Source organism: Labrus mixtus, chromosome 16 (genome assembly GCF_963584025.1).
Source record: "Labrus mixtus chromosome 16, fLabMix1.1, whole genome shotgun sequence".
Lineage (NCBI taxonomy): Eukaryota > Metazoa > Chordata > Actinopteri > Labriformes > Labridae > Labrus > Labrus mixtus.
Genome location: NC_083627.1, coordinates 20936791 through 21054912, shown reverse-complemented (window position 1 = coordinate 21054912; position 118122 = coordinate 20936791). Strand labels below are relative to the sequence as shown.

Sequence of the window (118122 nt, the reverse complement as noted above, 5' to 3'; positions counted from 1 at the left end):
GTATTTGTTGATCTAATACCTACATTTTGACTTGTGACACTGAGAAATACCAAGCAAAAGCAGAGGTGCTGCATGCAGGTTAGGCAGTCAACTGCTTGGGCGCCAGGCAACTTTCCCCAAAGGGCTGAAAAACTTTCAACCAAAGCAGTGGCTCAGAATGTGCAAAGTTTAATGACAGTGGGAAACCTCCTTTGGGCACACCATCTAACAGTACTGCTGCCGATCATTGCATTTTTAGTCCTGTGAAAACCTACTTTGTCAATGAAGGAAGACAAGGGAAAATTAAGAGGAATTATCCACCTGAGGGTGAAAAAAGAAAGCAAGACATTGGTAAGTGGAGCAGATAGTGATGATTAGATATAACAGTTAATTACTATACTGTTTTTTGAAGTTACTCAAAGATTGAAGTTTTTATTCTACTTTTTTCTTCAAATTTATATTTGAAAATAATAGCCTACTAATGGGAACATCAGAATTAAAATGTTTGTTGGTAGGCCCCCTGTATTATTACTTTGGGCCTCAACAGACTATAATTGCCACTGAGCATACATTTTTCTGCCCCTGCCCCCTAGTCCTATGAGGGACAAAAAATGACTAAAGTATAAATACATAAATAAATAAATGTTGGGAGAAATGCATACAATAATGTATAAATAAATAAATAATTAAATAAATGCATCAATAAATATATAAATGCTGAAAATAATATATCAATGAATAAATAATAAATACACTTTGTTAATGAAAAAGGCTATTTATATATTTTTACATGTATTTATTCATTTATTAGTGTATTTCTACAGTTATATATGTATCAATACATACATTTCCACATTAATTGAGTTATTAATTTATTTCCGTATTTTTACATTTACACATCTATTTATTTCTGTGTCCAGGTCGTAAGAGGAAAAGTATATATGTAAATTTGCTTCTGTCTGGTTTTCAAAATTGACCAATCCTACTTCAGTAATGTTAGGACGGCCCACTTAATTTACATATTTACTTTTCCTTGTACAACATGGACACAGAAATACATAAATAAATATATGAATGATTTATATATTAATTTTTACATGAATTGTTGCATTTATTTATATATTTATTTATTTATATATTTATTGATGCATTTATTTAATTATACATTATTGTATGCATTTCTCCCAACATTTATTTATTTATTTATACTTCAGTCATTTTTTTGTCCCTCATATGGTCCAACACTGAAAACCCAAATATTTACCTCTGAAATGTATTGGAGAGGATGTATAAAGTTTATTTGAATGGAAATAAGGTATTTCCCTCCTGTGGCACTAAGCACTCCTCATACAGGGAAGAGGCGCATGTCACTTTAAATAGCCTGCTCCCCCGCCAGCTCCACTTTTAACATACTGCCATATTATCCACTACATCCGTCCAATTGAATTACCCGGCTGCAGACCAACAAGCCGAGGTCTGCTTTGATAACTAAACTCAGTCGGAAAGGGAAAAAACGTAACATATTTTTTTAACCTCGTAAAGTAGGAGTTTTTGCGAGAAAGTGCGACACAGGTTTTTCCTCCCGAGAATGTGTCGAAACCGTGGTTAACTAGAGAAAACGATCAACAAGTTGGAGTCCCTTCGATGGAGAGAACTACATGAAATCCCCTGAACTTCAACACGCAGAGGACAAGCAGCCGTACAGAGAGCGTTTAGAGACGAGGCTACTTCCCCGCACACACACAGTGAAACAGAAGGTAAGTTACCGTTAAGTTATGATGCGTTCACGTCTGTTAGCTACGTTTGTAAAAACCGCTGTTCCGACTCCGTTAGAGCCGTAAATGAAGGACTTCTCTCCGGGAAGACACACCGGGCTGTTGTTTTTAGACACAAACGTGAACCTTATCCTCTCATGGGGATTTATGTGAGGTTTTATCCGCGGGATAGGCTTTAAACTCTGTACTTTAAACTCTCACTGGAGCTAACAGGCCTCGTCCTGGTGTCGCTGATGTTTGTTTAGCAGCTCCGCGATGTGAGAGCAGGTCATTAAAAACAACAAGAATAGACAACAAGGCACAACAATCGCTTGTAAAAAAAAAAAAAAAAAAAACAGAAGTGAAAACAAACCGAAAAACGACCATGTTTACCTGTTACGGAAAAAAAAATGCGTAAAGAAAGTTTTCAAACGTAAATTGGAGTTCGCAAGGGAAAGTTGGCCTTACCACGTCTGATTCATCAAACGTGGAGTTTTGTATCTCTCTGTTATCACACTTTGAAAATAGGTTTAGTAAGTATGGTGTTAGCAAACTTGTTCAAAGCTCCATCTCGCTGTCTGTTCCGCTATGTCCGGGAGACTCCCCGCTTGCGCCATCATGCACTGAACCACTCCCTGCTGCACTACGCAAACAGCGTACAGAGCTGTGACAGACACTAACTACATAGATAGATAAATACTTTATTGATCCAGAGGGAAATTCAAAGCATCCAGTAGCAGGTTACAAAGACGTACATGACATGAAACATTTGTTACAACTTAACCAAAAAACAGACCCCCCCCTCCCTCCCATACATATATATTAACCTGAAAAAAAGATTTAAAGAATCCCCCTAGATGAATCAAACTTAAACTGTGCAATTAAAAATAGACTTATACAAGAAATGTACATAACCCGTGCAGGGATAAAAAATATATGTGACATTTAAACAAGAATCTATAAACAGTTGAGGGAAAAAAAATCTGTAATTAGACCTGAATATAAAAAATAAAAAAGTGTTGACCTTCTGAAGCTGTGTAGTTTATATATGTACAGCAATGTTTAAAAAAGCAGATAGTGCAAAATTATCAATAACAGGCAGTGCAAACATTAAATTAAAGGTGCTGTTTAAGTTATTGAGGTGATCATTAAAGTGTCCAACTAGGGGCTGACTCTTGGGACAGCTGTGCAGATGGGAAGTGGAAAAAGGAAGATTTAGTCCAAGTGTGTGCTTTCCCCCTGCCATAACCCCGAGGTGTTGTACAGACGTATGGCCAGGGGGACAAAAGAGTTCTTAAGTCTGTCTGTGGATACTACAAAACCTTTGACCTTTGACCTCTATCCTAATGTTGAAATGAGACAGTGGCCTCGTCAGTTATCATGGAGGAACCAGGAGTGCCTGACTTGTGTAAGGCATTGTTTTGTCTTCGTATGTTCTTTACACACATCAACATCACTAACTTATATTAGATTGTCTTTGCAGTGTGAAGTGAACAACATTCATCAGCCTCTTTCCTTCAAGGTGTACGTTCACATAAAGTCCTGAGCAGTACTACTTGGCTCTAATGGTGTCATCAAAGTTATCGTGGCCTGGGCTTGAGCCTTTGACAGTTACATAGTGCCTCAGGGAGTTTTCTTGGAAACAAACATAAGCTATATTTACCTTAAGTCTTACTCACTAAACCCACTGCTTGCCAGGCCTCGGCCCTTTGAATCATGCTTTGTTTGCAGTGTCTACTAGTTTGTAGTGTTTTATTTCTTCTCAGCCCTTTTTGCCCATTTGTGTACACTGATGGAATGACATTAAGTTATTATCAGGATATAGTCGGCCCTGTGCTTGTGCATGTAGTCAAACACTAAACATGTTGACCTTTTAGAAAAAGTCTAAACTGGAGGTGTGGTAGTAACAATGCAGGAGGTGTATTACAGGAAGTAATCGTGTGTTTTGGAGTCTAATCCATATTATGGGCACAGAGTTTGATCGTCTTATTTGTTTTATTGAAGTGCAATACAGAATCACTGGTTTATCACTTTATCCCTTCAAAAGAATAGACTGTTAACCTTATAAAGAGCAGAGGAAGCATCCTATTTTCAAGATCAGATGGTAACCTAGATATCATACAGGAAGAGCTTAGAAAATGAGTAATTATATGAATATAATGGATATATTATAATATACTAAACAATGCATAGATCTAAAGCGTACAGATCCATTGAAGATAACATTGACAGTAGAAGAGGCCCAAGATGGTAAGGGAGGATAAAACAATTAATTGCATATAACAAACAATTATAAAGCAATCGGGCTGTTTGTGGAGATGTTAACAGTCGTTCTACAGTACTTGATGTTGCTGAACTTTGAAGAGGAAAATGTGAATCACTATGAAGAAGTGGACGTGAACTAACTCGTCTTGGTATCTCTCCAAGAACAACACTAAACCATTGATGCTCCTGCTGTGCACTTTGGTCTTTCTAAAGAAAAACTGTCCTGGATTTGCTTATATGTCAGCTTTGAGTGAGTGGCACTGGGTTCAATGATAAAGTCCTGCTAAAGTCAATGTTAGTCAACCTAAGAACAGATGCAGGATAATACTACAGTCATTTGAATACAGACAATATGTCCCAGATTCATAAATAATGTCGGCATAGTCTGTTGTTCTATGTCCAAGTGGAACAGAATATGTTGACTCCTTTTAGGATCCAAAATATGATTTTTAAATTGTAGAAGGTTTACGCTAAACTCCTCGCACTAGTCTACTTTTGTTATTTGTTACAGTTTATGCTAATTATTACAACAGTTGCTTGGCTATCAAAACAAAAAGGAAGTTTACTTTAGCTTGCAGCAGTTGCACCTATTGAACGAACATTATAATCCCTAATGGCACAAATCAACACCTGAGGGCACAGGGAGGTTTACTGTGTAGGACCTGCACACACGCTACATCTGGTTTGGGACGTTTCTTGGTTTGCTCTCGTGTTGAAACAGATCATTTTCAGGCACAGAAAAAAAAAAGTGCTTTAAGAATTGGGATATACCTGAGAACTTTTATAGCCCCAAGGTGTGTGTGTGTGTGTGTGTGTGTGTGTGTGTGTGTGTGTGTGTGTGTGTGTGTGTGTGTGTGTGTGTGTGTGTGTGTGTGTGTGTGTGTGTGTGTGTGTGTGTGTGTGTGTGTGTGTGTGTGTGTGTGTGTGTGTGTGTGTGTGTGTGTGTGTGTGTGTGTGTGTGTGTGTGTGTGTGTGTGTGTGTGTGTGTGTGTGTGTGTGTGTGTGTGTGTGTGTGTGTGTGTGTGTGTGTGTGTGTGTGTGTGTGTGTGTGTGTGTGTGTGTGTGTGTGTGTGTGTGTGTGTACACCACAATCACATAATTCAAGCAAAGACTGAATGTAAACATGAGCTTGTGGTAGATTTCTGACATGAAAGTTAGAGGGAGCAGGTTGACCTGAACCCACACACTGATAAACTTCATAGACTGGATAGTTGATGTTTCACCACTGTGGTTTCAGGGTGAGACGGTCTGCCTTTTAAAGTGCAACACAGAGCCTGTTAAAGTTAGAGTGAACCTCCTCTGCCAACAAAGGCAGCCTGCAGGAGTTACTGCGCCCTCAAAATACGCTCATAGTGGGTTAAAGTCCACACACAACAGGCCTTGTTGTAAGATCTCTGTCGGGAAACGGCATACATTTCCCTTTTCAATGATTTGCTTCAGAGGGAGGTCAGGAAACTTTGACTGCAGAGATTAAGGTGCAGCAGTAACACGAGGCAATATGATGATCTCAATGTGCTGATCTGACATTGTAAAAGTCCACAGGTGACCCAGTGTTCTTTACAGAGGTGATTACAGCAGCAGTGATGTCATGCTAAGTTGTTTAACTGCAGATCTAGTTGCTGTTTCTGCACTCTGATAACAAAGCAGTAAGAATGTGCTTTGGGACCAGGTGTCCGATGTTGCTCCTCTTTAGTCAGTGCTCAACTTCAGTCCCTAATGGCCTCATGTCTACCCCTAATGGCCCTCAAAGACCTCGAGACTAGCCACAAATCTGGGAGCCGGCACATAAACACTGTGGTGCTTTGAATGAAGCAGTAAAACAGTTCTCCCTCTGTCATTAATTTTGCAAGAATGTTCTGTTGAAATAAAGTACTGATAAGAGTTCATAGTCAAGGGCAGCAACTCGGAAAAAAAGTAAACATCTTGATCATTTATGGACTGTGCGAAATAATTCTCAAGATGAGAAGGTGAAAACGAAAATGTAAACCTCATGGTGGCACTACACAAAAACATGTGTCTAGGGAATTCATCTGCTGTAGGCCTGCTGCAGGATAAGATGGAAATGTTTGACCGGCAGTAACACCGTTTGATATTGACTTGCAATAAACACATTGTGATGTATGCATTTTAGTTCTCACTATCAGTTTATAAACTGGACTTTTGTCCTGTGGTTCCACATGCTCATCAGTATTGCACTTGCCATCAAAGTGGTGCAAACTAATCTGAAGGGAGTTAAGGATAAGGATAAACTTTACTGTCCCCTGAGGGAAATTTTCAAACAGTGCAATACAACGCCGCGAACACAAGTAACTGATGCCCCCGTCAAACAATGGCACAATAACCACAATGAGACAGAGAGGAAAACAAGGCAGACCACACTGACACAGGATGTCGCCTTCAAAATGACATGGAAGTTACATTTACTAGCTTGCATTGCACCATGCCCTGTATTGCTGCACCCTCCTATTCAACCACTTATCATATCTTGCATCAAGTAATAGTAAAAGAATGACCATGTGCCCAAGATAAAGTATCAACAAGTAGCAGATGTACAGTAGCAGCTTTTACCACATTAGTTAAAAAGCACTAACAAGAATAACTTGGTAAATAAATTCAGCATGGCTGTTGTTTGCTTTTTTTTTAAACATTTGTTCAGTTGTGGTTTTTATTGTCTATTTATTTATTCTCTCCTTATTGTTTTCTCTGTTTTATTGCTTTTCTCCCTATCTTAATTATTTTCCTTTCAAAAGCCTCCTGACGGGTGTTGAGAACTAGCATGCATGCTAAAACACTTAAACAATGCATCTGGTTCGTCCAATGTATCCGTGATGTCCATGCCAAACAAAGTCTATTATTATAGAGATTAGAGTGGAAATGACCAGCTCGGTGTAAAGTACAGAAATTCACTAGAAATCTTGCTCAAGAGATTATCAGCAACAGGCATGTAAATTGAGCAATTTCCTTTTGCCTGCACAGATGTTGCTTATTAAATGAGAACTTATTAAATTGCGTAAGAAACAGCAGGACAGCTTCTATGTAAAAGGTTGTACAAACACATCTTTTTTTTGTGTGGTAGGTGCTTTTTTTTTTTTTTTTTTTTTTTTTTTAAAAGATCTATTTTGGGCTTGTTTGCCTTTATTTAGTAGATAGGACAGAGTAGGAAACTGGGCAGAGAGAGTGGTGGGGAATGAGGGCAGGGGTCGAGGGTGGAGTCCAACCTGGGCTGCCCACTTTGAGGACCATAGCCTCTGCACATGGAGCGTGCAGCAATACAACTAGCCAACCAGTCTCATTAATGTTAAGAGTTCTCATGCTTTTTGGAGAGTTATATCATGGTAACTGTTGGAAATGCCCCTGAAATCAATCCCTGCATAGTGCACAATATTTCCTCTTCATGAGTTATATTAGAATCCAAATTCTGAGTATGAAGACGTATCCACTATAAAATGCCTTAAGCTACCCATTTTACAGTGAAGATAAAAAAATAGCTGATGAGCATCTGAAATCTTAATTAGCGGCTCACTATTGAGTAAACTAAGGAGCATCCATTCAAAGAGACTCTGAAAGACCTGGATACATGTGTGATGTCAGACATGTGATGAGGAGGAGTTAAAGTTGTCGTTCAAGACTGGTAAAAGAAATGACTAACTAAAGTCCAGATTAGAGCTCAACATGAATTCTAACAGGTTTTTTAAAAGATGTGTCCAGCACAAGAAAAGCCTCTCTTCATCATCCCTCTTTTCAGCTGTAACAGGAAGTGGCCAGATACAGTTGCCTGTTGCAGATGCCCAGAGAGATTAATCGCCTCCAATCAATACTAATTTTCTCTCGGCTCTTTCGGTTTCCACGTCTTCCTCTCAGGATATTGTCACAGCTGAGTGGGTTTCTAAATTGATCTAATAGAAAATCTGAAACGAAGATCACAGAGCAGACAGTTTTTTTTTTTTTTTTTTGGGATACTTCTTAGTTTCCTTCCACATGATACAAAACAAGCCCATCAAATCTCTTTTCCTTCTCTGTTTGTGTTCAGGATGTTGTCTCGTGTGTATGAGCTGATATGGGCAGACTGGATCTGGTTTCCTGAAGGCCACGGCTGGGCTGATCTGACTGACCACGACGATGTAGTCTTCCCTAAACCAAGGGACCTCTGGGCCACCATACCCATTGCCCTTTGCTTCTTGGTCATCAGACAGATATTTGAGAGGTGACTCATCACTAAAAGTCCTTTTCTATGCACCTCACTACCTTTCAGATTTTTCTTGTTTCTTCCTTTGAAGTATAAAAATGATTCATAAGCAATATTTTCCCTTACTTGTGATTTTCTCTTTCCAGGACGGTAGCGACTCCTCTCGCCTCCCTGCTGGGAGTGAGTGACAAGAAGCGTGTTTGTGCTTCTCCAAATCCTGTCCTGGAGTCTTTTTTCTGCAGCACATCAAAGCATCCCACACAGGTAACTATCCTGCATGCGTTAGCAAAGCAGAACTGCCTCTCATACATATTGTGTGTCCTCTGGGAGCAAGAGCAGCTTGGGACTGATCACAGAATGCACAGATGTTTTGAGAATGAAAGAAACGTCATGTGACCAGTCAACTGCCAATCGTTTTAAGACTTCAAACATCAAACTTAGTACTGACTCTTTCCACTTTCCTTGTCCTGCCTTTGTTGTCAGAGCTCCATAGAGAGTTTATGTAAACAGACGGACTTTTCAGTGCGACAGGTCCAGAGGTGGTTCAGGCGGCGGAGGAACCAGGAGCGGCCGAACAAGCTCAAAAAGTTTCGGGAAGCGAGGTAGCTGCACAACCCAAACGCAAACCTTTATCTCTGTTATCTTTCATACCAATCTGTGTGTTTTAAGAGCTGCCTCCAAACCAGAAAGGAGATGTTTGGAAAAAAAATCCTCTTTTTACATTTTTTTATATATATGTTTAATTGTCAGTTTAGAGTTTTGCAGAGAGCATGATGTGCTGCAACAAATTTAAGATACTTCCAAAGCAAAAGTACAGTACAGCCAGGGGTCCAGGTGCCAAAAAGAAAAAGTTTCACAAAATTAGAACAACAATAAAAAAGCTGCACGGCTGATTTTTCACATCTGGTAAACATACACAACTTTGGATGACTGCATAAATGGACGTGGTTCAAATCTAAGATTTCTGCAGCTATAGTGTTCACTGTTGCTGAAAACTTTCAGCATTATGCACTTCTGTACACGTTTCTACTGCTGAACATCAAAAAAGATTGAAATATTCTGTATCTGGTACACTGATTTCATCAAATGAATACCGGAGTTCAACTGTGACGCCCACGTACTGGGAGCAAGCATGACTCGCATACGTCCGTTGCAAAAGAATGTGCAGAGATAGGAGGATACATGCTGTACATTCACACCATAAACCGTTGAAAACTGAAAAACACATTGACAGTAATCCAGATGTTTCCTATCAACCGTCAGAGTGTTTTCCTCCCACTGGGAGTTTATCTAAGGTGAATTCCAGTGACAGAATTTCAATGGGGTTGTTTTTAAGTGTTAGTGTGTTTATCATTCCCTTGTTATTTGAAGTAATAAGTTAAACACAAAAAGTGACAAAACTGTCCCACAGTGCTCAGGTTGATGCTTTAAGACACTCACATGAGCACAGTTGTTGTTTTTCTCCTCTTTACTTTTCCACATGTGTCTACCTTAAGAACATTGTTTCTGTGTTTTTGGAAATGTTTAGACTAAAATAGAATTTACTGAGTTGCTATGTTGTCTCTTACAGTTGGAGATTTACCTTTTACCTTGTTGCTTTCTTTGCTGGCCTGGCTGCCCTTATCGATGTGAGTACTATGACACAATCTGGTTGGCACTCATAACTAGAATTGTATTTATTGACTCTGTTTGTAAATGTTGTCACCCTGGGAGGATGATTTTTTTTTTTGCTGCATGCTAAACGCACAAGTCACAAAGTCAAGAAATGTAGGACAGTTGGATGCCAGACAAACAGTGCTTCCCACTCTGTTGTTCTTTGTGCAGTAGAGTGCTTGTGGTGTTTTGTTGAACACTCAATCTTCATTAATATTGAGCATCTCTCTCCTCAGAAACCATGGTTCCACGATATGAAGCTGATGTGGGACGACTTCCCAAAAATGGTGCGTCTGTTATTACATATTAAAATACCTTCCCCTAACAGTTCTTTCAATCCTTTCTTCACAAGATTACAAACTAAAGGGGGAAAATGTTTCTTCTCTTACAGCCGCTGTTGCCTTCACAGTACTGGTACTACATGATCGAGTTGGGCTTCTATATCTCGCTGCTTTTAAGCGTAGCCTCGGATATCAAACGTAAGGTAAGTGATACAGGCCTTTCTCCTTAACTGTATTATCTCTGGGCTTTGAACCCCCTCAGAAACCATCCCATCAAAAGAGATCACTCACTGAAAATAATGAGAATGATCTGTTATGTTGGAAGTGTATTTTGAGGTTTTGGATATTGATTAGCTCCCTTTAAGATGCCCTGGCTTTATGCATCGTATTGAGTGAAGCTGTCGGCATTTAAAATGCCATTAAAGATAATGTTAAACTGCACTCATCCACATCCACTCAAGTGGAGTAAAGTCTAAACTAAGCCGTGTGTGTGCGTGTGCGTGTGTGTGTGTGTGTGTGCAGACGGGGATGCTGCATGTGTTGCTGCAGTTAATATGTGACCGGAGCTCTGTCAGGAGACAGACATTTATTGAACAGGTCTACACATTGTAAAAGGTGGCCTTCAAGCCTGTGACAAATCTGTGAGGCGTTCTCTGTGCCAGATTTAGTTTTATAACTGCAGCTTACATGAATGCAGGGAGTTAAATCTTTAAAACCAAAACAATGGTTTTCTAGACTCCTTGTGTTGAAATCAGCCCTCCTAATGTGGGGATTGATTTAGTAAGTTTCTGCTCAGTTCCATTTTCTTTACCCACTTGATGTGGGTTTGGTTTGTTTTTAGAACCACTGTTTAGTCTGTTTTGTGTGGTGAGTTAATAATTTGTAGTATCATCAGACACCCCTCTTTGATCAGTGACCAATCTTTACAGCTGGATCAATAAGTGACACAACATTGTTGGATTTTGTTTCCACTCCCCCCCCCCCCCCCCTCCTTTCTTGCAGGATTTCAAAGAGCAGATAATTCACCATATAGCCACCATCTCCCTCATCAGTTTCTCCTGGCTGGTCAACTACATCCGGGGAGGAACTCTGGTCATGTTAGTGCATGATTCCTCTGACTATCTGATGGAGGTAAGACATGCTGATAGCGTCCTCGCGTGGCAGGAAAAAAATGGCTTAAATGAATCACATTTGGTTTATGTTTTTGTTTAACACACACTTTGTTGTTATAAGCTCATTGTAGGATTAATACTTGATTAAAAATAAAAAAGTGGAGTAGATTATGATCACATAAATGTGCTGCCCTCCCCCCTGTCTTAATAACGGTTAGCATTGCTTAGTAGCTGAATTGTTATGATGATGTTCTAACATGTGTACAACTCACCGTCTGCCCCCTAGAGGCAAATAAGGGGAACTTTTCAAATTCAGATTTGAACTCTAATCACTGTGTCCCTCATTCCAGTCAGCCAAAATGTTCAACTATGCAGGTTGGAGGAAAACCTGCAACTTCATCTTCACCCTGTTCGCTGCAGTTTTCATCTTCACCCGCCTTGTCATCCTCCCCTTCTGGTAAAAACTCTGACTGTTTGATCAGAATTACTGCAACTGTTCTGACTCACGAATAACAATGTGGGAAATCTGTGCAAAATTGGTGCCATGTTTTGGCTTTCTTTGCACATATTTAGTACAAGTACAACAACACAAACACAGTTATGCAGAATGTAAAAAAACCTTATTTTACAGTTTCTTAAAAACACTTTTCATGTTTTGCTCAGGCTCAAAAGCTGCCGTATAGAAAGAGATGATAATGTAATAAAGGCTGATGGATGATTTTCACATAAGCCTCATACCAATAGTTCTATTTTTTATTGTCAACAAATCCAATGAAAAGGCCAACACTTACATGCATTTATTCTCAACAATAAGTGTTTATCTCTGGATACAAAGTTTGTAACGTCTTATTCCTCTGTGTCAAATGTTGTCTAAAAACATAGAATAGAGTAGTCCGTATCATCATAATGATCAGCATGAATATTTTGAATATCCTACATACATGGACCTGACTTCTGTGTCAAATGAGTATTAATGCGTTTCTGAAAAGAGTCCCAAACAAATCCACTTAATATCCAGCTGGAGTAATGTTTTTTTAAAGATTTATTTTTGGGCTTTCTGTGCCTTTATTGCAGAGATAGGACAATGGATAGAGTCAGAAATCAGGGAGAGAGAGAGTGGGGAATGACATGCGGGAAAGGAGTCACAGGTTGGAATCGAACCCCCCAGCTTGAGTAATGTTTAACATAGATGGGATTGGACAGTCAGAAAGGAAATATGAACTTGTTTGATTTATTCTTTTTATGGGTTTGTTGACAAAGAGGAAAAGCTCGTCAAAACACTCATCGTCGTTTTTACACAATATTTCTTCTACTACTGGATACACCACATTCATGCTATGCTGCCGCCCACTATGACATGCCTTCACTCAACAAATCCTGAGAAAAAATGGTTGTACATCGGAGGGTGTTTAGAACATGCTCTCCCTGCTTGCAGCTGGTTACAAAGACAGAATTTTATCAGTAAACCAAAAAAAATCCATGAGGTTAAAGCCGTGTCAGAATAACTTGTTTGCTTGTTTTAATTTTAAGCAAAATGCTTTCCTGCACATATCAACATACAGGTAGTAAGTTTAGACATTCACTGATTCATTTTGCACAGATTTCATGCAATTAGTTTAAATTGTTTGTACTTTTCTGTAAATGCAACAACAGACACATTGTGTGACGGTCCTGGCGCCTCTCAAAAGGGCTTTTGATGGTGAGTGTAGGTGGCTCTGACTGGACTCTCTGTTCTGCCTTTGTCCTCTCGTCTCAGGATCATATACACGACGTGTGTGTACCCCCTGACCCTCTACCCTCCCTTCCCCGGTTTCTACTTCTTCAACGGACTGATGCTCGTGCTGCAGGTTCTGCACATCTTCTGGGCCGCACTTATCCTGCGCATGGTCGTCAAGTTCCTGCCTGGCAAAGTATGCACCATCACTTTAAGCACCATCACTTTAAGCACCATCACTTTAAGCAGCATCACTTTATGCACCATCACTTTAAGCAGCATCACTTTCACTTTATGCACCATCACTTTATGCACCATCACCTTATGCACCATCACTTTCACTTTATGCACCATCACCTTATGCACCATCACTTTAAGCAGCATCACTTTATGCACCATCACTTTAAGCAGCATCACTTTATGCACCATCACTTTAAGCAGCATCACTTTCACTTTATGCACCATCACTTTATGCACCATCACCTTATGCACCATCACTTTCACTTTATGCACCATCACTTTATGCACCATGACTTTATGCACCATCACTTTCACTTTATGCACCATCACTTTATGCACCATCACTTTAAGCAGCATCACTTTGTGCACCATCACTTTATGCACCATCACTTTATGCACCATCACTTTATGCACCATCACTTTAAGCAGCATCACTTTCACTTTATGCACCATCACTTTATGCACCATCACCTTATGCACCATCACTTTCACTTTATGCACCATCACTTTATGCACCATCACTTTATGCACCATCACTTTATGCACCATCACTTTCACTTTATTCACCATCACTTTATGCACCATCACTTTATGCACCATCACTTTATGCACCATCACTTTAAGCAGCATCACTTTGTGCACCATCACTTTATGCACCATCACTTTAAGCAGCATCACTTTAAGCAGCATCACTTTATGCACCATCACTTTATGCAGCATCACTTTCACTTTATGCACCATCACTTTCACTTTATGCACCATCACTTTAAGCAGCATTACTTTCACTTTATGCACCATCACTTTAAGCAGCATCACTTTCACTTTATGCACCATCACTTTAAGCAGCATCACTTTCACTTTATGCACCATCACTTTATGCACATCACTTTAAGCAGCATCACTTTATGCAGCATCACTTTCACTTTATGCACCATCACTTTCACTTTATGCACCATCACTTTAAGCAGCATTACTTTCACTTTATGCACCATCACTTTAAGCAGCATCACTTTCACTTTATGCACCATCACTTTAAGCAGCATCACTTTCACTTTATGCACCATCACTTTATGCACATCACTTTAAGCAGCATCACTTTATGCAGCATCACTTTCACTTTATGCACCATCACTTTCACTTTATGCACCATCACTTTAAGCAGCATTACTTTCACTTTATGCACCATCACTTTAAGCAGCATCACTTTCACTTTATGCACCATCACTTTAAGCACTTTAAGTTTGTTTTTTTAACATCACATTTCACTTTAAACAAGCTTAATGAATGCCTTTTGTTTTTACCTGACAGGACATCGTAGAGGACGAGCGGAGCGACAAAGACGAGACCGACTCTGAAGACGAAGGAGAAGACGGCGAGCTTAGGGAAAAATCTAAAAATGGCCATGTGCAGAATGGCCACACTCCCCTCAACAACAACCACCGTAAGATTGACTAATGGGACCGTGAGGAGCTGGAGGGGAGGCTGTGTGAGGGAGAGTCACACGTGGCCTTCACTTGAAAGCCAAAGAACGGGGGCGTGGCATGTTGAAAGAGGCATCGGGCAGCACACACGCGCACACACACACACCTACCTGCCTTTATCCCATATCCTTTCTGAACCCCTGGATAATGATGAGACTAAAACTACGATGAAGAACCACTATGATCTGCTAAGCACCTTAGCAGCAGAGAGGTTGTCTGGTTACTCTGTATCCTCTTTTCTCCCCCTCCTCTAGCCTGGTTTTGCATTTTTGTTTGTGCTGTTGACCAAGTCACCACCTGCCTAACCTGCCTGCCTGTAGCTTTAAGTTTGTTGCTAGAAATGTTTGCAAGACATGCTGTGGTCAGGACGGGCCTTCCCTTCCTGCACAGTGAGTTAAAACCCTTCTTAGTATTACCGCTCTTAAATCAGACTGATGTTTCACTCTTAATAACCAAACAGCCGCATTGTGAGGAGGAGTCTTTTCTATGGACCTTTAATCTAATTTATTGACTGATCTTCAAGAGTTAATAATTACATTTTGCAACTTAGTTGTTGCAGCTACCATATGGTCACTTTGGGTCTTGCCAATGGAGTTGCTAAAATGTAACTGTTCCAGTAATGTTTAAAAATAATAATTAGTAAATAATATGGTTTTTAATAGTGTGAAAGAGAGCAACACGGCGATACATCGGTGCCACGTGTTGTTCAAATGTGCCTTTTGTCGGAGTATGTCTTAAGTGCTTCGCCTTTTCGGGAAGCAGAGCACACAGAAGATTGATGTTGTTCAGGTGTAAACAGATTTTTGTTTATGCATTGTATCTTATTTTTTAGTTTTTATGATTTTATTTGCTTTGTGTTGTTTTGTTTTCAGCCATGTTGACCATTTAAGTTTGGGAGCAATTTGTTTGAGAGGAGCCCAAAAACAATCAGTGACTGTTAATGGATTCTTCTTCATGGGCTGAGTCCGGAGCATTTCCATTCAGTGTTGTTCTTCCCATCCATCCAAAGATGCACTTTATGGTTAACTCCATCGATGGTCATTGATTTCATATCTTAGAAACAAGCTTAGTAATAGTGTTTGATTCACATTCAAACCTGATTTAGTTCAGAACGGTTTGGAGTATGATTTAAAGTTTGTTTTATATTTATTCTCAGAATTATTATCCACCCAAGATCTTCCTCTTTGTGTTTTTGTAAAAAAAAAAGAAAAGAAGAGTTTAATAAGAATTTAAGGAAAGAGGTAAAAATGAAACACCAAAGTTTACATTTTCTAATTGCCTTATTCAGTTTCAAGTGCCTTCATTATTTGATGTGTTAATCGTCCCTCTGTCTTGATATCTGACATCTTTGTGTCCCAACACATCCAACACTTTTTGCACTGTAACGCTCTGGGCCTAAAAAAAAAAATGCTTTATGATTGGCTCACAGCCACAGATCTCCTGCAGCTCCCTCTACAGAGCTCTGCTGAAACAGGAAGTGTTTTTATTCTGTGTTCTGTGTTCCTGAGATGTAAAATCATAATGACCATGATGATAAAAAGATAATTGTGAATGACTCTCCCGTGTTTTTCAACAGTTATTTCTTTGGTTAGAAACTGCACTGGAAAGTGTTTCGATTAGGATGTTTAAATGTTTTTTTAATCAAAATATGATGGAAATTAAGCTCTTGAAATCCTTTTTACTCTGATTTATAGCTGAACATGATTTAGAGGTTAGTTCATCAAATAGTTGTTCCACAGAATATTACATGGCAATGATCAGTTTTACAGACGTGATGGCTCCAGTTTCAGAAACAGGTACGCATGTGATAGCAATAATAATTTTATAACAGGTAAGCTTATTGTGCTATATAATGGGGTTAAAAACACAGGAATACAATCTGTTTCCCCAGTCATGATAAAGATACAGAAATCAAATCATACACACTGCAAAGAAAACAATTACCACACAAGTGGTGTAAAAAAATGTTTGCAAAAGGAAAAAAAGCTGCCACTGAAGTCTTGATCTTAAAGACATATTAACCCCCTTCTCCATCTTTTCAAACAGTCCCCTGTAGTCTAAATGAAACATCTGTGCTGTGCTTTGTTCAAAATATAACATGAATCAAGCACCAGAGGAGGTTTGTGACCCTGTATAAACCAGCTCTCTCAGAACGCTCCCTTTTGGTGTGTGTGTCTCTTTAAATGCAATGACCACCCCCCCTGAGTTTTCCCAGTAGACATCACTCCTCTGTAACGAGAATAAAAATGGCCGACCTGTGCAAAAGTTTTGTTCTAGTCTGGGTGTGGAGTCCATGGGTGGAGATATCAGGGGAGGGGAGGGGATTTTTTTTTTACCAGAATCCGACTGTGACATCACAAGGAGAGCACATTTGAAACGGCGCATTTTTCTGTGTTGTAAGACTTATACAGACCACAAACAAAGGACTGGATGGGTTTATTTCACATTTTGTGGGTCAGTAGACTCAGGTTACCCGAAAATATGTTCAGAAACACTGTAGAAGAGGATTTTATATAATATGTCCCCTGAAGAAAATGTGCTTACAACTGCTTTAAAAAAAAACATCTAAAAAAACGATTTGCAAGATTTTCCAGTAATGCGGAAAGATGCATCCCCCTCCATATTTGAATTACTCTTAAAAATGAAGGATATGTTATAATTATCCTTACAGACTTGAACCCAAATACTTTGTCACATTTGCCTGAGAAGATAAATCAAGCTGTGTTACCTGTACTATAAAGCTTGAGCTAAATAACTCCTGTGCTACATGAATCAATATTCTACTCCATGCAGAATAATTGTCTTCACTCCCTTTGATATTTTAAGGAACTATTTTATGATATATGGTGTAACTGTAGTCCAAAGCTAATGTTACTTGGTGACATATTTCAGGAGCTGATAAATGTACCTCTACTTAAAAAACACCATCCTGGGGATTTTGTATCAGAGAGGAAGTGGAGCAGACCAAGCCTGGCACGATGAGCCCCATCCATCAGTGAGTTGTTCTGAGTAGACCTGAAGGCACCATGGAGCCATTACAATATCAGGTGGCATGGTGAGTTGGCTGGCACACTTTTGGGAGGCACGGTGTTGCCAGAAAATGTTATTATAATTATCTCAAAGTTTTTAAAAAAAAAGTTGGACCTTATTCAGAGTGCTGAACTTTTTCATCCTTCTTTTTCAGAGACTAGTTCTTGTTCTTCCTTTTTCCTCTTCCACTTTCCCTCACAGGGTTTTGGCTGTGGTGTAAAAAGGCCTCCTTGGCTAATTACATATGGAGCTGGATCACTTTACCTCTACACTGTTCTTGTCACTGCCAACCTCACTGTTACAATCTCCATTTTAAAGCGGCTGGGTCAATTTCCATCCTCTACAGTTTGATTGCTAATGCATCTCCTGTTTCTCCTTCTCCTACGTCTGGACTTGCCTATCCATGCCACCCCCCACAACCCAACCCCCACCCCCTTCTTCCTCCTCCTCCTGTGTCCACTCCTCTTCCTCAAATCTTTGCCTCTCCTTTCTCATTACATCTCCCCTCCTTCTTCTGTTGCCTTCTGTTGTGTAATGAATAACCTCATTGTCGCCCAAGGTGCTTCAGTTAATTGTGGTGTGAAGACGAACTGTTGACAGCGCCGAAAGACAGGACAACAAAAGCTGTGGGGTGTTTGATTCACATGTGAACTGTGTAGACTGATATTCAATTCCTGCTTAAGTATTAATAAAGGCTTTACACGCCAGGGGGAGGTTGCAAGGTGCAAGTGTGCGCTTGTGTTTCTAGCATGTGCATACATGTGTGTGTGTGTGTGCAAGAGTTAATTTGTGGGCTGCTCATTTTTCCTGTGATGATCATGTGAAGAGAGGGGACAGTTTCAGACTTTGGTAACTGATGACTGTCTTATGTAACTCAGAGGAAGCTCAGAGGGAACAGAGACCACGATGCCATGACAGCCCCTCTAAGGTTTGGATGGGAGTCGGACAGAGTCTGCAGAAACAAACAGCTGGATCACTGTTTACAGCGCACAATGGTGAGTTGAAATTATATCTTTGAAGCTCATTTGAAGTAGTTCCTTCGTTCTTTTGAAAATTTTGTTTTGCTTGAAATTCTGTCTAATCGTTAGAATTCACTCTGACAGTATGACAATATGAACAAATAAATACAGTAGAGCTGAGCAGGATTAGTTGATGAATCCAAAATAACATATATTTAAAATTGAAGAGTGATGTTTATAATATTTTATAAACAATAAAGACAAATCATTCAGTCCTTGAACTGGTGACTTGGGTTGGGAACGGGAGGTTGCCAGTTCAAGTCACGTTGTGGACCAAATATGGAAGTTGGTCTGGTAGCTGGAGGGGTGCCAGATCACTTCCTGAGCACTGTCCGTGTGCCCTTGAGCAAGGCACTGAACCCCCAACTGCTTAGGGGCGCTGTCGGGGACATCGCCTCACTCTGACATCTCTTCATTAGTGCATGTCCACAGGATCCTGCATGTGCATGTGTTTTAACCTGTATGCAGCATGTCTCAACAACAGAGTGAAAAAAAAGTCAAACCTTAAGGATTAATAAAGTACACCCTCTTCTTTTTTTCTTCTTCATTCAAGTCAATTTTCAAGCAACTCTATCAGAAGAGCTTCTAAAATAAATTTGACCATTAGCCTTGTTTTCTGTGTTGTGTTCAGAATGACTCAGTTTTTAAAGTGAAGTCATTTCATACAGTACCTTGGCTTCCCAGGATGTTGAAATTCTTATATAACAGATGAAATTAGCTTAAATTGAGTTATTAATAAAGTCTGAAGATTAATCAGTGATGCAATCAGTCATCTGTGTGCTGAAAAGTTGAACAACATTTTCACTGTAACAGGGTGGCTCTTTAGTCGACGTGTCAAATTGATTTAGACCTTAAAATAGGAACCAATAAAGGAGAACTCAAATGTTTTAAAAGTCAAAGTCATGTGTTTAGAAAATGCAGAACCATTTGTGGTTTCAGAAGGAGGTGCTTTAAGTTCATAAATTGCCTTAAGTGATGTCACCTGAGTCAGGGCTGACTACAAAATTGAAGAGGGAAATATCTTGAGTTATGGAGGTAGACTCTTTACAGCATTTCTTCATCTGGATTCAGACTAGTGGCTAAAGGCTTCATTAGCTTTAGCTTATAAGATTATAAGAAGAATTTGAGGTTTAAGAAGAGATTGAATGCGTTGCTACACTGGTAGAGACATCTTTCATGATGACTACTACTTGTTTTGGAGGGTTTTTGAGTTTACTTTTTTTTGGGTTAAAAGTTAATGACCTGAACCATTTCATACATTCGATTCAATAATTTGCTTCTTTTTTTTTTTGCTGGCAAACAGGATGCTCACATTTAAGTAATAAGAGTTATGTGCACTTAGAAGCATGCTTTAACTTATTTTATCTTTGTCTGTACTTTCATTTTGTCTTCTGGCATCAAGTCACCACCATCCTAAAAGAGCGAGAGCACCTGCCTGTCCTAACTCTGAGGACGTGGTGCTGAAAAGCCAAAGAGAAGATACAGTTCAAGAGGGATCAACAGTCTTCCTCGCCCACATGGACCAGGCTCCTCACCCTGCGTTGCCGTTTGAGGTGGATGTGGATCTGGGTTTCGCTCTCTTCTTCCTCGTCATCCTGTGCTTCTTCCTGCTGGTGACTGTGGTGCGCTGCGCTCAGACTGTGATGGATCCTTACGGCTCCATCTCCACCTCCACCTACCAGGAGGAGCAGATCACATGACAAAGAGGACGTACTCTCATCACTTTAGAAAGACATATTTGACACCATGCAGTCCCAAATGGAAACAACATGTCGTCATTACACTTTTATTGTAATGTGCGTTAGGTTGTGATGGGACATGATACTGCAAAGCTGAAGTGATGAGAGATCTTAAAGATCCTCTTTGTGAGAGGAAATATTGGGACTTAAGTGCTCAGACAGAGCACAGAACAGAACTGAGACTCAACTCGACGAAAGTTGATACAGTTTGAATTTTTAATTTTACAATCAGGATCGGAACAAACTTTATAAATGACATTGCTTTTTTAAACGTTTTTTATTGGAGATGTTGTAGCCCATATGTTTTTTTTTAAATGTAGGGGTCAATAAACAGCTAACAGCTAATAATATAACACATTAATAGGGAATATATTGTTTAACAACTTGTTGAGTCAGCCTTTATATACTTCAATTGTTCTTTTCAATTAGAATAGAATAGAATAGAATAGATGTTTATTGCCATCTGCACAGGTACAGGACAGTACAGGTACATTGGAATTTTTGTGCGTTTCTCCCTGAGTCAGCTTCTACAAAAAAAAAGTTACAATTATATATAAAATAGAAATAAAGAGTACAAAAGTACAAAAAATAAATAAGAGTTGTAGTAAGAGCTAAGTAAATTAAAATAAACTGTACAGAAGCTATACACTGTATCAAAGCAAATATATAATACAAAAAAATAACAAAGGGGACAATTACATGAAGAAGGGTAAAAATAACTTGTTGAAAAGGTAGGAAAGAAGATGTTTTGTCTTGGTAGAGATTAGTAGGCTAGGAACCAGGTATAACCCTCACAAAATGTTATGAAAAATTATTATTTTTAAGCAATTCATGTCCATTGTCACTGTCTCATGTCTATTAATAAAACTTCATACATTTCTAATCTGCAACTTGAGCTGAAGATGACCTTTGAAACTTGATTATCACACTTTCTGCGGCCTTACTTCATACACTTCAAATCAGAGAGAAGTGAATTCTCAGTCCCCAGCCTACCAGGTGGGGTAGCATGTCCGTACATATGTGTTCTGCTTTTACTGCAATCTAAAGAAGAACATGACGAGGGAGATTTATTACAGAGGAGATTTTTTGTGTGAGTTTTTTGAGAACTATAGCTTGAAATACAAGTTCCTGAACCTGATTGTGCTATTTTCCCTTATGTTTCAGGATGCTCTGGGCCACGTTTTATACTTGAATGACTATAGATGCAGCAATTGATTTTTACAACTTGATTTGTGAATTTACATTATCTTTACCCAAGCATTCTTTAAAGGGGTTTTTGGGCCCCTAAGACCAAATGCCCCTGAATTGAAAGTCTTCATTCTCAACTTGTGATTGCTCAAGGTATGGGCTTACTAAAAATCTAATGGAAAAAGGGTAGCAAAAACATCACCAAGGACTTAACTGACTCTTTGCAAAGAACTTGACTGACTCATCACCCTGTAGGAAGTGCAATGTAGAAAAGAGAGACTGAGGGACATGGTGGTAAACATTGGAAATGAGGGGATATTTGAAGTTCTACTAGAAACAAGGGAGGCGTATTGAAATGTTATTGATGTAATAAACGAAATAAGGTTAATATACAGTATAAAGAGAAACAGACACCACTTTGAAAAGTCGTGATGTTTCAACTCCGGTACGGTAGGTGGCGACAACCGTCTGTTCTGCTGGTTAAGTAAAACATAATACACCAACGAAGAAGAACCCAATATCAAAATGGTGGACGTGGTTGATGCTATTTTTGCCTAATAACAATATACTTGGCGGGGTTAAACATTGCAAAGTATTTTTGCATAATATTTTCTAGTCGTAACGCGAAACCAAGACGACCCTAAACTTGTTCTGTTTCTATTAGCACGCTAACTAGCAGGAGGTTTCGGCTAGTGGAGCTAGTGAACAGCTGACAAACAAAAGAGACCGTCAAACTACTTCAACATCTGTGCGACTGTAACATCATCATTTTGAAGTGGATAACCAGGCCACAACAGGTTAGTTTTAAATTACTTACGTTAACGGTAGGCTTACTTTACTTTCCCAACCTACAAAATGGCAAAATGATGGATTCATTGTACTTTTACAAACCTATTTTAGAAAACCCGAGGACCACTAAGATATCCGACCAGCACTTGTTTTCATTGTTTTTGATTGAAAATGAATGTCTGAATATATTGTCAGACACTTGTGTAATTATAACCAATATTTTTCCAACTATTTGATAAATTGCCTAAAGCTATGTGTTGTTTGTTTGTATTGTAGCCTGTTAGTATACAGGTGGATCTCATACATGCCACATGAACACTCTTATAGTCATGAAAAACAAAAGCAGGTCATTTGATATTTTACAGATATTTAAAGATACAGGACCAGAACAGTTATTTAACTGGCTATGTCATAATTATTATACACAGGCTAAAGTTTGCTATCTCTGTTATGAGGCTTCTGCTGGAGCTCAAACCTGAACTTTGGGTGGCATGTGTGTGTTGCAGAGGTCATGGAGGTGGGTGAGATGGAGATAAGACTTTCCGAGGTCAAAGGTAAATTAAAGGATGACGGTAAGAATATGTCAGATATTTATTCAAACTATGAAAAAGGATCATTTTTAAGATTCAAAAAACTGTATTGTCTATCACATAGTGACAGAAAAGCACCTGTGGTTATTATTATTGATAATAATGATAATAATAACTTGGATTTACAGTATCTCACAAAAGTGAGTACACCCCTCACATTTCTGTAAATATTTTATTATATCTTTTCATGGGACAACACTGAAGAAATTACACTTTGACACGCTTAAATAACAGTGTACATTTACTGTCCCCTCAAAATAACTCAACACACAGCCATTAATGTTTGAACCGCTGGCAACAAAAGTGAGTACACCCCTAAGAGGATGTGAAGGGTCCTCAGTGATGCAGACTGCTTTCCTATCTGCTGCATGGCTGTTTTCTTTTTGGCAAACAGGCCTATCAAAATATAATTTTAAAGCTGTGTGGTTAAAAGGTAAATGTTTAGTTGCAGTTGTTATAATCCAGCACGTATTTCATGGAATTAATTTTGAAGCTCTTTCTCAGCTGTATATATATTTTTGTATTCATTTCACTCCACAGCTAATCAGATTTCAATCAGGAGAGACTTAATTGAGAATAATCAATTATTTATTTAACAATTTAGAAATAAATTTGCAAAATCTTTGGGGATTAGACTCCATCATGACAACTTCATGTACTCGGAGGGTTAATGAGGCAGACAGCAGGATAGGATACCCCCCTATGGAGTCTAGACACTGGTGGTGGTGGTGGTGGTGGTGGTGGTGGTGGTGAAGAGGAATGGAGGCTGTGAAGAGGAGGGGGTTTCAGAGCCTGAATCTGGACTCTGCTGAGCTGGAATGGAGGTCACTGGGGCGGGGGTGGGTTGTAGCGGTTGCACTGAAAAGACAGAATGACTGTGGAAGAGAGAAAACTGTTTTAGCATTTAGTAGTAGCAGAATCTGGTAGGTTAATTACTGGAAGAAAAAATGTCCATAATCAGCTGATCACCAGAGCAGGGAGGAAGTAGTAGGGTTAGTGGTTAGGTTGAATGAAGAGATGAATGAATGTTTAACCAGTCTTCCTGCCAAACTGTCTGCTTTTAACCCCTCTCCCCCCGTTGGCACTCAAATGGTTTGAGTCATATTTAACTGGTAGAAGTCAACCAACGTTCATCAGCTCTCAATTTATGTACTGGGGTACCACAAGGATCGATACTTGGCCCACTTTTGTTTAGTTTATATATTAATGATCTGCCGTCGGTTTGCCCTGACATCAAAACACAAATGTATGCAGATGACACTGTAGTATATGTGCACGCCAAGACAAAACATGTGGCTGCTGCCCAACTCACCAAAGCCATGAATCAGATAACCAATTGGCTAAACCGTTCATGCCTTCAACTTAATGTAAATAAAACTGTAGGAATGTTTTTCACAAAAAGACAATGTAACATTGTTTCGAATATAATAATTTCTGGTCAAAACATTAGTATTGTGCCACAATTTAAGTATCAGGGCATTATTATTGATTCTAATCTCTCTTTTAAAGCGCACATTAAGAAAGTGTTCAATAGGGTCAAATTTAGCCTAATCAATTTTAAATATATTAGAAATGCACTAACTTTTAATGCTGCCAAACTGTTTATGGATGCCATGATTATGTCACATCTAACATACTGTATGACAAGCTGGGGTCAAACTAGCAGCTTGTCATTAAAGCCATTAGCTACTCTCTACAAGAAAACCCTCAAAGTATTAGACCAGAAGCCTAACAGTTCACATCATTGTATTATATTAAGTAACCGTAAACTGCTGAGCTGGGAAGATGTTATCAAATACAAAAACATCTGCCTGGTCTACAAAATTCAGCATAACACCGCTCCTCCTCCTTTGAACTCATTCACAATCCAACATAACAGTCAGATCACTAGAAGCACCACACGAGGTGACCTTCTAATTCCATTTAGGAAGAGCACATTTAGTCAGCTATCATTTCCTGTTAGAGCAATACAAAACTGGAATTCACTGCCCACCACTATCAAAGATATACATAGATACTCCACCTTCACAACACACCTTAAAACATGGCTGTCTGACAACTATAACTGCACACGTTAATCCCTGTCAGATGGGATATGTGTGTTTGATGTGACATAGTCATTGTTGTCTGCCTCCATGTTATGTCTTGTATGTGCTTTCAATGTGGCTTCTATGATTATTCTTTTCCCTTGTCGCCCCAATATTGTCTTAATAGCATGAACTGCTTTGATTGTGCTTTGTTTGTGCGTGCTCCAATTGTGTGTGATATGTTGTATGTCTATTTTCCATTTGCTTAGGCCTGTTGTAATTACAAATGTAATGTATTTTATTGTATTTTAAATCTTAACAACTGCATTTTAGGTTGCTTACTGACAACTGGCTGGGGACTACAGCTGGAAATTAGCCGTAAAGGCTAAAGCTGCTTCTTTTACTGTACAGTAAATTAAAGGGGAATGTCCACGAAACAATAAACAAATAAACTAAACTAAACTGCTTGAACTTACGCTGAGCTCCATATTTATTTATTTACAGGACATATGTTATATTCCACAGGCAAGTCTTCTTCCTCCTCAAATGAAACTCTGAGCAGGAAGAGACAACGGGAGGACTGTTCTGACTCTCTTGGTGATGTGAAAAAAGCAGTGGTGGTCTTGACTAGACTCCCGGACTATAAGATCAGCGCTCTGCGACCACCGACGCCTCCACAGTTCTACAGTGAAGACGAATCCCTCAGCAGCTCTGAGTCCGATTTGCAGTGGGAACCAGGAAACGATTCAAGTGGCTCTGATAAGTCAAAGTCGAAGAAAACACAAACAAATGGACAACGCCCAAAGAGTTCAACAAGTGGAGCATCTGCACCTGGTAACATCACACACAACAACACACAACAAGAAGAAATGAGGAAAGACATACTACATTCATTAACTTTAAAAAAATAAAAATGTAAGTTATCATGCTTATTGCAGTGGTTGCGTTTGAAAATGTAATAGTGAGAAGATTTCGTTCCCTACTCAACATATTTACAGCACTTCCCTGTAAATTGTGTGACCAGGCATTCATATTTAACACTCCCTCTTGCTCCTTTGTTCTAACTCAACCATGTTGTGTTTTTCCACAGTACCAGAACCATCCCCTATAATCATATCAACAGCTTTTGGCGTTTCCCCCGATGAAACCAGAAACGTCCGACCCGACCTGCCAGACGATGAGATCACTGTGGACATGATGGTCCTGGCCAGGAAGAGGCACATGCGATGGCAGCGGGGAAAAATAGTGGAGATAATAACAAAGGGTAAGAAATGTCATATTGTTGGGAGGAAATCAGTAACAGGCATCTTTCTTAGATCTATGTGGTTCTGTAGATATAAGATATACACATTTATTGCTTTGATCCCTCGAATGCAGTTATCAAACACTTGGGAAAAGATATTTAATAAAGACAAGATGGTCACTCACCTGGAAAGTAATTGCACATGTACGGGCATCACTGATTGACCTTCTGGAGAGTGATGATGGTTGTTGTAATCCAAATAGCGCCCTCTGCTGGTGAAAGAGAACTGCTAGTGTAATACAATTAAACTTAAATTACATGCTATTTGACTGGTGAATAAATCTACTAATATCAGCACATATCTGCGATAAAGTTAGCCCATAACGATAGTCACTGGATATCCTAATATAGGGCGATATTATTGGCTGACTGATTAATCGGTCGGGCGCTAACCTCCAAAGTTTTTGCAGAAACAATAAGAAGGGAACACTGTTTGTTACTTTATGACTGATTTCCATCAACAATCAAGCAAATCAAATAATTGATGGGTGATTTTTTTTTTTCCAATATCATTTATGAAAGATGTTTTATTTTCAGAGGATGGACACGTGAAGTACAAAGTACAATTTGAAGAAAAGGGGAAGAGCCTCGTGTCTGGCCATCACATCGCCTTTGACGCCATACCGAAGCGGGAGCAGCTTTATGTCGGTGCTCGTGTGGTGGTCAATTGTCAAGACAACGCGTCCCACTTTCAGACTGGTATCATGGTGGAGCTGCCCAGCAGAAGGAACCGTTTAAGGTGTGTGTTTGTAGCAGCATTAATCTCTACACATCATTCAATCATATTTTTTAAGTAAGTTGTCAGCCCTGATTAAGATCGCTGTGGTCGACACATGTTAGCTTTTTAAATGATTTAGCCATTATAATAAAAACCCTTTAACCCTCAGGCATCAGTTTCATTTACTACCCTCTTAAGTCACTAAGGACAAAAATGCCCATGCCAAAAAAACTGCTATAAAAATAGAACAGATTGCTGTTGTTTTCAACTTTTTTCTGCATACATCTCTTAAACAACTCCAGCCCTGCTCAAAACTATCAAATATTGAATAATTATCAGCAATTTAAAAAAAAAAGTAGAAAAAAATATCAATCTGTTCTATTTTTATAGCAGTTTTTGTAAATTGGACATTTTCGCCCTCCACTGTCCAAACGGAACTACATTTTAAATCTGATGCTACACAAAAACTAACAATGCATCAAAGTCAATATTTTGGATAATCTTTGACATATCCAATACTGATTTTAAAAAAAATCCCCCAGCCACCAAATATTTGTTATATGGAAAATAACTTGTTTTTGTGTTTTTTTCATAAATAACAACAGTGACATCAAGTAATCAAACTGGCATTTAAAGGGTTAAATTCCTAAAAATGATTGAATGTTTGATAGTTTTGAGCAGGGCTGAAGTTGTTTAAGAGATGTATGCAGAAAAAAGTAGGAAAAAAAATCAATCTGTTATATTTTTATAGCAGTTTTTTGTAAGTGGACATTTTTGTCCTTAGTGACTTAAGAGGGTAGCAAAAATGTTTCACAGTGTTCTATTGATCTATTAAAAATATGCCATATGCACTAACGCAGAAAAAATGATGGCCAGATGAAGAGGTAAAATTTGACCAAATGGACAAAAATGTCCATAATGATACAAGAGGGTTAAGTATTTTTTTCCTCACTTTTACATTTCTCTTGCTCGGAGTTCACGGGTTCCTCCCCCTTTTGTGTAAAACGTCTTCCAAGAGGGCCCAACACACTTTTTTAATAACTTCTCATCTACTTTGACCACAGTGAGCAACCAGCCTCCTTTTTGTCTTTAACATCACACAAGGTTGTGTTTGAATGAAAACATATTTGAACTTTCCAGGTTCTTGGTCTTCACTGATGATCACGTGCCCATCTATGTTGGTTTACCTTTACTTCACCTCGTGTGCAGACCACGTGAGTTTGGCTGTCATGTGTCTTTCAGTTCATGTCAAGTTAAATTTCTTCACCTCTGCTGCACAGAGCATGAACACCAGGTTTTTAAAACATGCTTAAATTAGACGTCCAGTCTTATTTCAAACCCCAAATATTTGACTGTTCTGTTTTTTTGTGCGTACTTCAGATCATTCACATTTTCAGAATCAGAATCTGGGTTTATTGCTAAGTACATTTACACATAACGGAATTTGACTTGGTGTATTGGTGCTAAACATTTAACAAGGAAATAAAGCAGAACTAGCAACAACTTAAATAATACAGTATAAGAAGCTATTACAATATATAAAATAGAATTTAAAAATGTAAAGTATAAAATATAAAAACACAAAATGTGTAATGTAGGAGCTGTGCAGTGGACTATGAGAAAATGAAATCTTAATGTGTGTAACTACTCACAGAGCGCATGTAAGGAAGATTTTTAAAGTCCAGTGGGCGTTAATGTAACACATGAAGAACAGTTCAACATTTTCATCTGCTCTCTGGCTGTGAATGGGAGCTTAACATATCCTCCCTATTTGTTGTTGTCTCAATGACTTTAGTTTTGTGAATTACATAAAAAAGAACCTAAATATCATAAAAAATAGTCAGTTGAAACAACATAAAGCATAAACACCTTGTGAAAGTAGAAACTCCTGTTTAAGATATTACTGTGAAGGTCCCTGTAGCTGTTCCCACTAGCAGATATCAAACAGGCAAAACAGACTCATTCTGTATATTTTAAACTACATACTTGATGTTATACTGTTTTAACAGTTACATCATACCTCAGTACTTTTTACTAAGAAGACAGATGTTTGTCTCACTTATACTCTACAAATGGAAAATGTGCTTTTTAACATTTTATGTGTCATTTCAGTTTTCCAGGATCATTCTTGAGTTATTTTACAGCCACAAGCAAATGAGCTTTTCCCACATTTGGGCAACATTTGCTCAATGTGTAAAATGTATAGCGCAAACACACATTACTATTGAAGGCAAACATCTAACGTGATGGTACAACAAGTGTGTTTAATTCAAGCATGGCTGACCCCTGAAAGAAACAATGCGTTAATATTCTTCCCTTTGTTTTTGATTGTGCAGTGGAAGACCCTTTAGATGACCTTAGAGACGGCACACACAAGACCTTTATGACTCGGTACTTGAAGGATTGGCCACGTCCACATTTAACCGTGTACAAGGCTGGACAGAGCATTAGTGTTGACTTGAATGGAGTCGAGCAGAGGTGTGAGGTGCAGGAGATCGACTCGAGCTTAATGCAGGTTGTTTTTAAGGTCAGTATAAATTGGTGCTGTTTTTTGTTTTATAAAAGAAACTACGCACATAAATGTCCTCTAATATTTGTAAAGAGTTTGATGTACATGTATCTATTTTTGTCCCTTTGCAGGAAAACCAAGAAAAGGAGTGGGTCCATCGAGGCTCCACGCGACTTGAACACATGAGACGAATATTTAGTGTAAGAGAATCGGAGGAGGAGCAGCAAAGGGATAGTTCTGACTGAAAGCCCACTGACATTTTTTCAGAATATTCTTTAGGGATGTGATTCTTCTGGATTTATATGGAATTATCAGTTTTCTGACCAGACTTTATTTGTCCATGACGGTGTTTTACAACCATAAGCTGTATCTAAATGTGTCGCCCAGGTGTATTTCAGGCAGCCTTGTAGATACTTTTTCCACCATTTTTACTTTTTTAATCTGCATAGAATCAGCATCTAAGAAAGACAAACTGCACACACACTCCGCTCGAGCCCATGTTTTTTAGAGGCATCTATATACTATACTGCAGGTGATCAGACAGACAGAGAGATAGATCTGTTGGAAAATCTCTCCTTAAATTCAATTCATTGCTTTAATGCTGTTTATATTGTTTGTGCAGCTCAATGCTGCCATGTTACTCTGAACTCTTTTAGTTTAGCTACGTCATGATAACAGCTGTGATAACAAAATCACAGGTGAAACTGTTAACTTGAAAGGGAGATGTGTTGTTTGGGTAAAATCTTCATTATTTAACAGTATAACCAGGATGGTGTCATTTATTTCTGTGCATGCTACTCAAAGCAGCTCTCTCTGTCTCTCTCACACACAAACACACACACAGAGACGCACACACAGTTCAGGCAGGTGCACATTGGTTATTATGGCTGAAGGTACTCTCTGTCTGACATGAAGACGTTGTCCCAGACCCCTATTCTAAGAGAAATAAAGATTCCAGGACATGAAAGTAAAGGTCACTTCTCCACTTCATGACATTGTGTCATAAAAACACACTTAAATGTTTGTCATCTTTTAAGTGCATGACCAAACTAAAGTAACTCTTTTAATACCATACAAAACTTAATATGCTACTTGTATGAAACTATAGCTTTAGAAAATCTGCAAGGCTGAAATATTGCAGAAACAGGAAAAAGACTAAATTTATCAGAATGCCGGGAAAGAAATGTCTGGTTCTGAAAATGTTCCAGGGGAGACCACTAGACCCCCCCCCCCCCCCCCCCCCCCCCCACCCCCCTGATGTTACCAGCTGTTGAAAAGCAAATATTTACTATTTCATGGCATCAAAGACAAAAGAGTAATTGAATTCAAATGAACTTGACGGCACCGTATTTGTGTATTTATAACATTTATAAGATTATATTTTGTACGTTTGTTTCGTCCTTTCCCAATCACATCTCTGAAGACCAGTCAGACCATTGTGTAAATGCTTCTTTGTTTTCTTCAGTGTCCTTGAAGTGCAACATCTCATCTATTTTTCTCATGTTTGCCCCCACTCTTGATATTAATGCTAGGCACATTTAGTGGCAGGCCTAAGTCAGAATGTGGAGCATTTTTCAAACCACAAAATGCAGATTCTTCTATAAATGTGCTTTGAGATGAGAATAAACTCCACACAATAAAAAAGTTTCATAAAAATGCTCTCTAATGGTTTAGTTACTGATATATATTTGTTAGTGTGCTGTATCTATCTTGATTCTGTTTGTTGTTAAATTGTAGGAAAGGGGGGAAACGTTTTTCATTTTACAAAGGCCTCATTTTAAAGCTCCTGTGTGAACTTGAACTTGATATGAAACAGGCTTAAATGTATACTGATGCATGTGACAAAAGCTATCAAAACCATAATTGATAAGACTGATTATTTATCTGTAATGATTCATTTTGACTGCATTTGTGTAAGCAAGTACTCTCCAGTAACAGAAAGCAGTTGGGTTTAATATTTTTTATCAATCAATCAATTTTTATTTGTATAGCGTCAACTCATAAGTGTTATCTCGAGACACTTTACAAAAAGCAGGTAAAATACCTTACTCTTTGTCTGTTAACATTACAAAAGAGCAGGTAAAAAGACCTTACTCATTGCTATATTACAAAGATCCGACCTATCCATCATGAGCACTTTAGCAAAGCAGCAAAAGTTACAGTAGTAAGAAAAAACTGCCTTATTAAAAGGCAGAAATCTTCGGCCGGATCCCCGGCTCATGATGAAACAGTCTTCACAGGCCTAGACTGCGCCGGGCTTGGAAAGGGATAGGGTGAGAGATGGGATAAGATGCAGGAAGAGGGATAGGGAGCAAGGGGGTGGGGTGAGGCAAGCCGTCCATCAACAATCCGGTGGGGGGTTGTTCTGGCAGGCCGTCAACCAACGATCTTGAGGAGCCTAAGAGAGCTCAAGAGCTCCCAGGAAAGTAGGTGGTTAGTGACTGAGATTTACAGATAGATACATGCAGTAATATGATGTACTGTATATGCACAGAGAGACAGAGAGAGGGGAGCTTAAGGTGCCAGTTCCCCCGGTAGTCTAAGCCTATAGCAGCATAACTAGGAGCTGGTCTACACCAGCCATAACTATAAGATTTATCAAAAAGGAAAGTTTTAAGTCTATTCTTAAAAATACAGACTGTGTCTGCCTCCCGGACCCCGGCTGGAAGGCGGTTCCAGAGGAGAGGAGCCTGATAACTGAAGGCTTTACCTCCCATAGTACACTTAGAGACTGTAGGTACCACTAGTAGGCCTGCATTCTGGGACCGTAATGTTCTCGAGGGACAGTACGGCACTAGTAGCTCCTTAAGATAAGATGGTGCCTGGCCATTTAGAGCTTTGTAAGTGAGAAGAAGGATCTTGAATTCTATTCTAGACTGTATAGGGAGCCAGTGCAGAGAAGCCAAGACAGGAGTAATGTGGTCCCTTTTCCTAGTTCTAGTCAGTACACGAGCTGCAGCGTTCTGGACCAGTTGAAGAGTCTTTAGAGACTTATCAGGGCACCCTGACAAAAGAGAGTTACAATAATCCAATCTGGAGGTAACAAATGCACAAACTAGTTTTTCTGCATCATTTTGCGACAGGGTATTCCTGATCTTGGATATATTACGAAGGTGAAAATAGGCTGTTCTTGAAATTTGCCTGATGTGAGAGGTAAAGGACATATCTTGATCAAAAAGAACTCCTAGATTCCTAACAGTGGTGCTAGATGCCAGGCTGATGTCACTAAGGACAGTCAAATCACTAGAAAAAGTCTCTCTGAGGTTTTTAGGGCCTAGCACAATAACTTCAGTCTTGTCTGAGTTAAGTAGCAAAACATTTCTGGCCATCCAGGTCCTAAAGTCCTTAAGGCACGTTTCTAGCTTACATAACTGACTGGTGCCATCGGGCTTCATTGATACATAAAGCTGAGTATTATCTGCATAACAATGAAACTGTATGGAGTGTTTCCTCATAATATTTCCCAGAGGAAGCATATATAATGTAAAGAGAATTGGTCCAAGCACTGAACCTTGTGGCACTCCATGGCTAACTTTGGTGTGCATAGAGGACTCATCATTAACATGTACAAACTGAGATCGGTCTGACAAGTAGGATTAAAAACCAACTTAAAGCAGTCCCTGTAATTCCAAGTAATTGTTCTAGTCTGTACAATAGGATCTGATGGTCAATGGTGTCAAAAGCAGCACTAAGATCTAACAAGACGAGCATAGAGAGAAGTCCCCTGTCTGAAGCTAGAAGTAGATTGTTTGTAACTTTAACTAGTGCAGTCTCAGTGCTATGGTGGACTCTAAATCCTGACTGAAACTCTTCAAATAAACTGTTGTCATGGAGAAAGTCACACAGCTGATTAGCTACCACTTTCTCCAGGATCTTCGAGATAAAAGGAAGGTTGGATATAGGCCTATAGTTAGCTAGAGTTCCTGAATCTAGAGTAGGTTTTTTGAGTAGAGGTTTGATTACCGCTACTTTAAATGACTGTGGTACATAGCCTGCCAGTAAAGACATATTGATCATATCTAATATAGAGTTGCTAACTAAGGGAAAGACTTCCTTAAACAGCTTGGTTGGGATTGGGTCTAGAAGACAGGTTGACGGTTTCGACGCAGAAATAATTAAATTTAGCTCTGAAAGGTCGATTGGAGAAAAACAGTCTAGACTAATATCAGGTCCTGGAACTGTCTCTGCCGTATCAGATGTATCTGCACCAGGTAAGGGCAGGAGGTTACCAATTTTGTCTCTGATGTCTAGAATTTTGTTGTTGAAAAAGCTCAGGAAGTCATTACTGCTGAGGGCTAGAGGAATACAAGGCTCAATGGAGCTATGACTCTCTGTCAGCCTGGCTACAGTGCTGAAAAGGTATCTAGGATTGCTTTTGTTTTCCTCGATTAGAGAGGAGTAGTAGGCAGCTATTCTTTCAAAATTTCGCGACGATTGTTTTAGAGTACGGGTTTCTGAGTTGAACCATGGAGCTATTCTCTGCTGTTTGATAACCTTCTGTTTTAGGGGAGCAATCGAATCAAGAGTAACTCTCAGCGAATCCACTGCACTATCAACAAACTGATCTAGCTGAGAGGAACTAAAGCTATCATAAGAGTTTCCAACTGGGTTGAAACACGGTACTGAATCAAAAGCAACTGAAATAGCTTCCTTAAATCTAGCTACAGCACTATCAGATAAACTTCTAGAGAGCACATTTTTATTAAGCAGAGATAATTCTGGTAGGACAAAGTCGAAAGTAATAAGGAAATGGTCTGATAGAAGAGGATTTTCTAGGAAAACTGTAAGGTTTTGGATCTCAATGCCATAAGCTAAAACAAGATCCAGGGTGTGGTTAAAACGATGAGTAGGTTTGTTTACACCCTGAGTGAAACCAATAGAGTCTAATAATGACATGAAAGCTGTGCTAAGGCTATCATTATCAACATCCACATGGATATTGAAGTCACCTACAACAATTATTCTATCACTGCTAAGGACTAAATCTGATAAAAATTCAGATAAAAACTCAGAATATGGGCCAGGAGGGCGGTAAACTACAACAACTAGAACTGGCTGAAAGGTTCTTGAGACTGGATGTGGAAGACTAAGAGCAAGGCTTTCAAAAGAAGAAAAATTCAGCTTTGGTCGAGGGTTAACTACAAGACTAGAATTAAAAATAGCTGCTACTCCACCACCTCGTCCGGTGTCTCGAGGTATGAGTACTAAAATGACTGGGAGGAGTGGATTCATTCAAACTAACATATTCATCTCGACACAGCCAGGTTTCAGTCAAACAAAGTAAATCAATATGTTGATCTGATATCAGATCATTCACTAAAAGAGATTTGGATGCTAAGGACCGAATGTTCAAAAGTCCGCAGTGAATTTTCTGATTTTTTAGCAAAATCGTATTCGTAGTTTTGATTCTAATGAGATTTTGATGATTTACGCCTTTTTTTCTACGTTTGGATGACTTATAAAAACGGGTCTGGGCCGGGGGACATCATAAATATATATTTTTAGTATTTATATAATATTTTGAGTGGGAATTTAATTTGCTTTTAATTTAATTTATTTTTTTTAAAATGGTGATATGTTTGTGTGTACCTGGTCAGTACGGACACAGGGGGCAGCAGTGAGAGACGGTTGTCCGCAGCAGTAGGACGCGAAGAAGAAGAACTTCCTGAACTCAAGTCGACAAGCCAAATAAAATAAATATTGATGCCTTATTTAAGGTATGTTTCAACTAAATCAGTCACTTCTGCCAGATACAATACTTGCTATGTAAAGAATAACCTACAAAACTTTAATAATTACCGTATATCATCCCTTGTGCTGTTAAATCACAGTGAAAGCTACTTTTCTATCCGTGCCTGTCCCTGAAATAGGAGATGCATGGACGATTACCGTAGATAAATGTATTTATTGATTTAATTTAATTTAATTTAATTTATTGTTAGCAGTTTAGCCAAGGTAAAGATTCAGTGGTGTTTTAAATATGTATATCTTTAGATGTTATTGTTTTTAGCCCGTGTGGGTAAAGGGTGCCGTAGCTTTTAGCTACCTGAGGTTTTAATGAGTTTGGGAGCAAACAACTAAATAATGATATAGGATGTGAAATGAGAACACTGTTTTTAAGTTTGAGTCCACTTATTTGTCGTATGTCTGTTAAAGTTGGGGCTACAGGGATACGCTGTTTGTCTCCCAATAGTATCCAGCTGCCTAGAGACTTGGATAAATGAAAATCTACAAACAAGTACCTCTCAAGCTCAAAAACCAAAATGGTATTTTGAAATCTTGTAGTGACTATGGACTGGAGGGGGATGAGATGGAGATGTGCAAAGAGGAGCTCCAGCAGTGGATCAGAGGAAGGGTAAAGAAGCAGCTGCTCTCTACAGGTGTCCTAGAGAAATACAACTTACTGCTGTCTCTGCTGAATAAAAGAGAAGATCAGGCAACTCAACTCCTGAAGCTCTGCAAGTGAGTGTTACGTTTACGCCCCTGCTTTGCCTCTTTTAAAAGCCTTTTAGCCCGTAAACCCATTTGTTCTTTTTGGTTACACCTGTAGATAACCAGTTTCCCATGTAGGCGGTATGGACCAAACATCTTATCTTGATATTATCTGAATGGCAATACATGATATATACTTCAATGATTTTCTCTGGTCACTTCTGACTTCTAGTTTGAATGTGACATATGAAGCACTCTTCCTTGTGTGTGTCCCTGTTAAATAACCAAACAAAAAAAAATCTGTCTTTGTTGTTAAACTTATTCAGGTCTGTGGCAGTATGTGAAGCAATTGTGAAGAAACAATACTCTTTGCTGGGATGGGAATACAGAGACATAGATTCTGAAGATGACAACCATAGTGATAAAGATGATGAAACTGAAGGCCCAGGTGAGATGCATATTATTGAATCATTGACATTTGCTTGTTGTTTTCATCCATTTGTTTCATTGTGTACTACCATCGTTTTGAACTGTGCTTTTATTTCCTTTGTAGGAAATACCTCTCCAGTCCAAGGCCTGAGCTCTCTAGCTGCTAAACCTTTGTTACTCAACCTTGTGGACAAGGAGAACAGTAGCATCAGGGGCTTTGTAAAGCTGAAGAGAAAACCAGTGGTGGTCTTGAAAAAACTTCCTTATATCCAGATCAAGCCTTTACTTCGGCCTCCTCCTCAGGGTCCTTCCTCTGATGTTGAATCCTTCAGTGATGCTGATTCTGATACACATTGGGAACCAGAAAAGGACTCGAGTGATTCTGATTGTTCAATCTCAAGTTATAACAGTGGATCAAAGAAGAGGAGAAAGATTGAACAAAAAGAAACACGTCCTGCAAAACCCCAAGAAAGTACATCTACGAATGCTAAAAGCAAAGCAACATCGGCACCCAAAGCCAGTTCTATTAGCAATGCTAAGGACAACATAAAGAAATCATCAGCAGTCAAAGCTGAGGCAAAGAGCAACGCTGAGGAGGCCACAGCAGTAACATCGACACCGGCAGCAAACACAAAAAGTAAGGTGAAAAAGTAGAAACTCTTAAAATTTTGCACGTGGTTTATTTCTCTGCTGATTTTGAGAGACAGCTGGAAACTTTTTATCAAAACATTCCTCTTCTTTTTTTTAATTTAGACTGCATTTTTGCTGTCTTATCATTGTATTTTGGCTGCTGTCAAATAGCGATAGTAGCATCAGCTTTGGTTAATTTAATGTGCTCTCTTAGAGTTTTGGCTGCTGTGTACCAGACTTTTAAATAATACACCTCTTTTTTTTGGCACTTACCTCAGAAAGGTTTATGAAAACTTTGATGAGCAAACCGTTTTCTTTTTCATGTTTTGTGAACTGAGTTGGGAACAATACCATCTTCTTTGACAAATAACACTTGAACCTGGCACGCCATGACAGTTTATGGTGCCTGGGTTGATGTTTAAAACTCATTTGAGACAACTCATTTAGGGGAACTTTTGAAATACATTTTAAGAGAATCATAATATAGATATTGTAATGTACATGACAAGACCTGAGTTGACTCCAAGTTTTGGCATTGACATTCTGTTTCTTCTCTACACACAGTTGTGACCCCTTCAAGCAAAAAATCTTTATGCCAATCATCAGTTGTTGCCACAAATACTCCTGTAAGCGTTCTACAAGGAAAACTCTGTGTCAACATGAATGTCCTGGCTAGAAAGAAACCCACCAGATGGCTGGAGGGGAAAATCCTGGAATTAATACAAACAGGTACATTTCTGTAAAATGCAACATATTGGTTACAAATCTGTAAAGGGTGACTTATTATGCATATGTTTGTCAAATAGTAAGAAGTGGATATGTGACAAAACCAGCCTTCTATCATCTCAAGAACATTTCCAAACTCAGGTGCTTCATGACCCAATCTGACTCTGAACACCTGGTCCATGCATTCAGATCCAGCAGACTAGATTACTGTAATGCCCTCTATGCTGGACTTCACAAAAAATCAATAAAAAAAACTCCAACTCATCCAAAACACTGCAGCCAGAGTGCTAACCGGGACAAAGAAGATAGAACACATCACACCGATCCTAAAAAAAACCCCTTCATTAGCTTCCAGTTCACTACAGAATGGAATTCCAAACATTACTTCTGGTTTACAAAACATCAATATCTTTCACTGACTACAGCCCAATCAGATCCCTCAGATCATATGGGTCTGCTGAACTTACCAAAGGTCAAGACTAAATCTGCTGAAGGTGCATTTAGTCACCATGGTGCAGCTTTATGGAATAAAGCGCGTGGTCCCTGTGAGCACTCGTGCTGTATGGGAGCGTGCATGCTCCTTTTACAAACATGTTTTGGTTTAAAGTGAGCTCTTGAATGCACTTGTTCGTTTATTATTATTATTTTATTTTGTCTTTTTTGTTTTGTTTTTGTTTATTATTTTAAAAGAGTTTGTATTGTGTTTGTTTATTTATTTCTTCTGTACAGCACATTGAGTTTACATTTGTATGAAATGTGCTTTACAAATTGAATTGAATTGAATTGAAAAATCCATCTGTGTAGGTAATAACCATAATATAAACTCTTTACAGAGAATAAGCATTAGGTGTTTTTTCCACAAGAAAAATAACTAATAAGATGAAAAGTGGGACAAAAAAAGAATAGCTCTGGTAAGAATAAAAGTTAATCTAAAACATTTGATCACATTGTTACCTTATTATTTAATTTGATATGAGTTCAAATAACCTTATAGTACCTTTAAAGGACTTCAGCTTGTATTGCACTTTTTTTAACACAGCAAGTCACACCTACCTATTCACACAATAATGGCAGAGGATTGAGGACATGCCGCTGACTCAGCAGCTGGAACAGATTGGGTTTAAGTGTGTTGCCCAAGGACACTTCAGCATATGGCTGCGAAACTAGGGAGAAAGATTTAACTTGTGTAATGTAGCCACCACCATTTCTGGATGCAGAGATGACGTTTGTTGAAGTGTTTTTGTTTTAATCGTTGTTCTTCTTATTCTGCAGATGATAAACTCAGATACAAGGTCGGTTTTGAGAATGGGAGGAAAATCGTCTCCGGTCACCACATTGCCTTAACCAGCACTCCAAATGTAGATGAGCTGAAAGTTGGTGATCGTGTTGTGCTCAAGTGTGGAGATAATCCTTCCCGCTTCGTCCCTGGTATCCTGGCGGAGCTCCCCAACAGGAAAAACCGAATGAGGTTTGTGTGTGTTTCATGGATAACTTTTCAAGATAATGTCAGATAAAGTACTTTGGCCTAATGTGGCTGTGTGTGCTTTCATTTTCCAGGTTCCTTGTTTTTGCTGATGATCACACGCCCCATTATGTTGGCTTGCCTAAGTTTCGACAGGTGTTCGGACAAAGTAGGTTTGATTCTTGTATTTCACACCCAGACTTTTTGTGTACAAATTTACAGACACAAGGTTTTTCTGCTCTTGAAGTAAGATTTATGTGCTGCAAAAATGCTGACTTGGTATGTAATTAGCACGCAAGCAAAGGTCAAGACTGTAGATTTAAACTGTTTGTTTTTTTCTGTGTCAGTGAAAGACCCCTTGGATGATATTCCAGATGGTGTCCACAAGGATTTCATTAAGGAATATATGGCATCTTTGCCCTTCCCGGTTCAGACATCATACAGAGTTGGACAGACGCTTAATGCAGAATTTGAAGGATTCCTGCAGAAGTGTGAGGTGGTGCAGATTGACAACAGTTTAATAAGGGTTCTTTTTCAGGTCGGTACCCACACACGTTTTTTTTTTCCCCCAACTTTTTTATGTACAGGATTTGTGATGTTTTTTCCTTGTTATATTGATTAAGATTGTATGACTCAAATTACTTTGTGCATCATCATTCTTAGAAAGATCAACACAAGGAGTGGATCTATCGAGGCTCCATGCGCCTGGAACACATTATTACTATGAAAAACATGCGGTTACAAAAGGGTGAGCAAAAAAATACAACTGTGAAATGTGAAAATTTATTCTGGAAATTATAAAAGTTATTCTTATTATTCCTAATATACTACTTGTCTCCTTTTCTTCTGGTACTGTGAACTACAGAATCATCAAAACAAACAGATTGATGGATCTCGGACATCTTAAGAAAACTGAACGATGTGCTTCAAGATGGGGACAGATATTTATTCAGTGAAAGTTGTTCACCAGGGCTTTTTCAGGATCTGTTTTTGGGCCTGGAGCACAGTATGTTAGGTATTTGTTCATGACGCCAAAGGTCACCTGTTACTGAAGGGGGCTGAAATGGGACACGTGTGAAAGCTCCAGCTGGTTTTATCTTTGTTGAATGGCTCAATGGTATCTTTAAATTATAAAATGTATAGTCTTTTTTAATTGTATTTTACTTACAGTTTTTTTGGTTTCTTAAATAAAAATCAATGGTCATGTGTTCTTAAGTTTGTTCTGAATTGCTGAAAAGTAGCATCTCTTCTACATATAGTTATGAGTTGGGTTGAAACTTAAAATAATGTTATTTATTGATAACTTGTTGATCATTTTCTCAATTAATCAAATAAATGTTTGGCTGTGTTTCTAGGAATGTCGTCCTCAATTATTTTTTATTGTTCAAGGAAATTCAAGGGCAAAGACACCAGGTGGGAGATTCTTTTTTAAACATGCCTTTATAACATGCACCATAAAAACTCTAAACTGTGGAGGCCAATTTCCACAAGAAAATAACTAATAAGATGAAAAGTGGGACAAAAAAAGAATAGCTCTGGTAAGAATAAAAGTTAATCTGGAATGATCAAAATGTTAATTAAACACTTGATCACATTGTTACCTTATTATTTAATTTGATGAGTTCAAATAACCCATAACAAGGGACTTTTTAATTTTTGAATGAGGGGAATCATAGGTTTCTTTTAGTCCTGAGTCAAAAATTACTTTTAAGACTAATTTGTTAGAGTTTAAAATGTATTTAATTTATAGTACCTTTAAATACAAGGTAACAAGGTGCGTTGACATACAGCAATAATATAATGCATAAAAAGAACAGCAAGAGAAACCAAACAGACGAAAAATCAACAAAATACCTAACATCTTTAACCCAACCAGCACAAGACAATAAGAGCCATCATCAAGATCTTTTGGTCCTAAGTAAATATTTTTTAAAATTTTTATTTTTTAGTTAACCTTTATTTATCCAGGAAAGTCCCATTGAGATAAAAAAAATCTCTTTTTCAAGGGAGTCCTGGCCAAGAGGCAGCAAAAGTTACACAGTTACACTCACAACATACAGACAGCAATTAAAATGATAAAAAACAATTAGCAATTAAAATGATAAAAAAAAAACAATTAGCAATTAAAATGATAAAGAAAAACAATTAGCAATTAAAATTATAAAAACAGTTACAAGTAAATTAAAATGATAAAAAACAGTTACGAGTAAAGGAAGTCTCAAGTGCTCTCAGCCTGGATTTAAAAGCATTCAAAGTTTAGGAAAAAATAAAGGTTTTAGGTAAGTGAAATTTGTTGCGTTTGAAATTACCTCTTTGAAAAAAAATATAATATATATTATAATAATAATAATAATAATAAAAATAAAGCCACTTTAAAGATACAGCTAACATCTTAAAATAGTTTCACTCTCATGTTTATATTTTAAAGCAGCAGCTCGGTGTGTCCCTGCTCTCTGTGTCACACACAGTAAAAATACACTGTGGGCGCAGGGAGGCGTTAGCAGCTCCAGTCTGAACCAGAACTAGCTGAACAGCCTTTACCATTGGGCTAGCACGAACATAACACGAGAACACTGGAACGCCACGACGGATTTCTTGTGGGACAAGCGAACAGGCCTCGCTGCTAAAACGGTAAATACAGCACACGACTCGTTATGTGCTTTTAATTGAGACGTTTCCCGAAAAAAAAACATTCAACGAATGCTAGTAGCCGTTTAAGCTAGCTGATAAACGTAGCTAAGCTAAGATGGCGGCCAAATTATTTACATTAGCTAATGTTGCTAACAGGACATGCTATAATGCAGTACGTCGCTGGTTGATAAAACAGTTCGCTGGTTTGGGTTGAAAGTCATTTTTAATGTCAGTATAACTCTGTCAGAGCTTATAGACTGTTACAACATTGTGTGGTCCTATTTCAACAATGATTATTAATATTATCGGCAGTGTTATGATTACAGCTTCATGGTAATACAGAAACAACAGATCATATACTGAACTTTAGTTTATATCCACAACTAGCATTATTGCATTATTTAGTTTACATGAAGATGTATATTTGATTAGTAGTATATACGGTAACACATTGATTTGAAGCACCACTAAGGTTATTTTATTCTGTGGCTGTTTTCTTTAATAGTTTAGTAGGATCTTGCAGCAGGGTTATACACATGCATACCCAAACCTGCCCTCCATTCATTTATCACATTATGTTTTTTATAGGCCTGCGTACACACTTGTCTTTCAGCTGCATCTATTTTTTCCCAGTTTAATTGTCCGCCCCCCTGATGCAAATTGTGGTATTGAACCAGCTGTTTCAAACAAAAACATAGGCTCCCCTACGCAACCATGGGTCATTGTTTTGTTTGATTTTGGATCAAGTTTGTTTACTATCCTGTCCTCTTCAATCAGCTTCTTCGATCTAGACTTGAGGAGCCATCGAGCCTACCTCCATCAGAAGCTTTATTTAACAGTGAAGACGTTTACATTTTAACAACTTTCAAGTAATATAGTATGCATTTCTTGAAAATACTGTTGCAGGCTTTTTGCTAGATTTGTTTTGTGTCTAAATTTGTCTATGATAACTTCTAACGATTGATTGACAGATTTTCATTGCACAGTATTAGCTATCCCAACTGCAAAACAAGCTTATTTGATGTAGATTCATTATTTTTAAACCCCTAATAATAGTTTTATCTTTATCTTATTTGTCTTTTTTAGATGCCTCAGACCAGACGGTACTCGTCTTCGGACAGAGACAGTAGAAGCAGCTACAAGGACCGCTACAGAGACAGAGGTCGAAGACACCGACACAGAAGATCGCCTACTTACTCCTCCAGCAGTGACAGAGACAGAGACCGAGACAGAAGGGGACGAGGGCAGAGACAGGAAGGAAGCTTTGCACGTTCAAGGAGGTATGTTAAGTTTGTGTGAATGACAATTTTTATTGTTTCACTCGAAGTTTGATTGGTTTAATTTTTTTTAAGCCTTTTGTTAATGTATGCCCCCTTTCCAATCACTCAGTCGTAGCTATGACAATCGCTCCACGGAGCAACGGCCATTTGACCGAAGGTACTGCGAGGGATACAGACGCCTTGATCAGAGCCGAGATGGAGACCGGGACAGAGAACGGGAACCACATGGAGCAACAGAAAGTTACTACCCACGTGATTTCTCGCCAAACATGTATGACTACCGGCGTGGCCGCGAGAGGGAGCGTGAACGGGATGAGTCTTACCGGCGGAAAGGCAGCAGGCGTAAGCACAAACGAAGGCGGCGTAGAACCAGGTCCTATAGCCCATCCTCCTCGGTGAGTACAGCCAAGCCCGAGATTTTGTTTTACATCTCTTCATCTCTTTGCCATCTCTTTCTCTGTCACTCTGCTCTCTCTGTCCCTGTCTTTCTTTTAACCATTTCTTATCCCCAGCTTCTGTAATAGGTAAGTAGTACAATCTTTATGATTTGTTTTCGTTTTGTCAGCGGGTTTTTGCTTCATTTGGCATTTCTTTTTTGGCAGAGCATTTTCATTTTTATCGACACCTTTTTTTCCCCAGCAGTTTAGCAAAGGTCAACCATTAAGTTGTTGCTTTTTTTTTCACCAATCACAACTTCTAAACTTTTGCTCCTTGGAGCCAAGCTTTACCTGGTCAAACTTAATCCAGTATCCCTGGGGCTACCTCTCAGCCTAAAAGCCTGAGGTTACAGTTGGTCAGCCACTTGTGATTTTAAGTGCAGATAGGCTAAAAAGAGTGAAAATATTCTGCCAAACTCTATTCAAAGTTTAGAGCGAAATTGAACGGAGGTTTTCTAAGAATTTAAGGGAATTTTAAATGTCTTGGATTTAAAAGAAATGCTTTTCTTGTGTGGCTTATGTTTACCACACAGAGTAGTATTATAAATCTAAGTAAGCAAGGGGTTGAATTTGATGTAGCATATATGTTGGGGTTATGTTAAATTTTTTCTTGCTTGATAACACATGGTCCTCTCATTTTATTACCATCTAATTTAACTTGAAAAGCCAAGATGATAAGTTTTATACTAGTTATATTATTGTTACAACGTGTTAATGCGTTGATGAATGGATGTGCCAGTTGCTTTCTTGTTTGTAAGCAGCTGTGGTTGAAAGGTAGAGGGGGGAGAGGAGCAGAGGACAACATGTGATCTTTGACTTGTTCCCTTGCACTATATCCCTATCGTTATATATTTCCTTCACGTGGTGTCATGCGTGAATCGCCCCATGACCACCAAACCCACCTACCACCACAACTACATCAACACCACCACCCTCCTCCTCCCTCCTCGTCTACCTGTGCTGTCTGACGCCGTGGCTGCGGCTGCCTATGAAAAACCCCTGTTCCTTCTGGTCGTGGCCTGCTGATGGCGGTTTTGGTGTGAAAACAGCGGAGTGACAGTCGGACGAGGGCACTGAGTGTGAGGGACGACGAGGAAGGGCACCTGATCTGTCGGAGTGGGGACGTCCTGCAAGAGAGATGTACTCACTGCCACTACTCTATCGTAACCCTTCTCCATATGAGTATTAAAGCATAGAGCATTTACATGACATGGGAGTGCCTGATGATGATGCCTTGCTAGAATGCTCTTCGCTCTAGCTGCAATAGCAGGGTGGATTGCAAGAATGTTGAAGATTTTGAGAGGGACTTTAGGTTCCTTCTCCTTTTTTGTTCTAGGATTTTAAGCTGTGGAGCATTTTCTATGTTTCACAGGTTACTTGAGTTTTCTAAACATAGAATCCCATTTGCAGCTGTTTGTTTCTGTCGCATTTCAGATTAAATCTCAGTCACAGTTTTAATATTTGACTTAAGCTAGCTTTTTGACAATGAGTGTTTTAGGGATTTGTTGTTTATTATTCTCAGTAAGACACATATCACAGATGTAGACTTTTTGTTATTCAACCTTGACACATATTAGAAGCACATTTATAGTAACATATTTGTCATTGTAATGATCATGCACTGTTTAGTAGATCAGTTTTACACATAACCCCTGTGTCCTTTTGGGCATGTTCCTCTTTGTTTCGTTGGCTGCTAATTGGTCATCAGAGGAAGGGAGCACATTTACTTCCTTTATTTTCTCTACACGTGTGCACGGGTGCTATGCATTTAGTTTACATAGATTAGCTCAAGGGGTTTCAAGCCTGCCAGATTGAATAGGCAGCCATTTGAAAAGGAGACGGGCGCTAGATTTTGATCCGCCTGTCTACACTTTTGAATTATGTATTCCTGCCTAGGTCCACACGTCTAACTCTCCTGTTCTTTCTTTTCCCGCACCCCCTCTCTCTTCCTTTTTCTCTTTGTGCTGTGTTGCAGATGAGATTGTCAGCACTTTGGGGGAAGGCACCTTTGGGAGGGTGATGCAATGCATCGACCATCGCAGGTGTGTATCTGGTTTCATGAAAAAAGTCAAACAGTTGTCAGGCTCTTAGGGGCTTTTTTGTAGACCCACAGTAGGTAATACTTAATTCAGGAGGATGTCTTCTGAAATCCTCCTGATCTGGTTGTTCCCACGGGGATGTGAGCTCACCTGAGGCAAGACATGATGTTAAAAAAAAGACGCAGAAGTGGCAGACTAAGCAGCAGAGTCTGCTATTTGACTCTATAACAACACGATCACAATATGAACAAAAGAGCAGAGAACAACATACTGAGAACAGAAAACCTGCAGTAGTTTAATTATGAGAACAAAGATTGTAACAATCACGTGTATACAGCCTCTGGTCACGCACCAATTGCAGTGAATAAATGTCACCAGCCCCTCCCACTCACTCGAGGTGAACTCTGATTATATTCTGCTGCGTTCTCACATCAACTCACTCGGATTTAATTTAAAAAACACCTCTGTCTGGCTATTTTGAAATTGTAATGCATGTTTTGTGGTTGTTGCCTCTGTTTTCAGCTTCTTCTTTGTTTTTCAGGGGAGGAGCCCACGTTGCATTGAAAATCATCAAGAATGTAGAAAAGTACAAAGAAGCAGCTCGCTTGGAGATCAATGTATTAGAGAAGATCAACGAAAAGGACCCTGAGAACAAGTTGTGAGTTTTGACTTCATATTCAGTTTAAATACAAATGAATAACTATAAGTTACAGTGCTTGAACCACCACCACATTCCTTGTTAGAGCTGGGGGATAAACCTTAAATGAAGTGTCCACTAGTTTTGGATCATGTCTACAGGTGACCTTACACAGTCCTGTAAGCTTTTAAGAGTTACTTGAACTTCTTGTGGAATAAGATTAGTATCAGTAACCATGTTTATTTTAGCTGTGAATAACACTTAAGCATCCACTACATGAGTGTCAAACCTGCTGTTTCCTGTTTGTGTTGCAGCCTGTGTGTACAGATGTATGACTGGTTCGACTACCACGGTCACATGTGCATCTCCTTTGAGCTGCTAGCTCTCAGCACCTTCGACTTTCTAAAGGAAAACAACTACCTGCCGTACTCCATTGGTCAGGTCAGGCACATGGCCTACCAACTTTGTCTCTCTGTGAAATGTAAGTTTACAAGATAACTTCTACTTTTGTATGAGTACATAATACACTGGTATAATTAGTAAGATTAAGAATGAAATGAATTTAAACAAGAATCAATCTCAATTTATCCCTATGACTATATAAAAATATCCAATTCAAAAAATTCTGTTTAGACAAAGAAGCACTCATATCTTTAATTCTCTTGTAGTGAAGTTTTTTGCCTCTTAAAACATGCTTTTTTTCATCCAACAAATATTCCCGCACTTACTAATTTTCTGCATCTGTTGCCTTCAAATTGAGCAGCATTACTGAAAGCCCCTAACGCTTTGTGGTAGACAGCGTGTAACCACACGAGGGCATTAGACTGCAGGCAGACAAACCCTATCGACTTAATAAGAGCAGCTGGGAGAAGTGAAACTGCTGTTGAGTTTCTTTTTCAAATGTCAGAATATAATGAATGTTTATTTTTTTGTCTCAAAAACAACCTTATTTTGTCCTCATTTATAACTTACTCTTACTATTATAAGTTGTACCAAGTCTTTTAAGATGCCACATTAATAAGATCAGTCCATGTTTAGAAGAGACAAATTGAATCTCTAAGACTTAATAACCAACTTCCTCTTGTTTTTTTCTCCCTAGTTCTCCATGACAATAAGCTGACACACACAGACTTGAAGCCTGAGAACATCCTGTTTGTAAACTCAGACTTCACAATGTCCTTCAATGTAGAGAAGGTAAGAGACATGTTAAAACAAGATATTAAACATTTATGAATGTAGACTTTAAAAGATGCTCTACACTAGCTCTATCAATAGTGTGTATGCGTGAACGTCGAGCAAATCATTACAGTTAAGAGACTCCCTTGTGTTTTCTTCCTTCAGAAACGAGAAGAGCGGACGGTGAAGAGCACTGCAGTGCGTGTGGTGGATTTTGGAAGTGCAACTTTTGACCACGAGCACCACAGCACCATTGTGTCCACACGGCATTACAGAGCCCCCGAGGTCATATTAGGTGAGGATGTCAGTCTTAAATAGATGGAAATCACTTTCTCTTACAAAGGAGTTAGGATTATTTCCAACTCAAAATTACATAAAAATATTCCAAAAGTGAATCATTTTGAGTTTAGCAGCTAGTCAGTTGCTTTTTGCCATTTCAAAATTCAAATGTTCTGTTGTTTGGCTTTTCCTGAAAGTTCTTGTAGAAACAGGTTGTGGTGTTCAAGGTGGAACAAGACTGGGCTTGCCGTCCCAGCACTGATTCCTCCTTTGACTGGCATTTTGAAGTGGCTATTTCAGCAGCACATGATAAAACATGAATTCACTTCTGATCGAGTTCATGTCCATAATTTCATTACCACATACACAACAGGAACAACATTGTTATTGCACTTCACTTTAATGGAGCAAACATTTCAGGGGCATGTTTGAGTTTATTACTTTTTAATATGTATCTTTGACACGGTGTTCTTTTTCTTTCCTTGGATGCAAATGTCATTCAAACTTTTAATTTAATTAAATTGCACTATGTAGCTAAATTTCTGGGTCATTTGAACAATTTTTAATATGTCAGCGAGCATTAATCCAAACCTGAAGTTCTCTCCACATACAGTATGACACATTGTTCTCTGTGTTTTCCTTTAGAGCTGGGCTGGAGTCATCCCTGTGATGTGTGGAGCATTGGCTGTATCCTGTTTGAATACTACCTTGGCTTCACCTTGTTTCAGGTACATCAGACCCCTCCTCCTTCAGTCAAGACCCTGACCTCATCCAGACTTTTTATTCATATTATTCTCTGATAGCCGTGACATTTTAATTGTTTTTTATCTAAGCAAACAGTCCAACACACTTTTAGTGAAACATTAGAAATGCCTTGTACAATGTGTTACTTTGGATGGGTATTAAACCCTCTGTGTGGTTATTTGACAGAAGCAGCACTGTTAACCAGTTAACTTTAATAATCGTTTGAATCTGTCTCTCCCTCACCGTCTTGTTCCTCCTTCAGACTCATGACAACAGGGAGCATTTGGCCATGATGGAGAGAATCCTGGGGCCAGTTCCCTCTAGGATGATTCGCAAGACGAGGTGAGAGAACCGACAAACACAGTAAAGGGATAAAAACACACATCAATACACCTGAGTCTGAAACGAAAAGGCACACAATTGACTGCTGCTTTTCAAACCCCCTCAGGAAACAGAAGTATTTTTACCGTGGTCGTCTGGACTGGGACGAGAGCTCCTCAGCTGGGAAATATGTCAGAGAAAATTGCAAACCTTTACGGGTAAGAAAGGTGGATTGGGGATTTGAAATTAGGAAATACTAAGACAAGCAGGGCTTATGGTGAAAAGAGTGAAACACCTTTGGAACTTAAGTGTGTTCTATTTTTAAACTCGAGCTCTCTTGGAAGTCTCCCAGTATTTATCTTAATCTCTTCTTGTTTCCACTCTTAGCGGTACTTGCTGTCGGAGGCAGAGGAGCACCACCAGCTGTTTGACCTCGTTGAAAGCATGTTGGAGTACGAGCCTACCAAGAGACTATCATTAGCCGACGCCCTAAAACACCCTTTCTTTGAGAATGGGGGGGCCAGTGAGGCAGCAGGCAGCAAGAGCTGGGAGGGAAACCGGGACATCAGCCGGTGACCCACGAGCCTCCTAAGACTGAATGACAGAGGAAATAAAGTCTTTCTATAAGCGGAGCAGATGAAATGTTTCTCATTAAAGCATGGACACTTGAACTTCCTGCTCGGCCACCCTGCCACTCTGACATCCACCTCTGCAGCCACACGAGGCATGTTATTGCAGCTGAGAGACCGCCACCTAACCTTGAGAAGAGTCAAAAAGGAATCTTTTATTTTGGCCTCAAAGTAGCCCTCTATGCAGCTCCTGTCTTCCTTCAACTTCTGAACACCTTCCTTCCATCCGTCCATATGTTTGTTTCATCAGCATGTGAAAGAATTATTCATTTTCTGAGGAAATGAGCAAACTGCAAAGTCAGTTATACTCCGTTTTTGAAAGGAAATGTCCTCCAATTCTGAAATGTAAGCAAAGAGTAAAATGGAGATGGAGCTGTATATGCAATGTAGGTCTTCACCCAAGTCCTTTTGAACATGGAGACATGCAAAATACTCGATTATGTTACATCATATAATTCAAATTGAATATTTTATTATCTTGGAAATTGTGTCTCAAGTTTTCAAAGTGAGAACTTGCATTGCATATAAATTTTGTTGTTTCTTTTTTTATCTATAAAAGGATTATGTCTGATGTGGAGACTCTTAATCCCCAGTCTGCAGGCCTGCTATAACTCGCCAATGAGATGATAATGGTGATGGACACTCCACACTCACAGGCCTCTTTGGTCTGTCCTATTCATAGATATATATGTTTGTTATGATATGCTTTCTGGGTGTGAGTGAGTATGTGTCTGTGCAGGGGTGGGATGGTGTGGGTGACACATTTATGTTCATGTTTTGCTTCTTTGTAGTTCAGGTTAGACATGGAAACTTTCTCTCACACTTTTAAAGACATGAAAACATAAACTGCCTTTTCCGTCGAGGTTAAGCACACAGCTTCTGGTGGTAGCCAGCGAGCCACACACAGCTCCTGTTGATAGTATTTATTTTGAGTTGCAGTAGGTCATAGTCTCCACCCCCCACCTTGTACATGACTTTTTTTGTATGAAATTAAAGCGTATAAAACTGTATATATGTAACATTGTGTAGAATTAAAGTTAAGTCCTCCTTGCCAGAGGCTTATGGTGCTCTCAGTATCGGTTTGGGCCTCTGGTAGGTGAAGGGAGGTGATCTGTCTTTAAATACCTCGTCTGAGTCTGCGTCTCTTAGCTTACTTTGTAATACTGCTGGAAGATGTGCAAAATCTGATGACCTGGAAAAGCCTCAGTCAAAGTCAAACATGGTGTCTACATTTTTTTATTTTATGTTAGCTCAATTAGTGGAAGTCCATTGTAAGAAGACAGACCAGGTCATTAAAATAACGCCATGGTTAATATTTAGGAGAAAAAGGTTAAATCTCATTATTATGGCTATGATTAATTTTACTTTAATTTCAGAATCATGACTTTATCACAGGCCATTTTTGCCTTTATTGGACAGGGCAGCTAAGTGGAGATGAGAAATACTTGGGGTTTGACATGCAGCAAAGGGCAGACTTGAACCCAAGTCTGCTGCGACTATAGCCTCTGTACATGGAGCTCTGGTCACCAGGCCAAAAGTCACAAACATGACTTTTTAACTCATGACTTGTTTACAATTTTGACTTTTATCAATTGTACCTCCCCAATTTTAAAATGTCTCAACTACTCACCATTGGTTTATTTCTATCAAGTTAATTACGCTACATTTTCATCTTCTATTTCCACTGGCAGAAATGGGCTTCCAACATTGGCTAACTGCTGTTCTATCCCTTCAACCCCCTAAGCTCAGCTGTCACGCTGTCAGGACAGGAAGAGGACGGATGATCTGCTGACACAGGTGCAGGTGTGTCCCTGCTTCTTCACACAAGCTTCCCCCACCTGTTGGTAAGGTGCCAGTCTACTTTATTTACCATGAGTCACTACTCAACCCTGACCCCGTTCTATCTTGTAGCAGAAAAGGACTCCGCAACACGAGGACTACTGAATTATTGGGGGACCACTACCACTTAGAAGTTGAAGTTGAATTGACAAACACAAGTGCAGGGACCTCGGAGGTTCTTTACCAGCTGAATAAATGAACCTTAAACTGTGTGATCTGATGTTTGAGCAGATATGGTAGAGTACAACTGAAGAATGTTGTGCAGATTTGCAGTACAGTTAAAATGTACAAATGTAGGATTGATGATTATATTTAGAATTCAGTTAAGTATTCAAGCCAGGGAATTTGTGGTAGTGCAGAGGGATTGGGCATCTCAAGGCCTGGATTCAATTCCAAGTTGAACGAAATGAGTCATTAAGTTTGTGAATCAGGTATCTCCAGTTAATGAAGGTGAATGGCACTGAATTTAGAAGCGAAGAAATCCTCACTGCGTCACAGAAACCGCACCAATTCAGTCTGTTATGCTCTATCTGCCCCCAATTTGTTTTTCCAATGCTCTCATCAAGGTGTCACTTCAACACCAAATATGTGTGATTTACTGCTGAACTGTGTGATTTTTAACAATGTGCAGACGCTATGTCTCTGAAGTCCAGCATCTGAAGAAGTCAAACTCGTGTGTATGAGCTGTTTCTGTTCTCAAATCTAAACCAGCAGCTGTTGTCCTGTGCAGGTTTGTTTGGAAACCCTCTGCTGTTAATGAGATGAACGACTCGTGCGTCGTCATTTAATCCTGTTTGAAGTCCAGAGAGGTCAGCGCTCAGATCCCCATAAGAGCAGACCGAGACAAAGCAGAGGTGTTTACAGGTACTCGACCTGAAGCACTAGAAGCAATGCAACAAACGGACTACGCTTTGCAGCTTTGACAAATGACAGTATCAACTGGTGTTTTCTACTGCTAAAACAAACACAGGTGAGTCCCGTTGTTTTCTTTAATGCATGTACAGTATATTTTGTTCCTGGTTTAACTGGTCTGACTAATAGCTAAGGTAGACAGTTTGATGGTGCTTTTGTTTTTCATTCATGTTTAAGAAAAACATGAAAGCAAAATGACAATAACAAGCTGTAAATTCACTGTTAATCTTTTTCTATTTTCAGATTAAAGCCTCATTTTTCTCCTGAGAATTAAAATAAGACTGGCAACAACTTGTGATTTTCGTCATGGATTCGCTCATGTCACTCGGTGCCCCCCTGAAGCAGTTCACCAGCTGTGTGTCGGGGAAAAACACCGCCGCCAAGAGGAGCCAGTCTGTCCGCAGAAACAGCTTCACCCGCAGGAAGAGTGTCAGCAGGAGGAGAAGCCTTCCCTGCAGCAGCCAGAAAGTGCCGGACTCCTGGCTGCGAATGTACCAGGCTGATCTTAAGAGAGAGAGGTAGGCGACATCACCTACCAAAAAGAAAAACAGACTTTTTCTTTTACTGTTGTTTTTCTATTTGTTTCAAACTGACTTAAAAAAAAAAGAAAACATATTATCCAGCTGACGCTTTTAGCCAGAGAGACTGGGCTTAACGAGGATAAAGCTGTTCCTCACATGAATAAGCTGCTTGTCCACGTGCTGTACCTAATGTTGCTTCTGTTTGTGTTTTCCAAAGGAAACGACAACAAGCCATCCTGGCCAAGAAGAACGCAGAACGATCGGTTAGGAGAACTCACTTTAGGAGCCACCACTGCCTCCCAAGGGTGAGTTAGTGAGCAGGAAAATCAAACTTTTCAAAATCAAGATTTTTTTATTTTGGTCTGTTAGTGTTTTTACGTCATATCATCTCCCTCTCTTTTCCATACGCAGCACAAAACAGGAGCCAGAAAAGCATCCCCTGTGAAGGACGATTCCTTCTTCGGAGCCTTCCAAGGCCTCAGCCTGGACGGCCTGATGGGAGGCAGTAATGGATCTTCTGCCATAGCTGCTCCTTCTGCTGCAGGTGGAGATGTGTGCAAAGTCATGTGAGACCTCATTGGAGGACAGACTGTTTAAATGATCCATTACATCTAAAGACTTGAGGATTAAAAGGCTCATGAAGGAAAAGTGACGAGACAGAGGCTGAAACCTTTCAGAACCAAAGAAAAGTATTCTACTGTTATTTCTTCAGATCTTGTTCTTTTTAGAGAAGTTAACGTTGATTGCACTCGACTCTTTGATTGTTTCTCAGAGTCTTCTTTGTATCAATCTTTGCACTTTTTTCTGTTTACTGCATTTGTTGTCGTATATGAATGATATCAAAATGATTAAATCTCTGCTGACACCTCCCTCTATGATTGCAGTTGTATTCATCCAGTGTTCAAAACTAAGTATGTAAAAGTATTTTGTTCTATTCTTTCAAAACAACAAAACTAGGCGATTATTTGCATCAAACACCGGTCCTGTGTTTGGTGTTTTATTGGCAACATTTGAATGAATACACGTAAGACATGCAGGACTAAGGTGGATATTGAATCATGTTAAATATCTCAATGTTTTCCAGTTGTGCTCTGACAGCATGTTCCTGTGTAAATCTAGACAGTGTACTATTGTTTTGGTAAAGTAATGTTACTACAGCCAGATCTTTTAAAAACAATAATGCCACATATCTGAGAGTATATCCTCAACAACATCTATTGTCCTTTTCTGCTAGTTTGAACTCAGCTTTTTAAACCACCTTGCTTTCAAACACAAAGCTTTATTTAGTTAAAAAAAAGGTCAACAAAAATAAAGACAAATCACATTTTCCTCACCGGTTACAGAAGTGGAAGATACATGGTGTGTGTCTCTCTTGATCTCTGGGTCCAGATCACAGATATGTACAATAGAAAACCGAGTACAAAACTACGATTTCCAGGGACAACATGAAGAAATATGGTCTGTTGTGTATCCTGACGACTGGGTGATAACTGCACAGCGGACTGCAGACGACGAGGTGAGGACATACAGAACTTGTTTTGTTTTCTAACAGTGAGTTCAATCTAATAAAAGTTCTGTTTTACAACATCATTCCCTCTGTTCCATCTTGACTTTCGGAGGCTTGAGGAAAGACCTGTTTTTTTTCTCTTTGGTCTTCTTGCCTTTAGCCTGGAAGGTCCTCCAACTGTCCACACGCCCATCTCTTGTTTCCTGAGGGAAAAATAAATCAAATTAAGCCAATACACGTCATCTGATTTTTTTTTTATTGAAAATCCTGTGACCATGACGACAGGGAGGAACCCACCTCAAAGTTTTTCTGCCATTCTCGGTCTCTCTTTGCCTTCTCGGCGACCTCAATTTCTTCCTCTCTTGCTCTTTTCCTGGTATTATGAGAAAAGTTTTTAAAAAATCAATGACTTTCAAAATAAAAGCATGTTTTTCAGTTTGAATTGTGAGATGTGTAATGACACTTTGATCAGACAGAATTTAAGTTTACATGCATTAAAAATGAAAACCAAATGGCGAAATCAATTTTTTACAAAAGGAGTGAAGGGCTTTACCTCTCATGCATGTCCTTTGCTTCCCTTTCCTTCCTCTTGATTTCAAGTTCTGCAAACAGCTTCATGGTCTGTTTGTAAACTGCTTGCCTGAACTTGAGAAATAAAAAAGAAAATCAAACATAACCCTAACGTTAATGGACATATCTGTAACAAAGTTGCCTTATAAACATTGTGAAAAACATTTCAATTGAAAACCAATCACATTGAAGGGATTTAAGAAAAAAAAAAGAAAAAATATATATTTTCTTTTAAAATTAGTATTGATCCCACTGCATTCAAAACATTGTAACTAAAAGATCTGTTCAATCCAAATATTTGTCCATTTCTAGGAGAATTTAAATATTGTATCTTTATGCGAGTGTAGATTCAATTTCATGACATGTTTCTACGACTTTGACTTACCATCTCAGGGTCGTCCTCCTCCACGTCCTGTAGTTTTCCATCCTTCTTCAACTGTTTCTTTTTCTCCTTCACCTGACGGAGAATGGCAGAAAATAAAAGGTTACCAAACAAATACAGACCAGGAGAGCTCAGTAACACAGAGGCATGATGTTTGTACCATATGCTCCACATATTCTATTCCTGCATGGATCACATCTAAGGCTCTCTTCTTCTGGTCCGGTTCAAGGAGGAGTTTGTAGGCCTTGTCCACAGCTGGAACACAGTAAAGACACAAGACTGGAATAAAAACCTGACACGTTTCTTTTTCATCGACTGACACAAATGCACACAGACAGTCGCTTTAATGACTATAAATAACTTTATTGACATCGTGAAAAAAACAAAACTCGGCAGCAATTACCTTCAAAAGCTTTCTGTGCTCGTTCTTGATCATCCTGGTTTTTATCTGGATGGACTAAAATAGACAACTGCATGGTAAGAGAGAGAGAGAGAGAGGACAGGGTTTAGGTATAAAGACACAAACAAATGTTCTACACAGCATACAAACAAAAGTCACGTCTTTTCTTTTGAATCCTTACCGCACGAAATCTCTTCTTTAATTCATCATCTGTTGCCTCTGGGTCAATTTGCAGCACCTGAAATGATGCAAACATTGTGAGGCTTCTTTCACAGGAGTACCTTATCCAAAGTGCTGATTGAGACATCTCTGAATTTTAAAAAATTAAATACAGATAGATAGGTGCTTTATTGTCATTGTAAAAAGCTAAAGACCCAGCTCTTTCATGAATACCTACTAACTTAATGATGATGGTCTCCATATTATTGATGATGATGATGGTAATGACGATGGTTTTTGTTTGATAAAGACGACTTATAAGATGGTTTCTATACTGATTAGAGCTCTCAAGAACTGCCCTCAATGTTGTGCTTTGCCTCTGGTCACTTCCTGTCAGCACCTGTGTGTCCAATCAGACTCAAAGCTGATCGTTTGCTCTTACTGACATTGTTCCCTTTTTTCTAGATCCTTGCTTGTGTTGTACTTACTCTCTGATGTACGTCGCTTTGGATAAAAGCGTCTGCTAAGTGAATTGTAGAATTGTATTTAGAAACACAACGAAACTTTGTTGGCAGCAATCCTGTACAGCAGCATATTGGTCATATATATATGCAAAGTTATGTACATACAATAAAGGTTGTTCTGGATTGAGAAGTACAACTAAACTACTAAACTAAAAACTATAAATACAAAAGCAGACATAAATAAAAACATTTGTGCAGTGACTGGGTCAATAAATAAACTGTTATAGTGCATCGACTGAATTAGTGTATACACAAGGCATCTTTAAAACATATAGGTACCAACAGCAGACCTTGTACAGCTTTAAAGATGTGTGTACTTGTACAGGTATTTGACTGTAGTTCAAATAGCATGTCAAATAGTTATCCTCAGTCCTTTTGACAACAGCTGCTGCACTCACCTCAAAAGGATTGAGATTGAAGTAGGACGAGCCAGGTCTGAGCAGTCTCTCAATCTGCTGCTTAGATGTTAACACAGAGTCTCTCTTTTCGATCTGCTTCACCTATCAAACACATGAAGACGTTCAGCATTCAATCCAAACATCCATCTTAGCTGCAGGTTAAATGAGGCACTTGTTAGACAGCTAGCAGCATCTGCTCTGTGAATAATTAATCATTATCAAACTGTGATTCAGCCAAAGCCACTTGGTGACGTTTAGCAACCAAAAGGTGGTCTTTAATGGGGGTCTGGTAGCTCTAGAAGGTCGAAAGAGCTTATAAAAAAACATCCCAGTAAACGTTAGCATGTTTCGTTAGCCCATGCTAATGTCTGTGAGGCCTTACAGGTGATAAACTCAGGACTCGTTTAATCACCGAGTCCAGCCGATCGACGAAGAGCAGCACACACTTTGAAACACACCAAATCAAATCCATCTCATCGTACCTCCGTGATGAAGGTTTTAAATAATTCATCCGACATGTTCGGAGTGGAAGGCTCTCCTCCGGCGGCCGCCATCTTCCCCCTGGTTTACATGTGACGTCGTAGCGTGACGTAATAGCATCACGTGACCACACAAGTTCAATTTAATACATTTTTATTTTCTTTGCTACATCAAGTTTATCAGTGCGTGCTCCGAAAACTACGAAAACAAAATACTAACGAATATATTAACGCGAGACTTTGTAGAAGAATGATGTATACTGAGCCAATTAATGGAAAAGCTTTAAATTTAAAGGCTAGAAACTAAAATAGATCAAGCTGCATATTCATATTGCCAGTTAAGGAGGAGGGTGCTTTATTTGTATTTCCCCATTTCTTCTCACACACACAGACTTTAATTCCATATAGTTTCATTATTTACACAGAAAGAAAGAGAGTGAGCTAAGGATACCTCAACCACTTTTAAGCACTCCTAAGACTGTATTTTAGTTTGAGAATAAATGAAGAAAATCACCCCAAAAAAGGAACTTTGAAGTGAGTCTCAGTTGCATCTAATTTCGGTTAAACTTCCTTAAGTTTTACTAATAACTAGTCAGTCTCCTTGCTGTACAGATTTGAGAGTTTGAAGTGTGACAGCTACTAAAATGATCTTTATTCATGCACTCAACTTTACCTTTCATTTAACCTCCAGGGGGGAGGGGGCGTCCATCCAGAGCCCCCGAGGGACCACTGCAACAGTGAAGGGCTCTACGTCGACCCATTATATTTACACCCTCAACTCATTTCATCTTGTTATATAGTTTGCAATAAGAAACAATTTATCAGTGACTGTAGAGTAAACTAACCTTCCATTGTGAAGACCCATACTAATAAAAAGTGCTGAAGATGTAAATTTGAGGAGAAAATGGCTGTAATGTTTGTTAATAAAAAATAACACTACTTATTAAACAAAAACTGTTAAACTACATATACAGAAAATCACACAGATTGTCTTTGTTACAAAAGTTGTATTTAACAATTACATGCAACATATTCTCCTTCACAGTAGCATTTCTTTAAACGGAGTTAAAAAGCAGCACTCAGCTGGATGGAGCTTTGGATCACATGTCCATCATCTGCACCCTCCTGCGCTTCTGCATGAAACAGAAAAGACAAGAAACATTTAAATATTGACATTTCTTAAAGCTAGATTTGTTTACAGCGTTTCTGTTCTAATCTTAAAGACATCAAATATTATTGTGACATGATAAATAAGACAAACTGGTGAGAGTAATACTAGCCTTAGACTCTTCAGATACGATCAGCTGCACTAATCAACACTAATCTCATACCTGTGTCCGGGTAGACAGCTAGAGTTCCCCTGAGAGCTGGACCTCAACTGTCTGGTCCTGTAAGTAGGTCATTCGTCATTCTGAGGGATGTAACACCTTGTGATGGGAACGGCTCGAACCTTGTGGAAAACAGTCTGCTTTAGAGCTAGAAAAGGCCACACAGACATGGGCATGTTAATAAATATGGGTCAAGCAGTTTCTTCTCATCACAATGACTATTTACACCAACAGCAGGACCAAACTGGAAAATAGTGATGCCTATGATGGAATACATCATTGATTAAAATAAGGCCAGATTTGTGACTTAAAGCTGAATAACACAACTCACAGAAGTTACTGCCTCTGGGAATCACAGCGAATGGCAGGACTTAAAAAAAATGATCTATGTAAAATTTAAATGACAGTAACAGGTCGACACTTTCTGAGCATTAGTTCAGATAAAGAACAATCTTACCCATCAGTCCCCTCCATTTGTGTGAACTCATTCACATGGATGGGGGCAGCTCCTTTACTGCCTGGTGACAAGAGGCAACATATAAAAGACACAGTTCTGATATGAGAAAAGGAAAAAAAAATACTCAAGCATATAATGGCACTTCAAAATAAAACAAAGTTCTTGTGTCAATTGATTCAATCAGCTTTCTGCTCAGTACAGTGCTCTTTATTTCACTCTTACCTGTGCATAATAAATACTGAAGCCCATCTACTGCCATCTTGTGGTTTTGATAGGTACTAACATCAGTTTTCAGGCAGTCTTTGTTCCATCATCAGCCAATTAAGCCAATATCGAATCAGAATCCCCACAGCTATTGACGTTTATTTGAAACACAGATCCCCAACTTAATATCTTCCAATTTATAAACACCTTCCCAACTCGGAAAATGGAAAATGGCCAATGAATGCATCGTCGAGTAAGGCAACAATGGATTACTAGTCATGCTTGTGTGGAACTGCTACCTCTAGCGGTGTAGGGGGGGAACCACCGCTCCGTTCACAGAATTTCTGCAGACAGCTGATTTGGTGCAGCAGGCCAAGACAGGCAGCAGGTATTTGCAGGGCTAACAAAGTCATGAATTGTCAAGAAATGTGCTGGCAACAGAACCAATTTTGATATTTCTAAATATCCTTCAGTCAACTTTGGTGATTTTGCTCTGGCCTGGAAAAAAAATGTAACTCCTACAAAATAAAATTAAAGCTTGATTTTTCTTGAATTAATGAGAAAACAATAAAAAGAAGAAAGTATAATTATGGCTTATGTTTCTCCAGTGATTACAAATAGCCAGAGGAGAGGAGACAGTACTCTGTGCAAGGCTAGCTCACCCTTGAGTACAGTTCAGGTGAGTTCCTCATTCTAGGGGTGCCGCTCTCAATGCTTCTCCACCTAGGCAGGTTGGAATAAGAGGACAGACACATGAAACAAAAGACAATGATACCATGGCACCAAAAGGCAGGATGCTAAAAACACTTAGTAAACAAACTAACAGGTGGTCACTTGCTATGTTTTTAAGAATTTTAACCCTTTGGACTGTCAGATCCTTGGTGCCGTTAACAAGGAGATACAGATGGTTAAGATGAAATGGAAATTCAAAAAAAATAATGAATTGAAAAATACAAAGCCTTTCTAAGTCAAATCTGTTTCAGGACCAGACCAGAGCAGGTGACATCCTTCCATTATCCAAGATTGTCAAAGTCTTTTTGTGAACAGGTAAACAAAGTTTATGCTTCAGTGGATTGCAAACACACAAGCTGCATGAGATTAATATCTGAAATAATGCATCATCTACTAATCCATATAAGTATGCTTTAAAAATGGATCATTTCATGGTCCAGAACTGTAAATTAAAAACAAAATGTTTCTGTGGCTGGATCTGAAGGATGAGTTATGACAGGAGCCACATGAAGCAAAGTCTTAGTTAAAGTTTTTTTTACATGAAATATTATTTTCTAAAAGATGGAGATAAATTATAGGAAGCACTCAATGTACAGCAAAAGTTTACCTGTGCACAAAAAACATGTAAAAACAGGTACAATCTTGTGCAACGCAAGAAGTCAAGTGTAAGTTTGGTCCTTTAATATCCACTATATCAAAGCTGTAAATGGCTGGAGCTTGATGTAACATGCGCTGAAAATTAAAGGGTTAAAATCCTTGTCCCGTTGTCTGATTGCACAATTTCAGTTTTTCTTTTGATTGCCTTATGAAGCAAAACTATTTGACTTGAAAACGATGATCTTCACTCAAATAAGAGAATTGAGATAGAAATCAAATCAAATATTTAATGACAACACTGAATTTGAGTATCTGACAATTGACTGATGCTCAGCTGCGTTTTATTGAAACGGAACAAACGTAAAAGTTATAAATACAAAGAACATCAGAGAACAAACTGCTATGGCTCTTAAGGTAAGCCAAACCAAATTCTATTGGGCAAGTTCAAAGAAAACATAGGAAGTTATGGTATAAGTTTAAAAAAACACAATTTGTCTAACTCTAGAAATGCTAGGCATACACTTTAAACATTACAAAACGTGATTTCTTCCTTCCTGTGGATTCTTTTCTCCACCATTGCAAAAAAATGAAGTATGAAGCTCTAACCATATGCATTTATTTACAAGCAAGTCCCTAAGCAACTATGAGAAACCACAAATAAAGGGAGTACAAGAAGGGGAGGGAGGAAAGGGGCATGGAAAAAAAACTTCCTGCAAGGCAAGTATCATTATTTAATGTCCTCTCAGACTTATGAATGTCCACTTTTTTTGTAAATGTTCATTGTTGGCTTTAAAAGAATCAGGAAAAAAATGTAACAATAAAAGTGTTTTGTGTGTTTTTTTTAAAGACACATGTCCCAATGTAACCGTAGGAGTAAGAAATGATTCACAACAACGGTTACGTTCACTTCTTCAGCCAAAAGGCTTTGCAGCCAATCACGAGCCAATTCTGGGGTCTGTCCATTTTTTTAGATATATGTACAGATTTTTTTTTTCATGAGGGATGAACAATAAAAAGTCAATCAAAAAATTGTGGCCAATCTCCATTTTTTTTTCTTTTTGTTGTTTTTCTCTTTTTTTTGTTGTTGTCACTTTGTCAAATACCTTTTGGTGGATCTACTTCCATTGCTGCCCATAAGAATCCTGTGAAAACTCCATGGTGTCATTACTGTAACCATAGTTACCAGAATAGTCGGCCCCTTGCTGCAGGGGCTGCTGGGCGATGGGCTGGGACCCCCAGTTCTGTTGGTTGTTGGTCTGGCGGCGCTTGGAGTCAGGCTGGTTAAACACGTCTGCCTTCCTCTTTCCGCCGACGTTGCCCCCACGATTGCCCCTCGCCCCACGAGGACCACGGCCCCTCTGCGGCTGGAAAGGGGCTCCCCGGCCTCCTCGGCCACCCCTCGGACCACCGAGGGGCGGCCCTCTTTGGGCATACCCACCACGGCCTCGTGCTGGTGGTGCTCCACGGGACCTAGGTGGTGGAGGTCCCCCCCTATTTGGACGAGTACCACGGCCCCTCATGCTGTACACATCTTCGTAGCCGTAATAAGGGTCTTCATAGCCACCACGGTAGTCATGATAGTCGTAGCCATAGTAGTCATCATAGTAGTCATCGTATCCATAGTAATCTGGGGGATACGCATAGCCCCCTCGGCCACCGCGGCCCCTGCCACGGCCTGGTGGGGGCATGCGTGGAGGTGGGTAATAGTAGTAGTCATCATACCTGCAAAGGGGAGGACAGAGTTAGAATGAGTGAATCATAGATTTAACAACCGACCAATCACACGTCTCGGTGCCTCACCCTGAATTCCTTGTGGTCTGCCGAGCTGCCTGGCGCTCTTTCCTCTTCTTGTCCGGGGGCTTTGCCAGGACGATCTCAATTTCCTCACCCCCCAGCTCCTTCCCGTTCATCTCATCCATCGCCTAACAAAGCAAACACAATGCATCACTGCTGCATACACAGACCCAGTGGACATGCAAAATCAATTATTCAAAGCACAAACAACACACCTTCACAGCAGCGTCCCTTTCCTCAAAGTGTACAAAAGCGTAGTCTTTCAATTTCTTGACGCGCTCCAGCTTTCCAAACTGAGAGAACGTCTTTTCAAGAAGCTCTTCAGTCACCGCTGTGGCCAGCTTTCTCACAAAGAGCACCTTGACCTATGAATTTTAGAAAATGTTGGTAATCTCATTTTAAAACCTCAGGCTACCTTTTAAAGTGAGAAGTGAATTAGAAATCTATAAACCAATTTATTTAACAATGACATCAGAATCACTTACCTTGGCCATGACCTCAGGGTCAGGCTCAGCGACGGGGTCGGCCCACTCTACAGTGACCGGGTTTCCCCACACCTTGACCTTGCCACTCATTAAGCGGCGGCGAGCCTGTGCAGCAGATTTGTGATCTTCGTACTCCAGGAAGCAGAAGCCACGATTCTTTTTCTTGTCATCTGGCTGGTGGTACAGAATCACCTCTTGGAGACCCTCTGAGATCAAACAATAACATGTCATGTGTAGCCTTCCTCACAACAGAGGTGATGAGAGTCTAATACAAATCCATCACTGTGCATCTGAACTGACCTGTAACTTTGCCAAAGTCTTCCAATATGCTTTCTCTTGTCTTGTTCTTTGGAATCGATCCGACAAACAAGCGATTGTTTGCAACGGATATACACACTCCCAAGTACTTGCCAGGGCGAATTTCATGGTTATCACACTAAAAACAAAAAGGAAAAGCCCAAGACGTTATGAAACACATTGTAAACAAACAGAAACATTTTATTAATCTTTTGGAATTTGCAAGAGTTCCCTCATAATTTTGACATATTGTTATTATATGTTTTTGAAATACTTACAAGTTTCACAGCCTTTTGGGCATCGTCTTTATTGCAGTATGTGATGAAAGCATAACCTCTATTCTGACCCGAGAGAGGGTCCATCATTAACCTGAGGTCCCAGATGGGACCAGCAGACTCAAACAGCGGGACCAGCTCGTCTTCATACAAATCCCTCGGAATTTTCCCAACGAACACCTGATGAGCAAGAGGACAGCTACAGGTGTTAGTGTCCGTAGGACTCTACGCAGCATGATATCTTCATGAATGATTCAACAGCATGCTCTGATAAATTCCTGCTACTTCAAATATATTCAAATTCAAAAAACTTTATTTGTCCCCAGGGGGCAATTCAAAGGCACACAGAGCAGTAAATTAACAACAGTGCAGGTAGAAAGAAACATTTTAAACCTAAAATATAAAGTGTCAATTTAAATACAACTTAAAGCTTAAACTTAACTTCAAATACAAAATATAAAAAGAGTGACTTGTAAGTGACTTCAAATAAGTGCCTTGAACTACGCAAAAACAGGCCATAACAAAAACAACACTTTCTACCTCAGTTCCAATCCCTGGTTGTGTTCCTTTGAACATATCCTCAGGTGGGGGACCTCCATATTTTCTCTGCCCTGTGGTGACATCCAGGGTGTATCCTGTCCTCTCCAACAGAGCCTGAAAAACACAAAAACAAAACATTTACTAAGCTGCCTTAATGCAGGGACATGTATATATAAACTGCATTCATTCTGACATCTTTACAACAATGTAGGTGAATATATGTAGATAGAACAGTGTAGACGTTTACCTTTATTTTTGACTCATCTGGGCCCTTTGTGGACTCCTGTACTTTACTTCCTTGTTTCTCTCTCTGTCTATAAGTCTTCATGACTCCACAAAGGAAAGCGCTTTTATTCTACATTAAAAAACAAAATGGATATTATAATTTCTATTAATCTACACCACAAGATGCCTCTAAAAGACAGAAAAAGATGTAATCAAGCTGTGGGCGAACCTGCACATGGGACAGGTCACTCTCTTTGAATTGCTGCAGCACAGTAAGTGCTCCCTCCTCATTGAACTCTCGCAGTGCATCAATGGCCCTTTCATCTAGGTCTACATATGCCACCAAGCCTGGAAAAAGCAGGTTCACATTCAGGCTCAGCCAAATACACATTATGTAGTCCAGCCCAACTTTCTTCAACATATTCCAAGCAACTACGACCCACCTGTCTGGAAGATGTTATCTAGACTTTCAGCCACTTTCTGCGGGAGCCCAGCATCAATGAGTGTCTGGTAGTTCTCCGTGTGCGTTGTTGTCACATCCATGGGCTCTTCTTCCTCCTTTACCGGGGCAGAACTTCCATTCACCTCAGCTGCAGCCATTTTCCTGAAAGCACGTAACATGGAAAAAAGGTTATCCAGTGAAGTACATATGATAGATAGATAGATACTTTATTGATCCAAGGAAATTCAAAGCATCCAGTAGCAGGTTACAAAGACGTACATGACATGAAACATTTGACGCCCCCCTCCCATACATATATATTAACCTGAAAAAAAGATTTAAAGAATACCCCTAGATGAATCAAACTTAAACTGTGCAATTAAAAATAGACTTATAAAAGAAATGTACATAACCTGTGCAGGGATAAAAATATATGTGACATTTAAACAAGAACCTATAAACAGTTGAGGAAAAAAAAAACTGTAATTAGACCTGAATATAAAAAATAAAAAAGTGTTGACCTTCTGAAGTTGTGTTGTTTATCTATGTACAGCAATGTTTAAAAAGAAGGGGCTTTATTTATTTTTTATCATGAATAATGAATGCATATTTCGATGTCTTTATCTGAGAATGAAAGAATATTTCAATTTAGAAAATAATTGTAATCCTCATAATTGTTAAAAAAAAACCCGATGAAAATTAAATAATGGCCCGTGCAACCTAAAACCTATACTGTCATTAAAATTATAATAAAAAGTATTCATCCACTTGATCAAACAACAGTAAGTGGAGATTGTCATTTGTTAGAAATAGGAGCTGACATGAAAAGGTTATTGTAACATAAACAGGTCACTTGTGGAAACCACCGTCCCGCCCCCCTCACATGCAGCCTGCTGGCTAACGAGGTTGACACATTTCATTTCAACATTTACCTGCACATTGATATTACTGGACACACGCCTCTCTCAGCAGCCTGACACACTCTGCATTATTCGGAGTAAACTGAATATCTGCATTATTTTCATATCATGGTCTGATAGTTATTGTTTTCAGCAGCTTAGCTTACAAGCTTATACCAAGGCCTCGCCGTGCAGAAAAAAACACCTTTCGCAAATCAAACAGCCGCTCGGTGAAAGGTGCAAACAGATAGTTAGCGAAACTTACCACTCTAATTCAAGACTCTGCTGACAACGGGTGTTAAAATGCAAATGGGTTAAATTTTTGGACGAACAAATATCTATTATTTGAAGAAAAGGTTTGAGCTGACACACGAGACAAATTTCCAGACAGCTACGGTCTCGTCGTCGGCTCGCCCGAACAACGCCACCGCTCCGCAACCATCGCGAGATTTGGACGATGAAACTCGCATTGGGCCGGGTCGGGTGTGTTCGTTTTTTCGTCTTCCTTTTCGCCTTCTTTTCAAACATAATTGCATCAGCTAGGTGCACTACCGCCACCAACTGTTGCGTTTAAGCAATAGGTGTTCTTATGAAGCATGTACAGTAATTCTCTCTCTTTATCACTGGTGAAGGGGTACCGCTGTGTTTTAGTCGGTACCATGACATGTTCCTGTATTTTACCTGACTCTTTTCCTCCCTTTACCCGAGCCTAACTATATCAAAAACATTAGGGACATGTTACTTAACCAAATACATAATAAGCCCAAGCTTATTTGGTATTATACTTAATAAAAAAACGTGGAAAAAAAATAAAGCATGATTAGTAAAGATAAGACACAGTTAACCAGATGTACTGAACTTTTTACAAGCACAGGGAATTGTCACTTTTGGGCTAAAGGCTATTTGTGACAGCATTTATCATAAAAATCAAACAAACAGTCCAGAAAACAATCAGCATCTGAGGGGAAACTATTTTTTTTTTAAACCTGTAGCCTACTGTTTATAAAATAACAGAACAGAGAAAATAAGATGACGAAGTATATTACCTTGATAATTCACATTTTCGGACTTTCCTGAAAATGCCCAACAGGTACCTGAACAGGTTACCAAATGAAAAACTCTTAATCCAACGATATATTCTGCCGCTCAAAGCCATAAAAGAGCCTTTTAGTCGACAACAGAAGCTCACAGAAAAATATGAAATGTAGCTTTAGTTTGAAACAAGTATAAAACTAGTTACTAACAAAACTGGATGGGACCAGCTAGCTTAACTCTACTCAACTAGAATGACGTAATTAACCACCCATTAATGACCAGCTACTACACACACACACACACACACACACACACACACACACACACACAAAGATGTAATATAACTTAATTAGCATGTCTTTATTGGTTGACAAAGTTTTTGTGAAAATCACATAATTACACAAAAATAACTTAAACATGCAATTGTCACACTAAATATTCATATGCATACTGAATCAGTACACACAGGGATATTAATGCAATTTAAATGGCTCTGAATCCAATGATACCAAGTATTTGATTAAACTACTCACAGTTTTTGGAGATACAACTTCTGTAATATATGACTTCTACTATTAGTTGGTAGACTATAATGGTCATCAGTTCTTTTGAAAATGATGATTTTAAGGGATAATTATTTGTAATTATTTACAATGATTAGAATAATTAATTCTTGTAAATATCTGAACTTAAATGTAAAAAAAGTTTTCATTGTGACGACAGAAAGGTATTTAGATTGATTTTGCTCGCCCATCATGACATCAGGGTGTTTTCTGTTCTTTCTGTATGAACACACCTTGGTGCTGGCTTAATGACAAAGTAAGATGATAGGAGAACTGGAGGAACCGAGCTTTAGGAATCTGACATTTTTTTGATACTTGTTTTAAATCTTACATTATAATAAAATAAAATAAATAACATTATTTTAAAAACAATCAACACCAGCGAAGAGGGTTATGTTTAGGTCTAAGGGTAAAATGGAAAAAGCTCAAGTCCCCCCTGATATCTATCTGTGCACATGCCACGTTTAAACTATAGACGGTATATAAGGATACACAGTCCATGGCAAAAACATTAGAAGCTACATTTCTAGCCAACAGTTTTTAAATTAGAATCAACAAGAAACATTAATGGCAATAAGGAACACATTACACTTATTTAAAAATGCTCTTTATTGTTATATTAGTATTCATAGAGTCAGTATGAAGTGTCATACAGGACCTGCCTTGACCAGCAGTAAATCAATCAATATATATCTAATTATCATTGACTTGACAAATTAAATGGCCAGACTCTAACAAGTTGAAATCACAACAGGCCTCAGTCGTCATGTTTCAGCTTTCTGATTTTGCCCTCATGGCGGTGGATCTCCTTCTGTAGGCGCTCAATCTCCTTTTTGTGGTGATCAATCTCTTCTGCATGATGCTTTCTCAGCGACTCCATCTGCTCCTTCTCCTTCTGCCTGCAGGTCGAAACAACGTTAAAGGAAAAAACATCTTTTGTAAAACAAGGGCATGAACCTCCTGCAGTGTGACTTCTCACCTGAAGTACCGCTCCTCCTCTGCTACTTGTCGCTTTCCAAATGCACCACCTGCCTCTCTCACAGAGCCCCCTCCACCTCCACCTCTGCCTGCTCCCTTGCCCAACTCTCCAAGCTGGAACAAACAGAGGGAATGTTTTATTAATGTATTCATATTTTATACCTATGAAAGAAATGCCTAAGTAATAAAAATATTTTAATTGTTGTCACCGTAGTAAACCCTACATAGAATCAATGCACCTTTTATCCACTGTTGGTCCCTACAGCAATGTGGACCAGTCTTTTGTTGTTAACTGCTTTACAACATTATCTCATTCATCTGAAAACACTAGAAACATTGCATCACTCTATGCTATCTAAAAATGAATTGTTTTATTTTCAACTTGCTTTGTTAGGGAAAAGTCATGAGTAGGCCTGGGCTATAAAACAGTAATTATCGCGACATAATGAATTTTTATCATTATTAATATAGAAAATGTTTGATAGATTTAAACGTACACACCAGGAGACATGTGAGGCTAAAACAGGAAACACCACAAACCCAAACAAGTGTCAGTGGATCCTCAGCAAGAACCAGACCAGTTAGTGTTTCTCCACATCAGCAGACTGTCATATCAGTGTTTTCACTGAGCTGCTCATCATGTTCCTCTGGTCAAGTATAGTTTGTCATGTTCTGACAATAAAGAATAATTAAACCATAATTAACCATCTGGGGTCTTCAACTTTCACTCAGAAGCAAAAATCAGCCTTAAAATTTGAAAGAAAAATGAATTTGTCATTTATTAGTATCGATATCGACTGATTATAAATGATGTATTGTGATGTTTGTTGTCATATCACCCAGCCCTGTCATAAGTGAACTGTACACAATGTTCCTTAATTCAGACTCAACATGAGTGAAGATAAACAAATATAATACAATGACCAAAGTGTGAAACAGCAAACAGGAAACCTCCCTGACACACTCCTCATGTCCTGTTTTATAAATAAAACACCTGGAGATGCACCTGTCTGTTTAGTGCAGCAGGACAAAACTTTCCTATAAGCTACATGTCAGGTCAATAATTACATTGAGACAAACTTCCTTCAGACATCTTTTTTTTTTTTTTTTTTTCACTAATCAATGCACAAATACAATCCAGCAAAGCTGTCAAAACGGGTTAACAACCAGCTGGTCTTGCTAGCTTTATTAATATAGCATGCTAATGCTAACTTTCAAAACGTCATCTGCCAGCAGAGCAGCACAGTTTACCTGATCAGATGCCATTCTGATCTGAGAGGCGATGCTTCTCCTCAGGTTTGCTCTAAGAAGAAACCTTGACATTATCACTAGGATATGAAAAAGGACTGCTGCCTGGCACAGAGTAAAGTGTAAACGTTTCTACTCCATCAAAATAAAAGATGCGGAAATTTGAAGTAAACGCCTCACGTGGGCGTGGATAGTGTGTGGTGGATACAAACACCTCTGGTATGAAGGCTCGCTGCTGCCCCCGTGCGGTGAGGGGTGACACTCACTACCATCGCTCCTTATTCTATACACGTATCTGATTCATTCTTATGCGTTTAAGCTTGATTTTGTTTTACTGTTGGATTTGATTGAGTTCAAGCTGTTTATTTAAATATAACTGAAAATAATTATGACGTAAATCATGGATTTATTTTGCATTTTTTAAAAGAAGCAATGTATATATTACTGAGCCCGTGAAGTCCCAAAAAGTTAAAAAGAAACATGTATTATTATTGTTGGAGCCGTGGATGGATATAATTGTCTTTGTGGTATTTATTTAAGGTTAAGGTAGTCTGTTATATTTGGGTGTTTTGGGTTATTGATTATTATATCATTTATTAGGATTATATTGAGTAGGGGGATGTCGGGTCACATGGGTATGGGCGGAGATGTGTTGATTTAACTCACCTGTTCACCTTTTGTTCTCAGTGGAAGAGAGGGGGTGAGCTGGGTTGCCGTAGTTTTTGTTGACTAGCGGTCACTGTGATTATGAGTTAATGCACGTTATTATAAGTTAAGTTGATTCTCTTTTTTCGTTAATAAAAAAGTCAAACTTATTTTACGTATCACAGTATTCTTTTGAAAGCGCGCCAGGCAAAGATATTAGGCCCAACCTCAGCCTCTCAGCGGCTTCATCTTCAAGAAAGCAGCTATAATTATCAAAAAGTAAAAACTGTTTTTAAAAAAAATATATATATATACATTTTTATATATCTTGTGCGCACAACTCACAATAACTCACAATATAGAAGAAGAAGGAGGACTGTTATCTTACTTTATTTTAATCTCTCCATAGCTCCACTTATTTACAATTCTTTCCTGGTCTAATCAGCCAGTATATTTATAATAAACACCCTGTGTAGGTGTACAAAGGATTTACTGTAAGTGGACCTAACCTGTGCTCACACAGCAGCTTTGTTGAAACATTCAAAACTGCCAACAACATAAGATGTATAAAACTTCTGTAAGAAAAACTGGATCATTTAATGTGAAGCATCTCAACACATTTATGTTCTGTTATAATGAAATTGTTATTTTTATAGAAATAAACTGTTAGATGTTATATGAAGGTAGATATGTTGCAAAATGTGAGAGCTTGTAGAATGAGATGTGAGAGCTTGTAGAATGTGATGTGAGAGCTTGTAGAATGTGATGTGAGAACTTGTAGAATGTGATGTGAGAACTTGTAGAATGTGATGTGAGAGCTTGTAGAATGTGATGTGAGAGCTTGTAGAATGTGATGTGAGAACTTGTAGAATGAGATGTGAGACCTTGTAGAATGTGATGTGAGAGCTTGTAGAATGAGATGTGAGAGCTTGTAGAATGTGATGTGAGAGCTTGTAGAATGTGATGTGAGAGCTTGAAGGAAAAAAAAGTGAACTTTGTACTTTGTATGTCGTAGAAATGCCCCCCTCCCCCCGCTCTCCCATGTGTGTGTGTGGGGAGGGGGGATTGACCAATCAGAAGGGAGGAATTGCAGGTACCGGGGTGAAGATAGTTTCATGTTTGACATTCGCCTGTGTTCGCGTCGATTACCGTCAATAGCTCTGAGTCAAAGCCTCGATTTCTCACAGTTTGGGGATATGTTGGAGAGCAGATTAAGGCAGACGTTTCACAGTTTTGATAAACTTCAAATAACCAAAAATGACGATGCAGCTGGGAGCGCAAATAACTGAATGTCTGTCCAACGCACCGGTGACTATAGGCGGAGTTAGGGACCGTCGTAAAAGTGCAATACAGCTCATTTCAATATTCAATAACTTCTTTGTTTTTCAACATAGACATCTCAATCCACTGCTATTATAGAAGGTGACAGCCCGTAACATTTCAGACCAATGAATACAAAATAAAAATAAAAATAACTCTGCAAATCATCATTATTGATGACATATTGCCTTAAATAAGCACATTTCAAGGTTATAATCTCTAATCTTCTAATTTTAGATTTTATTGACATCAAATCACCTCTCATGTGTCCTGGACATCCTCTCAAAACTTTCACAGCTCTTAGTTAGTATAGGAGGCCTTTAAAAAAAGCCTTAATACCATTATCAAGGGCCTGTCGCTTTAAATATGCAATTTTCAAGGTTGGAATGGAACATCCCTGTGTTGGCTGTGTTGTGGTCACATCACTGAAAAAGACTGAACCCAGTGCTCATGCTAAGTGCTGGATGAGACACACTCAGCGGCACAAAGTGAAGCAGGTTGTGGGTGTTGTAGTACAAATGAGTCATAATGGAGTCCCAGTAATGAAGGGTCCTCTCCGTCAGACAATCCTCATTCACAGTTACGTATGATCTCACCGTCCCTGACACTTCCCCCCCCCCCTTCTCATCGTCTGAGTCCAGCAGAGTGGATGGTCAATGAGGGGTGTAGGCGTGGTGCTGCTGTGATGACGTGCTGCATTCTGTCAAACTGTTTCAATGATGCTGAGGCGCCTTTGAAAAGAAAATTATGGGAACTTGATAGACCACTATGTTCTCTAATGCAACATCCCTGAGTCATAGGTACTCTGTAGGGAGAGGACACAGAAAAGGAAGGTAAGATGAAGGTTGTGCAACTGAGTAAAAACAAGGTCAAAACGGAAACATTTGCACAGTTTTTCCACAGGAACAAAAAGTGTCTTTGCTTTTCTAGGTTACATTTTAAGACTTGATGCACTTGTCTACATTATTTTTCGATGTAGTAGTAACACCCTTGCAACAAATGGTGGCAGTATGCGCTCATTCTGATGGAGAGCATCTGGTATGTGTTGCAATGAATATGTAATAAACCATCATATAGCAATCTTACAGACCAATTCCTCCTTCTCTTGTAATGGACCGCAGCGAGGCTTATTTAATTCCAAATGAGGATGGAAATTGAATTTCATAAGAAACAATGGATATTGCATTGCAATAATCATTACTGAAGAGAAGGCTCCAGTATTAACAGAGGAAGCTGATTCTGCTGCATGTATCGCATAAATCAACTGGGACACTGTAACAAAACAAACCTGATACTGATAAATATTTAGAAGGGATAAGAACTGAACTTTTAGGGCGTTTCTTCCGTGTGAAAGTCTGCATGGCTTTTTATGGTCATGGACGGACTTCCGGTCCAAAGGATGCAGAACGGCCAGTTATCTGGTTTCTTTCAGAGCTGCTCACCTCGCCAGCTCAAGTGTTGCCATAGGAAATAGTATCCAGGCAACAGCACTAACCTGAGCAAAGACAAAGTAAGGTCATGCAGACAACAAGATGTGGTACAATGTTCCTGTGTTTGCAACTCATTTTCACAATGCCTGCTCGCAAGGACATTCAAAGCATTTCTTTTAACTATATCCTTTGAGTGTTTTTGCTTACTGTATGATATATAAAGCATGTGTTTCTTAGATTTGCATTGTCCCTCTTGCAGCCATTTTGGTGCAGTATTTTAAAAATCCACGTTTGGATGATATGCATAATGTTGTAAAGTGCTCTTTTCTGTCCGTGCACCATCAGTGCATACATTAAATAGAGCTTCCAACTAAAATTCATTTACACCTCTAGGGAAAACATAGGCCTACCTCTGGGAATGTAAATGAACCCTTTTTATTCAGGATTTCAACACAGAGGTATGAGAATTCTTCTGGCATGGACTTACTGAAATAACTTATATTGCTTTCAAAGAAACCACTATCTTGTGCAACATACTGTAGTGAATGCAGTGAACACACAGGAATGTCAAATACCTGAACTGTACTGCAGGAGATTTCAAATCTTATTTGTGCTGCAAAGAATTGCGATCTCTTGGTTTCCTTTCTGTGCATTCAGGTTATCTGATTCTCCATATCAGTCTGTGCTGGGACTGCTTGTTGCTAATAGTTCTCCTCATGAGCCCTGTTTCCAGTGTTTCCATGGTGACCACCAGGGTTGATAAAGGGGTTCAGGTTGTTTGTTCTGCACATACAAGGTCTTTTGGCAGAACAGTGGCAGACATTATTTACAGGAAGCTTGGCTATAATTAAAGGGAAACTGACTCATTTAGCAAAGTGATTACAATGTGAGGAAAACTCTAATGAGTTCTTTGGGAACAGTGGAGGTCGGACACTTTTTTTTCTCAATCTGGAAGACCAGACTGCTTTTACAGGGTGCTGTTGTGGCATTCACTATCAGCTGCATTATAATGTAAAGGATATGTGTTTGTCATATGGGGAAGAGAACGTTTTATACTACCACAGAGTTGACATGAGAGATTCAAGGCAAGCTGCTTTCTGGCTTTACTTTGACAGAGCGAGTTATGATGTGAGCTACATCAAAAAAACTGAATCTGAAGGGGTTTTAATATGTCTGCCTAATATCACGGTCATAATGTAGTTGTTAAGATATTTCACTCAAAACTGAAAATATGGCTTAGAACTCCTGTCCTAAGAAAAGTGTAGGTATCATCAAAGTCAAGATACAAAAAAAAAAAGATACATCATCTGTGGATCATCTTTATCTTTTCAAAACTTTGTGCAGACCAATTTTGTAGACATTTGATATTTCCAACATAATAACTTCGACCCTGTGGTGGTGTGTGTGACCAAGACAGAGAACCAGCAAAGTCAAAAGGGTTGAACTTCTTGTGTTGATGATGTCAGCACAAAGTTCCTTTATTTCTCAGTTTGACAGATACTTCATTGTAGACTCAGACATAGATTTGTGCAGAGAGCATAAACGATCATAATATTTTCTATTCATGAAGAAATGTTCCTTTTGCATGTCTCCACAATGATTTGCAGTCTTGCCAATGACTCACTCACTTGTAAACACGTTGAGCCTCTTTCCATGTTCCAGCTGATTTTATTGTACAGAATGTCCAACACACCTCAATATTAAATCCATTTGTATTCCATCACAGTTAGTCATTAGCCATCGTCCGTCTACTCATCTCCTGGGGTTAGCATACGGTCTGAAAGCATAAGGAAGTAACACCCTCCAGGGAACCACTCTCATAAGACTGCTGGCATTTTGCTATGACGCACAAACACAGCTGTAACCCATCACATCTGGCTTGTTTTGTTGTTGCTCAGATCCACACGGGGGGGCATTTCTCTTATGCCACAATGGACCTCCATCAACCCCAATCAGGCGGAAAATCTGTTTGTGAAGAAAAATATTGAAAAGTCCTCCTCATACCCCCTGCTCGTGTGCTGATTCCCTCAGTGGCCTGTGATTGCTTTTAAATTTGTATTGACATTCGAGAGAAATTTGCCCACCAGAAACAGACAAGCTGGGGGTTCCTGCGTCTCAGAGTCGTGCTTTCAGATCTGTTACGCTCTGAAAAACAAGAGTATCATTTGCGCTGAAGGACATGCTGTGTCGCAGCTGAAAACACTGGATGTAGCTAATCTTTAATGTGTTTCTCCAGTAATGACTTACAACAAAAAAATTCAACTGGAAGCAAAGAAATCTGTTTTTTAAAGACACACATCGTCCAAATCCCCCGTTTTAGGAGTAGGCAAATTATTTAAATATTTATGTGAGAACATTTTTACTGGTTATGAAAAAGACTGAAATGAATGCAAAATTACTTTCTGTGTTTCTTTTCTTCTGAGTGTGAGTGTGTGTTCATCTGGATATGGTTGTGTGGATACACACACCTTGCAGCCAATCAGGCCAACATACTGTACATGCCACTCATCTGCAATCAGGCCACCTACACACTCTACAGGATACATGCCTGGCTAGTTTACCACTCGTTTCCAGATTGACCACTTCCCCAGGGTGGTAATCAGGTGACCTAAGACGGGACAAGATGCATTACTTTTTGTTCTCCACACTGGTTATTCTCACGGTTCAACACACTAATGATGATATACTGTATATTGATACACATTACAACTTCATACAGGATAACATCATTTCAAAGTATTGTGGCATTATTTCTCTCTCACGTCTCTCAGTCTCAGTTTCTCGCTGGGAGGTGCTAAGACGCGAGGACGACACAAGTAATGCACGCGCTGGTTGAAGTGGTAAATGGACTTGAGCTTATAAAGTGCTTTTCTAGTCTTCCGACTACTCAAAGCGCTTTTACACCACATGTCACACCTACACATTCACACACTGATGGTAGTGGTCGCTATGTAGTATCATCCATCAGGAGTAACTAATCCATTCATACACCACCACCAAAGCAGAGGGAGCAATTCAGGGTCAAGTCTTGCCCATGGACACATCGGACATGTTGCCCAGCTGGGGATCAAACCCTCAAACTTCCGGTTGAGAGGGGGCAACTCTACCAACTGAGCCACAGCCACCCTTGGCTGCCATTTACAACAAGTTCTTGAAGTTCAATCACATTGAATGACCTCCTTTTCTCTAGATGCAGTTGTCCCAATGTGTTGGGATAAATGTTCAAATTGATGTGACTGAAAGCTCAGAAACAGAAAATAAATGTAGCTTGCTACGCTCTCTCCAAGTGTTACTGCTTGAATTGTGTATTGGTTTGTACTACACTGTACCGCATTCTGCTTCTCAGGTGACCACTCCTGCATGTTAATGACAACATTATATATCATATAATCACTGCTCCTTACCAGTATCTCAGATCAAATGTCACCACAACAACGTCACACCGATTTGAGGTGACAGCATGTCAAAGCTACTTTTACTTCCACTGCTCAGTCCTTGATCTCTCTGTTGTTTCATATAATGTGGATATATTATCTAGTTTTACACAACTGAAACACTGACAGTTTTAAAGGAACAGGAAGAAGGGTTTCATAATCATAAACATATTAAACTGTGTTAGAAAATCTGGTTTTTCGTTTAACCACTTGATTCCAGAATGCATTGCAGAGGTGTGATTACGACATCCTCCTTTCAGGTCAATACAAAATGTCATGTACTAAAGAGTACAGCTGGAAATATCGTTTGACAATGTAGAAGGGGTCACTTGTTCAGATTAAGCTATAGGAGGCTTCCTTACCCCCACACCACAACATGACCCTCACTCTTCACACAAACTTTCTGAGATCACATAACACAAATAAATCTCTGCCTCCAAACATGTGCCCACATAATCAACCCAATATTCTTTACTTCATTCAATATGTTATGTATTATAACTTCTCTCTTCTCCCTCTTTTACCATTACTATTGTTTTTTTGTATTTCTTACCTTTGATAATATCTCCAGACTTGTCATAAACCATCCTTCTCTTATTGGTAATCTGTCCACTGTTTTATTGTATAACTTTTCTCTTTGTGTTTTCTTTGGTGTTGTTTAGTGTCCCTCGTTTGCTTTGCAATGTTATTCACCAATTAAAGAAGGAAATTATGAACAGAATCTGCAGCTCCGCTCACTTATATGAAGCTTTACAGAAACATGAATCTGCTCAGAACTACTCGGTGGTGGAGTTCTTAGAGACCAAAAGCAGAGAGACACGAGAGTGAATATTAGTCCTAGATTCTGAAGATAATGTACAACAAGACTCCAAGTGAATAATTCTCTGATCCACGGCTGCAGGATGTGCAAATAAGCAGCTATCTGCTGTCAAGTTCAACGTGTGAATTTAACATGTGATGACAATGCCATCTCCAGGGCTGACAACTGAAGCCAGCATGAATTAGCTAAATCTGCAGTTTATCCGTCAGCCACAAGATGCAGGCTCCAAAAAAGACCTCATGACCATTTTAATTGGTTATGATCCTCATATTTTTACAAGTTGAAACATAAACCTCTAACTGATGTTCTCATTTGTATGACTGAGCACAAGGAGAATTTAATATGACTCACCTATTGAAATATTAAGGTTTAAAGTTGTGCATAATTAAGAGCATTGTCTCTTTGGATGAGTGGAATACTATTAGCTGTCCTCTAGGAATCCCTTCAGCTGTTCCGACTCACTGAACGTGGGTGCAAATATGGATTCAAAACCGAAGTAATGGCAGCTAAAGTCTAGAGTGAGGCTATGAGAACTTCTATTCCAGCCCCATTGTTATAAATCTCCTTCAGTTTCAAGTCCCTCAGGTTGAACTTTTGTAATATTGTTTAGGATACTGTTATCTCACAATTTATGTCAGTTTGTAAATAAAAATGACTATACCTTAAGACAAATATAAAAAAAAACTAAGCTGAGTTTGATTATTTTACAACCTCGCTGCTCAGAGTCGCTTAAAATAGTAAAGCGAATAAAATGTATCTTTTTCATTCGATTTCCTGAAGCGTTTTAAAACAAACAAGATGTAAAAACAAACCTTGCAGCAGCTTTACACTAATAACATAATAATTTAATGTACTGCTTAAAAATCAATACAAAGACAGTACTGCGTGTGACAAGAAATCTGCTCTCTCTGTTCTTTCACTTCTCTTTGCATCTCTCCCGGATTAGCATCTGCTGTTTCTATAACAACCGCCTCCAATTAAGACACAGCCAGGAACTTAGTGTTACCGCCACCGAGGTGCTAATTGATACTGGGTTCTCGTCAGGAGGGATGGGGGGTGCTGAGATGAGAAAAAGAGGAATACTGTGTATGTATGAGTGTGTGTTGGAGGGTGGGGGAAGGTATTTCATCGACAGCTTCAGGAGGTTATTAATATAGGGATGTTTTTTTTAACACACACAGACACACAGCACCAGCATATACTAATTACTGTGTTTATGATTGGATGGACTTTGTTAAAAGGCTAATGAGGAGGCAGAGCTGCTTGCTTATAGATATGATTTAATAAGCAATGGCTGCAGCATCTTTATAGCTGCATGAATATATTTATTGTGTATGGAACTGGTATCTGACCTTTAAGTGGTTTCCAACATTCAAAATGTATTTTAATGCGAAGTAGAATAAAGTATACCAATTTGTATGCATTTACACACAAGGCAAGTCTTGCACATTGTCCCATATTCTACATGTTTATTTTGAACATTTGTCCGTTTTTATAGATCTCGATCTGTTGTTCAGTCAAATCTGTCATCTTGCTCACTCATTGCAACCAACTGCGGTGTTATGACATGAAGAGAAACACAAATAATGAGGGCCACAGTGATTCATGTAGTATATTTTTGGAGTCACATTTCAAATGCTGCCAAATTAGCTCCAACATTAGTGCTTTGAATTGTCAAGAGCAGACTAAGATGATGTCTGGTGGGAAGATAAATGAGCACAAAATGATCCACGAAGCAAAAATTAGAAAGATGGAAAAAAGAAGACTATGAATTTCATGTGAGGTGGAGACAAACATGAAATGCAATGAATAAAAAAAGGCATCTACAGTAAAGCGCCGTTTGCACACAAGCCAGCCTGCTCCTCCAGCTGACCCCACAAAAAGCAGCGCTCACAAATGGAGGATGTAAATCTCCTTTCGCTTATAGCTTGCAGCAGAATTACAGCAGGCTGGTCCAATTAAAACAGAAAAGAAGTGATTATATGGAGAACAGAGAGAGTGTGAGAGCCAACAATGCAGCCTGAGCAGGCAGAACTAAATTTAAACTGTTGAAACATTTGTCCTATTTTTTAAAGAGGCCATAATCATATTTTGGCCCCTGTCAAATTTGTTTGTTTTCTCATTTCTCAACTTCATAGATCTTTTTCTCGACAATGATTCGCCTCCCTGCAAAGCATGAAAATAGAACAGAGGAGATTTGTACTTTTATCATTTTTAGAGATGGCTTTTTTTGTTTTATTTAGACCTGCAAATTCACGTCTATATTTAGAGAGGGAAATGTTCGCCGGAGGCTTTAATGTGGCATGGGCTCTAAATCCATTTCTCCATGTTCTGCTTCACTTTCGACTCATTGCAGTATGTTGGTGAGTCATTATACTTTTAAACTTTTTATTTTTAGGAGGCGATTTAGTTTGCTTTGGCTTCAGATATCGTTGTCAGACAACATGCAAGTCTGACTCTGCAGCGGAGGTCGTTTTGAGCCGGATGATTGGAAAGAATAAGATATTTAAAGTTGTGTCACTTCATTACAATGCATGTAGGAGGACCACATTCTTAATGTAATATAGATGTGTTTTATTAGAAATTAGTCACATTCATTTTGTGCTGTGAAAACTGTACATTTACAGGAGGTAAAACAGAACAATAAAAACAAAGCTGTGACAAGAGAATACAAATGGGTCTCTGACACGAGTAACTCCAGGGCTGAATCAGGCTAGACGCAGGATTCTGAAAGGAAGTGGGGATTGGCTGGTAGTACATACTACTGAGTCACTGACAAGGTTATCAAAAACACACCGTTACAGGAGACATGAGGTTCGAATACGCCTCGCTACACAGCGAAGAGTAATCACAAATATCCTGAAGCACACTTTAGATACCATTCATTCGATATAATGTGCGCTCTATAGAAGTACATTAATCTACCTGTCACTTAGAGCTCCAAATATGAAGTCCTGTGCTAACAAATCTCTAGTGAATAAATTCCTTGAATTACTAATACAGATTTGTTGAACAATATTCCCTTAAAGCATCTTTCTGCTTTGTAAATATGAGGAAGATGGTACAAAAGTTTGAAAACATTTGTAAGAAAAATACTGCCAAAATCAAATCAGTCTTGCTTGAGCATCAAGCGCCCATCATATTGCACTATTTCACACTGATGGCTGAAAACACAAATGTGTTGAATTCTCGAGGAGCTGGCGCTGCATTGGAAGTCACAGCGGCGCCAGGCAGCCTCCAATCGGTCCAAGAGTCCTGCAAGGCTGAGCAAAAACATAAGGAGCGATGATTAAAAGGTTTCGCTGAACCCTCCAATCCTCATGTACGACATGGAAGAGCCTGCATCTTGTGCCAGCTGAGAGGAGTCACACATTTCTTCACATTTTCCAACCCAGCGTTTTACCCAGAGTGCACTGCTCTTCCTGTGTGAGAGTCTCGTGTTTTTCCTGGTGCTGGTGTTTTGGTATCAAGGAGTAACCAGGACATTTTACATAGCGATCCCCTCCATCACCACTCTGCGTGTTTGTCCCGATGCAGTCCATCGCAACACATTATAGATGCATTGAGTCATTTTTGGAGCCTAATGTAGAATTTTACTGTAAAATAATCAATATATCTTGTGCCTGACAGTCATGTGGGGAACAGAAAGTAAAAATAAATCCAAAATGACAATAATAGCATTATTTACTGGAATAATAATAACCAGGTTTGATAACAGCAGTGAGAACTATCAGCGTGATAAAGCCTGCACTCACAGAAAGGAGATGTGTTCTCTCATCAAAGAGTCTCTTTTAAGGCTTTTTGAAGCAGTTCCAAGTGTGAAGCAGAAAGCAGAAAAAATAAAATAACCCACGGCACAAAAGCAAAAATTGCAGAGTGTTGGACTCCAAGCGTGAAACTGGCCCCTTTCTGCTCCTTTGCCTTGTCTTAGTTTGGAAGTGAGCTTGGCTTGAAGAGGAGCAGCCAAAGGTTCTGATTGGTCCTCCCGAGAAGCAGGGAGGACGCACCATCATTATTGAATTTTTCTCCAAAGTTGAGTTGAAGGAAAAAAATAAGCACAGACATGTCGACCACATCTTCTGAACCCAAACTGAGGGGGTTCAGGAAACTCCCAATGGAGCATTAATGGAACCATTTACCAGTCCTGGTCCATGGAAACCACTAATCGCTCCACTAACCCTTGACCTTCACAGCACTCAGTCACGAGATGCTTTAAGTCCACACAGAGAAGCTACATTAATCATCCCTTTCACATCATCTCCTACTCCATCTCTCTTCTTGTTCTGGCTGAGGGTTTGAAGACATTGATTCTGGGACCAACTTCTTCACTCTCTTGGTTTTTTCTTCTACTCTATCCATTCTGGATCCCATTCCTAAACCAAAAAAGGTGACCAAGGTGAAATCAGGCGGCTTCTCGAGCCCCCCTCCTCCCCCCTCAGACCTCCGTCTGCAGGTCAATGATGTCCTGCCCCACCAGAGGGATGGTGGTGCTGGTCTTCTCCCACTCCACAGAGTGAAGCTCCAGAGGTGAGGCAGCAAGGGGCTCCAGGTCTTTCCGCACCCATGCAGGGGGCGACTGCGGGATCCCCCGGACTCCCTCCCACGGCCTCTCCATCGGTGCCTGCTGCTTGTCCTGGTGGGATAAAAAAAGAGGAGCCACTTTAGCGCTGGTGCCACCCATTGGCCCTGAGCAATTCTGATTTAATCAAAATGAAATGGCTTTCATTACATCAGAGGTGATTTTCTAATAATGAAAGTACTTTTGTCATTTGGGGACATTAGTCCTCCTTGAGGCAAGTGTAATATCTGAGGGTGTGTCTCGTCTATAGGCAGTAAAATTTGAGACTGTGAGGTTGTATATAAACACTCACACTGTGGTTCGTTTTGTCACTTCCTCCTGATGACACACTCCATCTCACAGACTGTAAGAAGGAAGGAAGAAAATACAGCCTTATTTAAATGACCTCCAGGTAAACACAACCAAAGTTCAATACACAGGTCACTGGTTGTTTTGAAGGGTCATTCTTACATCCAAAAAGCTGCCTCTTTTATCTTTCACTTTATCTTTTAGCTCTTAATTTCTTTAAAAAATGGCATCTTCTGAAATGGATGACGGGCATCAAATCACAATAAGCTACCTTGCTGTCAGACGCCGGAGACTCTCTGTCTTTCTCAGCGTGATGAAGCTTTCTGTTCAGGTCCTGGAACATGTTCTGGTGGCGTTTCTTTGTGTGCATTATTTTCTGTGGAGACGACAAAGACGCACAAAAAAGGTTTAGACTCAAAATCAAATGTTAGAATAGAATAGAAAGTCTTTAGTGTCATTATACAATGTACAACACACCTTAAAGTGCACACACATCCATAGCTAAAAACAACAAAAACTCTCATACAGGTAAGATGGGCAGTGTAAGTGTTGTGACAAGACATCAAATATATATAAAGTTTCATATAAAACCTTAAAAAAAGAGAAGTCAAGCAACATTTACCTCAAAGTCCAACTCAGCGTAACGAGATTTCTGTCTCTGCGAGAAAAAAGAAAGAAAAGGGAAGTTGGTTTAGTTTTAGATACATTTAATAAACATGGTAGAAGAATGCATGAAACACATTCTGAGGTCCCGTTTCCTGTCCCTCCCTTACCTCCAGGGAGCTCATGGACAGAGTGGAGATGGTCTCACTCTTTGACATCATGGAGTTCATGGACTCGAAAGTGTTCTCCAGGCTGCTGTGCGTGATGTGAGACTCGCTGGACATGTTGTGGATGTTCTGGATGGGCGAGTCTCTCTCAGAGTACGACACGCTGACCTGATCGGCGGGGATGGACTTCATCCCGAAGGCAGCCTGGGGCTCTGCGAAGGGCCCGCTGAGGTGCATCAACCGCGCCTGAGGCAGCTGCTCCATGGTGATGTTGTACTTTGTAGGGTCATCCTTAGGTTTGGTCCTCAGGGTGGAAGTGGTGTTGGGCATGAGGACATAGCCGCTGCCGTCAGAGAGGCCACACTCAGCCTGAGCCCGAGCGAGATCTGCGTCCAGCTGCTGGAAGAGCTCGCCCTCGCAGACGTACACGGGTTTCCCGCAGGACGGGTCGACTCCTATCGCCAGGCGGCTCTTCTCTCTCTTCAGGGTCAGGGTGTGGCTGGAGTACTCGGGGACGGCCTGCATGTGGCTCTTATTGGGGTTGGATGGGAGGGTGTGGAAGTTGGAGCCCATCGGGAGAGGCATCTGAAGAGGAGGCATCTTCTCTTCAGAGGAGCTCTTCATTCCTTTGGAGAGAAAACGATGACAAGACGGTTAAAAAAAACAAGAAAGAAGCCCACCACCATCTAAAACAACTGGTTCAATAAAAATGTTCCATTAGAGGTTTTAGTGAAGGAAGAAATGGAAATTAAAATGGAAAAATGGTTAGGAGCCAGAGTAAAAGGGTCTCACCTTGTCTGTTTGAATCTCCATCCTTCTCGTTATCAGACGGCTGAGAAAAGAATAGAAAACAGTTCTATGTAAATATTCATTCAGGGATATAATGTAGGAGGCACTCAAGACATTAAAAAGGCATTATGCCAAGAAATGTACCATATGCTGGGAGTGGCCATTGTGATGAGAGCTGCCGGAGTCTCCGTTGCCGTCATCTTTGCGGTCCACTACTCTGCACTTTACGGCTTCTTGAACCTAATGGAAGATGGGAAAAAAAATAAAATCAGCTCATGTAACCTTATTAAGTAAAACAAAAAACTCCCCTTTATTCATATTCCTGTTACTTTACCCCCGAATGAATCCTTTTCCTTACCTCTCTGCGCAGGATGCAGTGAACCATGACGATGATGAAGCCCTCCAAGGAGTCGAAGACTGCGAAGAGGATCTGGAAGAGGGCGGAGCGGCGGTCGGTGATGGCAAGGACAGCGGACATCCAGGTGAGGGCCAGGAGGGGCAGAACCACACAGGAGCTCCACAGTGACGCCCTGCAGAGGAAAGACAAACAAGAAATCAGACCACAGTAGTCACACCCTTCTGTTTCTCTCTTCACTCCTGTTGTTTGAGTTTGAGTCTTGATATCAAAGCAGATCATCGATACGCCTGTCATAGCGCTGGTGAGGGCGATAAGCACAACACATGGGCGTACAGAGAAGATCAATAAGACCTACCCGGCTCTCTCCTTCAGTTTCACGTCAGTGATGCCGTCCTTGGATACCAGCTTGTTGAAGACCAGAATACCAATGACCATATTCACCTGTTTGCAAGAAATTAAAAAAAAATGGATGAGACAATCTAACAGCGGGTAATGCATCTAAAAACAGACAAAGTATTGTGATGGATCGGGATGTGAAAGGCAGGATATGTACCAGAACAACAGCTGCAGCAGGGCCGACAAAGGAGTAGAGGAGTCCGCCCTCAAGAGACAGCCAGCAGCTAGAAAGGAGAAAAAGAATATTAATGCGTGAGCTAAGAAAGGAGCTTTTCTGGATGATTGCAGGGGAAGGGGGGGAGGCTCAAAATATGGCAGCCACAGGGGAGACTTACTAGTTGACAGTGCCGTATCCTTTAGCTTTTGTGAAACCGACAGCCACAGCCACCACAAGTGCAGGAAGGCCTGAAAAACACACAAAGAAGAAGGAACATTTAGGATGCAAAAAAAAAAGAAAGGGAGAAAGGGAAGCGACAAAGGTGGGAATAAAAGGAGAGATGACAATAAGACAGGCTCTCGTACCCCATCCTAAGCACAAGAAGCGCTTGCGGATAATGCGGTTGCGGAGACGACCAGTGACAGCCATGTACGACTGCCAAGCTTCGGTCAGCACCCAGCAGAAAGAGGAGAGGAAAAAGAAGTGCAGGAGAGCAGCAACCAGAGAGCACACCACCTGTGATAGAGCAGAAGGAAGAGGAGAAAAGGAGAAGTTGAGTCTGAGATGCATCTACTCCAAAAATCACCAAAAAGCAGTGAGTTTAAGAGAGGCTGCAATCATGGCGGAAAAAGAGTGTCTTACCTTGTTGCGAGCCTGAGTTTGTCCGACGAGGATGAGAGCATTGGAGCAGATAATGGAGAGGCAGAAGTTGATGAGGATGACGGAGCGCTCGGAGCGGATGTACCTGGAAATGTAGGAGAAGAGGAAATAAAGATTTAGAGATGTGGAAAACAAAGTCGAGAAAATAGAGGCCGTAACATGAAATGTAAAGCTAACATGGGCAGACTCTGCTGGTAGAGTTACTTACTTCCAGACGGAGACATAGATGATGATGAGAAGCAGCAGGGTTAGCGAGGAGACCCCACAGCCAACGATGAGAGTCACGGACGGGAGCAGTGCCTTGTCCATGATCTACAGAGAGGAGACAAGACCGAACATGCCTTTTAGAGCTGATTACAGAGACACACACACACAGACATATTCCTGCAGAAGACCAGCAAGTACACACACATGCACGCACAAGATGAAGCCTCCAGTCGTGTGTGTGTGTGTGTGTGCTATCTGGAGCAGCAGACAGCTCCCTGCAGGCGAATGGTTGAATGGCACAATCAGGCCACGGCTGAGGCAAGGTGACCCCAAGGTGAACGTGTCAGAAAGATGGAGCGGCAAACCAAACAAACGGTCAGGGTCAGTGCGTTTCTCCATCCAGCGTTAGAGTCAGCAAATGAGGCGAGGAGGATACTGCACATATATCTCGCTCAATGAAGCGAGGGTGGGGTGGGTGGGGGGGTGTACAATTCCCAGTGGAGTGCTCAGGCTGTGGTCTGTCATCAGTTTGAGCTTTAAATCACCGGCAGACCTGTACTCTGTGCCCCTTTAGCAGCATTTTGATGTTTTTTGAACCAACCTGCCGCTCCTTGCCCGTCCCTGCAGCGATGAACAGGTGGACCATTATCACCTGTGCATTAATCTGCCGCCACCTGCCCATCTGATCTGTGACAGCAGCTTAGCGCCCAAACTGCCAGCGGCACGACCGTCCCTTGTTTCAAACCCGCCCTGGCGTCAGACCTCAGGTGGAGGAAACAGAGAAAGATTGTCTCTCCTGCTGCTTGTTCACCTGCGGGGGGCCAACGGGTCACTGCTGCACACACAAATCTTCACCTCCTTCAGGCGCCACAAAGCTGCCTTCGCTGCCCGGGCTAATGAACCGCCAAGCAGCTCATCGTGTGGTTTGTCCATCTTAAAAAACCTTCATGTTTAATAAGGTCTCGGAGTTATTCTTGCACCTCCGATCAAGTTGTCATCACCACTAAGTGTGCGAGCTGGAGGAGAAGAGTTTGGGCTACGCGTTGACAAATGGTGTGATAACATTTTGGATTACGTGTTGAAGGTGAAAAAGGCGAGTGAAAGCTAAGTTGCTCCTGAGGGTGAGTCAAAAAATGTCCTGAAATATAGTAAATCTAAAAGGTATTAAATTAAAGGTAGAGGGTAAGAAATGCTCCACTTCGGCCTCCGTTTTGATTCATGATGGTCGTAAATTCTTATATTTCAATCACATGTGAAGCGTGCGTTTGCCATTGTGGAACGGGTCTCAGAATAGCCTTGAAGGATTGTGCGTCTCCATCTCAGTACGTTCTCCACACAAGCTTTTCTCAAATCAAAGCACAGCTGGTGGAGTCCGGGCGTACGGCAGCCAAACACTAATTCAGTGTGGCAAATTTGTTTCAAAATCTCTCCAGCTACATCAGAAGCGTCCCAAAAACAGATGGCAGATAACAGAGTGGTGAGCTGTCTTTTTAGCTTTAGCATATACTGAATCTGGAGAGAGCAAAAAAATAACAAGCGATACAGTATGTTCTGTTCCCTCTCTTCCCCAGTTTCTAGATCTGGGTTGATGCTTGCACCCAGGGCCTCTGAGTGAGATCGAATAAACCACTTTGACCTAAATATGACACTTGTCTCCTGCCTGTCCTTCATACAATCACCTGTTCTCTTTCAAATGCATCAGATGAAGAAACACATGCAGATAACCTTAAAATAATCCCCCATCTTTTTTATCAGCCCGGCCGTCAAGGGCAAATGCTGCTCTAACTATGATGGTGTTCTTCTACTGGACCTTCATGTTCCAACACACAGGATGCTACAGTGCTCCTGAAATCAGAGCACATCGAATGAGTGCTGCAGTATCTTGTGTTTTTTTTTTTTTTCCCACATCTGCTCACTCCTCTCTCTCTCTCTCTCTCTCTCTCTCTCTCTCTCTCTCTCTCTCTCCCTCTCGTATGGTGAGCAGGAAGACGGTATTGAAAATGTCCACGGTACACATCAAAGAATAGGATGCAGAGCCGGGCGGGGGGGAGGAGGAGGAGGAGGGGGGGGGACAAGAGCGGGGGCATCTATGCATGACCAGACGTCTGTCTCTCATTGGTCTGCCTCTCTTTCTCTGGCATTTTCAGACTCTGTGCTGTGTCCGAAGAGGAAGGAGAAGGAAGAGGAAGGAGGAGGTAGTGGGGGATGGACATAATCGAGAATTCAGAGATATTGGCAGACAGAATGATTGCCGCAGCAGCCTATATATTTTTTTTTTGAGTGTGCGGGAGGTTGAAAGGACGTGCAGCATATTACTTAGTTTATTAAAGAGCTATTAAGACTGGCCACTGAAAATCAAATGTGGGATGTAAACAACAGGTTGACAGGAGAGGAAGCAAAACCTAAGACCACTGCAGTTTAAATGTATGAGTTGTTTTGCAATCACACAAAAAACTAACTAAGATAAATGCACAAATAAAATAACAAATCTTTATATTTATAGCCATCTGTTGGTTGCACTTTAACGGGCAGCAGCAATCTGATGAACAACAGAGATGGACAGGCCATTTCCTCTGTCCTGAGGGGGGCCGCACAGAGAACAGAGGAAGGAGGAGGGGGATGTGTGTGTCCGTGTGTGTGTGTGTGTGTGTGTGTGTGTGTGTGTGTGTGTGTGTGTGTGTATGTGTTTTTCCCTCTCAGATATCAAAAATCACACAGGCCGGGTTCGCGCTGCAGAAGCCGTTGCCATGGCAACTCGAGAGCGAGCAGCTTTGGAGGCAACAGTCTACAGGGAGGAAAAACACACATTGTCTTTGCGCATGAAATACACTCGATGCGTTATGACAGATTTTTGGTTATCAAAGCATCCAGTGTTTTTTTTAACAAGTTTCTGCACCCGCTCTGCTTACGCCTACTTTTATTTGCATTATTAAATACATCGTGCACGATCGAAAGATTGCTGCAAAACTAGGTTACACAACGATCAGAAAGTCAATGAGAGTGATAGAATGAATCATTTGTGATTAATGTTCAATATTTGCACACAAAAAAAACATTTCTATTTTGCCAATTACGCAGCGGATTGACAGTAAACGCATCCAATTAACACGCTCGTGCACAATCGAAACGCCAATAGGCAAATTTTCGATTTTAAAATCTGAATGCAATTTCTGCATATCTACACAATGCTCGGTTATTTCTCTCCAATAAAAACAGCCTGCAATTCTCCGATTACCTGCACGGAGACAAAGAGGTGCAGGCAGGCAGCAGACCGCTCGAAAACAACAAGTAGCCTATCGATACCTCCACACTGCACCACACACACACACACACACACACACACACACACACACACACACACACACAATAACACACACACACAAACACACACACACACTGCACGGAACACAAACCCCAAGAATTGATGATTAAAATAAAACAAGAAACATTGCAATAAGACAGGAAACTTACCGAGTCGAAGTTGACGCGCGATAAAATGGCGAAGGTGGAGAGGCTGTCACACACGCATTTGGTCCTGAATGAATGAACGGGCACAGCTCTGCAGCTCCGCGCAGACCAAGAGCCGAGCAGAGACGAACTGAAGGAGGAAGGAGGAGAGGAGGATGCAGCGACGGGTTAGGAGAGGAGAGATCTGACAAATGTCTCATCTGAATGCCTCCTAATGAGATTTCTCTTAAACTCATGATGAAAATGAAACATTAACATATTTCTGCTTCTGAGTCAATCAGGGCTGCATTTTAACACAGCAAAACCCAGAGAAACTTTACATGCATTTTTTTTGCATTTTATATAACATTCAAACACTAGCTCTATGACCCAGCAGCATGAGTCAAATAAATATTATACCTTCTATGTATCCTGAGGTGCTCAGATTAACTTCAGAAAAGCCTTAATGATGCTTTACATGTGTGTGTGATTAATAGCCATCTGTGCCATGATTAACAATTATATGCCTCCCTCAATCTCATTTTATCATAATCTGAGTCATTTCTAGTAAAGGGCCAATCTTTCTGTAATAAAACACACGATCACTGGCAACCTTTGCCCACAGCATTAGGGACAAAAGGACAAAGTGTTCCCTCTTTTGGAACAGGGGGGGAATATGAGGACAATATGAATCCAGAGAACTGATCTAAAGTGAGGAAACCTATTCCTCTAATTGATTTCCACTTGTATCTGTCCTCTCTAAAAACAAAAATGACATTTTAACCAAACTGGATGGTGTCATAGCCTTAACGATTTTATACCACGCCATGCTTGATCAAACAAACAATGAATCAATCACAGTACAAACAAGAAGTAAAATCAATAATGAGTGCTTTACAAGGGCTATGTTTCAAATGATATGACAAATCAACTTGAACAAATCTGATCTCAATCCTTTGCAGATTTGTTGAATGTAAGATGTTTGTGTGTAAGCAGAGCCACATCAGCAGCGGATGCCAGGGAGCACGGAGGCGCTTCAGGCAAGGAGCAGCACCCTGAGGCGCTGACTGATCGGTGTATTCAGAGGGTTCATCGTAGCCAGCAGGTCTGGACTGGTGCAGAGTGACATGGAGGGGACGGCCGTGGGGTAAAACCACCTGGGATGGCATCAATCAGCAGGCTTGGCTGCAGAGTTTAATATGTGCTCTGATTGAGTTGTCATATCATGTAGATCTAATGTTGGGGCATTTAAGGCCCCTTGTTAGTTTATGTCACAAAAGCTGCAAATTTGAGCTTATGCATATAGGAAAGTTAATTGTCAGATTAGATGCTCATGCACTTCCTTTGATCAGACACTGCAGACATGCATTGACCCCACACTCTGTCACTGCGCTGTCTCTCTCTCCTGCAGTTAATCACATTAGCTGTCAGAAATAAATCTAATTTGACCAGAGGCACATCTTCCTCTGAAAGTAAAGGAGTTGATTTCACTCTCTCCTGCGATGTATTCCTCTTTCTGCTTATGCAACGACTCGAGTTGTTTGTGGCTAATGCGAAAAATGTGCGTGTTAGTGTTGAGGTGCATTTTCATTTTCTTATCTGCCCTCCACAAGTGTACAAATCTATCTAAATGCAAATGGTCCACCTGTGTATTCTTCAGGAGGGGGCAGAGGGGGCCTGAGGCTGATTGATCCAGCCAGAGCCCCTTCCATAAGTCACTCAGAGGCATCTTTAAAAAGTCCCACGTACCGCAGCCATTAACCTCGGCGCTGACATATGAGCATGACTTAAGAGGCGAGGGAGCTGGAGATGTCATTGTCTCCAGATTGACACTCTGAGGTGTGAGCTGTAGGGAGGCTGCAGTGAATTTACTCACTGATGTATGTAATGAGGTTTGTGAAGTGTCACTCAGCTGATGATCACTGAGATTGTCGTTTCTTAACTCTGAGTACAGTTAAGTGTGTCAGACAGCAGAGAGGCCTGCTGCTTCTGTCTGGGAGACATTATCAGTTTGTTTTTGGGGAGTGTATATATCTGGTTTGGGGTGGGGGCTGAATGTTCATATGCAGTGACAGATGCATAACTGAAATTACAACAAGGCTACAAGTGAGGAAATAAACAACAACAAGGCCACCCGGGACGGAAGAACTAGATGTGAGTGATAGCTTGACAAGAGGAACAACTGTGGTCAACACTTACGTTTCACTCTCGTCCCATGAGAGGCATGTCTCATTCATGGTTCCCTGCAAAAAAAAAAGAAAGAAAGAGAGAGAGAGAGAGAGTCAGCATGAGGAATCTCTGCACAGAAAATTGGCAACATGTAGGGCTGGGATGTAAAACGTGTGAGATGCAACAGCTTGCTGACCTGTCACATGCCCACACTTTCTCACTCCCTCGTAATACATGCGCAAAAAAAAACAAAACTAAAAACAGCTCATTCGCAGCTGCAAGAGACTTAATTACTGCGCGTGATTCCTCATCAGCGTCGACTGACCGCTTGGTTCAGGAGCTGTGATCTTAGCAGCTCACACACGTTTTTTTTTAGTAAAAGTCACAGTGTCGCTGCAAATGTCAACAAAATGTCAGGCTCTGTGCACCGGCGCTGAGCAAACACCCGGAGGGGGGAAACTGATGTGTTGTGTAAGGCTCCATTAGATAGGGGATGCATTAGGGACTTACATTGTGGAGGTGGGGGAACTCAATCTCAACGGGGGACGACAGGAGGGTTGGGTTTGGCGAGACGATGACTGACACGACCTTGGAGTTGAGGAGGGTCGTGTTGCTATGGAGACAGAAAATTACACATTATAGTTAAGTGATAGTAGTCAAGGCTTCATGTGACATACTGGTATGGTTTTATAATGAAAACATGCTGGCAAGTAAGAATATGAATCAAGGAGTTTGTCAACAAAGGGCGCCATCTTGTGGCAAGAAATCACATTGCATGAAAAGCTGAAAATAGGTTCTTACCTCTGAAAGGACAGGAAAGAGGCGAGGTTTCTGTAGAGGACAATGCCAGTCACAAAAGCATCGTTTCCATCTGCAAAGAACAGGAGAGCTGCTTAGACTCAAATCCCCAAGATACATTGTACATCGGACGATCTATTAAAACAGATTTAATCTTACCAGTCTGTTCAACGGACAGAGCATCTCGAGACACAGAGATCTTCTCCTCAGAGGTCCGAACCCAGTCCAGCATGCCCCTCCAGCCCTTCACAGGGAAGGTGAAGTTGGAGCTTGTGGTTGTAGGGCGCTTGTGGATGCTCAGGACTAAGATGGAGAGACAGAGAGAGGAGTTTTTATTATTTAATCAGTCATATAATACACTGCATGTTTCTACTTTCTTCTGAGTTGGTTGAATAATCAAAAATGCAGAGAACATTTTGGTTTCACTCGTCATGTGAGTGTGCGGAGTGATCATTCTGTGCTAATTTATGTTTGGATTTCACCATTCACAGAAGTCACAAAAAGACTGATTCACTGTCGACATTACATTTATTCCCTGTTTGACTGATAAGTTAGTATGAAAGCCCTATATGTGTTGTGCCAGATATATTTGCTTGAGGATGGCAAATGTCACAGGACTTGACACTCTCTGTCAAAGTGATATATTCTACTGTGCTGCTTATATGGACTCAAATCCACAACAAGATAAAGATTGATGCACTCCGGCTGGAGAGAGGACAAATCATCCCTGACTGCTCGGCGTGAGCAGGGAGCAGCTGGCAGAGGGAATTAGGACTCACCTAAATTCTCGGTGACTTCATAAATGTCCTGGAAGCCGCTCATTTGCACACCGATCATGTTCACAAAGTCCTCGACGAGGCGGAGGAACGACTTAATGTTGTCACCCATCTGGATGACAATAAGAAAAGGAGGGGAAAAAAAAGAAGGGTCAGAAAGAAGCTAAAAAGAGTAGGGGTCACATTCATGTACTTTCATTAAATGCACTTTACATTTGAATACAATTAAGCTCATTTATAGATCTCTTGCTCCTATGCCAGTGCAGATTGTACTTCTTCTTTCAGAGCTCTCAGCATGTGCGTGAAAAACACTTCTTGCTGCTATGCAACCACAGAACTTCCTTAAGGCCATAAATGGGCAGGCTGTTGATTCATACTCAGGTTTTTTGTCCTCCATCTCTCGCTGGGCGGAGAGGGAGGGCTGCATGACTTGCGTGTCTCTGACGCAGAACTGCAGCGATGTGGGCGCAATGTGTGTGTATGCTATGTGCTGTCTGTGTCCCCTTACAACTGCTGTCGGTATGTAGGACGACATGGACAATCACAGATTGCTAAGTGGGCGGTAGTGATTCTCCCTGATTCAATCGCACTCTCTTTCTCTCTGTCACCTTGAAGTGTTCACTTTTTTCTTGTCGCAGTGGCCTTGGTCATTCACAATCCACTTTTCAATTTGTGAACAAATATGTTGTTTACTCTGTGCAGTGGAAGCCTCAGTGTTTGTCCGACCTTTCTATCCCTCGGGGAAACTACTTCTTCACTCATTTTTGCAGGATGAATGGTTTTAGTTTGTCATAAACATAGGGGGAGGAGAATGCATCAACAGGTGGTCAGATGAATCACTGTTCTGTTTGTTCTATTAATCCATGCATGAGTCTATACAAATATTCGGAAAATTTATGATAATTCCCTCTCAAGACATCTTTTTAATGCTTTTATTCCTGTTTTGAGGGTCTCACACATTATTGGCTCTTTGCAGAAAAAACTTATTAAATTCTTATGTGATGTTTGGGTGGGTAAAAAAAGCATTTTGGAGTGCTAATCAGTGCAAGCACACCAGTCATTCATACCCTCACTTTCACATTTATTAAACTAACTTCTCACACTTTACGCCCTGAATTTGTCCTGCACACTTCATCCCATCACAAAAACATTAGCACAAAAGACCCTTTTTTTCCCTCCTCGGCCCACTTGCACTTATATACACACACACACACACACACACACACCCTCTTATCACATACCAGCTGTGCCTCTTCCCATTTGTCATGATGTTCCTCCTTCAGAAGGTTGCTTATGGTCTGGACGTAGTTCTGCACATCATGAAATGGAGGCAAAGGTGTTAGAAGTCACAAAACACAGTTTGATTAGAAACTATTTTTTACCAGTGAGATATTATTTTTTGAATATGTACATTTGGGCCTCTCATCGATAAGAATTCATCTTACCTCGATATCTGCACTGCTCAGCCTCAGCCTGGTTCCGTGGTACAGTTCGGTGGTGTTCTTCATGGTTTCCATGACAGCCAAGAGGTCACCACTGTACCTGGCCCCTTCATCGGAGGAGAATCTCAGGCGTGAAATCACCTCAGCGATCCCATCCACACTCTGCCCTGATTGTGCTTTGGAGATGTAGTCCCTTGACTACAGAAGAAGAGTCGAGAAGTTAATCTGTGAATCTTTGACATTCGCTTGTTTGACTCTACTTCTGGTAAATTAGACTGATGAGGACAAAACAGATGGTGCTCACCAGTGTCTGAATGTTCTCATAGTTGTTGGAGACACACTTGATGTGAGTTGGGGTCTCCCAGGAGGCAAGGCCTACAGCGTCCAGGGTGCATCGGCGCAGAATCGATCCTGTTTTTAAGATAAATTTCCTTCGTTTAGCTGACTGGGAGCTGATAAAAAGTCAAAGACATGCAAGGTAAAAACAGACAGAGTGTTTTAACATTTTTGCCGTTGTTGTACCTGACGCATCAGCAGGGCAGGCGATGGCGGCCACATCTCCTGCAGGGGTTCTCTTCCAAACAACATCTCCTGTGTTCTGTTCAGGGCAGATCTCATGGGGCTCTATAAAGTTACAAGGACAGAAAAAAAGGATGAGTAAGCTTTCTTCCTAACTGATATTTTTTTAACCATCTTCAGTTTCTCTTGAGGTAACTTACCAGGACATCTCTTCTCATTGCAGCGCTTCTGCTCTCCCTTTTCACCGGGACAAGCTTCTCCACCAAAGAAAGGGCCCTCACACACTCTCTGTCTCTGCTGTATGCCTCCACCACAAGTCTTGCTGCAGCTTCCCCAGGATGTCCATGCATGCCAACGTCCATCAACTGAAGAAAGAGAATATTCAGTCTAACTCATTTCTCTTTTGTTGGGATAAAGAATCTAAAATGTGCAATTAAGCGTTTTTTTTCTACCTGGGCATTCTTGCAGGAAGCAGTTGTTGGTCTCTTTCCAGCTACCATGGCACTCAGAGCCCCCATAGGAGGGCCCGTTGCACTCCCTGGTCCTCTGCATGGTGCCGTTGGAACAGGAAGCAGAGCAAACACTCCAGGCAGACCACTCATTCCAGGATCCGTCCACTAGAGGGCGGCACAGATACACGAGACAGTTACAGCGCGTGCAAACACTCTCGATGCCACCCTCACTGATGATACACATATTTCACATGACCTTCTTCAGCTGAGTTCTGAAGTCTGCCTCTACTTGAAAACATTCACTATCTTAACACACGTTTATGTCTTAATGGACATTGTGAGCAGTGTTGAATGCATTTGAGAAGTTTTTTCACATAAAAGTTTCAGTTATCTGGATCTTTTGTGCTTCATATGAGGCTTTTTAAAAAAATAAAGTGCATATAGGCATCGTGAGGGAATAATGGCTGACTTCATGGAAACAATTTTCATCCTCAAAAATTTTGGGAATAAAAGCCTTAGAAAACATTCATTTGTGCAATAGAAAAGCTGCCTTGTAAAGATTTGAATAAAAAAATGGACTAATTAAAATACTTTTTAAGATTAAGTTAGAATAGTCAGAATGAAAAACTCTAAAAGGGCTATTAAGGCTGACTCAATTTTCCAAGCCCTTATGTTTCAAATGAAATGTGTAATCATCTCTCAGTAATGGCTGCCTAACAGCACAGCCTTTCTTCTGTCAGACATTAAGAGCAATTTAGCAGCAGAGCATCAAGACACTTGCTGATGGCAATATGGCATTGCAAAAAGCCATACATACATAGCACTTAATGAATTCTTTGAAATGATACTTTCCACCAAACTCAATGTGGAAATGGTGTGAAAAATGTAATGTGCAAGTTGCAGCTGATATTTCAGAAAGTGAGTTTCAGCACACGAGTAGGTGGCAGAAAAGGAGTGATATATAGAGAGTGACCATGCGCACAGTGTGTGAGTCACCGGTAGTTGTTGTACAGCCCCTGACTAATGCCCACAGAGGCTTTTTATTCCCTGGATGCGTCACATTAATGTCATCCTGTCACTGCAGCTGCTGTTTAGGGCTGGTGGGGATGCCGATAAGAGGTTTAATTACCTCTCATATATAAATCACTTCCCTGAAGGGTCAAGTGGTTCAGCCTGAGTCAGCTGTGAAGTATTTTAAAGTGTAGAAGCAAAAGAATATAGATATATTTGTAAGGCTTTGTGCATCTTTTTCTCTTGCCACACTGCGTGTGTATTTGTAACTCTTGTCTCACCTGGGCAAACAGCGATGTTGCAGAACTTGGTTTGTCTTGTAGGGCCACGGCAAGGCTCTCCTCCATTCTGGGGCAGCTTGCACGTGCGGGTACGGTCACGATAACCCCGACCACAGGTAGAGGAGCACAGGCTCCAGGGGGTCCACTCATCCCAAGCACCATCAACTACACATTGGAAACACAGAGGGATGATTTAATGAAAAAGGATTTGTTTAAAATGTGCAGCTTTATTTTTGCCTGCAGCAATTGGATCATTCCTCTGCACAATCCCTAACACATTGCCACTAAATGCAAAAGCTGTTCTTACCCAGTCAAATCTGAGTGTGTGAAAGTTCAGTAATACCTCTCATACTGTCTGCTTCTCCTTGCCCTTTGCTGCTGCTGCATTCATTAAAGCAACTTGGGCTGTTTGTTTTAAAAAACAACAATAGAGAGGTACACTCACCAGAGCAGACGGCTGTGTTGTTGCAGGGCCGGTTCTCACGCAGGGGTCCGGTGCACTGGGTGGTAAAGGGAGAAGTAGCACAGACGCGGGTACGGCTCTGCCAGCCCTCTCCACAGGTGACAGAACAAGAACTCCAGGTGGACCACTCGTCTGTTTTGGCATCTACTGTGGAAATAATAATGATTTAGAGTGGCAGCACACAAGGCTCCAAACACTTGAAAGGGTTAAGGTAGTACTTTAAATAATAAGCTGATTTTACTGCAGTGTGTCATCTTCCTGTCTCACCTGTTTGGGTTGCAACAACTCCATGGGTGGCATCATCTGCACTGTCTCTCCTCAAACCAACAATAGCTCGCAGACCCTGGCTCCTGTTCCGCTCTTTGCCTAAAAGAATTGACAGATTGCATGATTATAGCATGGAATCTGAGCCGCCTTGCAGCGCCACACTAAAGGACGAGATGAAAGGTGGGCTTACCGATGCAAAGTTGAGGGTTGCAGGCCCGCCCTTCTTCAACCGTTCCCTCACACACACTGTCCTCAGGCAGGCAGCCTCTGCTGCGCACCTGCACTCCACCACCGCATTCCTGGCTGCACACAGACCAGCGACCCCATCCAGCCCAGCCTTCTGTAGGAACAAGAAGAGGAGAAATGTTGGAATATTGGACAAAAAGAAAATTGTGCAACAAGGAAAAACTTAGGAAGGTTGAGCTTATTTGTGCATAAAGAAGTGCACAAAAGCATGACTCAACCAACCTTGCCCTTCTTTGTAGAGTTCATATATGAGAACAGGAAGTGAGTAATATATATTAAATGTGCAGCGACTGAGCAAGGACGAGTTCTGTGAGCAAAGACCGTTGGATGTTCTCTCTTAAATGGTGATTGTTTGTTTTTAACCACTCAGTTTGCACCTCAGAGGAGCTCTTTGTGAATGATGGTGAAGCTTGCAGGAGAGTTGCTATGACAACCACAAGTACTGCACTTCGATTTCTGACACCAGCTGACTGTGAGGTCTCTGTGCCCCTTTCAGTCTGCACCCCCCCCGCCCAAACCAGCCATGCCATGCCCTCTTTCTTAATCCCCCTCCCTATAACACAGACTCCTAGCCAACCATTAGACCCAACATGCCTGCCTGACACAGAACGTGGAGCTGCCGAGGTGTGCGCTCAAGGCAGTCTTGCCAATAAAGCCTGGAGGTGCTCTGACAAATGTCTCTAACACCTTTGATTTACTACTCATTACTTTGCAGCAGAAGAGTGCACATTCTCTACTGGCTCTGCAGACGTGGATCATTAGCCTCAGCAGCTCCTGGGCTGCAGACTGCCTGCAGAGCTGCAGGGGCCTGAAGAACATTACAAAACAACACAACCGAGCAGCAGGTAACACACCGTTTTTGTTTGTTTCTACTGAGGCGAGATGTTTGTATAATCCCCTTTTTTCTTATGCTTTCTTTTACATTTTAAAAAGTTTACCCTTGAACTAATAAAGTTGCACACTTACTGATAATCTCAGCATCACGTCCGTTGTCTTTTGGAACAGGAAGGCATTTCTCGACATAGACCCCGCCTCTGTAGCAGCTTCCTGGCTTCCTCTTTGGGGCTTCCCAGCACTGGCAGGGTGTGTTCATGATGCCACAGGGATAATCATGGGTGCTGCTGGACAGACACTTCTCCAGCCACTGGCACAGCATCTGGCAGGCGGGCATGCTCGGGTTCCTCTTCCCCACAACCAGGAATTCGGCCTTGAACTCGTTGACATCATGATGCTCCTCCACGACCTCCAGGCCATTCCTCGGGGCCACTCTGCGCATCTGCAGGAACTGCTTGCTGGACTCCAAGTAGGTGACTGTGGTCGACGCATCACACATCCTCACGACCTCTTCGAAGCTCTCCATACCCAGGTAGGTGCGGGAGGTCTCGATGAAGGAGTCAAACTGAAAGGTTCTGATCTGGCGAGGCACACAGGACTCAGTGGGCTTGGTGATCTTCATGTAGACGGTGTAGCGGCGAGGGTCGGGATTCTGCAGAGTCCAGGAGCATGGTGTCGAGTGCAGGGTGGTTGAAGAGGAGAAAACGCCAAAGAAGCGACTCTGTTCCAGGGTGGCACAGGTGGCGGAGGCGGGGCCTGAGGGAGTGCAGGAGGTCAAACCGAAGAAGAGCAGCACGAGGGCCACACAGGGGCCGATGAGAGCTGACCACGCCATTGGGTCGGCTTAGGATGGTGTTCTTCTTTATTCTCTGGTCGGCGGTTTAATGCAGTTGTTTGGATGAGCTCTTTGTTGCAAGTTACTACACTTGTTCTTGATCTTTTGACTTCAATTGATCCCTCTGACTTTAGTGCCTCAGACAATCTGTCATGTCTGAATCACAGGGGAGCGAGCTGCAGAAAAAAAAGAGAATAGAGAGAGGCAAAACTGTAAACATGCTAAAACATCTACAAAAAAACAAAAAAAAGATCAGACATCAATATGCAGGATAAAAGCTTTCTCCACATGAGATGCATTTTTCTCACTGTATTCATGTGATGCATTTTAATTGGACCCCTTGTTGACCCGACATTCATGCATCAGGGATTTGCCTGTGATCAGTATCATAGTGTTTCAGGGCAGATTCAATGATCCAAAATGCCCAGTTCTCTGGGACATAATTGCTCCTGCTCTGCAATTACAGTCCCTCACAGCAGGCTGGTATCTCAGAGCTCTTGCTCTTTCCTCCCACACACCGCACTGAACAGCAATTCATGTGCGTCACTCTGACGTCCATAGAAGCATTGCCACTGGCAACCACAGACGCTTATTAAGTCTGTTATTTGTGCAATGCACTCCTCCTATTGAGTGCCAAACAAGAGGAATGGTTCTTGCATATCCAGGGCTAAGTGTGATGACATACACCTCTGTGGCATCAAAAATTGCTCTTTTCCAACCAAATGTAAATGTACCAATGACACTTTTTGCATGCTGATGCAAATGCATGCATGTACACCTAAACTACTCAAATGTTGCATTTGAATGATATTTTGCAGAAGTGTTGCATGCATTCAAATTCATCAAAACTAAGTTAAGATTTAACAAAGGTCCTCATCATGCAAACTAAATGCAATAATACTTTGTGGAGACTGACCATTGCAGACTGCCCTGAGAAAGAGTGCAGATAAATATCAAGGTACAAAACTGAACCTGTCTGTCTGAAAGTTGCAGGAGGACACTGTTGCTCAGCAACATCTTTCACATGCATGCAGGGTTATTTGACTTTTCTCATTTTCTCTTGTTTAATGCAAATACTAGCCAAGGGCATGTAAGCTGTTAATTAGAACACATAGGTAGGATAAGGGATGTAATGTCTATGTGGAGGGAGTATTTCATCTTAGTAATAAATGCCTGTATCTTAAACTGATAAAGAAAAGTTAATCACACAGAAATGGGCAGTAGATGTGATGCCTGTAGAGACACTCACTGTGAGAAGCACCTGCACTTTTCAGGCGGAGTACTCATAATTACCTTCCTCACATCTCCTTTCACATATCGCCGCCTCCCTCTAACACCCCCCCTTCCCTATCTGTGAGCAACACAGCAAAGACCTCTTCTTTGTGTAGGTGGGTGTCTCTCTTCTGCCTCTCAACCGGAAGCTCCATGAATGGGCATTTGATGAGGCACACAGCGAAAAGAAAGAGGTCCAGCTGTCGTAGGTAGCAGAACTCTGGTATCCTTCCTAACCCCCTCCCTCCCAAAACCTTTCGGTCCCCTTTTCCTTGCCTGTCCATATGCTGTCGTCAACAACATTTGTGCAAAGCAGGCAGCCTGAAGAGTGGGACATTAGTTGTTATGGAGACACTCTTTATTTTTTTGCAGATCAGTGTGAAAAATACAAAATTACCATCAGTGAGATGCTCTCTGTTTATGCTGGAGTGCACAGACTTGAAGTATCTAATCTCATCACAGATACAAAAAGCTTAGCATAACTCTGCGTGTGACAAAGGGACGAAAGACTAGTATGTAAAGCAATATGAAATGTGCAAGTATTGAATGTGACGTAATATTGTCAGTAGCTGCAGACAAAGTCATTTGCATGACTTGCATGACAACCAAAAAGATTTTAAAAATATACATGCATCTGACTTCTTTCATTTAATGCATATACCTTGAAGGCTGGTAGAGTAGTCTTTTAATTTTTAAGCCAGACTTACTTTAACAATTACGTTTTTTCCCCCTGAATGACAATAAATATGTGATGTTTTACCAAATGAACCATGCAGGTAAGGCTTGCGATCATCATTGCTTGTGTTCAGCTTTGGAGACAGAGTAAGTCATGTTTCTTCCATAAATTGCTCACGCCTCTTCTTTTGCTGTGTTGGGTGCAGAAACTTGTCCATGTGTGCAAGAACTGGAAACTTTTCAGCTTTGCTGCAAAATCGAAGTGAAAGCAAAACAATGGGCAGCAAAACTAAAACAATCACTGCAGACTGCTGACAGCAACTCCCTGCAGGTTGGGACTGGGGCAAGTCTTAAGACTGAGTTTGTTTAAGATTCAGACAAGGATTCAGTACAAAGCTTCCACAAGTCATGCAGTTATATTGATGGTTGATTGTTGGAATATTTAATGCTAGGGTCTTCCCATTCTTGAACAGAAGTAAAAAGAGTAAATGAAACCCAGTCTGTGCAACTTTGTCAGGGCAGACAGTGTTCCATTTAAACATGTACAAGCATCTCTCACATCGATGCAATGGTGAAGACATAGGTGCAAAGGAATTCACATATGGCAGCATATGCATGAAGTGCAATTTTCACCATGCATGTCATAATATTGTCTCTTTTCCCGCAGTAACAAGATGCCATGTCAGCAATGCATGCACCAAGAAAGTTCCAGCGAGCAACCTGTTGTCGCGATCTAACTTTCTGCTGATGACGCTGCAACAAGAAGTACGACAGTACAGCACTGTATTTCATTTCTCTGTCCGCCAGTAGCCTGCCTGTTTTAATCCAGTTATTTCCTATTTTGCTGATGGATTGTGGGACATGGGTGGGGGTCATATTGTTGCTGTTTGTTTTCTTTTTATGTAAAGCACGTTGTGCTACATCGCCGTATGAAAAGTGTTATCAAAATAAAGATTGATTGGTTGCAGACTATGCAGACTTTCTGGAGTTAATCCGGAAGAAAAAATACATGATCATGGAACCGATCAGTTGCTGAAATAAATGCAGGAAACAAAACAGTAGATCCACGTTGCTCAAACATTTCAGCTAAGCAGAAGTCGGCTGAAAGTTTCAGCACCACGGACAGCGACACAGAGACACGGGCTGCGGAAACTCATTCACACACATTTAAATGACTTGAAAATACAATACAAGTCTTCTCTTACCTGTTAACTTCTCTTTAAAGTGTCGTCAGTGGCTATCTATCCGCTCTGTACTCGGGTAGCAGCTGCTGACTGACGTCGACTCGAAGCTCTTGCTCAAAACTTTCGCCGTTAAAAGATGCGTCAGGTCCAAAACCCGACCTAAACCCAGACGGGTCGATCCCAAGTTTCAGTGCAGTCCACTCTCACAAGCAAAGAAAATTATAAAGTGACTCTTACCAAACTCCAAAGAGTTTACTACCAACTTAGTTTAGCTGCTATATCCAGAGAAACTGGCGTATAGCGGAGTGACAAATCGGATAAAAGTGGGAGCTCCAGCAGACAGTCCGTAGAAACAGAAACGCTGTTCTCGCTTGTCTCTTCTTTCAAAGCTCCAAGATCAAATGTTGGTACTTCTACTCCCGGCTTCGGAGTCTTCTTGCTTGTGGTCCTTGCACTGCAAGTGGGTCCAGTCTCAGTGTAGCTCGTGGCCTGCTCTGTGAGGTATATATCCAACCCCGCCCCCCCCCCCCCCCCCCCTGCGCCGAGTCGGAGTCAGTGCGTGGATGGCGTACCGAAGTGAATGAGACAGCAAACCAAGACGAAGGGGAGGGGGGGAGTGTGCGGGGGAGACGTGTTTGTGTGTGCGCGCAGAGGAAGGAGGAGGGAGAGTCTAAAGGAGAGGGGAGGGGTCTGTTCAGGGAGACAGAGACAAACGATTATTAACACCAAACTACGCAGATATGAACGCAGAGCCAAAGGTACCGGAAAGAGGATCAGCGGAATGAAAGACAGAGATGAATAACTGAATATTAAGTGTGCTAACGTTTCACACATGGGTTAAGCCATGGCAACGTGGACATAGGCTACGTTAATTATGAAGCTTTTTATGATAAACCACATGTTAGTTAATACATTAACTGTTTGTTAACATCTTATATGCATCGATGCAGGCTCTCCCGCCAGTTCACTGAGTGCACTTTGAGGGATTATTTCCTTTGAAGCTTCAATTAGGCAATCGCACTTATTAAATCGGCACGTGGGGTATTCAGTTAACTCAGCTGTGCAGAAACCATCGTGCGCGCGCACCGGTTCCGGTTGCTGTCATAGTAACAGCATCTCCACACAACCAATTAAAAGTTGAAGCGAGGGGCAGACAGTGCAGTAATGCAGGAGAGAGAGAGGACACAGCCGGTGTGTGTGTGTTTGTCTGTCTCACAAAACACACGCTCACATACACGCTCACACACAGATACACACACGATAGGCGTACTCCCTCCCTTCCCAATCTCTCTCTCTCTCTCTGGGGACGTGGGTGGATCTGGGTAGTTCTCGAAAAGTGTGAAAGGGATAACCTAACGTGGGTTGTGTGCCTGTTGCTGTACTGCTGGCACTGTTCCTCAACTAACTGTGTGTGAGAGAGAGAGAGAGAGAGCGAGAGGGAGAGAGAGAGAGAGAGACAGAGAGGGAGAGAGAGATAGGGAGAGAGAGAAAGAGGGGGGAGGCGAGAGAGGAAGAGAGACAGAGAAAGAGAGACAGAGAGAGAGAGGGAGAGACAGAGAGGGGGGAGAGAGAGAGAGGGGGCAGGAGAGAGAGGAAGAGAGAGAGACACAGAGAGAGAGAGGGGGGAGGAGAGAGAGGGAGAGAGACAGAGAGGGAGATAGGGAGAGAGAGAGAGAGAGAGAGAGAGAGAGGGAGAGAGAGAGAGGGGGGAGAAGAGAGAGAGGGGGAGGAGAGAGGACGAGAGAGGGAGAGAGAGAGGGGAGGAGAGAGGGGGAGGAGAGAGAGAGAGGGGGAGGAGAGAGGGAGAGAGACAGAGAGGGAGAGAGAGATAGGGATAGAGAGAGAGGGAGAGAGAGAGAGGGGAGGAGAGAGAGAGAGGGGGAGGAGAGAGAGGCAGAGAGAGAGAGAGAGGGAGAGAGAGAGGGGGAGGAGAGAGAGAGAGAGAGGGGAGGAGAGAGAGGAAGAGAGAGAGAGAGAGAGAGAGGGGGGGAGGAGAGAGAGGAAGAGAGAGAGAGAGGGAGAGAGAGAGAGAGGGGAGGAGAGAGAGAGGAGAGAGAGAGAGGGGAGGAGAGAGAGGAAGAGAGAGAGAGGGAGAGAGAGAGAGAGGGGGAGGAGAGAGAGCGAGAGAGGGGAGGAGAGAGAGAGGGGGAGGAGAGAGAGAGAGAGAGAGAGGGGGAGGAGAGAGAGAGAGAGAGAGAAATGTAATATCTGTCCAAACATGAGTCAGGAAGTAAAAAACAGTAGAGCTGATTATGAGGGAGCATCTTCATCATTTTCTCTCCCACTCCTCAAAAAAACAGAGCCTTAAAGTGGTGGGAGTTGGTAGTCATACTGTGATGTGTTGTGTTGTGGTGCCCTGGGAATTTTTAGATCCCACTACTTCTTGTGGGTAATTACCATGACACCGAAGTACATGATCAACCATGCAACATTACAATCTAATTGGCACCTACTTTAATTAGTTTGCCTGTTACACTAAAAGCAACAGATTCAGGGTGTGTATTCTTCCAGGAATGGGAATAACTTCACCTTATAACTCAGGGGGTTAAAATGACCTGCAGGGGTTATATTTATCTCTGTATGCAATCTGACATAACATGCTCTATTTTCAAGTTAAACATTTAAACACATTACATTTTGTTATTTTTTCAATCAGAGGGCCACAGGAGTGTCAAAAACTCTCCTCTGTCAAGATACAGACAAATGTATTTCAAAAAGAAAAACACTTTTAAATCTATTCTTGTAGGAAATAATTTGAAATAATGCTTCATGTATAGTATAATTATAATATATAATATATAATAATAATAATAATAATATAATTATTTTCTATAATTTAACAAATAAGCCATGTAGGTGTCAACTCAATCTCCTAAAAAACCTAAATGCATTACTTCTATGATAAAATGTAAAATTATGCTTTTCGTTGGGAAGACTTCCATTTTATATTACTTTAATTTTACAAAGTGGACTTTTTTTAAAAATGAAACAGTTAGAGGATCAGAAAAAAAGGAAAAGTCAGCTTTCTGTGCTCTGTCCTGTTCCTTTATTGCACTATTTAATCGTGCAGAGAACAAGGCACAGATCCCCTAAGCGAACCAGCGTGAGCTCTTAATAACTTTTCAAGCAGTTATGGGAGCAGCTGCAGCAGATGTGTAGTTGTTTGGACTGTAGTAAACAAGCAGGGTCTATGACGCTGTCATCACAATGAAACAAGGACAGCCTTTAGTGTAACATTACACTTGTGCACACCGTCAGAGAGAAATGTGTCACTACAAAACAACTTCCTGTGCATCACAACAGCAAGTCATGTCACACATACGAAGAGCTGCTTGTCACACAGCAGGACTCACACACACCTCTACTCCGTCATACTTTAGATTAAGTCTGTTGTGACTCTTTGTATTGATACAGAATGTACATGATGTAATGACCTCTGAATGTGTCTATGCTCCTCCTGTTGCCTTTAAGGTAGAGAGGGGTGCAGCCACTTTATTTGATGTCATGCTCCTGGGTGCGCTGGGCATGCTGGGTATTTGAGCTGGCTTCTCATTCTCTCTCTCTTGACATCACAAACTTTGGTTTGATGTCTTTGTTGTAAATGTACAGGTCCCAGTTTCTGTAAGTGAAGAGGATGTTTCATGCTGCTGTCACAGATGCCATGGTGCGCTTATAGCAGCTTAGAGTGTGAAAACATTCACCATGATTTCTTCTTTTACATTAAAAATCTTATCAGCCATGAGATATTTGATCAGGTTTAATAAACGAATGAGCAACATGTGTCAAATCTGTTAAACTGACTTAAATCGCATGGATGAATGGATATGAATTGCGGAGTTCCAAGGGGCCAATACCAGACCCGAAATCACATTATTTAAAAATATGGTTAGAGATTTTTTTTTAAACAATCATTAAGTTCTAACAAGAGAACACTTGTACTTTTTTGAAAATAGTAAATAATCATAAATAACGTAAATGGAAACAAATGACCTCTGACTTATGTTTGAAAAATGATCTTCAATAGTTCAGTGGGTTCTTATACTGACATGTTCAAATATCAATCAATCAAATAACAAATAAAAATCTCAGGGGTTCATGCCATAAGTAAGACATTTAATTCTTCAAGTAGGTCCTGTAAGTCAACTCTAGTGGACATCATTCAACTGGACAAGAGGAAATCTTCAAGGCAATCTTAGCTCATATTGCACTACTCTGTAATCCCGTGTTTGAGCAGAGAGCTTCTCACTGGTTGAACTAAATGTATGTTCGACTGTGTAATCAAATGACCTGTTAGACGCCCCCCCCCCCCCCCCCCCCCCCCCCCCCCCCCCCCCCTCCCCTATGTATTTGCACAGTGGATAACAGGCACAAACAAGACGTCCACTTTCCAGACAATGTGGGGATTTTCAACCTTCACTGATCTCTTAAAGTCCCTTTTTTAAAACATACTTTTCTTAGAGAGCGCTTGTCTCATTTATTTCAATGTAGAACCTGGTGATTATGATTTGCCCGTTTTATTTTGCCTTTTGTATATTTTTGTAACATGGATTTTTTTAGGTGCTAAAATATAAATAAAGGCCAGGAGAGGTGATAAAGGCTATAATGATGTTACTCTGCTTTACTGCCCTTAAATACACATATCTCACTTAGTACTCCTGAAGGACATTCAGTTCATTATTCTACAATTGTCTGCACACGTGCATGCATGGAACGACTGATGATCAAGTTTTTGTACCTGCTCATGTAAACCTTGAGTCTGTGCATTGCCAGAACTGACTGAAGAGGCAGGCGTGGGCAGCTGCATGCAGTTATATAAACAAATGCCCATATAAGTGAATGTGAAACAACAAAGTTTTGAGGAATCACCGTTGCACCTCTGCACCCGTCGCCTCCACATACTCCTGTATCCAGGACAGCCCTCTCACAGCAGGTATTTCAGAGGCAGGTTGAAGCACCCTTAGGCCCAGAAAAAGGTATATCACGTTCAAAGAGAGGCAAATCCCCGCACACAGCTGAATCACAGGATGTAGTGTTCTGGCTGAGGTGGGTGAGAGTTTCAGGGATGGTTTGATTTGGGAATAAAAGCTGCCACAGACTTCCTTTTTGCTACTATTTTAACCACCATGACTATTTGTTTCCACGTGATATCAGTTTATTTTTTGCATTCCGCCTCATTGTGTATGTTGTATGACTCCTTCAGAACACATTGTTCTTGAGTTTCACCAAAATGAGTGATACGACCAATCTCTCATACCTGATTTCCCTTCATTGTAGCATGATCTTTTTGCAGCTATGTGGCCATCTGGACCATAGATGGTGCTGTTTTGCAGATGCTCTGAGTGGCAAGGCTGCAGCAAGTTATGCCAGTTTTTTAAAAAAATCATGAATAAACCTGCAGAGAGGAGAGAGAGATGATGCTGTAAATTATTATAATGTATGCATACAATAACAGTGTAACAAGACACAAAGCTGGCAGTTTTTATCACAGTATGGATGAAGATACTGAAAGAGTGTGATTTGTTTATAAATGATTCCATGCCAAATCCCTTGTGTTCTCACTTTTATTGCAAATATACTTTATAAATTTGGGGTTGAATTTGCCCCAAAATCCTGCACAGTCTGATGTCTGCATATGTTAAAGCACTCATACCTGCCACTGTTGAGTGAACACAATGAGGCTTAAAGAGGCTAAGTAGTTACAATGTGATGTAACTGATGACCCTCATATGTCTCCATATTAAACTGGATAAAGATAATTAGTTTTGGTTTTCATGGTAGAACATCCGGTGTACCCTACAAGTGCTTGTGTATCTCAAAGTCATTCATATGAGTGGGATGAACAACGAAATATCAAACAGAATGAGGCGCCTCTTGAAAATGTGTGTTTTGTGCCACACACCTGCTGCCTGCAGAAGAGGGAGAAGAAGTCACAGAAAATGTGGTTTAGAGCTGATCTCATCTCTCCTTATTATGTTGGTGGCTCCCACTCCCGGCCTCTGGGTTTCTCTGCTTTTTCAGCGGTATAAGAGCAGAAGTAGGGCAGACACAGTTACAGAGAAGAAACGGCAGGGTCGATGTTTCTTCAATTACCATGACCTGTGTCTGCAAATCACTGCTAACAAACAAGTCTGCTAAAGAGGCTTTCAGTCATGGTGGTTGTAAACTGTTGATGAACTGCAGCAGCTCATCCTTTCCTTTAAGGTAGAGTGGCCGTAGTTATTATGTGTTCATTAAATAATACTGCTATATTGTATATGTTGGAGCAACTGTAACGATCGAATTTCCCTCTGGGATTAATAAAGTATTTCTGATTCTGAATAAACCAAAGTTACCAGACATTTCATACTTATCAAAAACTAAACTGTTCTTCAAGCCAGAAGTTTGAGATTTTGGGTGTCACCATCTTTTTGTTTTGTTTTGTTTTGTTAGTAGTTATTTTCTGGAGCCAGGGGTTTAACATGATTGACAGGTTTGATTGTCTATCACAAGGTAGCCACGCCCCAACATACCTAACTTAAATGTCTGATTCACTCTGAACTATAAATTAGAAAATAAACCTCATGCTGTATTTAAAGGTTTTATATGTGATTTTTTGATCCAGCAGATGTCGCCCTTGAGCACCAGCATGAAACCAAAACAACTTGCGCTGCATTGTTTGTGTTAGCATGCTAATGCTAGCAATATTATGCTTGTATCTTCACACTGCATGTAAATTTACCTGAAATGAGCGTGATCTAGAAACACAGTTAAGCAGTGAGTACAGTATGTTATTCTTCTTTTCTCTAGTCCCTCAATTAAACAACTTTTATACACGAGGGGAGGAGTCAGCCGGCCGTCCTGGCGATGTAAACAAACTGAAGATAGGACTCTGAAAACTCTGAAAACATCACAGACAGTGGGACTCGGGTGTTACACCCATTGTAGACAGTCATGACTCACAGAGTTATTTTCAGAGGATATACCATATCCCATATAAAGCCTTTAAGAAGATTTTAAATGAGCTACTAGCACAATGCAGTAACAAAGTGCTTACTTAGGTAATATAAAACACTAAGTACTGTCATTTTATCATAGACTGCTAAACAGGCTTACTGGTTAAACCAATACAGTCTCCCCCTGCTGACCATTAGAAACAATGCAGGATTAAAGAGCATCTTAATTGGCTTCCTTTCCAAGACCTGGAAGCTATGTCCACTTCTTTTTTAAACCCTAAGATACTGAACCTTTTCCTGATAAAGTCATCCTGATTAACTTACTAAGAAGTCTAAAAACGATGTTACATAATCATAATGAATCTAAGGCTCGTCATTATGGAAATATTAACAAAGAAATCCGTCTCCCCTTAAAAGTTAATCAGACAGTCAATCATGCGAATGGTTTCTGAGATTTTAGAAGAACATCATTAATGTGAGCCTGTAGTCTTGTTAAGCATTAACTTGATTTAATTTCTAGCATTAGCAGGACTTGTAGCTTGAGGACTGACAGGGTGTTAGCTCTCTCTTTTCACATGGGTGGATGTAGCTTGTGTTTGTGCATAAGTATGGTTTAAAGACAGAATGTGAAACTAAAGTTTGTGCAGGTGATTCACTAGTCCTCCAACCTGGCATGGACTTAAACCACTGCAAAAATATGTTGTATTATGTTTTTTATTGAATGGTTTAAGTAACTGTGATGGTGCAGACAAATTATGTTACGTAAACTCGAGAACACGATAAACCACTGCCAAATGTCAAGATTTCACTAAATGACCTCCTGCTTGCCTTATTGACTTCTTCCTCCTGTGGTCAACCTAAGTCAGCCAGCTTCATGGGTGGCAGGAGTCACAGTAATAGGTGAGTATTGTATGGAGTACAGGCTGCCCTGCCTCTTCATTTCAAGATAAGGACCTCTTGGGTCTTTGTAACATAACAATGAGTAAGGTCTTTTACCTGCTCTTTTGTAATGTTAAAAGACAAAGAGTAAGGTCTTTTACCTGCTCTTTTGTAATGTTAAAAGACAAAGAGTAAGGTCTTTTACCTGCTCTTTTGTAATGTTAAAAGACAAAGAGTAAGGTCTTTTACCTGCTCTTTTGTAATGTTAAAAGACAAAGAGTAAGGTCTAACACTTGTTATGAGTTGACGCTATACAAATAAAAATGGATTGATTGAAGACGAAAGGAAAGAGCAGAACATCAACCAATGACATAATTTAACTAATATATACGTATAAAAGGGACTGCAGATTAAACTACAAAAGACACAATGTTTTTACAAATACAGGCTGGAGTCAGCGTAATATTGGAAAAAAACTTAAAGGAAAAAAAACAGAGACTGTATTCCAGACGATGTGAAAGACAGACAATACTGTTTTATAAGTCTCCCAATTATCCTGGAACACCTTCCTCCTCTTAAAGGACTCTCGCTGTGTTTTCCTCTTTAGTCCTCCTTCATCTTTCATCTCTCAGCTAGTGATTGACACACGAGAGAAAAAAGCTCAGGTACTGGGTCGTGATTAAAAAAACAAATCTGATGTGTGAGGCAGACCGTCTTTTAGCTTCAAATGAATTAAATGAATCTCTCTAGAAACATCACACTCTCTTATTTCAACACTTAAATGAACTGAAAGCCTGCAAGTCATTTTTGTTGGGAAAAAATTGCTCCCACAATTAAAACTCTCCTGGTCCCAACATGGTGCACACTAACACACTGCTAGATGCAGGTCTCAATTGTTAAGACAAATGATTCTATTACAATCACATTTGAATTTACTTTGTTATTTTTTTTTGCATTGTATGGATTTCTTAGGGCTATCAAATTACAATTTTGAATCCTGATTAATAGCAACACTTCAATAGTTCAGCCAGACAACTCAAGTTTGTATTTGTTTAAATATTTATTGCAGCAGCAGAACATATGTTTGACCACATCACTCCTCGTAGTTTTATTTTACATGCAGGAATCTGAGGAGTGGTAGGGGTGATATCTTAAACCCCCCCCCAGTCGGAGCCTACAGGTGGATGCTGGGATGCCGGCAGTGAATGAGCAGAGGGAGAGACGGGAAATCTTGCAGCCTAAATAGACGGCTATAATTGAAAGGAGGTGTTGTCAAGTGATTGTGGATAATGGAGCATGTCAAGTGTGAAATCAGTGCAGCTCAAGTTGTTTGCCTAAACTAACTTGCAGGCGTCGCCTCATTTTATTCATTGCGATGAATTGCCTTTTAAAAATTGCATGTTTGAAATTTGGTTATTTTGCATTTGAAAAAAAAAAAAAATGTTAGGCTTTTATTTTGAAATGTTGTATTGCCTCAAGCTTACCTGCTGATTGATATCAAACCTGCTTTTATTTTTAAATAAAGTCAGCACCTCTGGGTTACGACATTAACTTATCCAAAGAAAAAGGAACTTGTTCCGGGAAAAAAAAAAAAGTAAATCAAAGTAGCTAAAAACAACATAAAAAAAGTGATATGTGTGATGTCATACGGTGGATATTACTTTTGACTCTTCAACTGTGCTGTCTGGGAGTTTTTGAAAGTGAAATGACACATTCAAAGAAAGCAGCAGTGTCGTTCTTCAGGGAGACACTGCGGAAACAATAAAGGACCAAATAGCTTGGATTAATCGTGATAGAGATCATCAAAAGGCCATACATTCATCCCTGCGTCCCAAACCCTTTGGTTTCAGCCCAATTATTTTGAGAAGGAAAAGTATGCCCATTCTGAAATGCTGCCATTTGAGGTGAGGCAGGAAATTGATTTTTTCCAAAGCAACATCAAGCAAAGATCTCTGCAGGATGAACCCCCTGACTTTTTCATAAGCACTGGAATGAGGCCACCTTGCCATGTGGAGCTGAAGTTCACAGCTCGGCTGTTGGGAAAGAAGTTGATTTTGCAGAGTAAAATGTAACAAGACAGACAAATGTTTCTTACTGATTTGTGTTTGTGTTGAGGGTTGCCAAGAATACAAAGCCTGTTTTAATCCAGCAGAGGCTTCCCTGCTGTTCCATCACTTTCAACAAAGACAAAAACAAAAAGCTAACAGCATGCAATGTTCTTATTCATCATCATGTCTGTAAAGGGGATGAAATTCATTAGTAATCCACAGGGCAGGTGGTGTGAATTAAATAAACAACTGAGACAGAGAGATGTAGGCATTAGGCAGAGTGACTCAGAGGAGTTTTCGCTGCACTGAGTGCCAGAGGAAGGCCTCTCTACAACAGGTTCCCGAGGAGGAAATTCACTCGCACAGCAGCCGGAAAGACATACATGGTTTTACCTGTGGGTACTCCGTAACTCTCAAACAACTGGAGCAAGCAGCGAGAATCTGCACAAAGCTGAACTCAGCAGGCCTTGATGCTGTGAGTCATTTCTAAGAATTTTGAAAGGAGTGACACAAGCTTTTGGGAATCAAAGACTCACTGACACAGAAATATTTTGACTTGTACTCCAACAGAGATAATAGGAAAAATGAATTGACATGTCACTGTCAGCATGTGAACAAGAAGTCACCAAAATACAAAGGACAAGACAATCTACTGTGAAAGTTCACTAATCAACTCATTGTAACTACTTTGTCTAATCCATACCAAACAAACAACACATTTACTGTTTGGAGTTAAGTGTTGGATTTTGTCTTTGTTGTTATGATTTTATGTTACCTTCTGCTTTTGCAAAGATTATACTAACAACATATATTTTAAAGAGTGAGCTCTCATAGGTGCTGTAGTTATAAGGTTGTCAAAATTTGAACGTGTTTGTACAATTCAGACAGTGTGAAGGAGTTTACCTGCATTTTTTTTTTTAAACAAAAAAATCACCCAATACTGGGAACCTAGGACTTCTAATTGTGTTGCCTTGGCATCGAAAAAAGGTACCAGTATAGTTGGATTTTTCCATAGAATCATATCGAAGTTTGAAAATCTGGTATAATGACGGCGGTGGTGCAGTATTCCTGACCCTGACCCTTATTCTGGTTTTATGGCCTTTAAAAACATTCAGTTTCCTGTTGTTACCTGATGAACTCTTGTGTTTACGTATTTAATGTTGTTCACATGTTGTTTATATTGTCTGAGTCTATGTGTCTCTGTTTCCAAATGGTTTTTGTATTGTTTTCACCTGGCTGCAAACCACATTTCCCCCTCGGGGACAATAAAGTTAAAAGTTGAAGTCCTACCTTTCGAAAAAACCAGGCTAGCTATTTCTAGCTGTTAAGAGGGTTAATGCTAAGCTAACATTACAATAACAACACAAGCTAACATAGTCCATATTTACCATACATTAGACTGAAATCTTCTTATTTAACTGTCCTCAAGAAAGCGACCTATGCATACTTCTAAGTGTTCAACTTGAAAGATGATTATGAGAGACTGCAGCCTTGTATGTTTATGAATGACTACATTTGAAGAGGAGACTCTAACATCACACATTGTCTACATGTGTAGGAGTTTACTTTGACAAAGTGTTGTTAGCAATGTGTTTTATGTTGGGAACATGTGAATTACATTTTTACAGTGTGTACTCAGGAAAGTAAAGGCCTTTTTATAAGTTGGCAATGCATATCATGCAGCATGCTTACAATATAAAATAGTCATATCTAGATGTGTATGTATGAAATAAATGTCATTAGTGAGAATTGCCCCTTCAGCCTCACCTATCTATAAAAAGATATGAGTGACTGTCATCTTCAAAGACAGACGAGAGAAATAACAGGATGACAGCTTTCCATGTTGTTGTTTTTAAATAGCATATCTGTATACTAAGGCGTGGGTTATAAAGCAGTGGCAAGGAAGACAAGCTCATTTATAGAGCACCATTCATACATAAAGCAACTCTTTACAAAGTTAAAGACAGAACATTTATAACATTAAAATAAGATAAAGATTTATAACAATGCACTTAAGTGGAGTTAAAGGGATGTTGTAAATATTTACCTAAATGTTGTTTTTGTTTGGTTTGTAGTAGAATTCTTCTTTTGGGAGAGAATACACCCTGAGGCCACATGTCCCCGTTTGGTTTCATTTTGGGAACAGTAACACATCCTGCCTCCAGACACACAGACAGCAGAGACAAGCTGTTCTGTCTTACAGGGAAAACATTCATTCCCGTCTCAAAAGGAGGCACACTTACTTATGTGACTCAGCTGTCAAAAAGAATAAGTGGCCATTTTCAAATTGAGGGTTGTATTTTTTTTTTCAAAGACCAGCAACTAATTATTACCTATTGTGCTCAGTTGCATTGATGTTCTCTTATTCTTACCTTTCTGTTCATAACACGACATCTGGGATTTCCAGAGAATGAATCTTGTGACAGGTAAAAATAAACAAAGTTCTTGATAGACAAAAAAACTGGCAATCTCAACCCAAAAAACTCCTCAAAGGCAATCAGTGCAAACCTAAAGACACTCGACCACATTAAAGTAAAAAACTTTTTATGATAAAACTGAACAAGCCTTGTGCTAACAAATGACTGTTTCATTCAGCTGCTGCTGTGATTTTTTCACTAAAAAGGGTTTTATAATAATGCAAGTGCTGAAGATTCTGATAAACCTGCTCATATTTTAGTTTTGCTCAGAGTAGACCAAATGACTGTAGGATAATTACCATTGTTATTTAAGGCATTCAAAATCCTGGAGCAATGCCATAACTGTGATGTTGCCAGGCAACCAGTGAGACTCCAGGAAGATACTGCTCCAAGGAATAAACCGGGGACAACCTCATGGTGAAACAATACGTTTTTTGGCAATTTTGTTTGAAAGTTTTTGGCTTTGTGTGTGTTAAGAACAATATTTGTCATGTTTGCAAAAGTCTGATTATTTTTTGCATATCAAATAACCCGTCTGCACCTTTCATTCATGGAGCATGCGATAGTCTGATTCAATGACGTATCATTTGTACATTTGTAATTCTGCATCCTAATGCAAGTGCATGACACATAACACCAAACAAACAGTCAGAGTAGGTTCCTTTGTTCGTAGTACTAATAGTGCTTGTGGGAAGAACAATGCAGGGATCTGAAGAGAGGAAAGGGACTTCTATGACTAATATAATGCACAGTCAATGCTGCTGTTATACCCTCAGTGGAATTGGTGGACGTTAACATGTGAGCACCATTATTTGCTCTGCAGGGCAGTTCTACACGTTATTTTTTTTTTTTTTGCAGTGCTTTTATTTCTTTATTTTCTTTTTTCTCTTGCGGTCTCGTTCGGTTTGCTCTCCCTCTCCAGCTTGCACACATGCGAAGAATGTGAGTGTGGGAGTCTGAACGATGACTCATCTGTTGCACACCTCATTGTTGCCTGGCCATATTTGGGCAGACCGGAAATACTTTTTTCTTTTTTTTTTTTTGCTCTGTGCTTGTGCAGTGGAGAGGAGAAGGCAATGCAGCGACAACAGGATGAACTCTTTTCTACATTCTGTTTTTCATTTAAGAAAACAAGGACCTCTAATCTGAGCCTTGAGATGTTTTCATCGTCACAAGGACAGATAATGAGCCTTTTTTACATGGGTACTTTGGAGTTTTCTTTAGTCAGGGAACATTTTTGTAAACCATGAATCAGGCTCAGATATATGCATAGACATGAGAGTACTTTTAATGTCTCATATCAAAACACACACAGGCCATATGATGAACTAATTGTGTTTGTGCACATGCAAGATATATAATACAATGTAAGAAAAACAGAAAAAATAAATAAATACATAGAAAAACAAATATTAAAAGCCTCCTATGCTTGCACCATTACCTCCTCAGATGTCATGTAAGCATCAGCCCTTTGGGTGTTTTATATTTGGGATACACTGGTGTTTCCATTGTGGAGGGCACTGTGTCAGAGTGACGTTTTAATAAGATTCTCTCCTTCTGAATAGTGTGTCTGCAGGTTTGCCCTACTTCCTGCAGCTCGTCTGTTCCTGGAGCTTTTCAGATATCCACAACATGTAGCCAACAGAGAGGTTGCTGCTGCGGTGATAAACAACCTACGGTGACACAGATACCAGCCTTTTCTGACTGTGCTACATGAGAAGGTTGACAATAAAATGTGTAGGAAAAATGCAAAGATTGAATTAAAATGTAATTTTGATTCAATCTATTACCTTTTCTTTTCTTGTTTCCTAGTTAGAAGCAGGATTTTTGCAGATCTGATACTTCTGAGTAAAATGATCTGTTCAACTCAGATCCTGATGAAGTGCTTCTCATTGATGCATTTATCCCAATAGGATGGTGGCTATGCAAAAAAGGTTTGGGCTGTACTGAAAAACGTTTCATTGGTCTTTCTTGTTATCTTGTCTGCTTTTCTGGTATAAAAAGTATAAAGGCATGCTGGGGCTGAAATGAGATGAGAGTACTTTGGAAAGAAGATGATGTAATTAAAAGACCCCTGAGGCCACTTTAATGATTTTTAAATTGTGCTACATACATTACTTGACTTACATGGCTCTACTTGAGTTCATATCATATAGGGAAAGGTTCCATCTCCCACGCCCCCCTGCACAGGAATAATCAGGACTCTGAAATCTTAGTTCTCACGTGTTTCCATGTAATCTTTTTTTTTTTTTTTTTAACTTTTGGCCAGTCTCCAGCTCAGGGATTAAACACAGTGCTAGATTAAAATCACCTTTTAAACCACATTAACTCATACAGGGTTGGGAAAAATTCAAAGATTTAAACCTCATCTTTAATTAACTCCATTGATTTCTTGAGAAATAACAGTTTCCTAAAGACTAATTGACGGTTTAAATGAAGCCTCTATGATGGCAGTTTGATGCTTTCTCTCAAACAAGGCACGTGGATCATTAGAGAAAAAACAACTGATTGAGCCAAACAAGTCCTTTTAACAGGCATAGACCTCGAGCAGAAGCAGACTCATGTTGAACAGCCGTCTGCAGAAACTGTGCAGGAGTTGTGAAGGGATAGAGGGAGACAAAGGAAGAGATTGAGCAACATTGAATAAAATAGATTTATAGCTACAATGACAGTAATAAAGGTAAAAGTATGTTTAGTATTTCCAGTGACGGATAAGTGTGATAGAAGATTTAATGGGATTGACAACTGTCAGTGATGGTAAATGGACTTAATGGACTTGAGCTTGTACAGAGCTTTTCAGAATCAGAATCAGATTTATTGACCAGGTATGCTTACACACACACAAGGAATTTAACTTTGGTGAACTGTGCTCTCTTATGAACAGGTACAACATTAAATATCAACAATAAACATAATAAGAAAAGTATATAAAATATTTACATGACTAAATATGAAACAGTGCAGTGGTGAATAGTGCAAAAGATACTGAAGTAACATGATGATAAGTAAAATGCAGTTATGTGACAGATGGGTCAATTAAGATGTTTTCTAGTCTACTGTCTGCTCAAAGCTATTTTACACCACATGTCACACATTCACACACTGATGGCAGAGGTGTCTATGTAAAGTGTCCATCAGAAGTAACTAATCCCATTCATACACATTCATACTGTACACCGCTGATGAAGCAGCAGGAGCAACTTGGGGTTAAGTGTCTTGCCCGAGGACACATCAGGCATGTTGCTGCAGGAGCTGGGGATCGAACCCTCGACCTTCCGGTTAGCCCGTGATTGGCTGTGATCGAGGATTCAAAGGCTGAAGAAAAGGGTCTACTAAAGCCAACACTGTGAATAAGCCGATGGACCCCACAGACAGCTGATGACCTGCAGTCAGCCTTCTGAGTACGGACTCTAACACTGTCCCCAGTGACATGGCTGTGGAGGCTATTTGGTAGAACTCTGTTTGACAAAAAGTGTATTTTCGAGAGAAAGTCTTAATCCTGGAATCAGACTCATCAGTCTCCTGATTATGATTGTATCACATGTAGTCATCAGATCATTTTGCGTCTGTGTGATAAAAATATAATTTGCTGTGTCTTGGTCACTTCCAGAACCCACTCACAGATACCAGTGTGAAGTCGGTGTGGAAAAAGAGAAACTGCTTCAACACTGAGCCAAACTATTTATTTCTCAGTCTTGGTCTCTCTCATTCCCTGCTCACTGGCTGCTGCTGTTTGATGTCACAGGCTTCTCCTGCTCAGCTTGGCTTGAGGTTATCGTGACTTGAACTGTTTGCTTAATTGATTTGACAGCACTGTAACACCTGGGGGTGTCTTTGCAATTGTTCTGAGACAAAAATAAAGGTCATTTCTACTCTATGAAAATAGCTTGGTTAAAAAGGGAAAACATAAAAACACTCATAAAGGTGCTGTGAATCCTTCAAGGATCTGTTGGATTGTTTGTTTGCAAGCTTTTCCCATATATTTGTGAAAAGATAGCTTTAAGAAGTATAAATTGAGTGATATGGTTAAGATGCAAAAGTAAGGTTGGACTCATTCAAATTGTTTACCGCTGGATAGCTGAACCAAGGTAACTTCAGTCACA

At 40.3% G+C, this 118122-nt stretch overlaps 9 protein-coding genes across 18 annotated transcripts; 5 read left to right on the top strand and 4 right to left on the bottom strand.

The window, feature by feature from the left end:
- The first annotated feature begins 1383 nt into the window (after nucleotides 1-1383).
- cers2a (ceramide synthase 2a) lies at nucleotides 1384-16221 on the top strand. Its single transcript, XM_061060346.1, has 11 exons — nucleotides 1384-1736; nucleotides 8029-8202; nucleotides 8331-8448; nucleotides 8668-8786; nucleotides 9755-9812; nucleotides 10074-10124; nucleotides 10229-10321; nucleotides 11121-11249; nucleotides 11581-11687; nucleotides 12987-13140; nucleotides 14493-16221. Exons 2-11 carry the CDS (start codon nucleotides 8030-8032, stop codon nucleotides 14637-14639), a joined length of 1149 nt encoding a protein of 382 aa, XP_060916329.1. The 5' UTR covers nucleotides 1384-1736; nucleotide 8029; the 3' UTR covers nucleotides 14640-16221.
- Nucleotides 16222-22130: 5909 nt separating this feature from the next.
- Nucleotides 22131-30122, top strand: LOC132990888 (histone-lysine N-methyltransferase SETDB1-B-like). Of its 5 annotated transcripts, none has more exons than XM_061059367.1 (8): nucleotides 22134-22438; nucleotides 22937-23002; nucleotides 25552-25881; nucleotides 26138-26311; nucleotides 26873-27089; nucleotides 28209-28282; nucleotides 29405-29595; nucleotides 29709-30122. In XM_061059367.1, exons 2-8 carry the CDS (start codon nucleotides 22942-22944, stop codon nucleotides 29820-29822), a joined length of 1161 nt encoding a protein of 386 aa, XP_060915350.1. In that variant the 5' UTR covers nucleotides 22134-22438; nucleotides 22937-22941; the 3' UTR covers nucleotides 29823-30122. The 5 variants fall into 5 exon arrangements, with proteins under 5 accessions (XP_060915354.1, XP_060915350.1, XP_060915351.1 ...); XM_061059368.1 differs by having other exon boundaries at nucleotides 22886-23002; XM_061059370.1 differs by having other exon boundaries at nucleotides 22135-22438; nucleotides 25573-25881.
- A 5063-nt stretch (nucleotides 30123-35185) lies between these two features.
- setdb1a (SET domain bifurcated histone lysine methyltransferase 1a) lies at nucleotides 35186-40471 on the top strand. The gene is made up of 10 exons (XM_061059950.1): nucleotides 35186-35294; nucleotides 35863-36039; nucleotides 36336-36457; nucleotides 36563-37075; nucleotides 37633-37797; nucleotides 39067-39262; nucleotides 39352-39425; nucleotides 39604-39794; nucleotides 39920-40004; nucleotides 40122-40471. The coding sequence occupies exons 1-10, from the start codon at nucleotides 35281-35283 to the stop codon at nucleotides 40142-40144; spliced, it is 1560 nt and encodes a 519-aa protein (XP_060915933.1). The 5' UTR covers nucleotides 35186-35280; the 3' UTR covers nucleotides 40145-40471.
- Nucleotides 40472-41726: 1255 nt separating this feature from the next.
- clk2a (CDC-like kinase 2a) lies at nucleotides 41727-50551 on the top strand. 2 transcript variants are annotated; one of them, XM_061059562.1, is made up of 13 exons: nucleotides 41727-41887; nucleotides 42974-43167; nucleotides 43277-43562; nucleotides 44654-44744; nucleotides 45580-45646; nucleotides 46185-46301; nucleotides 46595-46761; nucleotides 47380-47474; nucleotides 47622-47751; nucleotides 48381-48463; nucleotides 48742-48821; nucleotides 48928-49018; nucleotides 49188-50551. In XM_061059562.1, exons 2-13 carry the CDS (start codon nucleotides 42974-42976, stop codon nucleotides 49374-49376), a joined length of 1590 nt encoding a protein of 529 aa, XP_060915545.1. In that variant the 5' UTR covers nucleotides 41727-41887; the 3' UTR covers nucleotides 49377-50551. The 2 variants fall into 2 exon arrangements, with proteins under 2 accessions (XP_060915545.1, XP_060915546.1); XM_061059563.1 differs by lacking the exons at nucleotides 41727-41887; nucleotides 42974-43167; nucleotides 44654-44744 and having other exon boundaries at nucleotides 43422-43562.
- A 138-nt stretch (nucleotides 50552-50689) lies between these two features.
- Nucleotides 50690-53576, top strand: si:ch211-81a5.8 (uncharacterized protein LOC560648 homolog). Its single transcript, XM_061059566.1, has 5 exons — nucleotides 50690-51273; nucleotides 51999-52238; nucleotides 52424-52698; nucleotides 52919-53006; nucleotides 53113-53576. The coding sequence occupies exons 3-5, from the start codon at nucleotides 52487-52489 to the stop codon at nucleotides 53269-53271; spliced, it is 459 nt and encodes a 152-aa protein (XP_060915549.1). The 5' UTR covers nucleotides 50690-51273; nucleotides 51999-52238; nucleotides 52424-52486; the 3' UTR covers nucleotides 53272-53576.
- A 384-nt stretch (nucleotides 53577-53960) lies between these two features.
- Nucleotides 53961-57434, bottom strand: dnajc8 (DnaJ (Hsp40) homolog, subfamily C, member 8). The gene is made up of 9 exons (XM_061059564.1): nucleotides 57124-57434; nucleotides 56642-56743; nucleotides 55742-55798; nucleotides 55564-55630; nucleotides 55321-55415; nucleotides 55164-55235; nucleotides 54762-54853; nucleotides 54506-54581; nucleotides 53961-54411 (listed from the first exon to the last, which is right to left on the bottom strand). The coding sequence occupies exons 1-9, from the start codon at nucleotides 57193-57195 to the stop codon at nucleotides 54289-54291; spliced, it is 756 nt and encodes a 251-aa protein (XP_060915547.1). The 5' UTR covers nucleotides 57196-57434; the 3' UTR covers nucleotides 53961-54288.
- Nucleotides 57435-58107: 673 nt separating this feature from the next.
- Nucleotides 58108-65836, bottom strand: LOC132991007 (heterogeneous nuclear ribonucleoprotein R). 3 transcript variants are annotated; one of them, XM_061059561.1, is made up of 15 exons: nucleotides 65661-65836; nucleotides 64498-64658; nucleotides 64284-64402; nucleotides 64077-64184; nucleotides 63830-63943; nucleotides 63293-63469; nucleotides 63018-63153; nucleotides 62718-62923; nucleotides 62448-62597; nucleotides 62239-62360; nucleotides 61622-62160; nucleotides 59772-59832; nucleotides 58906-58966; nucleotides 58452-58596; nucleotides 58108-58253 (listed from the first exon to the last, which is right to left on the bottom strand). In XM_061059561.1, exons 2-12 carry the CDS (start codon nucleotides 64652-64654, stop codon nucleotides 59798-59800), a joined length of 1863 nt encoding a protein of 620 aa, XP_060915544.1. In that variant the 5' UTR covers nucleotides 64655-64658; nucleotides 65661-65836; the 3' UTR covers nucleotides 58108-58253; nucleotides 58452-58596; nucleotides 58906-58966; nucleotides 59772-59797. The 3 variants fall into 3 exon arrangements, with proteins under 3 accessions (XP_060915544.1, XP_060915543.1, XP_060915542.1); XM_061059560.1 differs by having other exon boundaries at nucleotides 58452-59832; XM_061059559.1 differs by lacking the exons at nucleotides 58108-58253; nucleotides 58452-58596; nucleotides 58906-58966; nucleotides 59772-59832 and having other exon boundaries at nucleotides 60712-62160.
- A 1747-nt stretch (nucleotides 65837-67583) lies between these two features.
- On the bottom strand, nucleotides 67584-69399 carry LOC132991241 (ATPase inhibitor B, mitochondrial-like). The gene is made up of 3 exons (XM_061059921.1): nucleotides 69223-69399; nucleotides 67973-68085; nucleotides 67584-67892 (listed from the first exon to the last, which is right to left on the bottom strand). Exons 1-3 carry the CDS (start codon nucleotides 69292-69294, stop codon nucleotides 67751-67753), a joined length of 327 nt encoding a protein of 108 aa, XP_060915904.1. The 5' UTR covers nucleotides 69295-69399; the 3' UTR covers nucleotides 67584-67750.
- Nucleotides 69400-79418: 10019 nt separating this feature from the next.
- LOC132991192 (adhesion G protein-coupled receptor B1-like) lies at nucleotides 79419-102202 on the bottom strand. Of its 3 annotated transcripts, none has more exons than XM_061059847.1 (32): nucleotides 101765-102202; nucleotides 97910-98788; nucleotides 96888-97037; nucleotides 96698-96796; nucleotides 96413-96577; nucleotides 95968-96132; nucleotides 94676-94840; nucleotides 94424-94588; nucleotides 94227-94328; nucleotides 94009-94115; nucleotides 93708-93902; nucleotides 93504-93572; nucleotides 92266-92374; nucleotides 91646-91789; nucleotides 91490-91559; nucleotides 91199-91301; nucleotides 90719-90762; nucleotides 88544-88670; nucleotides 85074-85177; nucleotides 84848-84950; nucleotides 84571-84721; nucleotides 84384-84453; nucleotides 84206-84272; nucleotides 84008-84093; nucleotides 83653-83824; nucleotides 83439-83534; nucleotides 83298-83337; nucleotides 82509-83131; nucleotides 82358-82393; nucleotides 82007-82111; nucleotides 81740-81790; nucleotides 79419-81501 (listed from the first exon to the last, which is right to left on the bottom strand). In XM_061059847.1, the coding sequence occupies exons 2-32, from the start codon at nucleotides 98610-98612 to the stop codon at nucleotides 81304-81306; spliced, it is 4584 nt and encodes a 1527-aa protein (XP_060915830.1). In that variant the 5' UTR covers nucleotides 98613-98788; nucleotides 101765-102202; the 3' UTR covers nucleotides 79419-81303. The 3 variants fall into 3 exon arrangements, with proteins under 3 accessions (XP_060915830.1, XP_060915831.1, XP_060915832.1); XM_061059848.1 differs by having other exon boundaries at nucleotides 96413-96574; XM_061059849.1 differs by lacking the exon at nucleotides 81740-81790.
- Nucleotides 102203-118122: the final 15920 nt, after the last annotated feature.

What these genes read in the sequence shown, in the direction of transcription:
- cers2a (XM_061060346.1), top strand. Translation starts at nt 8,030, where the DNA reads ATGTTGTCTCGTGTGTATGAGCTGATATGGGCAGACTGGATCTGGTTT. An exon ending in ATCAGACAGATATTTGAGAG is followed by an intron (nt 8,203 to 8,330) that starts GTGACTCATCAC and finishes TTCTCTTTCCAG; the next exon opens with GACGGTAGCGACTCCTCTCG. An exon ending in CTTGTCATCCTCCCCTTCTG is followed by an intron (nt 11,688 to 12,986) that starts GTAAAAACTCTG and finishes CTCTCGTCTCAG; the next exon opens with GATCATATACACGACGTGTG.
- LOC132990888 (XM_061059367.1), top strand. Translation starts at nt 22,942, where the DNA reads ATGGAGGTGGGTGAGATGGAGATAAGACTTTCCGAGGTCAAAGGTAAA. An exon ending in TCACCTCGTGTGCAGACCAC is followed by an intron (nt 28,283 to 29,404) that starts GTGAGTTTGGCT and finishes TTGATTGTGCAG; the next exon opens with TGGAAGACCCTTTAGATGAC. An exon ending in TAATGCAGGTTGTTTTTAAG is followed by an intron (nt 29,596 to 29,708) that starts GTCAGTATAAAT and finishes GTCCCTTTGCAG; the next exon opens with GAAAACCAAGAAAAGGAGTG.
- setdb1a (XM_061059950.1), top strand. An exon ending in CAACTCCTGAAGCTCTGCAA is followed by an intron (nt 36,040 to 36,335) that starts GTGAGTGTTACG and finishes AAACTTATTCAG; the next exon opens with GTCTGTGGCAGTATGTGAAG. An exon ending in AAACATGCGGTTACAAAAGG is followed by an intron (nt 40,005 to 40,121) that starts GTGAGCAAAAAA and finishes TGTGAACTACAG; the next exon opens with AATCATCAAAACAAACAGAT.
- clk2a (XM_061059562.1), top strand. Translation starts at nt 42,974, where the DNA reads ATGCCTCAGACCAGACGGTACTCGTCTTCGGACAGAGACAGTAGAAGC. An exon ending in AGCTTTGCACGTTCAAGGAG is followed by an intron (nt 43,168 to 43,276) that starts GTATGTTAAGTT and finishes CCAATCACTCAG; the next exon opens with TCGTAGCTATGACAATCGCT. An exon ending in TGTCCTTCAATGTAGAGAAG is followed by an intron (nt 47,475 to 47,621) that starts GTAAGAGACATG and finishes TTCTTCCTTCAG; the next exon opens with AAACGAGAAGAGCGGACGGT.
- si:ch211-81a5.8 (XM_061059566.1), top strand. Translation starts at nt 52,487, where the DNA reads ATGGATTCGCTCATGTCACTCGGTGCCCCCCTGAAGCAGTTCACCAGC. An exon ending in GCTGATCTTAAGAGAGAGAG is followed by an intron (nt 52,699 to 52,918) that starts GTAGGCGACATC and finishes TGTTTTCCAAAG; the next exon opens with GAAACGACAACAAGCCATCC. An exon ending in GCCACCACTGCCTCCCAAGG is followed by an intron (nt 53,007 to 53,112) that starts GTGAGTTAGTGA and finishes TTCCATACGCAG; the next exon opens with CACAAAACAGGAGCCAGAAA.
- dnajc8 (XM_061059564.1), bottom strand. Translation starts at nt 57,195, where the DNA reads ATGGCGGCCGCCGGAGGAGAGCCTTCCACTCCGAACATGTCGGATGAA. An exon ending in TCAATCTCAATCCTTTTGAG is followed by an intron (nt 55,799 to 56,641) that starts GTGAGTGCAGCA and finishes GCATCATTTCAG; the next exon opens with GTGCTGCAAATTGACCCAGA. An exon ending in AGGAGGACGACCCTGAGATG is followed by an intron (nt 54,854 to 55,163) that starts GTAAGTCAAAGT and finishes TTATTTCTCAAG; the next exon opens with TTCAGGCAAGCAGTTTACAA.
- LOC132991007 (XM_061059559.1), bottom strand. Translation starts at nt 64,654, where the DNA reads ATGGCTGCAGCTGAGGTGAATGGAAGTTCTGCCCCGGTAAAGGAGGAA. An exon ending in CCCAAAAGGCTGTGAAACTT is followed by an intron (nt 63,154 to 63,292) that starts GTAAGTATTTCA and finishes TTTTGTTTTTAG; the next exon opens with TGTGATAACCATGAAATTCG. An exon ending in CAGACCACAAGGAATTCAGG is followed by an intron (nt 62,161 to 62,238) that starts GTGAGGCACCGA and finishes TCCCCTTTGCAG; the next exon opens with GTATGATGACTACTACTATT.
- LOC132991241 (XM_061059921.1), bottom strand. Translation starts at nt 69,294, where the DNA reads ATGTCAAGGTTTCTTCTTAGAGCAAACCTGAGGAGAAGCATCGCCTCT. An exon ending in TCAGAATGGCATCTGATCAG is followed by an intron (nt 68,086 to 69,222) that starts GTAAACTGTGCT and finishes TGTTTGTTCCAG; the next exon opens with CTTGGAGAGTTGGGCAAGGG. An exon ending in GAGGAGGAGCGGTACTTCAG is followed by an intron (nt 67,893 to 67,972) that starts GTGAGAAGTCAC and finishes TTCGACCTGCAG; the next exon opens with GCAGAAGGAGAAGGAGCAGA.
- LOC132991192 (XM_061059847.1), bottom strand. Translation starts at nt 98,612, where the DNA reads ATGGCGTGGTCAGCTCTCATCGGCCCCTGTGTGGCCCTCGTGCTGCTC. An exon ending in AAACTCAGGCTCGCAACAAG is followed by an intron (nt 84,722 to 84,847) that starts GTAAGACACTCT and finishes GCTCTATCACAG; the next exon opens with GTGGTGTGCTCTCTGGTTGC. An exon ending in CTGCTGCAGCTGTTGTTCTG is followed by an intron (nt 84,094 to 84,205) that starts GTACATATCCTG and finishes TCTTGCAAACAG; the next exon opens with GTGAATATGGTCATTGGTAT.